The sequence below is a fragment of the Eschrichtius robustus genome, chromosome 5 (genome assembly GCF_028021215.1).
Source record: "Eschrichtius robustus isolate mEscRob2 chromosome 5, mEscRob2.pri, whole genome shotgun sequence".
In the NCBI taxonomy this organism is placed as follows: Eukaryota; Metazoa; Chordata; class Mammalia; order Artiodactyla; family Eschrichtiidae; genus Eschrichtius; species Eschrichtius robustus.
This window is the reverse complement of record NC_090828.1, coordinates 66,778,723-66,922,901: the sequence shown is the minus strand read 5'-3', so window position 1 is coordinate 66,922,901 and position 144,179 is coordinate 66,778,723. Positions and strand designations below refer to the sequence as shown.

General features: G+C 36.8%; 1 protein-coding gene, 1 long non-coding RNA gene and 1 pseudogene across 3 annotated transcripts; 1 reads left to right on the top strand and 2 right to left on the bottom strand.

The window, feature by feature from the left end:
• Window positions 1-41,276: 41,276 nt before the first annotated feature.
• On the bottom strand, window positions 41,277-42,065 carry LOC137764898 (small ribosomal subunit protein eS4, X isoform-like; annotated as a pseudogene).
• A 10,896-nt stretch (window positions 42,066-52,961) lies between these two features.
• Window positions 52,962-61,215, bottom strand: LOC137764897 (uncharacterized). 2 transcript variants are annotated; one of them, XR_011074080.1, is made up of 3 exons: window positions 61,083-61,215; window positions 58,914-59,141; window positions 52,962-53,867 (listed from the first exon to the last, which is right to left on the bottom strand). It is a non-coding gene; the product is annotated as an uncharacterized lncRNA (long non-coding RNA). The 2 variants fall into 2 exon arrangements; XR_011074079.1 differs by having other exon boundaries at window positions 61,103-61,215.
• A 4,625-nt stretch (window positions 61,216-65,840) lies between these two features.
• On the top strand, window positions 65,841-136,604 carry CSRNP3 (cysteine and serine rich nuclear protein 3). The gene is made up of 4 exons (XM_068543958.1): window positions 65,841-66,003; window positions 117,725-117,984; window positions 132,847-133,143; window positions 135,165-136,604. The coding sequence occupies exons 1-4, from the start codon at window positions 65,856-65,858 to the stop codon at window positions 136,230-136,232; spliced, it is 1,773 nt and encodes a 590-aa protein (XP_068400059.1). The 5' UTR covers window positions 65,841-65,855; the 3' UTR covers window positions 136,233-136,604.
• The last annotated feature ends 7,575 nt before the right edge of the window (window positions 136,605-144,179 follow it).

Sequence of the window (144,179 nt, the reverse complement as noted above, 5' to 3'; positions counted from 1 at the left end):
AGGTGAGATCTATACATCATACTATATTGAAGTAAACTGCAGATAAAGATTTAAAATATTTTCAAAGATTTAAAATTACTTTAAATATTTTCAAATGTTTAAATTATTATTGAACATTCAGTAAATTCAATAGCTCACAGGTATTTATGTGCCTTGGGTTTAGGAAAGCACTTAAGCAATGCAAGAAAGCAAAAGAAAGGTGAAAAATCATTTATTCATTTTTATGTTTACAAACAATAAAATTTACTCTTCTTGGTGTACAGTTTCATGAGATTTGACAATTGCATAGAGTCATGTAACCTTCACCACAATCAAGATACAGAACAGTTTCATCACCCCCAAAATTCCCTTGAGGTGCCCCTTGTAGGCTCCTCCCCACCCTAATCCCTGGCAACTGATCTGTTTTAGGTCACTATAGTTTTGCCTTTTCCAGAATGTCATATCAATGGAAACATACAGAATGTAATCTTTTGCATCCGGCCTCTTTCCCTTAATTATAATACATTTGAGATAGATTTATGTTGTTGCATATTTCAATAGTTTTTTCCTTATTATTACTAAGTAGTATTCCATTGTATAGATGTATCACAGTTTGTTTATCCATTAAAGGACATTTGGGTTGTTTAGATTTTGATGTTTTGAATAAAGCCGCTATAAGGATCCAAGTAGAATTTTTTGTGAGAAGCTAAGTTTTCGTTTATCATGGGTAACAGCTCTGGTGGGATTGTGTGTCACATGTTAAGTTTATAACTTTCTAAGACACTACAAAAACGTATTCCAAAATGGCTTATATCATCTTGCATTTCCATCAGTAATGTATGAACATTCACACTGCTCCACACATTTACCAGTATTTGGTATTGCCAGTTTTTATTTAATTTATTTTATTCTAGCCATTCTAATTGTTGTGGTTTTTAATTTGTATGTCCTTAATAAATAATAATATTGAGCATTTTTACTTGTGCTTATTCACCATCTATATACATATATACTTTTGTGAAGTGTTTGTTCAAATATTTTGTCCAATTTTTTTAAAAGTCTTAATTATTTAGAGCAGTTTTAGGTTCACAGCAAAATTGAGAGGAAGGTACAGAGATTTTCCATATACTCCCCACCCCATACACATGCATAGCTTCCCCCATTATCAACATCCTTCACCAGAGTGGTAGCTTTGTTATAACTGATGAACCTACATTGACACATCGTCCAAAGTCCATGGTTTACATTAGGTTTCATTCTTGGTGTTGTTCATTGTATGGGTTTGGGTAAACGTATAGCGACATGTATCCATCACTGTAGTATAATACAAAATATTTTCACTACCCTCCGAGTCCTTTGTGCTCCACCTATTTATCTTTCCTTCCCACCCTCAATCCCTGGCAACCACTGATCTTTTACTGTCTGCATCGTTTTTGCCTTTTCCAGAAGGTCATATAATTGGAAGAGTATAGTACATAGCCTTCTCAGGGTGTCTTCTTTCACTTGATAATATGCATTTAAGTTTCCTCCCTGTCTTTTTGTGGCTGAAAAGCCACATTTATTTTTAGCACTAAAAAATACTCCATTGTCTGGATGTACCACACTTTTTTATCCATTCACCTACTAAAGGATATCTAAGTTTTGGTAATTATGAATAAAGCTCCTAGAAACATTCAGTTGCAGATTTTTTCATGGACGTAAGTTTCCAACCCCTTTGGGTAAATAATTGTTAAGTCATATGGTAAGAGTATGTTTAGCTTTGTAAGAAACCGCCAAACTGTCTTCCAAAGTGCCTGTACCATTCTGCATTCCCAGGAGCAATGAAGAGTTCCTATTGCTCCACATCCTTGCCAGCATTTGGTATTGTCAGTGTTTTGGATTTTGGCCATTCTAATAGGTGTATAGTGGTATCTCATTTTTAAAATTTGCATTTTCCTGATGATACATGATGTGGAACATCTTTTCATATGCTATTTGCCATCTGTATATCTTTGGTGAGGTGTCCGTTCAGGTCTTTGCCCCATTTTTTAATCTTTTTTTTCTTATTGTTGAGTTTTAAGAGTTCTTTGTATATATATATATATATATTTTTTTTTTTTTTGCCTAATTTTTTTTTATTGAGTTGTTTTTTATTGTTTAGTTTTGAGAGTTCTTTATAAATATTCTGGATAAAATTCCTTTGGGAGATGTGGAATTTGCAAATATTTTCTCCTTTTGTGGCTCGTTTTTTGTATTCTTGACTTTTTTCTTTCACAGAGTAAGAGTTTTTAACTTTGATGAAGTCATATTTATGAATTTTTTTCTTATATTAATTAGGATTTTGGTGTTGTATCTAAGAGCTCTTTGCCTATCCCAAGGTCATAAAGATTTCACCTATTTTTCTTCTAAATATTTTATAATTTCATGTTTTACATTTAGGTATACGAACAATTTTGAGTAAATTTTTGTATAAGGTAAGAGACTGAGGTTCAATATTTTGCATACAGACATCCAACTGTTTCATCACTATTTTTCTTGAAGACTCTCTCTTCTTTAAATTGCCTCTGCACTTTTGTCAAAAATCAATCATATTTGTGTGGATCTATTTCTGGCCTCTCTATTTTGTCCCACTGATGTATGTATTTGTAATTTTTCCCATTATCACAGTCTTGATTCCTGTAGCTCTGTAGTAAGTCTTGAGATCAGATAGTGTGTGCCCTCTTCTTTTTCAAAATTGCTCTGTCCTATGCATTTTAAAATCAGCTTGTCAATATCTAAAAAAAAAAAATTCTTCTGGGGTTTTGATTGGAAATCATTGACATATATTTTTTAAATGCTCCAAATTAAACTTAAATTAAAAACTCTTGACTCTGTATATATAAGATACAGTCGATATTATTAAAATATGGAGAGTTGTTAGATATCATTAAGAAAATATAAACCTCATTAAGATAATTAGCAAGGCCTTGTGGGAACTTTTTACAAAAGATGTTCTGGTCAGCTCTAAATTTTAAAAATAATGTTAAAATAACAAGTAATCTAAAACATTTGATGTGTAATGGTCATATAAACATATAAAACTTTGGGAAATAATATAGCATACTGACAGAGAGCATCATTTTAAGGTCAGACTGAACTTTGAGTTCATTCTTTACTTATCTGTGAGGATCTAAGCAAACTTTCTAATGTTCAGATACTCTATCAATTAAGTAGAACAAGATAAAGTCTGGTACATTGTAAACACAAAAGTGGATTATTATTGGTGAAGATGTGGAGAAATGAACTGTATCATACTGCAAAGGTGGACAAGTAAATTGGTTCAACTTTTCTTGAAGGCCATTTGTCATTATGTGTCAAATAATCGTACTCCTTAAATATTCTTAGGAGCTCCAAATATTTACAAACCTTAATGAAACAATCAATTATGAACACAAAACTATGTATACAAAGACGTTTATTAAGATAATATTTAGGGACATCCCTGGCAGTCCAGTGGTTAAGACTTCGCCTTCCAATGCAGGGGGTGCAGGTTCAATCCCTGGTCGGGGAGCTAAGATCCCACATGGCTTGTGGCCAAAAAACCAAAACAAAGATCAGAAGCAATATTGTAACAAATTCAATAAAGACTTTAAAAATGGTCCACATCAAAAAAATCTTTAAATATAATATTTAAAATAATGAAAATGGGAAACATCTGCATGTCTGAAAATAATGAAGTAATTAAATAAATTATTAAATATCCATGTAAAGTAATATCCTGAGATGGTTAAAATAAAGGTGTTCCACAGCATGTTTTATTATTATTGGTGACATCTGAAATATACCAATAAGTGAAAAAGTAGGCTATAAAACAGCTTTTACAGTATGATGTCATTTATGCTCTTAAATGATGTATATGCATGTAAGAAAGGATGATTATATAAATGCATATGTGTATGGGTGTATTCACATACACACATGTACATATAATAGAAGTGATTAGGTCTGTGTGGTTGGGTGTAAATTTAATTAATTGCTTTTTGGTGTTTTTCAGTAGTCTCCAAATTTCCTGAAAATACATCTTATTATTACAAAAATAAGATAATTTAAAATATGGAATATGAAGGGGTAGGAAATCATAAACTACATAAAAAAATAAATAGCCAACTACTTAAAACATTATTTATTTCGTAAATGACAGTGAAGGGTGATTAACCTTATTATTTAAGGAAATTCACAAATTAATATGAACATCAATAGGACTCCAATAGAAAAATGGGCTAAAATAATAGAACAACATGCATAAAAATGAAATATAAGAAGCTGATAAACATATAAAAAACTTCATCTTTAACAGTACTCAAAGAAATGGGAATAAAGTGTTACAATTTTATGTCTATCAAACCAGCACAGATTTTTTTATTGCATATCTGTTTCACTGACATATACTGTTGACGGAAATACATTAGTAGCAAAATATATTAAACTTTCATATGCTTATGCTTTCTTATCTTAAACAATAAATTTCCAGACAAAAGCAAATATATCATAGCATTACATATAATTGTTTGAATCATTGAAAATAATAAGCGTGTTCTATAATAGGAGAATTGTTTTTAAAATTGTGGTACATCCAGAAGATATAATATAGACACATCCACTGAAATTTCATTTACAAGAAATTTTAATGACAAGGAAAATACTCGTAATATGTTAGACGAGAAAAATAGACATGAAAAAGTGGAGAAAATATAAATTAAATATATAAAAGGAGCATTAAAGTAAGCCAAAGACAGAGAAATTAAATAAAATATTTTAAATTATTGTATAATAAAGTAAATATTATAAATAGCATTTGAAAACAGATTTTTTAAAAAAAGTAGAATGGCAAGTGATTTGTATTTTTAATTTCTAAATGTTCATAGTTTTTTTTCTATTGAGGTATAGTTGATGTACAATACTACATAAGTTTCAGGAGTACAACATAGTCATTCACAATTTTTAAAGGTTATTTTCCAATTTTAGTCATTATAAAATGTTGGCTATATTCCCTGTACAATATATCCTTGTAGCTTATTTATTTTATGCATAATATATCTATTAATCCCCTACCCCTATATTGCCCTTCCCTCCTTCCCTCTCCCCACTGGTAACCACTAGCTTGCTCTCTCTCTCTATATATATATATATATATATGTGAGTCTATTTCTTTTTTGTTATATTCACTAGTTTTTTTATTTTTTAGATTTTACATATAAGTGATACCTGTCTGATTTATTTCACCTAGCAAATGCCCTCCAAGTCCATCCATGTTGTTGTGAATGGCAAAATTTCATTCTTTCTTATGGCTGAAGTAGTATTCCATTGTATATATATACCACACTTTCTTTATACATTCATCTGTTGATGGACACTAAATGTTCATAATTCTCATGTAAATCTTAATTTTTAAAAATTTGCTTATCTCCTCTCTGTCTCAAACTTTTTCCTGCTACTGTGTTTACCATCTCATTTAAAAATAGCCTGTCATGTAAGTCAGGAAGCTTCTCACTCACCAGTCATTTCCAGAAAACCACGATCAAATTTGACTAAGTCTTTTCTTCATGCTACTTCTCATCCCCTCCTGAGAGCTGCACTGTCACTACCACCGCTTTAATTCTGCTGCTCTTCGTCTCTCAGCTGGATAAAGTGATAGCCTGTTGATGAGTTTCTCTGATTCCTCTTGTGTCCCTTCAAATCCATTCTCAATACAGCTCCCCGGAGGCTCAATCTAAAACAAATGTCTGACCATGACTTTCATTCACCCTCCTGCATTTCTTCAGCAATGTCCCATACATTGATAAGATCCAAGCCACTTGTCTCAAGTACCTACTATTTGCATTCTTCTTCAGCATCTTCGCTCACCATGCTCAACCTTGATTCTACGTTTCATCATCCTGAACTCTTATACTCACCCCCTTGGTTCCATATCTTTGTGCCTTGACATAGACACTTGTTCTGGTTGGAATGCTCTTCTGTTCATCCTCTCCTCTCTTTTTGTTGCTTCACTAATTCCTCTTTATACTGAAAGGATTAGATCTAGTGACTCCTCAAGCAGAAAAGTTTTTTTCAGAGCCTTTTCCATGTTCTAGCTCCTTATGTTTACTATCAGATTATTAACCGCTTTTTTTCAAATTATCTATTTACGTGTTATCCTCCCCTCAAGACCGGTGAGCTCCGAAGTATAACCTATGGGGTGAACAAGAAGATCTTTTGAGAAGCAAAGTAAAAATATTAGTGTCTCTGTTTCTGCTTGTTACTCATTTCTAATTTCTATGTTTAAGTATTCATATAATTGAGATAATATATTTGTACAATAATACATTGTATTATATATAAATGCATATACATACATATATAGGATTGCAGTGCATGCAGAAACTTTTTTTTGCTGGTGAGAGTGTATGGTTTACCATGATTGAAGACCATTGCTCTGAAGTTTTGCAAGGACAAGGAATATGCCTTTTTATCCATATTTTTATCCATATCCTTTTTATCCATATAGGGACTCTCTGTTGAACTTAACTGAAAGTAAGATTTTAACAAACTCTTATCCACATTTATGAAGTTGGTTGTGAAGTGATTAAAAATTTAGATTAAGGTGGAAAATCCTCTCTCTCTTGTTTACTAAACTTGACGTGTATGAGAGTTAGTGGGAATTTGAGAGAGAAAAATAGAAAGCAATAGGGAAAAAAATTCATATTAAAGTAACTTTCATTATTGCATATGGTTTTAAATCATGAGGAAATGATGTTTTAACAGATGCATGCTTATAGTTTCCCAAAGGTACTTAAAATGCAACATTGTCTTAGACAAAAAGATCTATGAGAATTTATAAAAGGGAGCATAACTTTTCAAAGCTAATGAAATTTTGAGGATAGAGTGTGTTTGTGTATCCCAATTCTACAAGTTCAGAACTTGAAAGTCCTTTAAAAATTCCCTTTTCAAGGAGTTGCCCAGTTTACATATGCACTGGGATATCTACCAATCAGTATTAATACTAATTGATAGAAGGACCAGAAGTCTAAACCCAAGAGAAAAATTCCAGTCAAATGTTTGATTACCTTATAGTGAATGACTCTCCTAATTTTAATAAAATCATAGTTCTAGTTTTCTGTAATTCCAGACAAAGAATGTAGGGGAAATGTAAAGGAAAGTCATCTTCCTGGTTTGTATGACAAATGGTACACAAATGAATGAATAAAATATTTACAAGCTGTGTTTTGCTGTTGTTTTCAGGGAAAATTTGAAAGCATATATCTAAATATAACATCAGATGTCGGAAAGGAATTTTTCTCTTCTAATTAGTTTTTAAAAAATCTTTATGAACATGATGAATAAGGAAGACCTCTTGGATTTTTTTTTTTCTTACAAAATGTTATAGCTCTATGTTTTCCTGCCCCTGCTTCATTTTAAGTAGAGCTGATTCTAATTTAGTTGGTTTTTTAGGTTTTTAACATCAAGCCAAAAATAAACACCTAAAAATTTGTGTTACTCTTGGACAATTCTGTTCCACTCTAAGGCATACATTTCCTGAAACAGTGTTATTTTTATCTCACTCATGATTACCTTTAAGGATCAAAAGAAATGAATATATGGTATGTGATATTTCTCACATGGCCCCATATATTAAGAAAAAATAAAAACTAACAGATGGAACCTATTTCAGAATACCTAAAAAAATCCCTGAGTTTTAAAGTTCTTTTATTCTCCAAAATGATTTTTCAGAACAGGATAATATGGTATATCTTGAAGACAAACATTTAGGGAATTTTCTTCAACACAGGTTTGATTTCCAGTTGTCAACATCATATAACTAATTTCTTTTACAGCCAGCAGAGATGGTAGCTTCAGCCTTTCTGTTAAATATAAATGGGAAGTGTTGGAAAAATGGCTGCAATTTTATACTTAATTTTATCTCTAGGTATTCTACTGTCTAGATTTCTAAAGCAATACATACAGCATAAGTAACAGTCAGAAACACAAAAGTGTAATTATAATAACATGAGTGTTTCCAAACTCTCCTTTTAATCAGCATCACCCTTATGTGAGACTGATTGGGAAACTCATTCTGCTTTGAAATCTACTTTTTGATGCATCCCATAACAATGCGAATCCCTTATTTAGCCACGTCTACTTGAAAATCAGTAAGGTTAAAGGGCATAACAAAGTGCTAACAGAGGCCAAGCTGCCTCATGCTCACATTATGTGCTCTATGTTGAAACTTCCAGAGGTTTATTGATGCAGTGGGACTAGAAAAATGAGAGCAGAACCAATTTTCTCCCTGGCCTTCACCCTTTCCCACAGACCACAAGATAACCACCGTTATCAAAAGGAAACTAAAATTTTCCTCTTCTGTTTTTTGTCAAACTAAAATAATGGGATTTCTTTTTTCTTCTCAAGGATGTTTCACTAGGTCAAATATAAATCTTAGCAGAATATTGCTTATGTTCAGAACAAGTAGTGTATTTCCTTTTCTTTCCCTCTATTACTGATATATGAATAATGAGTATTAGAAAGAACATATTTAAATGTGAAAGCTTTACACCAAGTTGACAAGAATTTTTAAATTGTATTTATGAATGGGCAAAATATGACTATGTTTTTTATTGTTTTCAACGTGTCTATTATGAAGATTTATGTTGATGAAGTCAATACCACATAAAATGAATCCTAGATCTAGGAGAGAATTAATTCTTCTCATAACTGTAAAACTTGAAAAAAAATGTAAAGAAAGAAAATACAGTAAAAATAACGTGTGTGGTGAAATGATCTTATCACAAATTGTATTGGTTTCTTTAGTAAAGAACTATCTATGCTTTAAAAGTAAAGAATTAAAACAAACATATTCCGTTAAGACAAGGGCTGAAAACTAGCAGCCTGAAAACTGAAGATATATATTTTCTGGCTATCAGAGTTGGCTTTTTAGAAAATTAAATTTGCTGAATTTCCACTACTTTCCATTTTCTTATTCTGTGCTATTTCACATATTTTGTTATCTCGCTGGCCCTGAAGTCATCTGGGTTTGTAACCCCAGCTTTAAAAAATTGTTTTTGCATGATTTTAAAAACATTAACAAGTGTGCAGAACAGATTCTCTTATTTACTATCAGTAGACATGTAAATTCTTTACAATGTTTTTTGAGGTTATTAGGCAATATTTACTAAAACATTAATTCCTTTGAATCTTCTATCTCGCTGAATTTATTCTACAGAAACACTCATATAGGTGCGTAAAAGATGTTCACTGATAAATTGATGAAGAGTGAAAGATAGGAAACCTTCCAAATACCTGTCAATAATGTATTAGTTTAATAAATTATAGTAAATATATAATGGAATATTATATAGCTCTTTAATAAAAGAATGAGGTAGTTCTAACGCACGTGGATATGGAAATATATCAAGTAAATATTATTAAGTAAAAAAAGAGAGTGGCAAAATATTTTTGTGTTTGTGTGAATAATTATATTATTAAAATGATAATACATGACTATATTGCTAATGTATGCCAAACTGGTAATTGTAGCTATCTTTTATGGGGTGGGATCATGATGGGTTTCTTGTATTTTAAACTCATATTCCTGTAACATTTAAATAATTAGAGCAAGCATACATGACATATAATAAAAAGCTAAACTATAGACATCCAAAACACTGACATTTTCTACAGAAAAATTATCAGTTAAGAAACAATTTTCCTATATTTATACCTCAGGCATAGCTTAAGAACAGTGGTACATAATATGGTCCAGATTGTAAACATTCATTTGATTATGTTTACAAGATTTGTGTTACTTTTTTTCTTATTTAAATGAATAAAATGCATTGTTAGAGATATGGATAAAATTGTTAAAATCTAACTCATTCTTAGGAAGAAGAAAAACAAATATTTAGGTACATATTTCTCATAGACTTAAGGAAAGAAGCATATGTGGAGCTTCATGAAAACTTTTATGCTGTGGACCAGGTCTATTCTCAATGCATTAGATATTTCTTCTTTGACTCACATTTTAAAATTCTATAATAACCTGTTTTGGAAGGAAAGAAAAAGCGTATTCCTCCTGCTATTGAGATGAAAAATTTGTCATCTCTGTCTTAATCATGAACTAGACAGTGGGTTACAAAATAAACTTGGCAAAATTTAGATGCCCTGTCCTTGTAGACCATTTGGTCTACAAATGGACAGATGATATACGAGATGACCTTCTTGTCATCAAGGATAGGATCAAGAATGAGGCAAGCTTGCATGCAGAAGAGGGAATTTGCGTGCTAGCCTTGGAAAATTTTATGTCTGATCTGATCACAATGACAGGTTTATTGCCAAGATGAGAGGGAATTAAAACCTGGCTGGCCTAAGGGGAACTTGAGAATAAAGAGAGGATCACAGTCTGGAAAATGAGATCATGGCTTGGACTACTGTCATCATTATCAATAGCAAACATATACTGAGAACCCACTAGATGAAAGGCATTGAATTACGTGTGGTGAGGCTGTCGTTATAAAACCCACAGGAGAAGCTGACAGAATGATATATATTTACACAGTTGATTTAATGGTATAGTTAGTCATTCTTGACACCACCAGAATTGGTAACATTCGAAAGTTTCTGTTTCCCATGAAACTATGACTCTTCTCCTTATAAAAATGCACACAAAAGTTTACATGTGAAATCAGAGGTTCATTCATTCACAGATCCCTGATTTTCTTTCAAAAGGATTTTCTTAGGTTAACACTAAAGATGGAAAAGACAATCTGGTTTTGAACTCCAGGGTAATGTGCACATTTGTGACCCAATAATATGCTCTCAAAATTCATTTTAATTAGATATGCTGACACAAACTTTCTGCGCATTTGTCAGTTTAAATATAAAGTGTTGAATATTCTGGTTGCTTGACAAACAGTAGTAGTTTTGTTGTTGTTATTGTTTTAAAGTTAGTCCAGGACGTGCAGACTCAAAGTTTTAAAATGTAGATTCATTTGACCTCAAATTACTCTTGTTTATTTATTATTGATCATGATTAAACAGATTTCTTCAAAGTGAATCTGGGCATGCTTTTTACTTCTTCCCTAAGAATGAACTGACTAAGGTTTCCTCAACATCGCCATAAATTTCAGCTGAATACGATTTCACATGATTCCCCCCATCAATGAACATGTCAATATCCAATGACCACATGAAAACCATACTTTGTCATTTAAAGTATTGGTTTTGTCAGGCGTCGAATAGATAATAACTGTCTTTAAGGCTATATTATTCTGGGTGTTTACTGACCTCACCTTTACGAAATTACTCTTAGAATTTCTAGAGTGTGTGTTAAACGTGTTAAACCCTTCAATTCAACACACTAAACAGAAATGTGTATAAGATTGTGCTCTGCTTCTGCCACAGAGACACTGGCACAGACACAGATTCTGGTGGAATCTGCTCATTCTTCCAAAAGTGATATTTAGTCATGATCCACTGTATCTAATTCTTTCCTGTGTGCCAGTCATAGGACACATTAAATGTTATATCACAGGAGAACAAGATTTTAAATTGTGTTTTCAATTAAATAGATGAATAAATAATATGCATTAATATTAATCAATATGTATTAATTAAGATCTGCAAAGAGACTATATGTTTCACTGGATATAGCCATTGTTTCCATATTGTATCAGATGTATGGTAGTCCCCAAAGGGAAATTGAAAAAAGGATCTATAAAACAAACAATCAAGCAGGAAATTCTGCCTTCCCTTTCCTCTCTCTATCTCAATGGGTTCTCCAAAAGAACTATCCACAGCAGTCCAGATTTCTACTTTTCACATCACTTTATTGTCTCTGTTGCCCCAGGACAGAAGATAAATCAATGTCTTCAAATGTCAGGAAAGAAGGATGGTGGATAACAAACTCGACTGTTACTGACACATTCAGTGCCATGCTGCTTTTTCGTGTTTATGGCAGAGGGGCAAAACAAGGGGGAAAGAAGCTACTTACTGAGCGCCAGTGGGTTTACCAGCCGTGACCTCGTGAATACTGAGCTTTTGGGATTTGTTGACCACATGGTAAAGATACTCAGAGACCGAACAACAGGGGACCCAAAGGCCCTTTACATCAGAAACCTCACCTTAAATTTTCCAAATGACAATATCCCTGGATCCTAGACATATAATGAATGATACTTATCTGCTCTTTCACAAAAATGTTATATGAGGAGTAGCTGAAAGAGTTTTTGTCATCAATGAATATCTTTTATCAGTATTATAAGTGTACATGCGAGAAAAAATTTATCATTAACTTTAAACTCATTTGTTATGAGTTATTAGCAATTGTTCAGAATGTAACATCTCCTCTCAAAGAGCTTATAATTTTTTTTCACATTTCATTTATGGTAACTCAACAAAATATTATATTACTCACTCAGTACTTCCTTTTCTTTCTGTATCCTCTTAATGTTTCCTCACTTCTTTTGCTTGCTTTTCCTTTTCTCCATCCTCCCCTTTCTATTTTCTTCTCTTCTTATTGATCTTAGAGTTTCCTTCCCTCACCTTAATTAAATTTATGACCTAGAACTGCTGTTTGCCTTCCCTTTTTCTTTTTGATTTGTTCAGTTCAGGAAACATTTATTATCTACCACGTGCACAGGCACTGAGGATCCTAAGTGAAGAAGAAATAGCTTCTGCCTTGAGGAAACTATGGAGCTTTTTTCCCTTTGGCTCCTGAGGAGGGGTAAGGAAAACAAAACTAGAATGTTTGTGGATAAAGGGGAAGACAAATCCAGCCTTTATCTTTAGCATTATTAGCAAGAACCAGCTCTGCTTCAGCCGGATCCCTTAGCAGTTCAGTAGTGACTACAATTCCTTAAAGGGGCAAAATCCTTCATTCTACACTATAGGAATGTCTATAAATACAAATACCCCTGAGAGAAATCTAGTTAATTAAGCTCTTCCTATTTGAGATTCCCATGGTGCATTGTTTAATTTCTTTTATTATTATTATTATCATTATATACTATCCTGCCTCTAACTGTGCTATTTCCCCCAAAACAGTAGGAGAAAAGTGGGACAGGCCATTTTAAGGCCCTGGGATTCTAATTTCCAGCGATACCTTCATCCCTTTCCCTGGTATTCTTGCTTCTTTGAAGATTGTATTAGCTGCCTCTTCTTTCTCCTATCTCCATAAAGGAGTTAACTAATTCTGTGTTCTACACCACTTACCCACTGCCCCCACTTCCATTCCATCTCTTCCTCCGTAACTCTTGGGGAAGACGGGAGCGTGTCTAGTCTTCCACTATTTTCATATGATCTTAAAGAACTATTTCATGGAATTGTTTTTGAAATGGATCATTGACATTTTCAATGACATCCTCCTTAGTATTTTGCCTTGACATTTCTCCCATTTTTTTCATAACCACCTCCAGGAATAGAAATAGTCTCTTGCTTCAGTTGAAGTGTCCCCCTCCCCTTCATTAAAGAGTAATGAAATGGCTTCTCTTTCACTGAATCTTGACATATTTTCTGGAATGTGACAATACATTTGTGAATGCTGTTTCAGGGACCCACACCTCATTTATGAAAGATCTAGCATCTGTTGCCATTGCTAGGTACCTGCCTTAGCCAATTCTCAAATAGCAAAAACAGTTATGTACAAATTTCTATCACTTCTTACTTCAAAATCACCCAAATATATTTAGAATTTTCCCCACATTTGGTGAAGAAATATTCTTAATGATGGATTTTAGGAAATATGAACTATCATGGGGTAGCAGGTTGGGAAAGTGAAGTGATATTTAAGCAACCAAGATAGGCTTAAATTTTCTTTGAGTTTTGTCCTTTATCTTTAAAATTCATGCAACTCTTTGCATGCAACTCCGTGCTATATTTATGTTTATTGTAATACAGTGGGATGTTTTGATTACTTACAGCATTTTCTCTAAGTTTTTTCATTAAAACTGATATATCAATAGGCATTGTTTTTACCCTGTGGTTTTGTGTTAGGTCTACCATGCCTCCCTTAATAGAGAAACAGGAATAGACAATAATTTGCTTTTTCCTTCCCCCTGCCCAACTAAGACACTGAATTTGTTTGGTTAATCAACTTGATCTTCTTCCTTGTCACGTACAAACCCACTTTTCCCCTCACTCCTATGTGACGTTTCACCTGACATGATATAAAAGCCTCACTGATTTGTCCAATATTTGGTTATTTTTCCCAAATGAATGCGTATTTTTAACATTTTTACATAGATCCTTTTAGCTGTCTTTGAGAACTCCAAGAAGACAAAAGCTTTGTTTCTTAGTCTAATTTATAGTGTGACTTGTACAGCTAATGTATAACAAGATATTTAATAAATGCATTTTGATGATGATTTTTAAATTTCTTTTCCACAGCTTTCTTTATATAACCTTCTTGCTTGAATGAATGTGGATTTATATTTGCAATCAAGTGGTTACCTGCTAGAGGTATGGTTAATGATAAGAAAGAAATCAGCAATAACAGTAGTGATTGTTGATATAAAAATGGCATACATTTTAAAAATTAATTTAATACATGCTTGGGCTTTTTTTGTTTTTCATGTGAGACTGATTCTTGGTTAAGGGTGTCTGTTAGTGACTGTGCCAAAGCAAACTGTAAGGAAATTTCTTGACTTAAAACTAGAGGTACTGGGAATCAGAATAAATCCACAGGTGACGCCTAATTCTTGAACTTGAGAGATCTCCAGATTTGCTGGTAATATGCCAATAAACCCAAAAGACGAAATGCTAGAAGTAATTGACCTGCAGTCCATCCCGAATGAAACAACATGATATTACAGTACTCTCCGGCCCAAACCTCTAGCCTATTACTATTCCTGGAGAGCAGAGTGCATTGTCTCACTGAGGCAAGGTGCTGGCAGGCAACCAGTTCTCTCTCTTTTTTTGCTCTAAAATGCATTGAATAGGCTGTTGAACTTGTTTATATTATTTGCTTCAGTGGCTTGCCTTGGCAAATTACTCCCTGTCTTTATTGTTAAATTCAGTGTACTGGTAGTGTTTTAATTTTAGCTGGTAGCCCAGTGTTTAACATTTCCCCTAGTGTAAACAATATTGGATAAGTTGATATTCTTTCTGAGAAAGAAGCTTATAAAATTTATCTCATCCTCTATTTGGAATTCTTTTACCCAATACCAAGAAAGCCTTTATTTTTGCATTTAAAGTTATGTTTATTCTATGGGAAACATAATTAATACCTATGAACTTGTCCTTTGCTCTACTGCTGGGCAAGGCATTCTCTTCTTTAGCTCCTTCCAACGCTTAACTGTGAAGTCAGCTTCTCGTCATCATTCTCTGCTCACTAAGCCCTGGAGACACATGTAGACTTTCCCCTCCTATTCCACAAGACACCTCATTGATCTTTCCAGTTTTATTGCACCAGTTCTTTGTTTTCCACAGGAATCCCTGCTGGCTTGTCCCTACAGGATTCTGGCTGCATTCTGAATTACCTACGTAGTCTAAATCTCTAAAGCCTGAACTCTGGATTCTGGTAAATTAGAGGGAGAATTTAGCTGCCTGGCCTGTCTGGAAAGGATAATCCATTTCTGTGGTTGGTAGTTTGGTAGCCATTCTGTATTTATCTTTAACATAGTTTCTGTATAATTTGTATAATTTATGCATCTAGAAATAACATCACAGGAACATTTTGCATATATTTTAAAAAATCAAATATTTCTATATGGCAAGGTTTTCTCTGAAAAGCATGCCTTTCCAAAGAAAATGTTGCATTATAACATCTTGTATTGCTCTGACTGCTTGAATTTGGAGTCAGTATTTTATATTCCATCAAACAATCAACTTCTTTTACTTGAATATTCATCTGAAGGATCAGTTAATGTTCAGAGTTCAAATTTCGGCTCAGTCCCTGTCTAGAGCTTCTGGCTTCTTTCTACCTGATTACCTGCTACGTAATTACATCCTCTCTACCAAATGGATGTTTTAGACCGTGAGAAAAGGTTGTCATGTTCTTTTACTTATTGTGTAATTCACATATTGGAGATTATAGACGTTCATAAAGGAAAAGCCCTTTTGCCTTATTCTCTACCTGATGACTTTTCACATAGCTTCTAGAATGCAGGCTCTCAGTGGAAATCTGTTCACCACTCCAATGTCCTTGCTGATAGTTTCCAAACATAGCTATCACAGCCTTGGAGCAGTGATTAGAATTTTCAAAGATATCTTTCAAATTGCCTGTTCCTTTCCAGAACTTCTGATAACTTCATCCCAACACTCCTGACACTTTAGTCCCTCCCCTGGAAAATTCGTTTGCTGAATGCAGAATATCGCTGATAGGACTGTTCTGTGCAAGTGAATGACGTGGAGAAAGTAAAAGTGTTGACTACCAGACCTTTGAAACTTAGATGAAGCTTTCTGGGAAAAAATAAAAAGCCCATACACACAAATTTTTGCATATACTTTCCTAGGACTCATGAATCTCTTAAAACTCCCTATTACCATTTGGTGTTGATCTTGTCAGCATTAGTGAAAAAAAAAAAAAAAATATATATATATATATATATTATATGTGTATATATATAATATATGTGAGATTTATATTGTGAAATATATATAGTGAAATATAGTATATGTATATGCATGTAAGTATATATGTATATAAACATGTAATACTTAAACAAAAAGACTCAAGCAATTCATTATGTATCATTAACTCCTTTTTTCAGTTGTCAATATATTATGCATCTCTTCTCATATCAGCAGTTATCCAATGACCTCATAATTTTAATGACTGAATAGTATTACACCATAGGTATATCGGATTACATAGTAAATCCTCTATTTCTAAACAATGAGATTGCTTATATTTTTCCACTATTCATAGTGATCCTTAGAGTTAAGTGCTTAAATACATTTATGATTGTTGTCTCTGCATAAATTCTTAGAAATGAATTTTAGGACTTTTGATAAGAAATGCCAATCAGTGGACATTTATCTTGCATATTCTAATTCCAACTGATCATAGTATTCTTAGTAGTAAAGTTTTACGTTGGAATAAATATGATTTTTCAGGAATATTCATAATCTTCAAGATTTCTGGTGACAAGTCTTTATGGAGTATACAGGGTTAAATCTGAATGATATTTTTCTGAATTTACCAAGGATCTGTGCTTTTGTAAGCAGCAGCAGATTCTCAAACTCCTCTGAAACAGATCAAACAATTAGTTAGCTCTTACTAGTAGTTGAGATATGTTATGTGGTTGTGTTCTCTCCTGAACACGCCGAGGGTGACAGTTATCTGGCTTCCTGAATTGGCTGAAACATCTATCAACTCACATTTAATTTGAGGCTTTGGGATTATCTACCTTTACTAGACCAGGTTGTTTCATCCATCTTCCTTAACTATGCCCAGCATCTCCCTGGACTGCAGAGCTATAGTTGCCCTTGTCTCTAAGGCCTTCCTGGATTCTTATATTTGTTATTCTTTTTACTACTGGAATTTTTATCTAATTGGTTTGCTTTTTTTTTTAATAGAAGAAAATATTTGTAGCAAAGGGCATGCAACTTAAAAGTACATTTAGTTAGGAAAGATAGAAATAGAAGTTAGTTGAAATGATTTAAGTGAAATATTGTGAACATTTCAATTATATTTTAATCAGAATTTGAAACTGGTATGTGACTATTACCACATCTCCATTATCATTTAGCTATAGCTTTGAAAGGTCAAATATGTTATTTTCTATCTGTTAAAAAAAAAGCTGGGCTTCCCTGGCGGCGCAGTGGTTGAGAATCTGCCTGCCGATGCAGGGGACATGGGTTCGAGCCCTGTTCTGGGAAGATCCCACATGCCGCAGAGCAACTAGGCCCGTGAGCCACAACTACTGAGCATGCGCGTCTGGAGCCTGTGCTCTGCAACAAGAGAGGCCACGACAGTGAGAGGCCTGTGCACCGCGGTGAAGAGTGGCCCCCGCTTGCCGCAACTGGAGAAAGCCCTTGCACAGAAACAAAGACCCAACACAGCCAAAAATAAAAATAAAATTAAATTAAAAAGCTGATTTACCACGGATAGAGGAGAAGACTTCTCAGTCATCAAGCTCAATTATTTTCTTCTTATTCAGGATTTGTTGATGTTCTAATGAAGGTAGAAGTTGATTAAAATAGTAGGATTTAACTTATTTTGAAGTTGCAATAAAATCAGTGGTTTTAAATCATTCATTCAATAAATATTGATTAACTTTCTATTTTATGTGCAAGACACTATTCTAGGGCCTTGAACACATCAACAAACAAGATGAAGATACCTTCCCTATAAGAATTTACTTCCTAACAACAGAAGATAGACAATTAGCAATTAATGTAATATTATGTTCTGTGTATATATCGTGTAATGTATATAATGTATATATCATATATATTATAATATAGATGCTGTATATATAATCTATAATGTAGATTCTGTATATGTAAACTATCCAGAATATCATATAGTAGGTTAGAAAGTGATAAGGAAAAAAGAAAAATAGAACTGGGGAAGTAAGATCTGAAGTGCAGAGTAGGAGGGTGGGCAGATTGTAGTATTAAATAAGGTGGACAGTTTACTGAGAGAAGGAAAGAATTGGAAGAAGTGGAGGAGGTAGTCAAGGGTTACCAGGGGCAATAGTGATCCAGGCAGAGGGGACAACCAGAATGGGGGCCCTTAGGTGGGAGTGACTCCACTTAAAAGACAGCAATGAGGCCAGGGATGGCATGAATGATTAAGAAGAATGACTAAGAAAAGAGTTGTAGGTGATAAATTCAAAGAAGTAAAGGGGTCTTGTTTACATAGACCCTTTTCACTAGTGAAAAACTTTATTACTCTGAGTAAATGGAAGAGCCCTTGAAAGGTTTTGGGAAGAAGGTGACATGATCTGACTTAGACATTTAAAAGGATCTGCCAGGCTGCTGTATTAAAAACTGTAAAAGAGAAAAAAGGCAGAAGGGAGACCTCTTAGGAAGTTTGGACCAGGGTGATAGCAGTGGAGGTGTAAGAAGTGGTCTAATTTTGGATGTTTTGTAGGTAGTTGCAATGGGACTTATTGACAGGTTGTGAAGTGCTAGAAAAAGAGAGAAGACAAACATAACAGAGCAACTGGGATCAAAATATGATCAGTGGAGATGGAGAAGGCCACGTATAACAGGACTGAATAGGGGAAATCAGAAGTTCAGGTGAGGATAAAAAGTTTAAAATATCCATTATACATTCAAGCAGAGATAGTGAGGATGCAGGTAGGTATTGCAGCGTGGAGTTAGGAGAACAGCCTGGACCAAATATATAGCTTCAGCAGGGAGATGATATGTAAAACCACGAGAGAGCATGAGATCACAAAGGCAGTAAATGTAAATAGAGAAAAGATCCAAAAACTGAGACCTGACCCTCTCCAATTTAATCAAGAGGTTGGGGAGAAGAGGACTACCAGAAAAGGAGACTGAGAAGGACTAGAACAGTGAAGTAGGAGAAAAGACAAAGGATGTGACATCATGGATCACAAGAATGTGCATCAAAGAGAAGGAAGTGATTGGTTGTGTCAATTGATTCTGATAGGCCAAGGAAAGGCAGATTGAGAATTGGCCATTGCATTTAACCATATGGAGATCACTACTGGTCTTGATGAGAGCTGCTTTAGTGGGTCAGTGGAATTAAAGCCTGACTTAAGTGGATTTAAGAGAGAATGGGTGGAGAAGATTTAGTGTATGTGTAGATAGTTATTTCAAGAAGTTTTGCTACAAAGGGGAGCAAAGAAGGGGGGCAGTAACTGGATGGGAAATGGTGTTGGGAGAAGGTTGTCATTTTCTTAACTGGGAGAGACAACAGCATATTTATATGAGAAGGATCCAGTGGAGAGTGAACAATTAATGACGTGGCAGAAGGAGAGAATTGCTGGCTCAGTGTCCTTGAGTAAGCAAGACGGGGTAGGGTCTAATACATAAGGGAGGTGAGCATACTGGGAAAATTTTAATATACTGTTTTTACACTACATGACAGTCTCATTATAAATAGTTCAAGGAGTACAAGATTCAGAGTAGAAGTGGGTGGCATGTGGATAGGTATCTGGGCTTACTGTCACTTATTTCTAGGTTATTAATTCTTAACCAGGGGCCATGAGGATAGTGACCATATCTATCTTATTTATTCTGTGTGCCTAGCGCCTAGGATGGGTTCTGGCACATTAAAGAGGTGCTTAATAAATATTTTCTAATTGACTGATTAGGTGAAGGAGATGTTTTATTTTCTGTATTTCTTACATTTAGCATAATTTACCCTTTTTACTTTTCTCCTCGCAGTTTTATTGAGATATAATTGACATATAACACTGTATAAGTTTAAAATGTATACCCTTATTACTTTTTAAATTAAAAAATGAACATTATTAATCTTAAAGAAATGAATGGAAGCAGGAATCTATAATTGGTGATTTCAAGTGAAAAGCAATATTTAAAAAATAAACTACCTTGGGCGACTTGCTAAATACTGTGTAATTCTGAACTGTTGACTGAAAAAAAAAAATGCACAACGAGAGTTGTGAGTTAAGTTTTATTTGGGGCAAAATGAGGACTATAGCCCAGGAGACAGCATCTCAGATAGCTCTGAGGAACTGCTCCAGAGAAGTAACGTGAAGGTCAGTGTTATATATGATTTTAGTGAAGGCGGTACATGCAGTCATTTTAGTGAAGGCGGTACATGCAGTGAAGCACACATGTCGGCAGAGGCTTGCTGCTAGTCACGAGGAGCAGATGTCTCCATTCATGATTTTACTGCTTTTCTAGATATGAGGAGATGCAAGAATTTGGGCTCATAAAATCTTCTCCTGAAAATATCTAAATATCTGAAGGCCTGTTCTGCCAGTTTTTCCCAGAGCACAGAGTGCCTCATTCCTGATCTCCACCCTGAATTCCTTTTAGGGTGTGTTGACGGTCAGAGGTTGCAGCAGCTAGTGACTAAATCCTTGCAGAGGCAGATGGCAAATGCCAATTTTTAGATGGCAAAACCAAAATAAAAATAGTATGTACTGGATGCCAATAATGTGGTAGGGTTTTACATTTACGTAGTAAGATATTACAGCTAACCCCGTTTTATAGATGAGGAAACCAAAGCTTAGAGATGTTAAGTATCTTGACAGAAATCACAAGGTGAAGTGAAAGACATGGACTCAACCAAGGTCTGTCTGACTTCCTGCTCTTCCCTACTTCACAAATCTGTCTTTTGCAGTGCTGGTACCCGGCATAAAAATATTACCCAAAAACCTAATGCAACATTTTCTTTGTATCAGATTCATTCCAAGCAGTTTCTTCACCACATAAATTCAGAATTGTTTCCTAGCAGTATTAGCTTGGCTTAAAATGTATTTTTAATTAGTAGCCTTTTAAGAAATGTAGAAGCACATTTGAACGAGTTCAGAGGATTTTCCTCAAATAACAAGGTGCAGCCGGATTGCTTTTTCTGATACGTACCTGTCTTTCCTCCCAGGGGAAGGTGGGAGAAGAGAAGGAGCTTACAGTATGGAAACCCATTTATAGTTTGAGACCCTGGAAAACATTACAAAGCAGAAAGTGAATTATTTGTCCTTTTGTCTAAGTTGGAATTCTAACTGACTTAGAGTACAGAATTTAATTCATTGGATAGGCATCTGGGATTACTTTAGCCATATTCTGATTTTGTAAAAATTTGAAGTGTATTAGTAAGCATTGTGAAAATCTTTTCAAATAATATTAAATATATTAAGTAAAACTGAAAGTTTCTTCTTTGTCTCCCTTCTAATGAACAGCATAGTCAAAGCTGACTGTGTCTTTTTTCAAGCCTTTTTCTGTGTACAGTAAAAACATTATCTTGGTGTTCTCTGCTTTGGAACATACGTAGGAATCACACTCACTTTTACATCTGCAGAGCATCCCATGTTATGAATGTGTCATTACTCATTTAACTATTTCCCTATGGAAGGACATTTGAAATTCTTTTCAATTTTTCACTGTTACAGATAGTGCTACAATAAGCACCTATGTATTTCCAGAGAATATGTTCCTAGACATAGAATTACTGGTCAAAAGCATTGGGCATTCAAAAATATTGACAGATAGTGCCAAATTACTGAAAAAAAAAAAGCTGCTCCACAACGAAGTAGGCAAAAGCTTTCTATCATAGCCCTTTGCCAACACTGAATATCATCAGTCTTGAAATCTGCCGATTTGAGGTGTGTGTGTGTGTGCTTTATTGGTATCTCTGGATTTTAATTTGCATTGCCCTGATTATTAAAGAGGTTGAGCATCTTTTCATCTGTATATCGGCAGTTGGTCTTTCTTTTTTCTATTAAGTATCTGCATAGAATTCAAAATATGCCCAGTTTCTCAATGATTTCTCCTTTTAGGTTTGACTGAAATACTCCAGAGAGTACCCAAGTTTTACCCAGGAAATAAGAGTACATGTGCAGATCATTATTTTCAAAATGGAAAGTATATTTCTTTTTGTGGATTTTTTTCTTGACTATGAAAGTAAGTCATGATAATGATAAGAAAAACAAGATCCAGGTGTGCAGAAAACCATTTTTAAAAAACTATTAAGAACACAATTAAGAAAAAAGTTAAAACCTGTTACAATAACAACCCAGAGGTACCCACTATCAACATTTGGGTGGATATACACACTTTATTTTGTAGCATACCATTTTACAAAAGTGATAAAAGATGATAGTACACATTGTTTTTAAACAATTTAAAGTATTTTAAATTGTAATTTATTTTGTTTTTATTGTGAAAATAATGCACACTCATGGTAAAGCACACAAATACCTAGAAAAGTGTAATGTGGAACTCAGAACTTTCCGCTCAACCCTGCTCCTGTACAAGCTAACTTTTTGGTTTGCTAAATTATGTCCTCAATAATTGCCTTATTATTTTTGTGTTCAGACCCATGGAGAAAGCCTACTTAAGCAATAACGAAGTGAAAATTCCCTCAAAATATGCACTGGTATTAATTAATCACAGAATTTTGCTTTTCCTGAAGTATCATGGACAAAATATAGCCATGGGGTAAGAAGACATGATTGGAGTCCCATTTCTGCCGTGTATTAATAGTCTGACATTAAGAACTACTTCACTCCTCCTCAGATGTAAACTGGGATTAGTAACGCATACCCTCCAAGATACTCTGAGGATTAAGTGACATTACTGCCAGACACATGGCAAAGTGCCCAATAAATACGTTTGAATTTGAATTATCCAAACTATTCCATATAACTATGTTTATCTTATAACTATTTATACAGGAAATAATGTTATTTTCACATCATTTATTTATAACCAAAAGTCTTTGACTTACCACAAAGATGGCAAACAAGACTTTAAGTGTTGTGACATAAAACATAAGAGCTTCACTAGGTCATAACATTTATTATTTTCAAGCACAGGGCATCTAAATTGTTTGGAAATCATTACGTCCTAAAAATTGAGAAGTGTAAATATGAGCAAGCACATAAAACCTAGTAGCGTCATTTTTTTTTTAAACATCTTTATTGAAGTATAATTGCTTTACAATGGTTTGTTAGTTTCTGCTTTATAACAGAGTGAATCAGTTATACATATACATATGTTCCCATATCTCTTCCCTCTTGCATCTCCCTCCCTCCCACCCTCCCCATCCCACCCCTCTAGGTGGTCACAAAGCACCGAGCTGATCTCCCTGTGCTATGCAGCTGCTTCCCACTAGCTATCTGTTTTACATTTGGTAGTGTATATATGTCCATGCCACTCTCCCACCCTGTCACATCTCACCCCTCCCCCTCCCCATATCCTGAAGTCCATTCTCTAGTAGGTCTGTGTCTTTATTCCCGTCTTGCCACTAGGTTCTTCATGGCCTTTTTTTTTTTCCCTTAGATTCCATATATATGTGTTAGCATACTGTATTTGTTTTTCTCTTTCTGACTTACTTCACTCTGTATGACAGACTCTAACTCCATCCGCCTCATTACAAATACCTCCATTTCATTTCTTTTTATGGCTGAGTAATATTCCATTGTATATATGTGCCACATCTTCTTTATCCATTCATCTGATGATGGACACTTAGGTTGCTTCCATGTCCTGGCTATTGTAAATAGAGCTTCAATGAACATTTTTGTACATGACTCTTTTTGAACTATGGTTTTCTCAGGGTATATGCCCAGTAGTGGGGTTGCTGGGTTGTATGGTAGTTCTATTTGTAGTTTTTTAAGGAACCTCCATACTGTTCTCCATAGTGGCTGTATCAATTTATATTCCCACCAACAGTGCAAGAGTGTTCCCTTTCCTCCACACCCTCTCCAGCATTTATTGTTTCTAGATTTTTTGATGATGGCCATTCTGACCGGTGTGAGATGATATCTCACTGTAGTTTTGATTTGCATTTCTCTAATGATTAATGATGTTGAGCATTCTTTCATGTGTCTGTAGGCCATCTGTATATCTTCTTTGGAGAAATGTCTATTTAGGTCTTCTGCCCATTTTTGGATTGGGTTGTTCGTTTTTTTGTTATTGAGCTGCATGAGCTGCTTGTAAATCTTGGAGATTAATCCTTTGTCAGTTGCATTTTTTTTTTTTACATGACATTTGAGTAGCATATTTAATCATGGTATCTCAATATTCCTGCGAAGAATCTACTGTGGACAGGATAGTCTTTAAATAGAAGGTTTAGACAGAATTATGTCAAAAATTAATACAACCCATATTCATGGCATTTTTCAAAACTACTCCTTTAGGAATTTCTATTCCAGTCTAAATAAAAAGGGAATTAGCTTTTAAAAATATTTTCCCACTACTTACTTTGCTATCCTTTCAACTTGTTTTGGTAATTGTTTTACTGAGGTTATATATATGTATATATATATATTTTACTGAGGATATATATATATATATATATATATATATATACATATATATATATATACATATATATATATACACACACTGTGTATATATAGTAGTAAAGAGTTTTATGGCTTACTTAAGGGAAACTTCTTTTGAATTCTTGAATTCTTTGAATCTGGCTACTTAATCTGCTCTTAGTTATATTGAGATTGCCTGCAGGAATAATTTTGAGCTGGTGTTTCATATTGTGAAGATGATTCTATTTATAATCTGAGCTAATAGACACTGCATTTTTATGAAGTCTTCATCTCAGAGCCCTATTAAATCGGGGAAGTACCAGAAATGGTTGTCACTTTTTCAATGTAAAAATACCAATATGAAAGAAGGCAAAATGTGCCTTTGATATTGTGGAATATTATTGTAAGTAAGGCCTTACTTTAGAGGGCAGTTCAATACATCAGTGAGCCTGTGGATGAATTATGATGTGATCCTGTGGGAAAAAGAAAAATCAAGGGGAACAGAGTGGACAATTTATTTTGAATAGAGTGGGAATGGTATTAACAGCTCAATTAAGTACCAATGGTTTAGAATTAGCTAAAAGCCATTGTCTTCCTGGGACAAATATATTCTAGCTTTTCTAACTTGCTTTATGTTTCACATAAATGCGAACTAAAATGTGTTTACCTCTTTCCTGTTGACAACAGAGCAAGCCAAAAAAGGCTTCATTTGCTGAGTAGAAATGAAGATTCATCCATCTTTGCTTTCTAGAACACTGTCAGGGCACAAATCCTTTAAGTTTCTATATTTAGGCTAATGTAGATACATCTTCACCGGAGAAGTTTGGCCCAACTATTCTGAATCTTCTGCATTCCTCGCTGTCCTACTTTCTCTCTCCGTCTCCAGCACATGTTCACCAGCTATGTCTTAGGAGGCACCATCACTCCATAGGTGAATAATGTTTTCTCATCAGTCGCACTGGATTCAGGCCTCTGACAAGAACAGCTATTTGATAGAATGACAGTGGTCAGCTTTTCCTCAAACATAGTTTCTCTGCATTTTTAGTTTTATCATGTAATCTCATTTTCTCCACCTCACCTCCTGAAGAAGACTCTTTTTTTTTTTTTTTAACCTCTGAAGTTGCTCTTTCAGATCCACCTTCTCTTACCTTTTTCTATCATCTGCTTCCAGAGCTAGACAGCTTTCACAGTCCCTTCCTGTGTTCTCATTCTTTGATTCCAAATCTGCCTGAGCTTTAAATGTAATTCCAAGGTCATTCCCCCACAGAGTGTTGAAGCTCCTGTTTCACACTTGCTAGAACAGGCTAATACCCCTAATCATTTCATCTCCACTCAGAACCCTAGGATAGGCACACTGTTACGTGTTCTCCCAACCCAAGTGTGAACTCTGTAAAAGGATGTTGAAACAGACATTTAAAAAGTTCCCACTAAGAGAAAATGAAGGATCCTTCACACCTTATTTCCATAATGCTTTATCTATTTCCCCCCAAATCTTTTAGTCTCCCCCAATACCCAAGTGAATGGTGGGAATTCCTGCTGTTTGTCTCTCTACGACTCAGCTTTCTCTTTCTCTGTTATCCCTGAGTGCTAAATTACAAGTGGAGATAGAGAAATCACACATTAAAAACTCTCATGTGTATCCAGCAATGGCAGAAGTCAGTTTCAAAAGCCCCTGCAGATCTTGATAATAACGATTTCTTTCTAATTCTCGTTGTTCATTGCTAAAATAGAAAGCTGGGAGCAGGACAAAATTGTATTCCCAGAGAAATCTAAACAGTAGCTCTTCATAACAAAGTAAAAATAATGTTCACTGATTTGCAAACTTTATGGGTATATCGTAAAATATTGGGTCACCACTCTGGATCTGGTAACAAAACAAAAATATGTAGATTATTCCAAAAAGAACAGCTCAGAACTCCAAGTTTAAGCTGTAATGTCAACCTGGTCTCAAATGAGACAGATACATGGAAAGAAATCTTCAGAGGGCTTTTTAAGAGTTGCCAAAGAAATACAGAAATTCAATAAATAGAAAAAGTGTGGAAAAGCATTCCCATTTATTTTCAATGAAGAATCTAGCCTATTCTCATGACATAATGATAAACAACAAGAGAGCCTACGTCCTTGATTTGTGACGACTTTATGAAGAACACTATCCTCCAGAATACTGAGAACTCACATTGCTGGGAAGGCCAGTGTTCTGACAAAATCTCTGACCAATTCTCTTGCCCTACATTTTTCATTTATAAGCATGTTGGGCATAGCGGCTCAAATGGAAATTTAATTAAAAGAGAAAAAAGCTACCAGTTTTTCTTCAGATAGGTAAATCATGATTTTATGGAATTTCTGATTAATATCAGTGTATTATATACCAAAATCGTCTCATCACAGGAATTCTACTTCCTGGTGCCCTTAAGCCCATTCCCTTCAGACTCCTGCAGCCTTCTCCAACGGTAATCTGGACAGAAAACCAAGCATCTGTTGTAGCATAATACTCATCCTGCATCAGCCAGTGTTAAGGTGAGATATGCTTTGGTGTTTGCAACATAGTTGTCAGCTATGGACTTGGTAGGATAATAAAAGTTAATATTTATTGAGTTCACCATGGACTAGTATTCTCATATCTTCTTTAATCCTCAGTAACCTGAAAGGTACAAATTATCATTATCTCTGTACACAGCCATCTACAACCCCCATATCACCCCCTCCATCCCGGAAAATTTTAGCTTTTGTCTTACTGTTACTCTCCCTAACATCATACCTTCATAACCTAATTCTTGGTTATATCAATATCCATGTAAATAAGCCTTTCAGTGGTAGGTTTCTGACTACCTTCTCCAATAGCTTTATCTTTTACTTTCCTCCTGTGTACATACCATACAACTGTTCATAACCAATAATTGTAACCCTTCCATGATCTCCATTCTCTAACTACCTCCTACCTTACTTGCTTCCTCCCCCTAGTAATATGATTCTTATAATCCTTCAACCCCATTGGGACCTACCATGCATGGATCCCACCACCTTTCCACTCATCTCTTCCTTTCTTCCCAAAATAAACTAGATTCCATGGTCCATCATTGTAATCACTTCCTGAAATTTACCCTCAACTCCCTTTGCCCATCTCTCCGGCTTTACAATACATTCCTGGCATGACCCCACCTCAGGTTCAACCTTACTTTGCCTATTTCAGACCCATTTCCAGCTGAACAGGACTGAAGAAAAATGTACAACTATACTGATTTATTTCTATTTAAATTCATAACCACTAGTTTCAACTGAGTCTAGGTGGTGGTCACTAATCCTATCTTATTTTCCAGGTCCACTAAGTCCCTTCCTATCCAGAAGACATTCTTCTTCTTCTTATAACAAAACTCCAACACCTCCTCCCCCCGTCTTTGTGATCAGCTTATGATCTTGTTCACTATTTCACTGAGAAAATGGAAGCAGAAGAGAAATGTCGTAGGCTCTCCTCCATATCTCAACCTTCTATTTGTCACTATGGATGAACTGTGTTGCCATCAAGGCCAGACACTCAACTTGTACACAAGATCTCATTCTTTGTTGCCTATCCAAAGATACTGCTCTGGTGTTTACTCTTCTCTCCTATATCATCAATATCTCCCTCTACTATATATTTCTATCAGCTTGTAAGTATGCTTTTTTGTCTTTAAAAGTGAAGTCTCTTTTCTCCCACATCACCTTTCATCTATGCCTCATTTCTCTCCACTCACTTAGCAAAACTCCTTGAAAGAGCTGTTTACACTCTGTGGTCTGGCATTGCCCCTACCACTTCACCAAAGCTGCTCATCAAGGTCACAGTAGTGCCCTTTGAGTTTCTAAATATGATTGTAAATTCTCAGCCTTCCGCTTACCTGACCCATCACTAGCTTTGGAGAGAGTTGATTACTCCTTCCTGTGCGCCGCCCTATTTTATTTTATTTTATTTATTTTTTAAACTTTCTTTACTTTGCTGCCAAGAAACTACACTCCTCGTTTTCCTCTTGCCATGTTTGCTGGCTCTTCTCAGTTTCCTTTGTTGGTTATTCCTCATTTCCCCAGTCACTAAACATTGGGGTGCCCAGGACTCAGTCCTCAGACTCCCTCTCTCCTTTACCTGCAGTCTAGAGGCTTTGCATATTATTTGTTCGCTGGAAAATGTTTATCTTTAGCTTAAAGTCCTTCCATAAATTTCAACTCATACATATAGATAGATAGGTAGAACTACCTATTTGACTTCTCCACTTAAATATATAATAGACATCTCAAAGTTAATTTGACCTAACCTAAACTCCTATTCTTTTTTTTTTTTTTAATTAATTAATTAATTAATTAATTTTTTGGCTGCGTTGGGTCTTTGTTGCTGCACATGGGCTTCCTCTAGTTGCAGCGAGCGGGGTCTACTTTTCGTTGCAGTGCGCAGGCTTCTCACTGCGGTGGCTTCTCTTGTTGCAGAGCACGGGCTCTAGGCACACAGGCTTCAGTAGTTGTGGCACACGGGCTCAGTAGTTGTGGCTTGCGGGCTCTAGAGCGCAGGCTCAGCAGTTGTGGCGCACGGGCTTAGTTGCTCCGCGGCATGTGGAATCTTCCCAGACCAGGGCTCGAACCCATGTCCCCTGCATTGGCAGGCGGATTCTTAACCACTGCGCCACCAGGGACGTCCCTAAACCCCTATTCTTATTTATCCCTTGGAAAACTTTTGCAGGCTTTCCTGGCATAAAGCACTAACGCCCTCCTTATAATTGCACAGGTGAGAATCCTTGGAGTCAAGGTTGTCTCCTCTCTTTTCCCTAACCCCAAATCAAGCAAGTCTTTTTTGACTCTACTCCAAAATATATTCAGAATAAACCATGTCTTATCACCTTCACCTGATTCAAGTCCCCATCATTTTTCATCTGGTTTATTGTTAACAGCTTCCTAACCGGCCCCTCTTTCTACCCTTACTCTCACACAGTGTATTTTCAACACAGCAGCCAGAGTCATCTTTAACCTTATTCATATTGTTCACTTTTCTGCTCAAGACCCTCCAGTGACTTTCTGTTTCACTCAAAGTCCTTACAAGGGGCTACAAATGACAGGACTATCTGCTGCTCTTCTTATGCCTCAATCACCTCACCCATGTCTCTGCCCTCATCTCCTCCTCTCTCCCTCCCTTGCTCACTCTTTTCCAACATTCTCACCTCCTTGTTATTTCTGGAATGGGCCAGATCCTTTGTGCTTGCCATTTCCTTTTTTCTGGAATTCTCTTCACTGCAGATACTCTCATGGCTCACTTCCTCACCTCCTTCAGGTCTTTGCTCAAATATCACTTCTCAGTGAGGCTTTTCCTAATCACTCTCTAAAATTTGCCAACCTCCTCCTCCATCCTAACACTTCACTCCCTATCCCTTGTGCACTTACCACATGATACAGTGTATATTTTATTTAGTTATTTTCTTGTTACCTATTTATTTTCTTTCTCCCCTTCTTTTCCTATGTCCACTAGAATGAAAGTTCCTCGAAGGTGAGAATTTTTTCTGTGCCTAGAAAAATGCCTGAAACATAGTCGATGTCCCAAAAGTAGTTTTTCATGAATGGTTTCCGTTTTAAATGGGACGCTTAGAAAGTGTAAGCCCAAACCCATAGAGCAAGTAAGCTGTACTGCTGAGTCTGGAACCCAGGCACTCTGAGTCCCATGCCTTGCCAAGTACTCTTCACCTAGACCTGTTTACCAGATGCTGGAGTGGGAGCTGGAGTGGCAATGACTAATCATACCTTGCTTACTTATTAATGGTGCAGCTGGGATAGTTACAGGAGAGAAGTTGTACTTTCAATACAAATTGGAAAATAAAATGGAAACAATGAGAAAAGGCTCTTAGAGCAGTTTTATGAATTCAGAGGCTGAATCTTTTTTTTTTTTTCATTCTAATTAAATTCATTTATTTATTTATTTTTAATTTTTTAATAGATCTTTATTGGATTATAATTGCTTCACAATACTGTGTTAGTTTCTATTGCACAACCAAGCGAATCAGCCATACGCATACACATGTCCCCATATCCCCTCCCTCTTGAGCCTCCCTCCCATCCTGCCTATCCCACCCCTCTAGGTCATCGCCAAGCACCGAGCTCACCTCCCTGTGCTATGCTGCTGCTTCCCACCAGCCAACTATGTTACATTCGGTAGTGTATATATGTCGATGCTGCTCTCACTTCGCCCCAGCTTCGCCCTCCCACCCCATGCCCAGAAGCTGAATCTTAACAGATGAGTAGGAATAGCCAGAGAAGAAAAGAAGAGGTATTTTAGGTGATAGAAATAGCATTGCAAAGACATGGAGGTATATAGTTGCATTTCATGTTCAGTGCCCTATTAGTGGGATGGAAAAAAATACCATATAGGATTTGATAGAAGGTAAGACTGAGGCAGGAAGAAGAGTCCATATGGTGGAGGCTTTGGGACCATGCTAAGTATCCTGATAGTGAGTCATGCAGGAGTTTAGCAGGGCGGGGTGGGGTTCCTTGATTACACTTCTGTTTGTGATTGCCCACCCAATGCCAGGTGTATAGAGGGAGACCAGGGACTAGACCAGCACAGTGGTCCAGCTCAGTGAAAATGCCTGGGCAAAGACAGCAGTAGTAGGGATGCGGCCAAATGGGCAGAACTAAGACATATTTGGCGGAGGAGTCAGGGCTTAATTAAGTGGAATTAGGAATAAGGGCAGGAAAGCACTTAGAGTGATTCCAAGTTTCTTGGCTTCTGCAACAGGGATGGTGTTGCTGGACTAAGACATGGAACATGCGAGAGAAGCAGGTCTGGTGGGGATGACTTCAGGTTCCTTGTCTGACACAGTGACTTTGAGATGCCTCAGGGAAATCCAAGTGACGAAATGAGTCTGAAGTCTAAAGAGAGGTCAAGGCTGGAGATGCAGACATAGAGGTCATCTGCATAAAAGTGAAAATCAAACCCTGAGAATGGATCAGACCGCCAAGGCAAGAACGGGGAACAGGGAGCAGTGGGTGGAGAGTGCTGGGGAGCACCAGGTGGGAATGGCTGCCGGAAAGGGGGCTGGATGAAGAGGACCCTGCCATGGCAACCAAGGATCAAAAGTCGGAAAAGTGGAAGATGCCTAGGAGAGTTTGATGCAAGTGACAGAAATAGAACACTTAAAAAGGGCTGAAAAATTTTAAAGGGAAAGTTTCTTCTGGGAAGGTCAGTTCTAAAGGAATGATGGAAGCAGATGCCTTATGGAAGAATAGATGAGAGATGACAAATTACAATAATTTTCCAAATTATTGGATATAAAGAGAGAAGTGGAGTAATATCAAGATGGCAGTGCAAAAAGTGCTTTGTTTCATTTTTCAAATGAAATGAGAAGGTGTGTTCTGGGTTGGTATTTATCCTATACACATTGAAATCATTCACTAGTTGCTTATGGCTCCTACTAGATCTGACAGGCAGATTTATCTATTCTGACTCCATGGTGAAATCTATTCCGATCTATTCAGAATCTAGAGTCATCAGTCAGTGTCCAGGGTCATTGTTAAATATTTTTTATATTCTCCTTAGTGTGATTATAGGCTAAAGGGAAGAAAGTAGAAGAGGAATGGCTGAAGATATGGAAAAATGGCAATTATTCATAGCAAAGGTTAGCAAACTATGGCTGAGAGCCAAATGTGACCTACTACTTCTTTTTGTATGACCCTCAAATAACGGTTTAACGTTTTTTAACGATTGAAAAAATAAAAAGAACATTTCATGACCCATAACAATTTCAGGAAATTCAAATTTCAGCGCCCATATATAAAATTTTATTGGAACACAGACACATCGATTTGTTTACATACTGTCTACAGCTGCTTTTGCATTGCAACAACAGAGTTGAATAGTTGTGACAGAGACCGTATGTCTTGCAAAAGCCTAAAATATTTATTATCTGGTTTATTACAGAAAAAACTTGACCACTGATTTATAGTACAATTCCTGAGAAGAGAGAGGGAGAAGATGGGATCAAGGGCACATGCAGAGGTATTGGCCTTGAACAGGAAAAAGGATGCTTCATCCTACAAAACGGGGAAAGGGTGATAGGATTGTGCAAATATAAACAGTTTTGTAGGGGCTGGAGGAGAAAGAGGAGGGGGTTCGTCCCCACCACATACACCCCACACTCTAAGTGAAATGTGTTAGCTGCCATCGATCATGACATTCTAGAGGACAAAAACTGTGTCGTATTCATCTCTGTCTTCCCCACAGCTTTCAGCACAGAACCTTTCTTTCAGCCACTCTCACTAAATATTTAATTGAATCCCAGGTGAAACTCTATTATAAGCGCATTCCTAGAAACCTCTGCCTTTAGGGCCTTGCATTTAATTCTCTTACTATCTGAGCCCACATTTATTAAAGTTTGATGTTATGTTTAGCGGTGTAAAGAAAATGGAAGCTGACTTCTTATTCAGTTAATTTCCAGTTCACTAAATGGAGTCCATATAGTCAGAAAGAGTTAATATTCTTATTAAAATTGGCCTGTTTTCCCCTTTTTTTCAGCCGGAATAGTTTTGTATATCAGTAAGGTGTTTTTAGAATAAATACTATACAAGTATAAGTTATTAATACAGATTTTTTTTTAAAGCTACTAACAATGTAAAAAGAAAATAGGAACCACAGGAAAGTTTAAAAGTTAAGGGGGAAAAATTATTATAGAGTAGCATATATGACGACGCTTAGTTATTTTATTTAGCCAGCATGGTGAGTTTTAAGAGATTGAATTTTAACACGCTTGGGTATACACTATTCATTCACTGCCATTGTCACAGTTTCTACTGTCTTATACCTGCTCATACAAATATATTGCCAGCCCGGACCTGAAAAGTATTTAAATTTATAATTGCTGATGAAGAGTTATCTGAAAGCACAGACAGTACAGATGACCAGCTTGAGGTTTATTTTCATCATGGCTTAAATATACACTCACACATATACATACAAGAATATTTACATGAATATATAGAAATTCACCCCAATCAGCCAAATCATCAGCTCTCTCTTGTTTACTTAAAAAGTAACAGCATGACAGTGGTAACCATATTACAATATATAAATATATCAAACCAACACGTTGTACACTTTAAACTTTCACAATGCTATGTGCCAATTATAAGTCAACAAATAAATAAGCACCAAAATAAAAAAAAAAGTAACAGCATGTTTGTGAAAGTGTCTATTTTACCTATTAATCTGTTGTGAATGTGAAAATTAATTTTGCAAACACTCAGTTATCTAATGTTCTTTAGCCCCCCAATAAATCTTTCCATCTCCAAAGGGAGCTATACATGTGACGACCTATAATGATATTCATCTTGGCATGATCACCCTTATAGTAATCTTCTAGTAAGGCATAGATTGCTGAAAAGAATACTCTGAAGTGACTGATGATAGTGTTATAATGCCCAGTGACAGAGAACATATCTATACATTCAAAGTAATAGTAACTAGGCACATTTACACACTCCCAGGCTGCTGCCTCTAATCTAGAAACTTGTCTAACAGATGTAAAGTACAGCACAAACTTGCAGTAAAATGATGTGTCAGGAGCTTTGGGGGAGAAAAAGAGAGAGAGAGAGAGAGAGAGGGAGAGAGGACATGTGCAAAGGAAAAAAAAAGCGAAATATTTTGCCTATTAATCAATTCATATGGGATATGAGAATTGGAAAATGGGAGTTTTTGTTTCTTCTTTCCAACTGCATTATTTTTCAACAAATACAAAATTTTGGTTCTTTGCCACTTTCTTCAATAAATCACTCTGGTACCAGAAAAAAATCCCCAAACAAAGCAGTGCGTGGTCTGTGAAGGTGACAGAAACAGCAATAAAAATAGTCCGTTTAACTGTTGATCTCTATTGGTAGAGGTGCACCTTTAAGATCACTTGTTCTAAATGGTATCAGACTCCTCATAGGTAAAGGCTAGGAGAAACAGGATATGGTTGCAGCTGAACATGCTTTTCATTAAGTATCTTACTTTAGGCTTTCTATCTGAACAACATTTAAATGCATTAGACCAGGATAAATGTTGGGAAGCTGACATTTAAAAAAAAAAAATGGACAAAACACAATTTATTAGCAGACTATTCTCTGGAAGGAGTCCCAGTTATTTACAAGTAAAGAAAAGGGATGTATAATAGAACTAATAGTTGTACTAATGAGCAAAATCAGGTTCTATTGTCACCATTTAGTTTTGACACATTAGAATTTAAGGGAATATAACTAAATTGAGATCTATAAGAATAGGAAAAATGTTAAATTTGCATTTTAAGCCATCTTTCTAGTCTCCTATTTGTCCCATATTATGGAATTACTCTGCATGTGATACTTTTTCAAACCTAATATCATTTTTTATTCATCCTTATCCAAGGATAAAAGGTTATAGTTAGGTCCTATTTCTTGTCTTAGAGAGCTCACCAACTATTATTTTATCTGGAAATTTCCTCCTTGTTAAATGATGGGATCAATGGACTTCTTCCCTAAAAATATATTTTTAATAGGAGTGTCAATTTTATATAGTATACATATACTCCCAGGAGCAGAGGAAGTTGCTTAGTGACTTCTGTAAAGCTTTTCTGAAAATGACCCATGGTACTGGTCTATGTAGTAAGAGAATCAGGGAGTTAGGACTGCTTTTTAGCACTCACCTCAACCATACTTTTCATAATACCTGTGAACAATCCTTATATGCCCATCCCTTTCCTGCATCTTTGTCTATCATGTTATTCTATAGCCAACCCAAGCTGTATGCTATCTTTTCTCTCTACCCTTAAGCCATGTGGTTCTCACTGAGTGATTCCGTTCATGCCCCGCAGACTCTGCATCTCCTGTGACAGTGTCTACCCAAACCACCAGAAGCCTGGCTACCATGCTGAGCTTGAGTTATTCAAATCATTCTGTTTTTGATAAGAAGAAAAGCAACACAGTAATCAGGTGATAAAGTACTATTTAAAAGCAAAGCTCAAAATATCTGTGTATAATTTGGTTAACTACTTGATCAGATATGAAATGCAGGTCCGTATGGCAAACCAGACTTTTTCCCGTTATGCGCTTGGCTTGCAGATCTGCTCTGTTAGTGATTTGTCTTTAATCTCTAAACTGTTTATTTCACTGGTGTTTGTGATATGGTTTGGCTCACTGAAGCTTAAACCTTTGAGGGGTAAAAAAATGCTATTATTTTTACATTTAGTTATAGCTGTCCACTTTCTCACAGTGCATTTAGGAACAGGAAACATCCCCTTAAACACTATCCATTTATCGAACATATAAAAGGAAAGACTTTAATTCCTTATAGTAGTTACGAAGGGCTACCACTTGTCAAATACATTTCTGCAGTTAAGTAATAAAAAGCCAGAGTGTTTGAGCGAAAAGTGTACTAGTCTAAGCTAAGAAAGTGGCTACTTGAAATATTTATGCCTTACTTCTCCCACCAGTAAAACTTCTTCCTTGCATGGCTACTTAAGGATGAAAAAAAAATATTTAAAACACCTCAGGAGAAAATTCAAGTCCATCAAAAGATTGAATAAATTCAAGTTACCCAGCAAAACCCCCCCAAAGGCCATATGAATTTGGACTCATAAAGGGAGAATGGTTGAAATGCTTTTTTTCTTCCTCTCCAAGAATGATTTCTTACTTTTCCAATTCAGTAATGATTCTTCTGTTTATTCTGTGCTCTTGACATTCAACAAAAAGTCATTTCAGTCTTGGCGATATATTCACCGAAACCGAAAATGAACTGTTCATTTGGGTTTCATTCTCTCTGCAAATATTATAAAATTACATTTATTCTCTCTTCTATAAATTTAACACCAATATTTCTAAAATTCTTGCAATACAGGCCACATTATATTCTCTTTTGTCCTATGAAATTCTCCACAACTAAACTGAAATCTTACTATTTTCCATAGCACAGTATGTCCCTTGCCTCAAGAGGAAAGAATAGACAGTTGTGATAGACAAAAACTGAGTAAGAAATTTCTACTTTGTAAACCCTTTTTCCTTCTGGTCCATTCTGCTGTAGATTTGATGCGGGAGGGTGTTCTCATCATCAATCAGTGTCTCATTAAGTATTTCTTATGTTAATGGCCATTAAAGTCTAGTGAACTTAATGCTGAAAAAAATACAAATACAAAACTCTTCTATATGTAGTATTAGTGTGTGGACATTTTAGTCTATCTAGCATACTTTTATTTAACACATGTCATGAATTGACAGAAAGCTTCTGTTTACAGAAATAGCATTCTTAAAATAGCTTACATATTGGCAGACATGTTGATCCAAAATGTGAAATGTTTGTGAAGGCCCATTAGCAAAGCCTGAATACCTCTTGATGTGCAAGTGTCTGTACTCTAAAAGAAACCTACCTCTGACTTCAAACAGACTATGTTAGACAAATAAGTACATGCAAAATCACAGGCACTGCTCTTGGCCATGGGATCAGTTGAAGCACATCTCTTCTGTATTTGGAAGAAAAGGAGGGAAGGGAGAAAAGTTGTTGGCAAAGAGGGTAGTAGTGATGATTGGTACTTGAGGAAAAGGTCCAAGACGTTTTATCAGTTGGAGGAATTTTTAACAAGGCTGAAAATGTGTTACCAGCTGTGGAACAGCTACCAGAGGAGAAAAATTGCAAGGTATCCTGTCTGATCCAATTCTCATAACCCTGTTGTGACGGGTGGGAGGAGGACGTGTGTGCAGTATCTCCAGCTTTTCATTTGTTTTTTATTGAGACAAGCTCAGAAAACACAAACTGGAAGCTGGTGTTAAACAATAATTCTGTCCTCTGAATAACAACCTGCATGTTGCCAGCATTATCAAACATTATAAAGAGAGCTATCTAAAAGCTTGTGTACACCTTATGTCTATATTCTAGAAACATTTTTGCAAGAACTTGTGCAACAGCATTGAGCGTCTCCGGTGTGAAAGGCTTGTGGTAGGCACTAAAGATATAAATATGAATAATGTGGAGCCTTTATCTTTGAGATCCCAGTTTATTGGCATCTTTCTAGAAATGTAGACACATTAATACAGTATGATGTTATAACGTGGATACTAGAGTACTAAACAAAGACACGTGAAAGAGAGAGAAAGGAATGGCCTTTTCTCTCCGTGTGCAAAGGATATGGAGATAGGTTTTAAAGGGAGGGCAATTTTGAGCTAAGTCTTAAAGGGGAGCAAGAGTTGATTGATGGAGGAAATAAGAGTATAAGAAATCAGAGGACCATCTCACAGTTAATACTGGCCTGTGGACCGAGAATGGGCTTCTAGTCCAGACTCCTATTTATAGCTAAAGATTTATGGGTCATTACAGATTAAAAGTTGCCCCTCAAATTGTTGCCTGGGAAACACTCTCCAACTATGTTATGATTGGTTCTTTTCCAGTATACAATTAATAACTATAACAAAACTGACAATAGTATATTTAGGTTCAGAAGTTTCAGCATCATTTCTCTCTGGGATAGCAAGAAAGCAAGAGTTCCACTCCTGGACGTTTGCTTTGCAGGCACTCTCCAAGCATAAGGAAAATTTAGTATGAATACATCAATATTTTCCCAATTAGATGTTTTTACCTCAGGCTTTCCAATTTTTCTGCTGTTAAGTTTCAACCGGAACTACATAATGCCCAGCTATAGATTTTTTTTTTTTTTTTAATTCTCAAGGTCTTCCTCCAGTCTAAACATGTATCTCTTACCTCTAGTGCCCTTACCATTTTTTGTGAAAATACAATCTCTCTCCTCCAGGCAAGTAAAATAATTTATCATAATGTAGGGCTCAGCAGCTGGGTCAGAAGCAGGGTTACTCTACTCACTGAGACCTTCTTGAGCCACCTCCAGTCACCCCTTCTCGTCCGCTGCCACCGAGAGAAGGCGTGGGAGTAGATATGTGAATCTCTTTGCAGTACCTCAAAAGTGAATTTAGAAAAGCAGTGCAGTATGTAGTTGCTTAAAGAAAATGTTGAAGAGGAATCTGTTCATCAATCAAAAGAAATCACATCTTTAACAAACCTGGTAGACAGGATGGCATCGTGTCCAATCCAGCCTAAGGGTGGAGTGTGGAGGCAGAGTTCAATTTCCTTCATATCTAAAGGCTTAAACTTACAGCAGTTGAAATTGTTTGAACAATATCCTTATTTGAAGAACCTAGGGGCAAGACGGGAATAAAGATGCAGACCTACTAGAGAATGGACTTGAGGATACGGGGAGGGGGAAGGGTAAGCAGGGACAAAGTGAGAGAGTGGCATGGACATATATACACTACCAAACGTAAAATAGATAGCTAGTGGGAAGCAGCCGCGCAGCACAGGGAGATCAGCTCAGTGCTTTGTGACCACCTAGAGGGGTGGGATAGGGAAGGTGGGAGGCAGGGAGATGCAAGAGGGAAGAGATATGGGGACATATGTATATGTATAACTGATTCACTTTGTTATAAAGCAGAAACTAACACACCATTGTAAAGCTATTATACTCCAATAAAGATGTTAAAATATATATATATATCCTTATTTTTAAATGCCTTTCTTACCATTAAATTAATTTAGCATAATTAATTTTAATATAAAAGTTCTAATGTTATTAATTTTACATTGTATCAGTAACAGGAAACAGAACACTTGTAAAATATAGAAAAAGCCAAAGTCAAAAATCAAAATCACCTATTACCTAACGTCCAAAAGATAACTATTTTCTATTATTTTGATTCTACTTTTCTAATTATTTTATGCTTATATACTTAAAATATTGAGCTCGTAGTGTGTATATTGCTTTAAACTCACACATAGTCCCTTAATTCCTCTAATTCCTCTCCAGTCTTCTTCTATACATATTAGTTGTAATCATGTTTCTTTATATTTCTGGGAAATTTCTTCACTAATTATTAATTTTTAAACATATGTATTGTTTTTACATAGTCAAAATACTGATTTCAATGGCTACCTGATATTCTACTACATTGATAAATATATATTAAGTATATTTAGGTAATTTAAAGTTTTAATTATTGTGTGATTTCTTGAAATAGCTTTGTATTTAAAAACCTCATTCTTCTTGTAGCCCATTAAACCATAAATTTATTGCTGCCACCGGGTTCCACAGTGGCCATAGAAAATAGTAAATTAAAGTAAAGGGAAAATGGAATAATGTAGCCATAGGTGTCCTAGGTCAAAGAAATACTGTATAAATAAAATGTAATAAGCATACGTAGACAACCTTAAAGTCACCTCAATGTGAATGGCTGGGAAACAGTAGCAATATAATGCCCAATTTTGTCTCAGCCATCATAATTGCATGTTCCATAGATAACTATCAGTAATTAAAGAGGCAAAGATCCAAATCTTGCTTTGGCTTCGAAAGAGTAGCAAGGGCTGTGGTATCCCCAGTTGTCGGCTAAAGTTATCAGGAGTTATAGTATTCAGATAAAATGTATTTACCGTTCTGTCTATTCTTAATCCCACATAAGAAATTCTTAGAATATCTAGAGTTTAAATGAGACTGTGATCAAAACTTGTTTTTACTGTTTATTTACAAGGCAAATGGCCTTTCTTCAATGGCATGTTGATGTTCTAAACTAAGACAAGTGTGACTAAGACAAGGTTCTTTAGCCTAACGACCGAATTAAATAACACCACCTTCCAATACGAAGAAACACATATGCACTATGATCATATGTGTACGTAACAATCATATACCAGTATAATAAGGGTGTATAATTTCCTTCCCTCCAGAGATAAAAATTAGAGCCAAACATGCTTGGATCATGGTTTCATGTAATAGTGCTCTTTGATAAAAACAGACGTGAATAATGAATACTAAACAGGAAGCTGACTATATGAACAAGGAAGAAAATGCACGCCTCATTTCAAAGAAGCCAGTCACTGGCGTTAATAGCAAGCCATGGGATTAAGCTCATTAAAAAATTTGCCTAAAGGAGAAATCTAATTTGTTTCTTGTATTTCTTCATGTCGTATGTTTAATATAAAGCATAGAGGTGGATTTTGTGATCTGGATCATGATTTTAATCTGCATAGAACACTTTAATATAGTTTCCTTATCTGAGTACCACAATTATGTTCAATTGATGGTATTCCAGATTTGAAGTTTGATTGTGAAGTTGTTTTTCTTTCTTTACCTTTAATCAGGCCAGTGAGAGAAATTCTGTTCTCTTAAAAGTTAGCTGTGATGGAGGGAATTGTTTATCTAGGTAACCGATTTTGTCCATGAGCTCCTCTGCCAGGCACTGAGCACTCAGAGGTCAAGAAGGAATCTTTGTGTCCTTAGAACCATGTACTTTTGCCAGGTGCATGGTAGGCATTCAATATTTACCACTGAGTGGCTCCATATCTGACATTCCTCCTGTATTTCTTTCTTTCTTTTCTAATGTATTATTATCTTTAATTAAGTACAAAGACTTTCCCAATCATGTCACCTAGAGATCATTTTATCCACTGCTCTGTTTGGCCTCCAGTCTCTTGTCTCTCTTCTCAGCAATGGTAAGGCAGATACCCCTTCCCTGGGGAAGAGAGATCCATGGTTTGTTGTTTTTGCCAATAACGAAAACGTTGGAGAGTCAGATGGCAAAGCTGTTGCCACTGGCATCTTTCACATGAACTATATCAAAAGAAACAGAATGTCTTTTCTGGTTGGTGATCACACCAATTCTTCCCAGGTTAGCATCTCCAGTCACCATGCTCAGGTTACCAGTGTCAAATTTGACAAAATCATTAATCCTGCCAGTCTCCAAATCAATTTGAATGGTGTCATTTACCTTGACGAGGGGATCAGGGTAGCTGATGGTATGAGCACCATGGGTCACCAGATGAGGGATTCCTTTTGTGCCCACAAAGATCTTTCTCACTTTGCACAACTTATACTTGGCCTCCTCAGGTGTAATATGATGAATAGCAAAGCGATCCTTGGTGTCATGGATCAGACGAAAATTCTCTCCAGTCTTGTCAATACTGATGACATCCATAAAACCATCAGGGTAGGTTATATCAGTGCGAACCTTGCCATCAATCTTAATGAAACCCTGCATGCAGATCTTTACTTCTTCTTCTGTTAAGGCATACTTATGTCTGTTCCTTAGGCAAATGATTAGGGGGAGACATTCCTTCAGCTTGTGGGGACTTGTAGACGGACAAGGAGCAAACACACTAGTCAGTTTATCCAGCATCCAATGCTTTGGAGTTTCTACACAATTCAGGTGCTTCTTGGGACCATGAGCCATGGCAGCACTAGGCACGAAAAGAGTTCCTCTTATATTTCTATCCCTGGTTACTGGTACCATCATCCATACTGTCTCCCAAATTAAAAATCCTAGATTCAGGGTTCCCCCTCACCCCCACTTAAGTATCTGTTGATTTATTTCCTTAATATCTTTCCTCTCCATCCCCAGGTCTGCCACTGTTTTCATTCAGAGCTTTATAACTTTTTTCTAGGATATTTCAACTGTCTCATTTGGTCTCCTTTCTTCGAGACCCTCTCTCTAATTCATTCTCCTGAGTTACCTAATAAAACACAGTTGTAGTCAAGCCACTTAAACATCCCCTATAAGTACAAATTGATTCGTAGTTGAACTCCAAACAACCCAGCATTACAAATGCACAATCCCATATCAAGATCAAATAACGTTACCATTTTCACAGTGAAATTTTTAGTTTCTTTCACATATACATTAGTCATGCCTCAGAATCTGTATATATTATAGCTCTTCTTCCCAGAATACTCTTTTCCTTTTCCACAAAAGAACTCCTACTCATCCCTTAAGATTTATTTTCCATGTCACCTCCTCTATGAAGCCCACTGTGACTACCTTAAGTAACGTGATACCAGTAGAGCCACACTGCATTAAAGCCATACTACCTGGATTTGGATACTGACTCTGTCACCTTGGCAAGTCACTTAACCAGTCTATGCCTTAGTTGTCTCATCAATGAAATGGAGATGGTAAAAGTAATTACCACATAGGCTTGTTGCAATGGTTATGTGAATCAATTAATACATGTAGAGTAAAACACTTCAGTCTTGGTTAAATGTTTGATAACTGTTAGCTATTTTTATATAGTTTATTCACTCCTGTCTTTATGTTCTTATATAATTTTCAGTTAGAGAATGTATCCCATTATGCTGTATCTATCTCTTTATATAGGTCCCTACCTCTAGATGGAAAGCCACTTAGCTTGAAGACTGTGACTTATTCATCTCTTTAACCTGTCAGAGCACCAAACCAGATTCTGAGCATATAGTATTCAGTGAATGTAAAATGAATAAATGTGTGAGTGAATGAATGAATGAATGAATGAACAAACTCAGGTAAATAATATGCCAAAACTGTTTCTGTATGTGTCTGTTACACAAATCAAAGTAGATTCAATCTATTAGCCAAGTATCTATAGACTTGTATTGGTGAAATAAAATATAGGAAACTCTTTCTTGTGCCTTGAACCCCAAAGCAGTGTCATAGCCCTTTTAGTTATGATGTAACCTTCCCATTGACATGGAAAAGCCACTGGTCCTATTAAATTATTATTTTTTTCTTTTTTAACTGCTCAGTTCACGTTTGCTTTTGCATATGCTGTTTGACTCCATATTTTTGGTCCCAGGTTAGACATCTAATTCATTAATAAGAAGAAATCATTATAATCAACTCTGATGGTCACTAAGAAATAAATGTATCCTTTGTGTTCTCAGAGAGGAGGTTTGCTTCATTTACTCTTTTCTCTTGATAAATGCTGTTTTCTAATGCCTTTGTGGTGATAAAGAGAATGAAGGGTGGGGGGGAAACCTAGATACTTTCTTCTCTGGGTCACTTTGCATAAAGACTTCTTTACAGCCATGTTCAGATGATTTATGTACATATTGTATATGCAGCAGCAGCAGTTATAGAGCTTTTCCTACCATTTAACCTGCATCATTCTGAGTGGCCGTTCACTGGCTGCTTAACTTAACATCTGCTACTTTGGTAGTCTAATATCCAGATAGAATGAAGAATCAGAAAAATAAAACTCCAGTAGGCTTGTTTACTTCGATAGGTAATGGTGTGTGGTTTTGCAGGGTGGGGTGTGTTTTGTCTTAGTTTGCATTATCCAAAATTATCTATTTTTTTAATCTTTGCAGAATTAAGACGTGTTTGTCTTTTCCCAACTTAGGAATCAGACAGCAGAAAGAAACATAAATGGTCTCCTCTATGTACTCTATTTAAGGAAGGTCTTGTTGTTTTATAGTCTTTTGCAGCTTCCCAAACACAACATTAACAATATTTGATATTAACAAATTTTCACAATATTTGAAAGTAGACAAACTGAGGCCAATACAAATCAAAATACCCGTACAATTACTAAATCTGTCTAACTAAACTAGTTAAATGCTCTCTAGTTGTCATATATAATTGGTAACTGAATCATAAAACCATTGACTTTTAAGGCTATAAATGAGATCAGAGCTTGGCTTATCCAACCAATATTAAATTCCTTCTTTTTGACGAATTCCTTTCTCCTCATTCCTCAATTGTCACCTTTAGTTCAGGCTTTCATCATATCTTCTTAACTCCTCTTCCTCAGCCTCTGTGCTGCCTTGGTGCTCTATGAGTCTAGACACGCCTCAACTGCCAAAGTTGCTTTCTTTATTCATCACTTTGACTATACCGCTTTTCCTATGCCTTGGTCACTTCCCAACATCTCATATGTTGCAAAAATCTCCTCACTTCAAGCTTCATTGCACTCCAAGAAGGGGCACCAGACTTCCTTTTCTCCTTCAACCTCCCAACACATGCCTAAATCTCCTGTCACCCAAAAAACTTCCTCAAATTCCTCTCATTGTAGTTAGTAAAGCTCTTGCCCGTTTCTGGGCTTTTCCCAAAGTACCATTACTGGGAATTCCCTTTTCTCCTGGCTAGTGAGGCAATCTCTTCCCTATTAGTTCAGAAACCCCATTCCTGCAATACAATCTTCTTAGATAAATCAGTCCTTATGTGCTTTGGACACACCCTGAATTTTTTTTTTTTTTTTTTTTTTTTTGCTTCTTTCTCTGCCCTCCTAGGTTGTATTTTCTTTTAATGCATCCATTAAATTCATCCATTTCACTGAATATATGTATCAGACAGTCCTTTCATGTACTTTTAGGTTTATTATGTTGTCTCTGTCATACACATGTAAATAGGTTCCAGTTATCAATTGCTGAGTAACTACCACAACACTTAGTGTCTAAAACAGCAACCATTTTATTACATCTTATGAATTCTGTGGGACAAGAATTTGAGAAAAACTCAGCTCAGTGATTCTCCACATAGTGACAACTAGGATCACTTCATGATATCCGTTTGGTGGATGGGTAGGTTTGGAGGGTCCAAGATGGCTTTACATACATGTTAGGCATCAGGAATGGCCAGAACCCTGGGCTCGGTTTGGACTGTTTGAACAAAGTGCCTATATGTGGCTTCTCCAAGGCAGTCTTAGGGTAATTAATCCTCTTACATGGCAACTCAAGGCTCCTGGAAGACTCAAGAGGCTCCAAGAGGCCCAAGTAGAAGCTTTAAAGTTTCTTAGGACCTAACCTTGGAATTTCTAAAACATCACCTCCGCAGCCTCTATTGGATTAAGCAAATCATTATGACTAGCTTAGAGTAAAGGCAAGTGAAATTAGATTCAACCTCTTGATGAGAAGGATAGCATAGGAATATGTAGCCATTATATGTAATATATAGATATAGAGATAGAGATTAGATATAGATATAGATATATGGATATGACATTTGATAAATGACTTTAATTATAGTAATGATTTTCTGATTTTAGGAAGCAATATTGAAAAGAAATTGTATTGATTGTACCTATAATGCATGTTGTCAACAAAATATTCAAACTTTAGGAAACATTATCTCTACTTTACCACCCTCCCGTAACTTGCTCAGCACTTTTTTTTTTTAACCTAGATAGACTACAATCTTCTTGGGTACAGTGTATATTTCATTTTTATATGCCTAGCAACTATCTCAGAGCTTGGTACACAGTAAACTCTCAATAAATGTTTGCTGAATTGAATTGAATTAGTCCTGGATTTTGAGGCTGACATGGCCAACTTAATGACTTCTCTGAACATACCGTAAAGAAGGATAAAGGTAGCAAGAAAATCCAGCCTTATCAAGGGTAAATCCAACAGGAGGTACTGATATATATATATTAATATATATATTATATATTAATATATATATATGCCAACTAATACAGTTCTAGAAAACACAGGTGATGGTATCAGTTAATCTTTTCCATCTTCCTTCATGCAGTAGAAATTTCAAGAGACCATCCATTTAGCATGTCTATGCCCAAATTACTGCATGAGCTAGATAGCAAACATTCTGGATTACTTCTGACAAGCTTTAGTTATTTTGGAGAAAAGGGGGGCAAACAAAGTGATTCTATTATGCCTCTTTGTCATTAGAGAAAAGCCAAGCTAATAAGAGTCAATAATAAGAATTGACATATCTTTTTGAATTCACAGCTTTTAATATACAAAGTAAATTAAAACGTCCTTTTAATCTTGGATGGAATTTCCTTCTTTAAGCTGTGATCTTGTGTTTCTCTGTTAATTTCAAATTTAAAGAACTCTTGGCTGATGAAACTGTTGTATAAGCAGAGGCACTGTTGCTCATTGTGTAATGTGAGAATCAGAAACTCTGCTGCAATTCTCTTGTCATGTCGCTGACAGACTTCCAGAATTTTGATTGGAAGGATGGGTATACTTTATAATTTGTTTTAATCCTGAGGCAATTTTATGAGATTTGTTTCAAATTACTTACTAAATTCATTTCTATTTTTTTTCTGTATGTATTAGGAAAAAACTGCCTCTTGTTTCCAAAAGTCCTATCTACTTATTATATTTGTTTGTCTTGGCTATTAGGATAATGCATTTAAAAATTCTTTTAAATAATCATTAGAATTTTACATCATTTCTTCTCACTTTACTAATATTAGTGGACAATGCTTGAATAAAGCCAATTTAGGGAATTGAAGTATAAAAAATATTGCTATATATTTCCATGACACGCTTTCCAAAATTTTTTCTGTTCCTGTTTTGCAGACTTGACAAATAAGGCATAAGATGATAGAATAACTCACCAAGGTCATTTAAGATAATAGTAGACCTGGGAAGCTTATTACTGTTTCATGATCGTTTTGTCTCTTTCTAGGTCTTTCCAACTCTGTTGTCCACCTTTAAATACCTTTTTCAACATTAATGAATTTAATAAGCTTTTACATTTAATACATTGTTTACAGACTATAGTCTTTCCATTGGAGACATTATTTTACTAATTTGTTTTAATTGCTAGCTATTTCTATATCCCTTGTATTTATTTATAGTTCTTTCTTACTGTAAATTATTTCTTTACATACATTCATACAAAATTCACATATATGGATTTTTATTTCTAATTTCACACCCATTGCCCCTCCCTATCCCAAGAATTTGGAAGTAACAGTTTTCTACTGATTCTTTCCTTCTATTTGGCAACCATTTTATTTCACTGTTTTTGAAGTGATGCAGTAAGAGAAAAATGGCTGCCTTTTGTTTATTTCCTTGTACATTAACATGATGACATCATCAAAGATATTAGCTAGAATGTACATATCTTTAAGAACCCAGAGGTACACTATAAGCCAGAAACACTCTGTTTTCCTTTTCCTCTTAATGCCCCAAGGTTTTGCAGCTTTAGCGTAGCTCTTGTGTGCAGGGGGAAAAAGGAACATGAGCATTTTGGAACAAATGCATTAAAATGGTGGCATTTAAAACATATCTGAATTTTTTTTCAATGTTAAGAAAAATTCATGAAAAGGCATTTATTTAAGTCATGAAACATTCTAAATAAATGCTACCACTACAAAAAATATTATAAAGAATGATGTTAAATCATTATATTTAGAGACTGGCTAAAATATTTAGCCACATGTGCCTATTCTGGCTTTAAAATTTCCATTGACACAAAATTTTGTTATAATTATTTCCAAAAAATAACTTCTCATTAATGGAAGGTTTAAGCAGGTATATAGATTTACTATTTTTAAGATTACTGTATTACTTACAAACACTATTAAAATGTACTATATATCTAACTGTACAGAAAATTTATTTTCTGATCTTCATTTATGATGCTTCTGACTTTTCTTTCTGTGCTCTTTGTTGCACATTGCATGTACTTGTCATAGGATTTCCATTGAGATTAACAAGCAACAAGCTTTCAGTTACAAATTCAATTTAGATTATTAAAGAGATAAGAAGTTTATTTTTTTCATCAACTTCCAATTATTAAATAGCTTTTTCATTTGGAAATACACAATCCATTCTCAAATTTTGAGAAATAATTTTAGGTAATTATTTTAAAATATATTTCAGAAAGATAATCTGACTATACCTATGTGTGTGTATGTATATGTATTAATTCAATATTTATATAGCAGAAAATTCCTGTAAATGTTGAGTAGTCAGCTCTGAAACTACTTGTTAACACTGAAATCAGATAAGGTAAACCATATGCTTTATTGAGGTAAGCGGTCTAAAATAAGTTACTGAGATTTTAAGAATTAATATGAACCACATGTCCTTTAGATCTTTAAATTGAAATCTTCATTGTTCTTTTAAGTCAGCTGTTCTAGGGATGTGTCATATTTTGAGAAGATAAATTAATCATCTACTTCACTTATATACATCAATAAAAGAGACTCACCCTCTCATCTACTTTATCAAAAATAATTAGAACATCTATATTTTTATTCATATATTGTATCTTATTTTTATTTATATATTGTATCTATTAGTGATTGAGATTCTCATTGAGGAGATTTTTAGGGAAACAGCCACTTATCCTTTTAGAAAGCAACCTCCTCCAATAAAAAGAAACACCAGCAATCTAAAGGTTAAAACATACTGTCAAATCATTCAGTTAAGCAAGGCTCTTTAATAACATTTGTACAACAGTACTTTCAGAAAGCAGAAGGCAGGAAATAGCTCTTTGCTAGTTCCCCTTCCTTAAATTATTATCCAGCCTCCTATTGAAATAAAATCTAGTGAACTTCTTTTGAATGCCTGCTCAAACGCTTTCTATAATAAAAAAAAAAAAAAATCTTGTGAAGGGATTTCCATAAGTTGTGCTGCATTAATGACTTAGAGCAGCTTCCTAATCTGTTATTCCTTCCTCCTAGCAGACCTCAGCTGATAAAAATATCCATACACACAGTGAAGTCAGTGGCATGCCTGGCTTTCTCAGACAAAACTCCCATGTGATCACATATAGGCAGCCTCAGTGAGGCTGATGCCGTGCGGCAAGCAGTAGGTAATGAGTCTTTGTGCAGAGGGAAGCTCTTGTCGCTGAACAATAAAGCATACGGTACCAGCAATAAAACACAGGGCTGGCAAATTTCAGAAGATTCCGCTGAACCAGGAAGAACAGTGCCTTCGGTGATGCTGACACACATTATAAAATGATAATCAATTTATTTTGGATTCTAATGAATAAAGAGTGCAAGGACTAAGACTACAGCTATTTGAACAGGTCAGTGATTTTATAAATTACTCCAACACTTCCTTGTGTTTGATTGGATTTAAATTAGGATGGTCTGATGTGTGTTTTGCCTTAAACAAAAACTTTGCAAGATATTTACAGTGTGTAATATGAAGGATGCACTTGAATTGACCCAATTCAATTAAATGGCTGATGTAGTCAGATGTGATAAAGAAACGTTTATATGATTATAGTAAACTGAAAAGTTATTTATCCTATTTAAAAATTTATGGGTTAAAAATCATTCAATAATTTCTAATCTTCTATGATTCAGAAGGAACATAAAGCAGCATACTACTAACAAATAGCTCAAATAAAATGCTTCACATTTATTTTTCCGGTATTAAAAAATCCTGTATTGCAATGGTTTGTGTCTTATGATTTGGATGATATATCCTTCAAAATTTATTGATGTCTTTCAGTGCACTGCAAGAGGTTTAGTATATTTAATTATTTAAATAAAAAATTTTAAAACCAAGAAAATTTTGAAATGTTAATAATGCTATCTCCCAGAACAATGCATTTTATATTTAACTATAATATGGTATGTATCTATAGTAATCTGTTGTGTGCCTTTTATTTTGCATGTTATATTTCTTTTGATAGATGGAAAATATTATTGCATTAAACCTTTTATTTCATAAATATTCACTCATTAGTGGAGAAAACAAATTAGCTTAATTTAAAAAAGAAGAATTGATTAATTATGTGATGATGAATATTTCCATTGACTCACCATTTAGAAAAGAAGAATATGTGCCTTCATGGGTATTTATAAAAATATGTACACACATGACCTTTTGTATCTAGAAAATAACCACTTCCTAGGTTTATGAGCAAGAGAGTTTATGTTTTAAATAGAGAGATTGCTGTGTGTAGGAAGACAAGGAAGAAATAACTCTAGCAAGTAATAGCACAACACTGAACATCTCTGTCAAAGACAGACAAGCATTACTGCTGCATGAATCTTTACATTAAAACACATAGTTTAACTTTGCTCTGCATTTTTACTGCTGTATTGTTTTAAAGGCATCGTGGGACCTAAATTCTTTACAATTAATTTCTTGGACACCATTTAGGATGATCTTCTCTAAGGCACTAGGGTACATTTAACATTTTATAGAATTACCGGTGACTTCATGTATTTGTATAGTGACTCAAATAACTGTATGCCTGTAAGATGCTGTTTAAACCACAACAAAAAGAAATACCCTATGTCCCTGATTATGCGTGTACTATGTATTCCAGGGGAAAAAAATAGCTATGTTTCAAAAACAAGAGAAGTTAATGAAAATTTTAAATTGGCCTTCCACATGTATTTAAATGAAGTATTTGACTATTTGAGTTTCCTTGGTTACCACTGTCGCTGCTGACAGCTCCTTTTTGGTGGGGAGGGGGGAAAGCAGCACTCCAAAACAAAGAGTTAAAAAACACTTATCCATTAATAGACGCGGGGGGAGTGGGGAGGCGGGAGGGTGTGATGCGGGCAGCCCGGCGCGGTTGGTGCCCACTCCCCATCGCGTATTCCAGCTCTCGGGCGATTCAGGTATTCTGGCAGAACCGCAGTTCCACAATTCCTTACCCAGCATTCCGTTTCAGCTGCTGGAGGGCTGCCTGAGCCTTATGCAGATGAGACCAGCTCCGAGGCTTTGACTGCAGAAGCGAGAGGAGGGGGGCAGAAGGGAGTTCAGAGGTCACAGGGCTGGTGGAAAGCTGGATCAGTTGCCCGAAAAAAAAATGCACTGGGCTCCTCTGCAGCAGTGTTTTGCAGCGGTTACATGAAGTGTGCTTTATTTCTCAGAGTGAAGATCTAACAGCGTGTGTGCCGTAGTCGTTTAAAGTGCACGCAGGTACGGTGACAGATTTCATGATGCGCCTGATTTTATTTCTATAAAAGACACTGGTGAGGATTGGCTATTTTAACTCATTGTGGAAATTGGCAGGGTGTTCTCGATTTTCAGCTTCCCTTAACTAGTTTATTAAATCTTCTTAATGTTGTCTCAATTTGAAACGTAGGTGTTTTGTTCCAATGGAATAATGTCATGAGAGAAAAAATTGGTTTGGGGCTTCTAAATAATTCCATTTTGAGGAAAGTTTTTGATTGCAGAGAGGTGTCTGGGTTGAAACATCTAGCTGAATGTCAAGACTTTCAACTTTTAGAGGATTTTCACATTTTTAAGAAATGTATTTTAAATGAGGTATCGGGAATTAAATAATGGAGTTCTTTTGTTCATACCCCACATGATATCATAAGGACAGTTTTAATAAGTTATATTTTCATTTCTTTTTAAGGGAGGGTTTCAGTTTTGAGATTCTTCTTTCTATATTTCATTGTTAAACATCTTATCAAAGAAATAATTTATTTGGGGGTCACATCCTTTAAATACTATAATTTTCATAATTGTTATTCATTTTCTTTGGAACTTTTTAGACAATGCTATTTTGAACTCAACATGTTCAACTTCCTATGACTTTTCCTTTCAGTTAAATCTGGATTGTGAAGTGATCCTCATAAACGTCACAGGCAGGACAAAAGTCTTCTTCCATGCACTAAATTTCACACTTTTGTAAAATGTGTGATCACATCATAGAAAAGTCTGACCTGAACCAAACAAATGTGTACTCACTTTTATTGTTCATATTGCTTTTTTATTTCCAAAGCATATTTTTAAATAAACTTAAAGCATCGTGATCAGACTGTTTATCTATATCATTAAAATTTTAAAATATATCAATTCAGCAGTTACAATGCTGATGGGAAAAAATGTTATTTTAATTTGCATCTAGTGTGCATCTGTCTACATTATAGGTTGTACGTGTATGAAAATAAATTGGAAAGATGAAGAGGCAAAATAATGTTTAGTCATGAAATAACTGATTTATGCTTTCATATTTGCATAAGATATTTTTGAGTGAATTTTATGAAGCTTACGTACAAAGAGCTAGTACATGTTTAGATAAACTTTCTTTTGCATTGAAAAGGGGGCGTTTATTTTATTATAATGATTAAGACTTGGCAGTTTGGCAACAATATCTTTTATTTTTAAATGGGGGGTAGGGGGGAGCATGGAAGGCAGACCAAAACAGGAGGATGGCCATTTAAAACAGTGATTTAAAACAGTGAAAGACAATTACTTGAAATATTTATGAAATCACTTCATAGTAGTCATCCAGGGCCAGATTCTCACCCTTTATCACTCTGTGGGGACACTGTGACATTTATCCAGGATCCCGAGATTAATTTAGGAAAAGAAATTCGTATTTTGGTATGAGTTTTTAGAAAACAAACTGTCATTTTCTTCTAAATTCTCTTTTGAAACTTTCAGTAATGACTGAAGCTTAAGGGGGTATATTTAAAATCAATTATTTCCTTTTTATGTTGAATGGAAAATGCTGTCCTCTGTCCTCTGGTCCAAACAACGTATTTGTTTACTTTTGTTTTATACATATGTATATAATTTGTTATGAAATACCTATGTTTACATATATTTATATATGCATATATTGTTATGCATACTATAAATCATATATATTTTGTATGTATACATACATACATATATTTCAAACAGCCAAATAAAATCTTTCTTGCGGTCAACCATATTTAATCCAACAATTTTGAAAAGCAAAAACTCTTTATTTCATTTTTAACTCAGATAGTGCCCATAGTTTATACCTCCCAACCTCTGCGTGTGTTCTAGGCAGGGCACAGGGAGGAGGAGAGAACTGGGCTTAAAATTCATTTAGCTTGTCCAATACTATTAACTTTGTAAATGCAACCGCCACCCGTTAGCACATTCTGAATATAGAAATAAAAACAGTGCGGGCAAAGAAGGAGAGCCTGTGAAGATTCTTGGAGAAAACGTGGTAATAGACAAATGTGAAATAAAGAGAATTGTTGTGCTTCCGTGAGCCACGAGAGAGCTATATATGTCCTGCAGCAAATTTATGGCTTTGAATATCTTGGAGAATTTATGTCTCTATGCAAATTCACTCAGAACTTTGAAGTCTTTTTTGCATTCGCTCGAGCCATACTGCTTCCATTCAAATCTCAGCAGCGTGTACCTAGTAAGTTCATGGTCTGGATAGTTGGGTGTATATAGAAAAATGCATTTGTGTAAATGCAGTTCAAATTAAATTTAGAAAGTTAAAGAGTAAATAGAATAATGTAAAAACAAATCATTGAAGGAAGTGCAGTTAGTGTACTTGAAGAGATGATGTTACATCAGACTTCAAAGGAATCTTTAAGGATTTTTCAAAAATTAATTTCCTGCTTTCTGATTACCAGTCTGTCTTTGTCATCACTTGAAACTAGCGACCATATTGTAAGCTTGGAAAAGATGTTAGGGCAAACATGTTGTACTCAGTCAAGCAGTATGGAACATAGTCTAAAATCTACAAATAACTGTTGTCATCTCCAAATCGCATGTGTAGGTTTTAGGTTGTATTATCACTATATGTGTCCTCCTGAACTTCTGGTGCCTATGAAATAGAAAAAAGAAGAAAATAACTTATAACATATAGCAGGAAAATGTTCAGAATAATTGAGTATTCAAAACAATCACATCTCTTCATTTTAACCTGGCATTTCTTAGGAAACAAAACATATGATTGCATTTTTATCGCCTATTCTAAAATTTAAATAGAATTGTATCAGTTTTATTGAAGAGTATAAGGACGATAAAACTGCACAATGATTTTAAATGTCTTATTTTTATTCCATATTATTAGACACATGGAAACATTATAGTAATACTTTGTCTAGGACAGTTAGAAAATAATCTGTACTAAATTAACCAATTTTCCAAATAGGTAAAGTTTATGACTTAAATGGCCAGTTTTTTAAAATGTGTTAATTGCTTTCATGGAAGCAAAATATAGTACATGCCATTCTGCCTTATTGAGCAAAGTGGAAATCCATTTAGGCTTTTCTTCATGGCATAAGAATCGTTATTTCCATCATTACATTGACTTATTGCAAATGATAACACTGTTCCCCAACTGTACACCAACACTAAATGGTGTTGCTATTATATGCTTTTTGCATATAGTTTTATGTGCTTTTTATATACTTTATATGCTTTTTATAAATTTACTCTTTCTTTTCTCATGTTAATATCTATTTTAATAGTTAACAATTACTCCTTATCTGAGAGTAATTCGAAAATCAAGTTTATGCACTTTATTTATTTATTTATTTTTTTTATGCACTTTATTTTACATTAACCTCTAAATCATTTAGACTTCAGTGTGCAAAGAGAGAGAGATAACACCCCTCTATACTTCTCCTATGTACTGAACTTCTGACACATACATATATGTAGTATACTGAGCATAGAAACATAGAAAATAGAATTTGTTTTCGTTTTCTTATGTTCAGGATATTGAAAATCATGTTTGAGCTCTAGATAAATGAGAAATTGGTCCTTGTTGCTACAATGAGAATCTGTCATAGTAAACCACCAACAGAAATTTGAAATTACTTTGTCTAATAAGGAAATGAGGAATCTCTAACAGGTATACCAAAGAAAACACACAGGCCAATTGTTTTGGTGGTGTTTGACTAAACATTGGTGTCATATACCTATTCTTGCCAATTTCAGGAGTTGTGTCTATTTCATTCTTAAATCCTGGGGCTTTGTGATACACCATCACCATGCTAGTTAGAAAGAGTTGTTACTCAGGCAATCTCTTATCTCTGTGCAAGCTTATGAATCCACATATTCATTTAGAAATGCATTTAGTCGTGTGTGTATGTGTGTGTGCATGCACGTACACATGTGCACACCTAACATTCTCCCCAATCACATACAAGAAAAGTAAGACAACAGAGCCATCAATCCCCATTTCTTTTAAAATTCACTAGTATAATGCATGTGTAAAGATACACAAGGTGGCTAATACCATACCAGCTAATAGGTGGTCTCTTACACTTTGAAGATCTTTGAAAAGCTGAAGGAATATTGCTTCTCATTCTGTAAGAATTAGAATAGTCCAAAATATTGGGGAAAAGCTCCATATTCTGGTCTTTTTTTGCCCATTAATATTTAAAAAGGCCTGAGAACTCCTTTAACAAACCTGGGTAACTTTGTTTAATACAATAAAACATTGTAAACTTAGGGCAATTCATGAACAATTGAAAAACCAGGAAAATACTGTATATTGTTTTCTTGATAAGTAAGTGCTTTTATTATGTAGTTTATTGAGTGTGTGCGTTCAAGCTATATCATGGGGTGTGAAAAGACTGAATAGGACAGTGGTTTGGAGCTTACCTTCATGTTCCAACCCTGGTGTCACTTCTAAGACATGGTCTGCAACTTACAATCCATGTGGCCTTGGACAGGGTACTTGAAAACTCTAAGCCTCATCTTCATCTGCAAAGTGGGGCTAATTGTCTCTATATCAAAGGATTTTTGTGGAAATGAAATGGCATGATGCATGCCTGGCACAAAATAAGATCATTTTAAGTGATAACTAGTATTACTATTTTTCAGCCTACAGGAGTTGGTTCCCTGGTGCTGATAAGACAAGTTCAGCTTAAGCCTATAGTTACAGATAATCTTGATAAAACATCTTAGATTTCAATGGATGAGGAAAAGATGTGTTTTCCCAAAATAGAAACCCACTAAGAGTTTATTGGAGGTCATACCTAGGAAGTACTAAGCAGCTGATATCTTATATTCAGATGGGACAAGTAGAGAAGGCAGTCTCCAAATTCAAACTATATGTGGCTTCATAGATAGCTTAAATCTCACCAACCAGAAGCATAATAACCACAAAATCCTCACATAGGATGTAGTAATATGCACTTTTCTGAGCTTTCTTGTTTTATATCATTTGTTGCTTTAAAATGTTTCATCTTTGGGCCTTTGCCTACTATTTTTTCTTTTCCATGTTGAGTTTGTACAATTAAGGCATTAGTTGTTCATTCTGCTCACTGCAGTTCCTGTCTCATCCATAGACTATGGACCTTTCAATTACAGAGGGAGCCTGGCTCATGTTAGGCACCCAAGAAACGTTTGCTGAGCCCATGCTGTGTGGAGCATGAGTCCAGTTCTACCTCATGACTTAAAAGTGCTAATTTGTTTGAATCATGTAACGATCTCTATTCATGGACTTACTGCTATTTTAAACTTCCTGTGTATCAGAATGATGTCTAGAAATATTGCATCAATTGATTTAGTCACAAGGTTTTTCAGAAGAAATTTAGAAAATATATCTACATTTTTTTACTTAAAAATTATTTTAATTTATTTAAATTTAGAAAATATATCTCCATTTTTTTACTTAAAAATTATTTTAATTATTTTTTACTTAAAAATTATTTTAATAGCATACCTAGAAGTGCTCTGTGATAACTGTACATTGGTAGCAAGTGTGGGATAAATTGGTTGGGGGGGTATATCATGACTCTGCTTTTGTGAAACTTGTTTGAATGATGAAACTTTTCTAAATAGTGGGTTTCCAAGTTTTAAAAGATTGTATGAGCTTGGTGTGATTTATTTCTATTGTGAACCAGTTTTAATTTATGCCAGTAGAACCTTCACTGAGACTTGAAAATCCAAGTATTTAATCTTACTCTCTAAATTATTTTTACTAATTGCTGCTTAATGTGATGTCAGCTGCAGGTTGAATAACTATTGTTCGCTGCCTTAGATAGTAGAAATCTATATCTTGCCTAAGGTAGTAATCATTTTAAAGAACATCCAAAGTACTTTCTTCTACTTACTCTAATTTTTTAAATCTTCTTTATTTTTTTGCACAGTATCTTTGGCAGGATCCCAGTGCTTGGATGGGTATAGTCCTAAAGCTTGACCATATTTTATTCTGATGTCCACTTTAGAGTACTTTATGAGGGAAGTGTTTTTAAAGATCCTTTCACTTCAGACTATTCTAATGATTCTTCTGAAGGAAAAGGATGTCATATTTCTTACATACCTTTTGAGCTACACTGACTACTTTATTATTTAGTCAGAAACTTTCTAAAAGACTGAAGAGAAACTTCTTAAGTGCTAAGGAGAAAAAAATACGTTATCTTCCAGTGCTGCAGTAATAATTCTAAATTCTTCCATGTCTGTGTGGTCTTTCTTTTTCCCTTAGTGTGGTAAGTCTTGCCAATCTTCCAAGAAACTAGGCTAAGTACTCCTCTTTAGTCTTAATAGCAAGCACATCAAATAAATTTTTCGTTGGTACTTTTGTCGCTGGGGTAGGAAAAATAGGCTGACAACAGACACTTGATCAATTTTCAACAGTTTTAAAAGCCTTATCCTGTTCTTGGTTGGGTCTCTGTGCTCTTGCTAACTGAAAACACGTCCTGAAAGTTAACGTTGGGGAAGAACTTTTGGCTTTCAGTTCACATGTATTCTGCTATATCATGTTGACAAAAAACAAGTAATGAACAACGTTTAGGGTTAAGAGGCATTAAAAACCAAGTTCTGGGTATCTTATATGGCTACTAATCCCAATGACAGGTAATATGGAAAGCTTCTTGGGGTCTCCCCAGCCAGACATTCATAAAGAACCCCTTTATCATTAGTAAGTGGAGTAGCCTTCCATCCCTTTGTCAGCAGGGCATAAATCAATTTAGCCATTGCAGTTTGCACACAGTGAGGGAAGAGGTATGGACAGTTAGAGGCACCTACCTCTGATGGAGAATCCATGGGTAAATGACATGCATTTGTGCACTTTTTTCAGGGGTAAGCACTCATTTCTTTAATCAAATTCTCAAACTGCAAATCATCAAGCTGCAAAATTGTCGAAATCCAAAGCACATAAAGTAACTCAGACCTCTAACTCAAGGTCATGGGCAACTCTGGCACAAGGAATTCATACATAATTGGGGAACCCTACAATCATTTCTCCAACAAAAATATTCATTAGACAAGAGTGCTCCCAGCATTTTTGGCTTAAGCAGACACCTAGACAAGAGAAGTGTATTTGGCTAACTTGTACTTCTTGAATTGGCAAGCCACCAGTAGCATTTTTCACATTGGTGGTGCCCCATGGAAACACCTTGCAGGATTTTATGTTGTGAATTAATTGCCAAATCCCTATCTTCTTGGCGGCAGATAGGTTAATTCCTTGCCAAATGGGTTAAGGCAGAAATAGCCCTAGTATTGTGAAAGAAGTTATCCCTTTTTTTTTTTTTTTTAAGAGAAATGCATAAGCATTCTGAGACCTGTGGCGTGGTAAGTGTTCAAGGCGTTGAAATCTGATGCCAACTTCTTAAGATAATGATTATCTTATTTAGCAGAACTTTAGCCAATAGTCAGTGTTTGATTAACATAACAGTGTAAGGGTAGTAGCATTGTGAGTGTTAGGGCAGAACAAAGATTACTCAAATTCATGGTGTAAAAAATTTGAGGAGTAAAAGGATTGAATATAAATTAACTCGTTTAAAATTGTATCCTGATAGTTAGGAACACATCTGGATAACTAATGATATCCCACCAGAAAATAAAAATAACACAGTATGATATTTTTTAGCTAAGCTCTCTTTTGTTGAGTATTGGAATAAAACCTACACACCATCAATTGAGCAACTGTCCTCTTCATCCTCTCTCTGGCCCTGTAGACAATCTGGTTGATGAAGTGTGACACTGTGAATAATCTTGCTTTTGCCAACTCAACTTCTCCCACCTGCTATCACAGATGAGCCACACACCAGTATTTTCATCGACTTGTTTGCAGTACTTCTCATCTCATCATTTGAATTTGGTGAAGCAACCAGAAGAAACATCAAAATTGTTTTCCATTCTGCATGAAAGTAAAGAAGAATAAGCTTCTTTTTCTATGCAACTTAATCCTGGCACTGGTGTTTCCTGTTCAAAGCAAACAGCCTGAGCTTATCAAAGTCGTTGGGAGAGAACAGTCATGGTTTCTTAGCTTTTTGTGCTTGCTGGAAGAATTTAATGAAGATGTAAAATAGATGATTTTGTTCTTTGACAAATCATGAAGAAACGTCCTTCATGTCAGGTTATAATGCAGTTAACATGCTGCTTTGATGTATGCCATATCACCAAGGCAGAAGGGTGTTTGTTAATGACCTTTGCAGTTAAAGGTTACTCTCATTTTGATCAGCTACAAAACTAGCAAGCAAGCAATGCAAAGGATATACGCAGACTCCCAGGTAAAAGTGAACAGAGGGGCTCTAGACACCCCCTTTGTTCCTGAGAGAGGACCATGTAAAGCGCCCGGTTTAAGCAGCCTCCATGGAGTTAAGGACCTGCCAGGTCAAATGAACCAGGAACTCACAGCTCACCACCCTTTCTTTTATCAGGCCAGGGAAGAAACAGCATCTCACCAAAAAGACCTCCTCATTACCATATAAGGAAATTCTTGCCATGCCAGAATTACTTCCTTTTAAATTCATTTTTTTCCCGTGTCAGTGATAGGCCATGCCTGCCCTAAGCCTATTAACCGTCTCCCACCCCCTCACCTTTTTTTCAATTGTTTGATAAACTCTTGATTCACCCTAATAACCTTACATATTTTATTTACTGGGTTTTGTCTGATTGGTAAAGGACAGGAATATTCATGTATGGTATTTCCAGTTGGTAGGTGGCATTTTTTTATGTAGATGTTTTGTTGATTTTATAGTCATTCTACTTTCTCACCAAGAGCCAAGAGCACCAGTTAGGGTTGTTAGAAGAGATGCAGGCTGCCCAGTTAAATTTAAATTTCAGATAAGCAACAAATAATAAGTACAATTATATCTCAAATGCTATTTATTTTTTATCTAAAATTCAAATTTAACTGGGTGTCCTGTTTTAATTTGCTGAATATTTTACTTTGCTAAATCGGGCAACCCTAAAATGATTCTTCTCCAAATCAGACAACTTGCTCTTCAGAACTAGGAGATTGATGATCCTCTTAAGGCATTTTTCCTGTGGTCATTTCCCTATAATACAGAGCAAAACATTGGGAAATAGGGACAGAATGTAAGAAGAAAAAAGGATTAAACGTTAGATGAATATAAATGGGACAGTAAGAACTCAATGAGTTACCTGGGAAAGCTATGAAATTTTTAGGCAGTCAAAAGAGAGGGATATGAACCAGATTCTAACAAATACCCAAAGTTTAGCTTCAGTAGTTCTTCCCGAGGCATTAAAATGTACATTTTTATCCAGTGTCTTACTTATCTTCACCCTGCAGCCTTCTGGTTTCCCACATTTTTTCCAGAAATATATTAAATAAAATAATTGTATTTACTTATAACCATAGAAAATCTAGTGTAGTTTATCAGTATCTTTTTGAGGAGAAATGGAAACATTTATACTTTTCTACTACTCTTTCTTTAAATGTGTCTAGAGACTTCTTACATCTAACACAAATATGAAGTAAATAGTATATGATAATTAAGAATAACAGATACCCAAGATTACAAGATGTTTATTAGAGTTTTAAAATAAAGTAGTTCTTAATTGAATTTGGCAATAGAAAGGGCACTTAGGTGTAGGGAAAGAGGAATCCCAAACTGAGAAGCTGGCCAAGTGGTGAATTCATGGATGTTTTGCCGAAAACCTTACTTTTGGTTTTAAGGTTCGTAGGATTCGCTCACAAAATAACCACTCTACACTCAGTTAAACAAGAATTTAGAGAGAGTTTATTGAATTAACAATTCACAGTATACTAATTAAGAAAAGAATTGTATAACTAACTAAGAAAGAATAGTAAAGGCAGAGGTTTATACATCACCGAGTTGGGGAAGCACCTACATCCAGGTCCAAGCAGCGCTGGGAAGTCCCTTGAACAGCAATCTGGAGTCCCAGTTGGGAAGGTCCCGGGCGGTGGGTCCACCCCTCGGGTGAGACTTCAGTTTGCCACTCGAAGGAGCCCAGCTTTTAGCACCAGGCCGCAGGCTGATAACAATCAGCCTCCTTGCAAGTTTGCAGCTCTGGTTGTTGTCATAAATGCCTCGGCCTTAACTCATAAGTTTTGGAATGTTCTTGATCCCCAGGGGCTGGCCAGACCCTCAAGCTGAAAGAAGTCCCATGACTCACTCCCTATCTTATCTAGGGGTTTATTATGGATTCTGGCCTGGGTGTAACTCAGCAGTTTGGCATGCAGTCGGCTTTAGCACCATTGTCCAGTCAGAGAGAGGCCTGGTGCCACCTCTGAAGCCTGAACAAGACTACTTTACTAGCTTCCCCAACAATGGGCTGTATTAATAAGTGAAAAAATTAGATAAATCAGCGTTAGACAAGGAAAGAATATTGGCTTTGCAATGCAATTGAACTTATTGAAGCCTCTGAGTGAGGTTCTCTGAGGTGATAGCAAATTGGCTGGCTCCTTGCCCACTGGCCACGTAGTCGAATGGTCGCAGGGCGGACACCTGACCCAAAATGGGCTGAAAGGTTGCTCATGCTTTGGAACATTAAACTCGAACTGTGAGACATAGAAGTTGCTGGGCTTAAACCTGGTAACTGTGGCGCTCTAAAAAACAAGATCATGGAATTTCTACAACCATAATCCCAGAAGCTGTCCTTATTCCTGCAGTTCCTCAATTTTTCATTTCAGCTCTATCTTAGATTGCATGAACTAGTTCAGTATTTTTCCAACAGATGTCTTTGTGCTTAAGTTAGCTAGAATTGGCTTTTGGGTTGCTTGCAAGCAAAAAAAAAAAACAAAAAATTGTATGACGTTTTGAGGTCAATTTCATCTCATTTTAATTCTCATCTAATCAAATATGCCAGATATTTTGTTAGGAGAGATAGAGTGGTGAATGAGATGTACATGATTCTGCTTATGGAGCTTTTAGTCTATCAGAGAAAATAGACACTGACAAAATAATTAAAGTATGGAAATAGAAGGGTTTCATGCATTCATCAAACAAATATTTATTGAGCCTCTATTAGATATAAAGCATTGTTCTAGACCATTGGAACATCAGTACAGAGATCCCTGCCTTGGTATCTTCCAGCAGGGGACAAAAAAGAATTAGTAAACCTAAAAATACATAAATAAATAATATGGATTTAGGAGGTGGTAAGTGCTGTGGGAAAAGAAATCAAAAAGTAGATCGGAAAGAATCATGCATACATCAAAAGGCTTAGAGTCCAGAGAGCAAAAGCAGGTTGGAGAAACTGAATTATTATTAGCGCTGAAATATTGGCAAAAAGGCCAATGGCTCAAAAAGAAGATGAAGTTAGCCAGAGTTAGCCAGAGTATATTGTTAAGGACTTTGTAAGCCATTTTGAGGATTTTGAACTTTATCCTAAGGTAATCCAAAGCCACTTAAGAGTTTTAAGCTGCTGAACATGATCACATTTGCAATTTAAATTTATCATTGTGCCTCCAACCTGGAAAGCCCATTGAAAGCAAACAGTAGTGGATGGGAGATAATAATTAGGATGTGGCTGTGCTAGTCCAAATGAGAAATGGTGATACCCTTGATTAACATGTGTTTCTTGAATTGGAAAATGGTAGCTGTGTTTAAATGGCTGATAACGGGACTTAGATTCTCAGCTTATCATATTTAGGGTAAATTAATGCCTGTTCAGGTTTATCTTCTGTTCTTTGAGCTTTGATGCTGTTTGCCAATTTGAAATGTTGACCACTTTTTCACTGGCTTCATACCTACCAAGTTTAATTAGGCCTCGTCTTTGGGAACAAAAATATATTATTAAATGACTATTTAAGGAGCTATGGCAGCCACAGGACAAGCATTGATTCTGCTCACTTGCCTCTCTACCTGGCTAGCCACCTATTGTCGTCCTCAAATTCTGAGAGAACCAATACAGGGTACAAGCAAACGAAGCATATACAACTCCTTTATTAACAGGGTCTTTTCCCTAAATTCTTGTATTCTTTTCTTTCCTAGTGAGCTAGCATAGATGCTGTAGGAGAAAGCCACATGCTCCCTTTACCATTCCACTATTAGGTCTTGATCAAGGTTTATATACTTGTAAGCAATAGGTCATTTGGCCCTCATAATTCGTTATGACATCTTGTTACGCTCACATAATATTTTTTAAAGGCCGTGAAACTAGACAGGTGTTATGCTTGGTTGCTGCACAAGCAATTTAGCACTTAACCAGTTTCATGGGTATAAGTTAAAGTTATGCCCACCTGTAATTATTTGAATGTTTAATTTCCAGCATAGATGCTAATCCCACCTTAAACAGTCAGTTCCTTTGTCCCTTTGACCTGGGAATAGCTCAGGCTCTTTCAGTCTCAAAGAGGTAGACAGAAATTACAGCCAACCTTCAACTCCATTGCTTCAAGTCTTGCCAGTACAAATGTAATAACAAAGGGAAAAGAGACTTTTGAATTCCCTTATCATCCCTCCAAAAATTTCCCCTCTCATGCTTGAGGAAGCGAGAAAGGAAGAGAAGAGTACCACATACCACATTTTGCCATGTTTGAATATAGTTCCCTTTGGTCCAGTTGGGTATCCTTGAGAAATCTGCCTTTCTTAAGGAAGCTGGGGGAGGTCAGTTGGGAAAGTGGAGCTTAAGGACATGGTTTTTAACTGTTCCCATTGCAATATCTTATTATAAAAATGTACTTTTTAGACATGGGTTTCCATTTTGTATTATTTTGTGTCTTGGTGTCTCTCCCTCATGAATTACTTTGCATCTTGTTTGAAGTGAACAATTTTAAAATTTATATCCTGTCCTACTTTTATTTCAGGAACTTTACTTAAAATATCTGTTTTTCTCTCCACCCTCTCAGATATGCATGAACATCTTATGCATTTCACACTCTTTAAGATGGAGAAAATAATAAGCTAATCTGAATAGTGGTAAAATCAGTCAGAGTAGAGATTTTATTCTCAAAAGAATAGACAGTGTAGTATCTTCTTATTGCTATCAGTTATCTCTATTGTTAATATAAGTCATGAAAAAGACATAAATTAGTAAAACAAGGCAGTAGAACATGAATTTGGAGGTTATTCTCAATTCCATGCAGCCCAGCAAAGTGGATGCTTGCTCCTTGGGAGCAGGTAACACATTCTACTCCTTTCTGTATCCCCTACTCCATCCCAGGAGGCAAGCATATGCATACCAGTTGCTAAACACGTGACTAGATGAGTAGAGTAAGTTGAAATTAATGATACTTAAGAGACATCTAATACTGTACTTATAGAATTCACACCAGTGATGGACGAAGAAGATTTTGACTAGGAATTGAGTGCTGGGTTATTTAACTCTCTAGGGCTGGTGTGTGGACACACCCAAGGAAGGAAAAGTCCAAGGAAGGAAAAGTCCAAGGAAGGAGCTACTGGAGAACAGACTAGAAATTAGACAACTGGCCCTCCAATTTGAGGATGTATCAGAATCACCTGGAGGGCTTCATAAAGCAGAGTCCTAGGCCCTACCCTCTGGGAGTTTCTGCTTCAGGAGATCTGGAATGAGGCTTGAGAATTTGCATTTCCCTCCCAGGTGATGCTTATGCTGCTAATCCTAGTAGCCGACTTTGAAAACTACTGAATTAAAATTTGGAAATCTGGCCCAGCTAAGGGGATCTGGTCAGGCTGCCTGCTCTGTGATCTGTGTAGAGAAGGGGTTATTACAGAGATTTCTGAGGGCAGTTGCCTAGATAATATAACTAAGAACTCAAAAGAGAGTTAAAATCAGCTGACATAATGAGATGGAAGATAGAATGCATGGCATCAATTTACCAATACTTTCAGCTAAGTTAAATTAATTTAACAATGTAAGACCATCACATATATCTAAGCTAATTTATATATGTTATTCCTGAAAATATTCTTACACTGCAAGGAAAGTTTATGCCCTTCAGCTGACTATGTATGTCAAGGTAAATGGGGAAGGTGGAGAAAGGGCAGCTCAAGGAGAGGGGAAAACCCATTCATCCTAGAGAAAGGATTTAGGAGAAACCATACCCACTCCCCACACCTCACTCTTCCCACCCAGCTAGTGCTATGTCCCAACTCACGAGCCTTAGGAGGTTTCCGAAACAGTGGCAACAGCTTCAGCAACCAGGCGTCATAGGGACATACTTCACCCTATTGTAATATTTCAATGGAAACTACCTAAAATTTAGACCTGATTTCATATAGTGCTCAGCTAATTAGGTTTCTTACGTTTTAAAACTTGAGAATGAAGCCTTTGCGTATTTACATGTGTTCCTTCCAGTAATCATTTAGGACTTTGGGGAACATTGACATTTATGTTCGATACAGAATTTTATGGACTTAGGTGGATTTTCTCAATTTGCCAACAAAAAGGAATAAAGGTATTGCATTAAAATGAACTATGTCTAAAAAAGTTGATACATTTTGGTAAGCAAATGGTCAAATGCTCATATTTAATTTAATGTTTGTTAATTTGAAAATGTTTTTAAAAAACTGCTTAGCGAACCTTTCAAGGGAAAGCTCAGCTCATGTATGAAAAGCCTCATAAAAATGACTCCGGAGACCTTGGCTGCACATCCAGCGGTCAGATATTTCAATGCTCCGTTGCTCCCGTTCCTGCTACAGGTACATGTGACAGCGCTGCAGCGATGAGTGGAATTTTAAAGAGGAAGTTTGAAGAAGTTGACGGCTCCTCACCCTGCTCCTCTGTGCGGGAATCAGATGATGAAGTTTCCAGCAGTGAAAGTGCTGACAGTGGGGACAGCGTCAATCCATCCACTTCTAATCATTTTCCCCGTGAGTATGGAAACTATACCTGAAACTGACTGTCTGCTTCTACAGTGAAAATAACTGTATCATCTTGGTCATTTTTTAACTTTTATTACTAGTTTGTTTTTGTTTTTACAATTGAGCTAAAAACAAAACATGATTAATTAAAAATGAAATATTTCTGAGGCATCAGTGGGTTCCTTTATTTAGAATGCTTTTGGGAGTGGATTATTTGATAGTGTTAACCAACTGATTCAATGGAAAAAAATGCCATTTTATTATTATTACTTTTCAAAGGAAGCACCCTACTCCAACAGTAGATGGGGAAAGACAAGTCCAGGCCCAAAAAGATGTATCCTCCCATAGCTGAAATGATATTCTAGGAGAAAAAAAAAGTGGGGAGGATGTATTTGGCAGTGGAAGGTCTAGGTTCAGAGGGAAAGAGCATAGCCAACCATGCGTTAAGAAATGAGAAAACAGCAAGACTCTCCCAAGTGTGCAAGTGCAGTTTATACCTCTTTTCCACTCATCCCTTTATTCTCTTATCCTTAAGAATAATATTTAAAACCCACAAAGAAAAAAAAGGTGTATGCTTTCTCTTTTTCCTTTTTCTGCCACACTGTAACATCACCCCTTCCTGTCAGACAAGGTGAGGTTTGAAGGACCGACAGGAAGATTTTGTAAGGAAATACAATCTACAAGCTAAAGGAGACTGACTATTAATAGCTAAATAATCTTGAATTTATATTTACAACAGGAAGATTTTAATATATCATGATAGATAACTAGTCTTGGTTTTTTTATTTTTCAGTTAAGTAGCTGATTTTATTAATATGTGATTCCATAACATAAAATTTATTTTGGAAATGTGACAACGCAGAAAGCCAAGAGAATTAACCATATTTTTAAGAGGTAATAAGGAACTCAGTAAAACTATTGAACATGAAACAAACATATAAAATCGACAGCATTCCTTTAAGCAAGCAAAATTAATAGAAAATGTAATGAAAGGGCAACTACACTTACTATAACAGAAAAAATCATCAAATATTCAGGGACAAGGTTATTGTGTGATGTAGGTGATCTTCAAATACATTTACATATATCATTATGATGTGAAATGAGCTTGGGTTTGATTCAAAAGTAGGTATATGTTTACCTATTTGCCCTTAATGTTAAGGCCAAATATTAATTTCTTAATATTGCAAGAAATATTAAGATTAATATTGATCTTCTGTGAAGATCAAAGAGCAAGCGAGATAATACATATGAAGGAACTTTATAAAATGTCAAGTACTAAGCACATGTTATATTAAAAATTATTCTCATAGCTAACATTTACTGGGTACATGCTGTGATTCAGTAGTTTTATATACATTATTCCTACTCTTTATAGCAATCCTGGAAGTACCATTACCTTCAATTTACAGAGGAAATGACTGAGGATCAAAGAGGCTAAACATCTTGCCCAAGATCACACAGGATTAAAGCCTAGACATACATATATACACACACACATATATATATGTCCATATATTTATGTGTTCCACCCCATAGTCTTCACATTTTCCATTATCTCATTCTGCCCTTTAGTTATGTAATATTGGACATATCTTTAAAATGTGATTTATTGTGAGTTAGAAAAGAACACTGGAATTAATGAAGAGACAGGTTATGTTTCTGGATATAAAGGTAAATCTGTTAAAGCCTTCCACATTAATTTATGAATATAAAAGGATAATCTCAATAAAACCCTCAACTGGATTTTCTTAGAAGGTGATGGAATAATAAAAATCCATTTGGAAAAATAAGCTAATGAGAATAAAGGGATTTTTTTAAAAGAAGCCATAAATGTTGAAAAGCCACTCCAGATATCAAATAATAGCAGAAAATTACATAGTTTAACATTTTCAGTACCATGTTAGATCTCGGAAAATAGAGAAAAATCTCAACATAGTATAGATAAGAATTATATATATATATATATATATACACACACGCATATATGTATATGAATAGGGCATTATAAAACAATGGGAAAGAGGAGTATTTAATAAATGGTTTTGGTCTTAGAGTTTGAAAAAGAAAAATTTAGATATACATCTCACAACATTGCCAAAATACATTTCAGATAGATTAAGTAGACGAATATTTTTAAAGATCAAATCACGGGGGAAGTTTCATATTTGGTAGGATTGTTATCTGAGCGTTGAAGTAACATAAAAAAGTTACATTGCAAAATACTTAACATATTTATATAAAAATATTAAACATACCTGATCCCCAAAAAAACCCAAAGTGAAAGTAAAATAATCTATATTGGAAAAACAATTTTTGCTGTTAATATGGTAAAGCATTACTGTCTGAATAGTGAATAAAAAAACACATAAATTTTTATATAAATTAAGATACACACCCGCAAACATAATCTACATGATATGAAATATGATTAGCAAATATTTTGAAGCATTTAACACCAGTAGTAATAACAACACAGATTAAAATAATACTAATGAGATTTCATTAGTATGAAATCATGGAAATTTCATCTCCTTGAAATTAGTGTTCCTCCCTCCAACAGAAAATACTAATACTAAGTGCTGGTGAAGGTCGCAGTACAAATTTTGCATACATCCATATTGCTGTTGATGGCAATGAAATTTATAAAAGTGTCTGTTTAGCACTTTGGAAATATAAGAGCCATAATGATATTCATATCTATAAGTCTGTACTTCAGAGAATTTATCTGAAGGGGGAAACGTCAAAAACATGGGGGAAAATGCATAACTGAAAATGTTGGTTGTTGAGGGAAATAACAAAAACTGGGAACTGGGGCAGGGAAGAGGAAGGTAACATGTCTAAGAGTGGGAAATTGATGCATTAAGTTATGGTAGCTTATACAATTAATTAATTTACATGATAAGTATGAAGACAGGAGATAATGTTAAGAAAAGCAGAACACAAAATTGTACCTACACTGTCAGGGAAAGTCTCTGTATCATAATGGCAAAGAATGGTAAGGTGCTTTAAAAACTGAAAATGATTTGATTTGTTGAAGTATTAGAATGATAGATTAACTTTCGTATTTATTAATTTTTATTTCAGTTAATATTTATACATCCCACAACAAAGAAATTTTAAATTTAAACTAAAATGATAACTGTAGTTCTGATTGTGTTTATGTAAGCAAATGGCATGATCAGCTAAATCATGCAATACTTCAGCTAACTAGTAAAGGGTTTTTATGAGTTATGTCCAACAGATGTTATTTTTCCTGTTGAAGAAAACAGACATATTTTGTGATGCCCAAGAATTTATTGAAATTTTCAACTCATCATTTATTATCAGTGGTAGTTGGCAATGGTTAGTTTACGAAATTACTGATTTAACTTTATATTAAATGAAATCTGGAGGAGATTTTTCATGATTTTTAAAGATAATTAAATGATTGATTTAATAAAAAGTGCCTTTTTGATTTAATAGTCTGTTTAGTTCACCATATTCACATTATGGAGAAGGAGAAAAAGAAAAAGTGAGAGAAAAAAACCCCAAAAAATCAAAAAACAAAAATTCTCCCTCAAATATTTGCTGTATAAAAGATCTGAACGTGTTAACCAATGTAAAAGAAATAGTTTAAAAGATTTCTTGTTTCTAGAAATGTATTTCAGATTATTTGCTAGCCCCAAATTGATGCACAAATTTTTATAAAATGTTTTATTTATTTTTTCAGCTAAAGTACAGTGATCTTATCTGCATATGAATCTATGAACATACATTTTTAGAAATATTGTTATTGATGAATCTTATTTCTTTAATATATTTTTCTACTTTCAAGAATAAAAGTAGTTACCTTAGAGTAAAAATGGATTTTTGATGACTGTCAAATTTGTGTAGTATTAGGAAACCAAATTTAGCTTCACACTGAGATCTTTTAAGATAGTTATTTAAATCTCACTCATCATGAGCTCATCTTTCAAGTTTAAAATGTCAGATGCACTCAGTGCTTTATAAGCATTAACATATTGCATAACATAACATTTTGTTATCATTGCAAATATAGGAATTGATAAAACTGTGTGGTACAAGTCAGCAGCTATGGTAGTAGAAAATTCCATCTATTCTAAGCTTTCTATAAGCTATTCAACTTGCAGCACATCACATTATGATATTAAAAGCTTCAAAATATAAATCAGTAAAGGCATTATGGCTTTTACCTTGGACTTTTGAGTTTTGCTAGGCAACTAGCATACTTACCAGCAATGAACCAAGGTCATATCTTATACTTCCCTTGAGATAGAAGTAGCTGGATTCTGTATTGCTGTGGAACGCTTTGCTTCATCAAATCCCTGTGGCTCTATAGCCAATCAGGCTGTACTTGAGTGCTGTCAAAAGGAGAGCTACAGAGAAGCTGGAATGATTTTTTTTTTCTACCCTCTCAAGGTTCCTGGCACTTCACACGAGTAATGAGAAGCTGTATGATGAAAGGAACACATTTTTCCTGAAACAGAGTGTTTCTACAGATAAATATATAGTATTTAGGAGTGGAAATATCAAAAGGCAAAATGATAGGTATTCTAAATTGCACATGAAAACAGGTAGTGGATGTCTTATATAGGGATAAGTGTTTCTAATTTACACTTTCACATTCTTGGGTTCATTTGATATACTAAAATTGTTGTGTGATTAGGAGCCATTATTGTACCCACTTTATAAAAGTAGAAATTAACATTCAGAGATATATTATTAATTTATCCAGTGGCTGAGATTTTAATCTGTTTTCCTCCCTCCTTCCTTCCTTTCTTTCTTACTTCCCTCTCTTTTCTCTCTGAATACACAGGACATAAATACGCTGCCATGTGCACCCAAGTCACAGTCTTCCTCCAATGTCATTTCCCTTGCAATGAGTGCACATTTCATAGTGGGATTAGAGATAAAAAATCAAAAGAAATCAGATCTTGACATGAAATTTTGTAGTGGAAGTATGACCAAAACATATCTATTCTCTTTACCAAGCAGTTAAAATGCATTGAAAATCTAGATTCAGTTTTGACAAATATAGTGTATCTTATGTTACAGTCTCTGTGGTAGGTGCTTTCAGACATGTCAAAATGATAGACTGCAAGTAATAAATACAACTCAGAGATACAGTGACAGATCATGTCTACTCAGCATTGTGATATTAATTTGAGAACTTACTATAGCAAAGACAAACATAGCAATCTATCCCTAGGTCAATGATTTTTCAAACAATGGAGGAGTGTTAAGGCAGAAACTGAACATAGAAATTTTAGAGAAGTCTTTGAGCAGGACTTAGGACCACATGACCCTCAAAAGCTCCTTACTACCCTGTAATAATATGGTTCTAAGAACAAGGATCAAAATAACGTCTTAAGTTAGAGCAGACACCAAGTGGGAAAAGATAAGCAGCGTAGGTCAAGGCACCTCTGATAAGCTATTAATTTAAGACATCTCCAGACACTGACTCTCTGCAGCTGCTTATGTTGGAAAAGAACCAAATAGCCTGGCCTTGTGAGATCAGACCTGGAACCAGTTGCAGATCTATTATACTAGGTCATGTCCCTATCTGAACACCAGACATGGACCAGTTGAGTCATTAAGTATTAAGTTTAGTTTAGTGGAAATGTGAGAGTTTAAGTAGTTGGGACAATTACGAGTGGAGGAAATAGATACGAGTTAGTGGTCCATTTGGAAAATACTCACTTGAATGTACTATAAAAGCCGTTGACTGATACAGTGGAATTGTTTTCAGATCATTTCATCTGAGAGATCTGAGAGATCCAGTACGATAAATCAGAAATAGTCAACAATTGCTGCCTCCTCTGACCTTACTTAGACCATCCTTCAGGTTGAAATGTCTTCTACTCTGCCTCTCAATCTCTAACTATAAAGTTCTGTACCTGCTACAAGGCTCATATCAAATATTTCTTTCTCCATGAACACTTTACCATGTCTCTCATGGTACTCATCCTCTTTGCTTGAATCTCCCGGTATTTCACCAACATTCAAAACCTTTGGCAATGGTTTTCTAACTTCTTTCCATCCCAGTATTGCCCACCAAACCATGATGTCAGTAGCCATGTGATGGCTCATTGAACCATTAGCCTCATGTTTCCTTGACCACCTCTATTCTGGAGTCTTCCATTCCATTCACGTCCTTTACCTCCACTCCATATAGCTGCTTACGTCCACAGCTTCACCCAGGATAGTTCTATAAACTAGTACAGCTCTATCACCGAAATACCAAATTTCAGTGTTCCAAACTCAGACCATAACCTGTTTTCCTTCCACTTCCTTTCTCCCCCTACCCACTTTTTTTTTTACCGCATCCTGTTTTCCCCCAACATAGCACCCACGTCTTGTCCTTACATATCTTTCCACTCTACCCTTCACATTCGCTCCATTATTTCAGCTTTTTATTTTTTAATTTTTTTTGGAGACTTGGACTCTTAACCATTTTCCTCCCATATCCTTCACTCCATATTTCCTTTTTATTCGAAACATCCAAACACTTTAAGGAAGTTTTGGAGAAAATGACGAAACTGTATGTTTTCAAACTCAGCTGCCTGTTACTGACACAAAACACCCTCCTAAGGTTCCCACGGTCGTTTTCTCTTCTATCTCAAAGAGCGGAGTCTGAGTCATCAGACTCATCAAGTGCCTCCACCTCCTACCTCATATTCAACAGATCACCTTGCCTTCACTGTGAATGCTACCTTCCTGTTTGTCCTCATCTGCATGTCCTTACATTCTATCTTTAAGCACGGCCGTCAAAATGAGTTTTAAAAGAATGAGTGTAAGCTCATCAAAGGCAGGAACTCAGTCTTTGTATGCCTAGTATCTAGTAGGCACTTAATAAATATTGGATAACAGATTGAACTGAAGAGTCAGGTTTATATATATGTATACAACATACGTGTGTGTGTGTATATATGTGTGTGTGTGTGTGTGTATATATATATATATATACTGTTGAGTGAAATACACAAGTTGCAAATAAGACAGTACTTACATAATTAAAACACACAGACAACACTCTATTTTATGGAAGTAAAAATATACATAGGAAGGGCTGATACACAACAATGTGAGGATTGGTTCCTCTAGAGAGAAAGGATATAAGTAGGGGTGGTGGCTGCTTTAGCTGTACTTTCTCACTTTCACTTAGATTTTAAAAGGAGCAATCTAAAATAAGTACGCAAAATATTAACATCCATTAAATATGGGTAGTAAGTACATGTTACGTCTGGAAGTTTCAAATATTTTATAATTTTTAGCAAGCTTTACATATCTTTCACTTGGGATAAAAGTCTACGGATCACCCCACTATCCCCATCCCCATTATATTCTTTCTCAGCACTCTTTTTTTTCTTTCATAGCACATACCACAATTTGCAATTATTTTATAGTGTATTTGTTTACTTTGTGTATCTGTTTTGTTTACCACTGTATTCCTAATAGGGAAAGGCAAAAGAGCCCTGCAGCACATTAGAAACTTCCAGGCCAAATTTGGTCGTTAAGTAGAACTAAATTTAATATATACATTCAGAGCCTTCCTCTTGTCCACAATGATAGCCAAGTGACGTTGTCAAATTTTTTCCTGAAATCCTTTCACATACCTTCATTGCCTATGTCCTAAAATGTAGGGAGCCATCTCTTCCCCAGGTGTCAGGCTCCAGGCTGCACAGTGATATCTAGAAAAATCACCATTGAAATTTGCTTCTTGTACTTATAAAATACACTATACACTGTTATACTGTATATACAGTAAATCCCACATAACATTTTTGTCTCTTCTGTGGTGTTAATATAGAACATTGTTTCTTTATTTGATTATCAGTGAAGTAGCTGCTTGTGTTTGGGAGCTATTGTAAAAAGAAAAATATTTAGGTTTGCTATGGCTTTGCTTTCCCTAGTGCATCAGGTGAATTTGTGAGAATGAGACTCTACTGCAAATTCCTTCAATTTGTTGTAACTGAAAAAGCCACAACCGAGGAGCCAGAAGATCCTCAGTCTAGTTTTAGTTGTTACAAGTAGCTCTGACCGTGATTATATCATGTTTTTTCATTTGCAAAATGTGAAAATAGATTGATTTTAAGGTATTTTAAATTGCATAAGATTCAGGTAATCCTTCTTCCCTCCAAATATAATATGCCTCTGATAGTCTTTTTCACCTGAGTTATTTATAGTATTGTATTTGAGGACATCTTTGTGTTTTCAGTGTTTATGCTTGTGTACTATTAGTGTACCCATATATTCAAGTCCAATCGAATATCCCATCTGGTGCTTTTAGTTTGTAGATTCCACCCTCCAAAAAGAAGACAATCATGTGAGTTATTTTAATTGATGACATTTTGGGCTGTCTTGATTAAACAGATAATGCACTCAAAGAATAGTACATTAGAACTGTAAAAAAGACAGTTTCATAAGGACTGAGTAAAATTAAGTGATGACGGTTGGAATAAGGAGTTGTGTATGTTGTTCTGTTGACAGTGAAATGTTGGAGAGTAAATAGAATATTCATGTACTTACGATTTTAAAAATTATCTTCAAAGCTGTCTTTATCTGAAATGTATAAGTGAACACTCCAGAACATCTCATTACCACAAAGGAATATTCTAACTAAAAATTTCTAAAGAAAGATGCAAAAGAATGATGCATTGGAAGGAATGTTTTATCTGGAATATGTTTAAAATGCATAGTCATTTGAAGCCATGGAATGTTATTTATAAAACTAAATATCTACATTTGTCTCATTTATGTGCTAATTGTGTTTTAATATTGGTAGGGTCAACCCTACTTGTCAACAGAATGTACAGGCATTTAAGCAGTATATTTTAAGAGGCTTTTCTGTCCTAAAATATCTTCTACCACATGATTGGAATTCCCACCATTAATGTTATCGCTTTGGGATGATTCCTTTGGAATGTCTGTTAAAATCCACATATAGGTGGCCTATCTAGTCTATCTAGTAGCTAAAAATGTAATGTCTATACTCAAATTGCTTATATTCTCATCAAAGATTGTCTGCTCGGGGGCAAGTAATGTAATATCTCTGATGTTTAGTTTCCTCATCTATAAATACCAATAAAAAATAGTACCTACATTATAAGTTTAATGGTGGCTTAAATGGGCGATATAGGCAAAATGCTTTACATTGTACTTGATATTTAGTAAGTGCCCAAGAAGTGTTAGCTGTGATGATGATAATGGTTCCAATGAGGGACAACACAAATTTTATTAACAGTTATTTTGGAAAACTACCTATGCAGAGAATAGCTCTCCAGAGGAAAGCAGACATATGATAGCTGTGGTTTTGGTAGGCTGGGAGAGAAGTCTGGAAAAGATCTAGATTAGAGATGCAAATCCAAATATCTTCAGAACCAGGCAAGTCATAGAACTGTGAGAAAGCATCCAGGTGTATGACATGAAGGTATGGCGGATCTAGAGTATACCTCCCTAAAAGGAGTTAGACTTAATGGTAACAATAATAACAATAAACCTGTCTAATCCAATGAAATTCTTCTTGAGGCTGTATTCAGTTTACTAACTACCTGTTTGCTACTCCTGGCCTAGGCATTGGAACATTATTCAGAGGATGTCATGAGATTCAACACAACAGCTATGGAAGTAAGAATTTTCAAAGTATACTCTCCACTCTTGCTGGCATTAGTCCTAAAAAGTCATAAGGGTTCAGAATAATAGTCATAGCAGTACTAACTGCCATTTATTGAACGTTCATTAAACATTCAGTGCGAGGGACTGCACTTACATTTTATGTATGTTATCTTAATTAGCATAACCTATGAAGCATCTGATGCTGATTTTAAGTAGCTGCCCAGAATCACAAAGCTAATATGTAGTGAGGCCAGCTTTTAGTCTTTATGTCAGTGTGACTCTGGTACCTGTACTTCTGTATTATTATATCATATTGTTTCCCATAATTATTGTTGAAAACAGCATTAACAGACTTTCTCATTCGAGCATCACTTCTCAGACTTCTGAAAACATCTCCTAACTGTTTAGGAAATATAGTATAATCTCCTGCTAATTAATAAAATAACACATAGATTCCATTTCAAATGAGAGACACTCAGTAAATATTACATGGGTTGGGTTCAAAGTAAATAAGCTATATTGGCTGACTAACTCTTTCCTTTGTGTTTAAATTGCAGGGCAGATAGTCAGAATTTTGTCCTCTTAGGTTTTTCTGAAGCTGAAGCACTTAGTCTTTTTCTGAATGGCATTTTCTTTTTAGAGTAAAAGGAACAGGGAAGAAGAGTTGCTGATATTGTTATGACTGAGGGTATAAGGCTGGGCATTGTGGCACCTCCCAGCCAGGCCCACTTCCCCGCAGGAAGTGCTTCAGAGCTGCAGAGAAGAGGGTGTCTTGTCAGCTGCCTCCCCTTTGATTGACCACATCAGGCTTTAAAAATATCTATGAGCTCATTAGCATCAGCCCTTTGCAGAGCTCTCTCGTAGACCATCTTAATGGAAACGTGAGAGCTTTTATGAGTGCACTCTAAGATAGGATTTATGGGAAATAGTCACAGCAGGTGTTTGATGTCTTTTGGACTTATTCTCCCGAATTCTAGGTACCATCAGAACATCAAGAGAGTGTGACTTTTGTGTAAATACCAGGACAGAGAAATAAGTGTTGGCACAGGTATTTCTGGAAATTTTTCTATAACATTTATCAAGGACAATTTACTAGAAGAAATGGATAGTAACTTGAGGCTTAAAAGTCAGAGAGGGAAGGAAGGAGGGGAGAGGAAGGGAGGGAGAAAGAAGATAATGCAGTCGATTGCACTGCAAATGTATACATATATACTCAGAATATGGGATTAGGAAAGGAAAAGGGTAGTAAGCAGGAAAAGCATCATAGGCTGGAGGCGTGTGCTTGGCTCAGGCCCGCAGCACAGACAGCAAACAAGTAATAAGTAAGAATATGCATTTAGCATGCAGTTAGCATCTCTTAAAGTTTCCAGTTAAGAAGCAGAATCCATTGCAACCTCGCAAGAAGGGTGGGTTTCCTTTCAAATGGTAAAAGAAATGTGAGATTTAAAAAAAATGATGTTTACTGCTATACTTTACATGCATTAATACTTTTAATGCCTATTACTTTTAATCCTAATTTTTCACATGAAGGAACTGGAGGTCAGAGAAGGTTAGTGACTTTTTTCAGGGTCCTATTTTTAATAAGTGGCAGAACCACATTCAGACCCTGGCCAGCTTCCTTCCAGTGCCTGCACTCTTAGCCATGCACCTTTCCCTTTCTACGGAAGCCTCAAAGGACCTGCTCAATGAAATCTTTTCCTTCTCTGATTCGCTTCTTAATCTAGGCTTGAATTTAACCCTTGCAGAAATCTATGTGGGTGTGATTTAATTGTCTAAGTATAAAATAAAATCATTAATTCAAGAAAGTCTTCATTGTACAGCTTTTATTAGTATTGCCTAAAAAGTAAAAACATTTATAATTTATCGTATATGCCCTTGCTTTTAATAAAGACTACCTTTATACTGTCTACGTAATACTTAAAAAACCACAGGATGCTTGCCAAAATATTAAATACAAATTTGCCACATGCAAAGATTTTTTAAATATTATTTTTGTGGTTATTCTTGGTAATCATTTAGTTCTCCAATTTTCAAAATGGTGTTTTGTATAGAGTAGCAAAATCTATTACCTTAGAATTCTTGAATAATAGAACTATGCATGTGTAAAGGAGTGTATGTCAGAGTACTATATAACCTGCATTCATTTGTGCAAAGTTTTGAGGACATATGGGTGAAACTATTGCTTGTAACTGTTAACCAAACTTTCAGAAACAGAGACCTGATTGAAATAAAGAGGAATTTATTTGGGGTTTGTTAAGACTGCAGTCTGGGAGACAACAGATTTAAGAAGCACTTGAATTGTGTTTGCTAGGACTACAAAACGGGGGAGGCTACAAGTTTCCGTAAGTTGTCTGTCAATAATTAGGATTGGAGCTGGCAAGAACTAAGGGTGCTTGTTAAGCAAGGATTGATTTGGGGTCTGAAATGATGACATAGTTGCAAAGGTGGAGGTGGGACTTTGAAACTACAAGGTTGCAGCTAGCAGCTGCTAGCAGATATTGTTTTGAAAATGGCTGGTGGTGTCCTTCAGTTTGAGACAGTTTAGAGAAAATTCAAGTTCTCAGTGATGCAGGAATGTGTCTGAAACCACATCTACAATGGTAACCCGGCTCCATTTTGGATGCCTGAGTCATAGTTACTCCATTTTGATGTTTAAATAATCTTAAAAATGTCACCATAATCATCAAAACAGTGAAATTCTAACAATACTGTTTTACACTGTTTTGATGGTTATCATAAGAGCTGTTTTGCTTTTGCTTGTATGTTTATTTTGTACTTTGAGTTATTCCCATAAATATTATATTGAAATAAAATTATATTTACTTGCCAGCCATGGTGGCGTTATTTACTCCACAGAAATTGGCAAATACCACACATCAGGGCTATCCATTTATTGTTTTGTAGATTGTGCAATGGAAAAGCGATGGACAAAATGTGAAAAATGCAAATTAAAATTATATCATTTCTGTACCTTTTACATTGTGAATAAGCTGAATAAATATTCTTCTAGTCAGCAAAAATTATTATTCTACTTAGGAGAGAAGTCATTCATGTCATTGATGAATGAGTGAAGTTTCAGCATGCTTTTGATATTTCATTTTCCTTTTACCCATTTACTTAAATGAAAATGTCAATCAGTATTCATATCTAACTACACTCATCTATCAATTGCACCCAGAAGTTGGTGATAGATACAAAAATTAGGCAAAAGTCAATTAATAATTGATTCTGTGACAATCAATTGATTAAATAGAATTACAATAAAGAATATTTATATTTTATTATTTGTAAATCATGGGCTATGCATTCTTTATATAAATAAATGTATTTTTGTGGAGAGCCAGTTGTTAACTACTTGGTTAGCTCTATGATTATTGTTAAACCCAGCAGTTTTTGTGCATCTAAAAATTTTTTTGCACTTTTCCTTTATCCTTTTGAATGCCCTGAGTATAAAATGTTAGTATTTCTTAACTGAGAAAATGGTATTTTGTTAATTTTCATAAATATTGACTCATTACAAATTCTTTTTATTATTTAAATTTTTTTTAATTTTTTTATTTTTTATTTTACAAATTCTTTTTTTTTTTAAACATCTTTATTGAAGTATAATTGCCTTACAATGGTGTGTTAGCTTCTGCTTTATAACAAAGTGAATCAGTTATACACGTACAGTATGTTCCCATATCTCTTCCCTCTTGCATCTCCCTCCCTCCCACCCTCCCCATCCCACCCCTCTAGGTGGTCACAAAGCACCGAGCTGATCTCCCTGTGCTATGTGGCTGCTTCCCACTAGCTATCTATTTTACATTTGGTAGTGTATATATGTCCATGACACTCTCTTACCCTGTCACATCTCACCCCACCCCCTCCCCATATCCTCAAGTCCATTCTCTAGTAGGTCTGTGTCTTTATTCCCATCTTGCCGCTAGGTTCTTCATAGCTTTTTTTTTTTTCTTCCTTACATTCCGTATATATGTGTTAGCATACTGTATTTGTTTTTCTCTTTCTGACTTACTTCACTCTGTATGACAGACTCTAACTCCATCCACCTCATTACAAATACCTCCATTTCATTTCTTTTTATGGCTGAGTAATATTCCATTGTATATATGTGCCACATCTTCTTTATCCATTCATCTGTCGATGGACATTTAGGTTGCTTCCATGTCCTGGCTATTGTAAATAGAGCTGCAATGAACATTTTGGTACATGACTCTTTCTGAACTATGGTTTTCTCAGGGTATATGCCCAGTAGTGGGATTGCTGGGTCGTATGGTAGTTCTATTTGTAGTTTTTTCAGGAACCTCCATACTGTTCTCCATAGTGGCTGTATCAATTTACATTCCCACCAACAGTGCAAGAGTGTTCCCTTTCCTCCACACCCTCTCCAGCATTTATTGTTTCTAGATTTTTTGATGATGGCCATTCTGATCGGTGTGAGATGATATCTCATTGTAGTTTTGATTTGCATTTCTCTAATGACTAATGATGTTGAGCATTCTTTCATGTGTCTGTTGGCAATCTGTATATCTTCTTTGGAGAAATGTCTATTTAGGTCTTCTGCCCATTTTTGGGTTGGGTTGTTGGTTTTTTTGTTATTGAGCTGCATGAGCTGCTTGTAAATCTTGGAGATTAATCCTTTGTCAGTTGCTTCATTTGCAAATATTTTCTCCCATTCTGAGGGTTGTCTTTTGGTCTTGTTTATGGTTTCCTTTGCTGTGCAAAAGCTTTTAAGTTTCATTAGGTCCCATTTGTTTATTTGTGTTCTTATTTCCATTTCTCTGGGAGCTGGGTCAAAAAGAATCTTGCTGTGATGTATGTCATAGAGTGTTCTGCCTATGTTTTCCTCTAAGAGTTTGATAGTGTCTGCCCTTACATTTAGGTCTTTAATCCATTTTGAGTTTATTTTTGTGCATGGTGTCAGGGAGTGTTCTAATTTCATACTTTTACATGTATCTTACAAATTCTTAAAACTGTAAGAAATAGAGGGGAAAGCCACTCATTACACTAAAATGAAAAAATAATATGGGTGATAATTTATAGATATTTAAATATTAAAAAAAAATAATCCGGCTTTTCTCTTATGTTTCTCAACCATTTCAGGTCTTTTTATGCTGTAAGCTTTTGTCTGATTTGTGGTCAGTTAGCTCAGTTAGAATGTGAGTGTGAATATCAGGCACAATTCCAGACTGACAACTGCATCAGCTTCCTTCTCAGTGGAGGCACTGACACAGGCTACCCCCAATTCTGATCAGATAGCTACACTGTCTGTTCTCCAATTCTACAGAAATGGGCTAGAGGACAAATGAATGAAAATGTTCCACAGCAACAGAAAAACACAGTTCAAAGCGTGCGGTGCTCAATGATCTTTGTACACAGATCATAGTCACATATGATATACCAACAAAAATGTTCCATCTGTGAGTTTTCAACACAGTGGTGACAGGTCATTTGCTATGCTATCTTTAAGCAGATGCTTGAAAAACTAAGAGTGTCTTTTTTCCCCTCTTGGAAATTGAAGTGTGTTATCTTATTAACATAGCTCTTATTGTCATCAGTGTTAGCGAATATTTACTAACACACAAACAGTTCTTTCCTTTAATTGCACTCTGAAATTCACAAAGTTAGGTACCTTTGTTATTTAGGGGCAATAGCAGCAGAAAGACAGTATGAACCAAGAACTAAACAAATTGACATTTACACAGATTACACCATTTCATATAATTGTGAAGCCAGCATCAGGACATGTTTGCTATCCATTCACCTCCTTCCCCTGTCTACAACCCATGCAGAGAAAATTATATATGTGGAAGGATTATGGAGTGCTAGATATAATAGCCTTCACAGGGATGGGAAATGCTCTGAGGTTAATTATAAAAGGTTTATTAGGAGACCCAAATTTTGAGTTGGGCTTAAAGAATGATTTGGTAATGTGTTAGAGGTGGAAAAAGAAGTATATAGTAGGATTATGGTAGATTATCCTTATGAATGTTGTTATTTATGTGGTATGAGTTTGGGAGGCTGTTCAAAAGTGCTGTAATATGTTAGGAACACATTCCTTTTCATTTAGACCCACCCTTCACATTCTTTCTTTGGGGATGGTTAATATCAGGGCTTTAACGCCATAAAGCTGTCAATCACAGCCAGCGTAGTGAGTGACGTGGTTTCTAATAGAAGGTTTGTGGGGCCCCAGTAGTGTTCTACGTATCTGAATTAAAGAAGAGCACCCATGAAATCAAGCAAAAGAGCAACAAAAAGAGAACTAGAGCCAAAGCTCTTCTAATTTATAATTTTACCTAAAATTATTCCTAAAAGAATGCAGAGCAGATGAGGGATTGTAGGAAAATCCCCTCTTCTGTGTCCTAATTTCCCACTTACTGAGTTGTGAAGTGAAAAATTACAAGGTATTTTTTTTCTACTTACCTAAACTCCTTTCAAGTCAGATTCACACAATCTGAAGATTACAACTGACCCTTTTGGCTACCACAAAATATTTCATTACATTAGGAGTGAGCTTAGGGAGTAAAGAGTGCTTCTTGGTGAGTTAGTTGGTTGGGGCCACATGTGATTTTCCCCCCATAGTGTACCTCATAGCTGCTGGCAAAATCAAGAAAGTGTCAAAAACACTGAGAGAACATATCTTTTAAAAACCATATGATCATCTCAATAGATGCAGAAAAAGCTTTTGACAAAATTCAACACCCATTTATGACAAAAACTCTCCAGAAAGTGGGCATAGAGGGAACCTACCTCAACATAATAAAGGCCATATAAGACAAACCCACAGCAAACATCATTCTCAATGGTGAAAAACTGAAAACATTTCCTCTAAGATCAGGAAAAAGACAAGGATGTCCACTCTCGCCACTATTATTCAACATAGTTTTGGAAGTCCTAGCCGTGGCAGTCAGAGAAGAAAAAGAAATAAAAGGGATCCAAATTGGAAAAGAAGTAAAACTGTCACTGTTTGCAGATGACATGATACTATACATAGAAAATCCTAAAGATGCCACCAGAAAACTATTAGAGTTAATCAATGGATTTGGTAAAGTTTCAGGATACTAAATTAATGCACAGAAATCTCTTGCATTCCTATACACTAACAACGAAAGATCAGAAAGAGAAATTAAGGAAACAATCCCATTTACCATTGCAACAAAAAGAATGAAATACCTAGGAATAAACCTACCTAAGGAGGCAAAAGACCTGTACTGAGAAAACTATATGATACTGATGAAAGAAATCAAAGATGACACAACAGATGGAGAGATATACCATGTTCTTGGATTGGAAGAATCAATATTGTGAAAATGACTATACTACCCAAAGTAATCTACAGATTCAGTGCAATCCCTATCAAATTACCAATGGCATTTTTCACAGAATTAGAAGAAGAAAAATGTTTTAATTTGTATGGAAACACAAAAGACCCTGAATAGCCAAAGCAATCTTGAGACAGAAAAATAGAGCTGAAGGAATCAGGCTCCCTGACTTCAGACTATACTACAAAGCTGCAGTAGTCAAGAGAGTATGGTACTGGCACAAAAACAGAAATATAGATCAATGGAACAGGATAAAAAGCCCAGAGATAAACCCACACACCTATGGTCACCTAATCTATGACAAAGGAGGCAAGAATATACAATGGAGAAAAGACAGTCTCTTCAATAAGTGGTGCTGGGAAAACTGGACAGCTACATGTAAAAGAATGAAATTAGAACACTCCCTAACACCATACACAAAAATAAACTCAAAATGGATTCGAGACCTAAATTTAAGACCGGACAGTATAAAACTCTTAGAGGAAAACATAGGAAGAACACTGTTTGACATAAATCACAGCAAGATCTTTTTTGACCCACCTCCCAGAGTAATGAAAATAAAAAGAAAAATAAACAAATGGGACCTAATTAAACTTAAAAGCTTTTGCACAGCAAAGGAAACCATAGACAAGACGAAAAGACAACCCTCAGAATGGGAGAAAATATTTGCAAACAAAGCAACTGACAAGGGATTAACCTCCAAAATATACAAACAGATCATGCAGCTCAATATCAAATAAACAAACAACCCAGTCAAAAAATGGACAGAATACCTAAATAGACATTTCTCCAAGGAAGACATATAGATGGCCAAGAGGCACATGAAAAGATGCTCAACACCACTAATTATTAGAGAAATGCAAATCAAAACTACAATGAGGTATCACCTTACACCAGTCAGAAGGGCCATCATCAAAAAATCTACAAACGGTAAATGCTGGAGAAGGTGTGGAGAAAAGGGAACCCTCTTGCACTGTTGGTGGGAATGTAAATTGATACAGCCACTATGGAGAACAGTATGGAGGTTCCTTAAAAAACTAAAAATAGAACTACAATATGACCCAGCAATCCCACTACTGGGCATATACCCTGAGAAAACCATAATTCAAAAAGACTCATGCACCCCAGTGTTCATTGCAGCACTATTTACAAAAGCCAGGATATGGAAGCAACCTAAATGTCCATCAACAGAGGAATGGATAAAGAAGATGTGGTACATATACACAGTGGAATATTATTCAGCCATTAAAAGGAACGAAATTGGGTCATTTGTAGAGACACGGATGAACCTAGAGTCTCTCATAGAGAGTGAAGTAAGTCAGAAAGAGAAAAACAAATATCATATATTAACGCATATATGTGAAATCTAGAAAAATGGTGCAGATGAACCTGTCTCTATTCCTGCTTTCTTGCAAAGCAGAAACAGAGACACAGATGTAGAGAACAAACGTATGGACACCAAGGGGGGGAAGGGGGCGTGAGATGAATTGGGAGATTGAGATTGACATGTATACACTGCTATGTATGGAATAGATAACTAGTGAGAGCCTGCTGTGTAGCATGGGGAACTCTACTCAATGCTCTGTGGTGACCTAGATGGAATCCAGAAGGGAGAGGATATGTGTATACATATGGCTGATTCACTTTGCTGTACAGTAGAAAGTAGCACAACATTGTGAAGCAACTATACCCCAATAAGTTTTTTAAAAAATCAGTTATAAAGTTCTGTACACACAATGTAAAGCATTATCAAAAAGAGGAGAGTTGGAGGCTCAGAAATGCTTGCCTTGTATCCTAGAGTTTATTCACTGGCAAATATGCTGGTGTAGGTAATTTTGACCTGTGCTGTTTCCCTACTCGCTCAATCTGATGAAGGTACTGAACTGCTTATACAACCACCTAAGTCAGAAGGATTTAGAAGTTCCAAGGAAAAAGAATTTAAAGAATTCTTTCAAACTTACTAGTGAAGTCATTCATTTGATTATTAATAAGACTAAACTTACTACTGTGGTTGGAGGAGTAGATGCTTAGTAAGAGCAAGGCTTGGAAATCAAAGAAAAATTCTCAGATGAAGGGCATGTATCTGAAGTGGGCACCCACAGGAAATGCAACCTTTTTTCTTCTCTTATTTTTAGAGATTTTATATATCACCTAAGCAAAAATATTTAATTGCAAAATTTTTAAAAAATAGAATTAAAGCAGCTTTGTATTCAGTTAATAATTACTTGATACATCATTTTCTATAAATTTTATTGGATAAACATATAAGCACTTTAAATTTTTAGTTTCTCTTTTTGATCAATTTGATCCAGCCAGAGCTTATAACCTTCTAAAAATTATCTAAGGTATCTGGTCATCTACTGTTCAAAAAAAGAAAAAAAGAATGAAATATTGTAAAGTTAATAAATATTTTTAATTTTCTTTTCTTTGTTTTTTTTTGAAATCTATGCTGTTGTAGTTAAATAAAATATATTCACTTAAACTGATTACAAGTCCAAAGTGGCTTTTTTGGTGTGTATTTCCCAATGAAAAGATAATGTGGGGAATGGTAATATTGTTATTAAAAGGGAGCCTCAGTGTTGAAAACACTGAAAAACCATTATTCTAGATCCTCAAATATGATTTATTCAGAAATAAGGGTATGTCCAATGGGGTTGATAAGGTAAACCATTCAGCACTTATTAGTATCGCATAATTGCCTTTGTCGCTTCCAAATAGATTACTCTGTTCAAATCAATACTACATAAATGTTTATTTTAAGAATTGTTTAGAAGGTTAATAAAGCAGAAAAGACATTTATTTAAATATTGCTATAGAATTTGCAAAATACTGCAAGCACACCCTTGATAAATTGTGACTCATTTTCCATTATATTCTGTGATATATGCTCACAGTGGGTAGTATTGGTATCCCATAAATGTGGTGGCTGATATCTTACATTTGGTATTTGTAAGGTGCTTTTTCATTCAGTGAATGCTCACATATTTTCATAGAAGGAGTTTACCTGAAGGATATTACATTAGAATTCCTTTTCTACAACAAAATGTCAATGTTGCCTATGGCTTAAATGTCCTCAAGCTTTGTTTACCATCCCTTAATTTTATCTTCTCTTTCATATGTGTATGTGATATATATATATACATATATATATATATATATAAAATGATTCATATATATGATATATAATGATTATATATTATATAATTATAATTGTATTATATATAATTATATATATATTACATATATAGTATAATATATGTAATGATCAGTTCTTTAGCTGACCTCTTTCTAGTCTGCTTTTCTTCAAACTTACACTTTTAGGAGAGCAATGACCACTATATAGTAAACTCAGTTTTCTTACTTTAGTTCCTCAATGTTTGAAAGAACATAAGGGTATGGTCCCATTATGATACATCTTAAGCTGGAAGTCAGAAGCCAAACTAAACAAATACCGGTCCTTGGTAAGCAATTGTGGATCATTGTAGTCCTGGGTGTTATGCTGAGTCTTTTCCAACCACAGCTGTTCTTGGCAGCTTTTACTGCAGGCGTCCTACCAAAATATTTTTATTTGTGTTCTGCTTGCCTTCTTCAATCCTTTTTTTGAAATACCATTGATGCCAGCTCTTTTCTGGCTTTTCATCTCACTTTCCTCTCAGCAGGCAAAATTGTCCTCAAGTATTCTTTTATTCGATATGCTAAGAATGGAAGACACTAGGAAATAAAACATGGTTTGGCCCTCAAGGAACTCCCAGTTTTAGTGATGGGAAAAGAAGATGCAAGCAGTTTTCAGTAGAGCATAAAATGAGTCAGTAAAAGTAAGGAAAAGTGTGTGAAGCAGCACAGAGCAGAATATTTCTGTTGAAAGGAGTATGGACCAAGAAGGTCTTACAGATGAGGGGATATTTGAGCTGTTTTGTTTTTATTTAGTTGAGAATAATAACATTTCTTTATTAAAGAGAATTTACCATATGTTCTCATCAAATTCTCTATCTTTTCTTGTTCTTAATAGTTTGTACCATTGAAAAAATTAATCTATTTTAAATAGTCTCAACACATTTTGTCTTTATGCATGCTTGAAAGTGTGCACACGCGCACACACACACCCACACAGAATTTATCTTGCTTCCCCTATTGCCTTAGCCTCATTTACTCCTTGCCTCTTCTTCTTTTGACTTCTTATTTGATATTTCTACCTAGGTGTGCTATTAAATGTTCTCACAGGAGATTCGAATGTTTATTTTGCTCTTTGGAGACATCAGCTTTACCACGTAGGGAATTTTCTTCAGATCATTTAACATGTTCCCCGACTCTTACAGATCTTGAAGGGCAGGTAGAACTTCCCTCTTTGTGCTGGTCTTTCTATTGTATTCTGAAATGTCTCCTTTCTAATAGGCATCTTACTGTATATATTTCTGCCATATTTTCCACATTGAAAAATAATTTCTGAAGTTACTGTGGCAGTCAGAAAAGAGAGTATGTCTCAAATTGAATTCAAAAAGTTCTTTTTTCTTGCAAATCAATATTTTTAATTCTAGTAGCCTATTTCCCTTCTTTCATACGTGTATTTTCCACCATGTTATTATCCAGCTAAGTCTCCTTAATTCTCATATGGCTTTTATAGATCTTTGATGGGTTAGTTCTGGGTCTGTATATTTTTGTAAGAGTCAAAATATGTATCTTAAAAATAGTATACTAAAGAGAGGCATATAGTTAAATAGCTATTCTTTAGTATCTATGTATTAGTTTGGCTGATGTAACAAAATAATAGCCGCTTTAGCTACATTATAGAATATAGCTTATGATTAAGGTTATTATGTAGCTTAAAGAAAATAAAGTTTATCTCTAAACATAAGGGTCTAAGCATCAGGAGCCCACTGCCCGTATGGCAGCTCCCTGGTTGTGGGAACTCAGGTTACTTCTATCTTGTTGACCTTTGATACTTCACATACAACTTCCAGGTTGGCTATTTGGTCTCCTGCCACCATGTTCATATTCTCACTCGTGGGTAGGGGGTAAGAAAAGAATGGTGGGGAGAAAGACACTTCTCTTAAAAACAAGACCCAGAAATTGCACATATGATTTTTACTCATACCCATGGGTCAGAACGTAGTCACTTCATGACCCCACTTAACTGCCAGGGAGGCTGGGTGACTAGCTTGAAAATATTAGCAGAGAAAAAGTCAAGATAGGGCTTCCCTGGTGGCACAGTGGTTGAGAATCTGCCTGCCAATGCAGGGGACACGGGTTCGAGCCCTGGTCTGGGAAGATCCCACATGCCGCGGAGCAACTAGGCCCGTGAGCCACAACTACCGAGCCTGCGCATCTGGAGCCTGTGCTCCGCAACAAGAGAGGCCGCGATAGTGAGAGGCCCGCGCACCGCGATAACGAGTGGCCCCCGCTCGCCGCAACTAGAGAAAGCCCTCGCACAGAAACGAAGACCCAACACAGCCATGAATGAATGAATGAATGAATAAATAAATAAATAAATAAATAAAGACTTTCTCTCTATTTCAAAAAAAAAAAAAAGTCAAGATATTGGCGAAAGAACTACCAATCTCTATGCTAATCTACACCTGTACATCCCACTTTCTTTTCCTCCAACCCAGACCTACTGTCTTTAAATTCACTTGTCCCTCACCTTTCTGGAGAGTCTGCATGCCCAAGCCTTTTGACATAACCAGGCTTTTGTATGGTGTTTCATGTATTTGTTCTTTGACATCCCTGCCCAGCAGAGCAGCCGTCGGATATTGTGATGGTGTGCCGTCACTGATTGTCTCTCTCCCTCCCTTCTGATTCCCACTTTTGAGCCTCAGATTTCTCTTACAGGTGACTGTCGTCTCGGCTTTTTGTCTCCTACCATTACTTTTTCTAACACTCTTCCTTTCCGTTTTGAGAGCAACCTCAAGTGAAGTGACTCTTCCTGTCTCCTTCTCTCCACAAAAGCAATGGTCTCCTTCTCTGGCTTTTCCCGGGATTCCACAGGAGGTCTGTCAGCCTCATTTTTCCATTCCTCTCTGGAGCTTCCTCTTGCCAATCCCCAACCCTTACAAACAATAGCAGAAGAGTCCTAGCTACCCTGCACTCTTACTCCAGCCCAGTTATCTTGTTTCTTCTTTCATCCTGGACCCTAAAGATGATTCAGGAAACCCATCCTGGAATTTGGGGGGGGAGGGGAATGGTCTCTATTTTATATAATTTTGGCTTTTTAATAAAGAAATTTTATTAAATATTTTATTTATCTTAAGCTTTTCCATATGTATTCAGAAGCTAAAGGGTACAATAATCTTTATCAAAACTCAGGGCTGTATTGGGATTCTGAGTATATACGCCCCAGCCTGGTTCTGTGGGACCTCCTGAGGGAATGAACAAAGGCTTCTGTGCCAGCTCTGCAGAATCACATAGAGGGCTTCCATCAAGCCAGTCCTTTCTTCTTCCTAAAACGGCCTCCAAAGGCAGTCTTTTTTTTTTTTTTTTTTTTCCTTTGATGTAAGCTCACAATTTTCTCACCTTCAGGGATTTAAATTACTACAAATGTTCTGGGGGTTCACCCATTTTTTTTTTTCTCCGTGTATTTTTTTTCCATTGAGGTGAAATTCACATAAAATAAAATCATCATGTTAAAGTATACATTCAATGTAGATACATTTTTATTTTATTTTTTTTAATGAATTTATTCATTTTATTTATTTATTTTTGGCTGCATTGGGTCTTTGTTGCTGTGTGCAGACTTTCTCTGGTTGTGGCGAGTGGGGGCTACTCTCCCTTGAGTGGGCTTCTCATTGCCGTGGCTTCTCTTGTTGTGGAGCACAGGCTCTAGGCATGCAGGCTTCAGTAGTTGTGGCACGCAGGTTCACTAGTTGTGGCTCACGGGCCTAGTTGCTCCGCGGCATGTGGGATCTTCCCGGACCAGGGCTCGAACCTGTGTCTCCTACACTGGCAGGTGGATTCTTAACCACTGTGCCACGAAGGAAACTCAGGATACATTTTTAACATTTCACCTTGATTTTCTCCCTTTTACCTTGAAGGGTTAAGATACACCTTTCATTTTGTTTTTTTAATTTTTAAATAAAAATTGTATATATGTAAAGTATACGACATGATATTTTGATATACATATATAGTGAAATGATCACTATAGTGAAGCTAATTAACATTTCCATCTCCTCATATAGTTACCGTGTGTGTGTGTGTGTGTGTGTGTGTGGTTACAGCACCTAAAATCTACTCTTCTAACAAATTTCAGTCTACAATACAGTATTATTATTAAGTAGAGTCATCATGCTGTACGTTAGCTCTCCAGACTTATTCATCCTGTATCACTGCAACTTTGTGAAGGTTCATCCATTCCGAGGTACCGTAGTACCTACAGAGTCCCTTGCTGGCTAGCTGTTCTCATCCATTGTCAAACTGGTGCCTCATAAATTTCCCCTCAGAGGTCCTCCCTCTTCACAAATGCTGCCTGGTTTCCTCTTCTTAACTAAGAAGCCTTCTTTCCATCCTACAGCCCTCAAGGAAAGCCAAACACACCAAGAGTCTCACCTTTCCCTCCCCAGCCTCTCCCTATTTCCTCCTCCTTCCTAACATCTCATTCCTTTGTTTATTCTGTCCACTCCAGTTGTCTCACCTACCATTCACTAGGAATCGCTTAGGTGCCAGACATTATACTTGTTAATCTCCACAACCCAGTGAGGCAGATGTTCTCATTTTACAAAGAGGAAACAGACAAGAGAGGTTACAAAGCTGGAAGAAGGTGGGAAACTAAATAGTGGCTGAGTCAGGATTGAAATCCCAGTCTGGCTCTGAAGGCAACACTGTGTCACGCTGCCATTCAGACATACTTGTCACGTTCTGTTTTTAAAGAAGTCACACAGAGTAATTGAAACAACGTGACAGTCCAAACATCCAATTTCAAATCCTGACTCCATCGTTTGGTTTGTGTCCTAGCCAAGTTACTAAGCTTCTGAGTTCATTTTCTCACCTGTAACATGGGGCCAATGATCCTTTCTTTTATTCAATAAATATTTACGGAGCACCTCCTATGTGCCGGCCACAGTTCTAGGCCATGAGGACACGGCCCTAAGACAGACGTTACCCTGCTCTCAAGGAACCAACATTTTAGTGGGAAGGCAGATAACGAATATACATATCATGTAGTTGTAAGCACTCTAAAGAAAAATAAAACAGGGAAGAGGAGAGAGACAAAAGAGGGGAAGAAAAGACCATTCCAAGAATGTGAAACTTAAGCAGAGACTCATAATAAGAAAGGGAGGGAGCAACATGGGTATCGGTTATAAGAATATTCCAGGCAAAAGGAAAGGGAAAGGACCAAAGGCAGGATTCAGTAGTAACTAAGTCAAAAGCTTGTTAATGATTAAGTTAATCCTTACGGTGTGTATGGATTGGTATATTTCAGGCACATAAATGTCATCTTTTCCCCTTCAAAGTTTTCACGTATTACCAACACTCGATATTTCCTGTCCAAATCATATGTGAGAGCTGCACACATCTAAAGACTTCCTGTTTTGCTCCACTGCTATGGTGTGCAGTTTCTTTGTGCCTGCTGCCTTTCACCACCTTTCACTGCCCCTGCTCTCTCCTCTTTGTACCCAGTGGCGAAGTGGCTTCGCCCCAGTGTGGACCAATCTCTCCCAGTGTGAAAGCTCTTGATTCTGCCATGCCTTTTAACATAAGATTAAAGTTACTTATATTTGTCCCCAAACCAGAGAAAATCCCTACTCCTGCCTCTAGTTTTCCATACCCCCAGTCACATCCCATTTCCCCACAAACACAATGAACAGATTCTTTTTTTCTTTCTCCAGTGGCACTCCCCTCACCATTGTACAGGCTGCATCTCTGGCTTCCTTGTTTCTGGTGTGACATGTGTTGCTTATTCTGGCTTCAGGCTTTCATGCACTTTAGAGAAGAGGTTCTTCATGGCTTCCTTTGAACCCCTTCACCTCTTATTTGACTCTTCTCTTTTACTCCCTGCTGGTTATCTCAAATATTCTCTTAAAGACTCTTCTTCTCATCCAGTAGTTGACAACATTGAGACCTTGTGGGAGCCATTTAACTAGGCTGGGTGTTCCCCTCGATCTTCTCCTTCTACCCTGAGAAGATCTCTACCTCTGATGTAAGCCTACCCATCGCCTCTCTTCAGCAGGTGCAATCATTTCCCTTTCATTTTCTTGATTTCTCTATTGTCCAAGCTGGGCTAGTTTGTTTTGCTTTCCATCACCTGAAATCCTCTGCCATTTCCCCTGCAAGCCCTTTTGAACTAGCTGCTCTTTCTATGCTATGATAGCCACAGGTAGCTTCCCTGAGTTCTCTTCTCTTTCATTCTGGACCCTTGAAGTAGGCATAGCCTACCTTTACTGAGAAATGTTTTGTGGCAATCTTCTAGAAATAGCGTTTTCTCCCTCTTTTAAAAGAATTCACTGATAGTCTCTCCTTTTTGAAACCCCTTTTCTCCCTTCACATTGCACTGATTTCTTGAACCACATGCACACCATGCTTTTGGTGCCCTTTCTTGGAGCCATTGTAGAATTCTTGAAAAAGAGAATGGGTAGTTTTTAGCCTCAACCTGTTCAACTTGATGAATACACATTAGAGTTTGATATGCATTAAAGTTTGAGAACATTTTCACAGATCACATGTGACCCTGCTAGAGGCATAGTCTGCTTCTTCAGGCCCTCACCAAGTTGTTCTCCTGACATTCCTCCCTCCTTCCTGCTTGGGGGCCCAGGGACAGATAGAGGACTACCGTGTGTGCTCACTATTTGCCTCCGGCTGACTCATTAAATAATATGCAACAACAGCAGATTCCATGACCCTGGAATGCTCCCATATCCATTTCACTTGGAGTAGCTATGCTTTCTCATTCCCCGGTTCGTACACCTCATTCACACAGGTAAAGCTCCCATGATTTTTCTCCAAAATGCTTTGAATTCAGGAGTGCGCTTATGATCTGTCTATCTCTGTGAAGTGGCTGAAGCATCATAAGGTCATTTGGTTACCTGTCAAGTCAGGAGAGAGGGCAGAGTCAGAGGTAGAGTGTAATCTTCTCCCTCCAGATGCCCGTGATTTAGTCTACCAAGTGAGAAATGAAGATATCTCTACATGTTTGTTTCAGAAACCAAAACAGTAAACTCCAGAACCATCAAATTTCTGTGCTTGTGAAAACCTGAAGCATCAGCTGAGCATTAATCCTATTCAGTCACCCTCTCTTTCTTCCGTTTAAAAGTTTTCATCTTTATTTATCTTCATTTTGCACTCTACCATTCATTGATTCCCTCTTTTAATCCCGGGCGCCCTGGCCGGTGTATTCAGCAAACTCTTCCTTCTCTCAGATCTAGGGGATACTAAGCTGATTTCCTGTGGTTCGGTTCTCAACCACTTAAAAGAAAGGTTGCAGCTTTTTCTTTTGTATGCAGGTGAGTCTGATTGTTTAAAACAAGCTTTCTTTCAAAGAATCTCAACAGACTGTACAAAAGCTTAATCATCGTATCTGTATATAGACTAAAATAAGACCTGGGGGGCACCATCTGAGGGTTCCTGCTCTTTGATTTTTGAAGAAATTTTTGAAAGCTCCTTTTTGTTTCCTTTTCTGCCTGAAAAATTAAATTCTAGTGAACAATGTATTAATCTTAATCATGCATACGTATTTTGGATTGGTCTTTTCTTTTTTTACTAAGACGGCATTTAGAATTGCAATTTTTATTCCTTCTACTGCTATATCTGACTCCTTTTCCTCCAGTGTTGATTCACCCTGCTTTGTTGCCTTTCTTGCTTTACCCATTTGTAATGCCTCCTCCTTAATCACTTTGAAATCCACCATATTTTCTCCTGTTTGTTAGCCCACAATCTCCCCGGGGCATTAACTGTAGTGAGTGGTGGACACGTTTTGGGTACCCGTGAGAGCCTGACATGGAGTGTTGTCCCTTCAGCTGGATGCCAACAATTTCTGCAGCCTGGGTCTCCAGTACCCTCTCCAAAACTGCTCTCACACTGCATCTCTTTTTTCCCAGATATCAGATGAAAGACAAGGTAGACATTTTATATTTACCCTGTACATGGATATCTCCCTCATGGTGAATTTCAACACCATTTCAGGAAACATTGCCCTTGTACAGCTATCCTCTACTGGGAATTTTATCAGAAATTCTTTTATTTCTCTTATCATAAAATTGCTAATACTCAACATGTTCAAAGTCAGCTCCTCAGTTCTTCAAAGCTGGTGGAGCAAAGGCCTATTGCCCTCATTCATTCAACAAACATTTATTGAAAGCCTACACCAGAACACACAGGAACATGTGGATGCCCCAGGGAGGCTAATCGTTTGTTCCACATTCTCTTACTAGGGCCAGGGTTTTCAATTATTTGTATACCTTTTTCATTATGTTCAAAATGAGAGATTTATTACCTGTGCTAAACATTTCATAACATTATAACTTAAACGTAATAGCCTTGCTGTGCAATTTTCTGAACCAGATAACTTCTGAGGGGGCATATAAGAGGGTTTGAAATTTAAATGATAAAATAAATCACGTGTTCCTGGTAAACAGTAGTTATGCCATGCATCAGGCGCTTTCAGAATTTCATCTCCCGGTGACCGTGACTTCAGGCAACTGACTAGGGGCTGGGGGCAGCACGCGTGCAGGGACGTGGCTCATTCCTGTCCTTGCAAGGAGAAGCTTGGTGTGTGTGCCATGCATATCCTCAACAAAGATGAGTGGTGACAGTGAAGGCTTTTTTATATACTTCGTTGTTGGCGAGACCAATTTACAAGTTGCCAGTCTCCTTTGGAAATCCAGCTATACTGGCACATATATTTTATTTATTCCAGTGATATTCTAATATCCCGTTATGGACGCTCTAATAGGAACGCTTGGCAACTGCCCAGCTGTCCTGCCCTTAATATATCAGGGATATTAAGGAAAAGCTAGATGCACTCCATGCTCCGAAATACCTCAATCCAATAGAAGAAGCAGAATTGGAAACAGATAAGTTACACAAACTGGTAATTAGACAATCAGAATATGTCTTGTTTTAAATGATATTTTTACAGTAATAATCTATTTTATAATTCAGAGTTCAGCAAACTACAGCCATTGCAAGCCAAGCCTCTCCTGTCACCAGCTTTCATAAGTAAAGTTTTACTGGCATACAACCATCCTGGTCCATTTACATATTGCACATTGTCTGTGGCTGCCTTTGCACCGTAATGGCGAGTAGAGTAGTTGCAGGGGGTGGAATGCCCCACAAAACCAAAATGTTTACTATCTGGCCCTTTACAGAAAAAGGTTTGTTGACCCCTGCAATAAAATATGTATGAACCTATTTCAAAGTGTTGGGTTCAAATACTATTGGCATTTAAAGCATTTGACTCAAGAATTGTTTGCAATATTTTCACATTTTCTGTGCTGTGTGGCCAAACCTAGAAACAATAATGAAATATGACCATCCTCACGCTAATGATGATAGAAAACCATTAAGCATTGTATAAGTGCTTAGAATACTGCCTAGGTACTAATTCTGAATTTAGTGAGAAAATGTTCTTTTCATTTTCTTATCTATGTCACAAGTCTGACATCCTATTAAGAAAAAAAAAAAAAAAGTGAAATAAGAAGAACCAAATGTTGTTTTCTCTCTCTTCAACAGTCTCTCCCTGCGATGGGAGTTTAGAGTCTTACATTTACATTTTTAAAATCTAAATCTAGGCAATCAACAAATCAAACCCATTTGTGTTTTAATAAATTCTCCAGCAGAATATTTCATTGTGATTCATAAAAAAACCTTGGATTAAATGAATATCTCCTCATGGGATAGTTCCAATAAATATCATTGTGGCATACCCCGTGATTCGCCCACATTTTTATTTTGCTTCTGTGTTTACCAGAATTTACACTCTCCAGTCTAGTTGAACCACATGGCCCAAGCGACTTAGCAGCTGTCAATTTCCATCTCCTATCTGCCGAGTAGAAGCCCTTTATCTTATCTGTAGGGCTGTGCCGAGAATTAATGATATAAAACCTGAAAAACACTGAGCACTGTGGTAGATGTGTGAAAAATGTTATTTTCCTTCCCTTTTTTTGATACATTCTGTGATATTTGACCATTCTTTCATGTCATACTTAATGCAAATGTTCCTGTCACCTTAAAAGTAGCAAAACGACCACCCAAGTGAACCAAATGCAGACGGAATGGTGAAGCTGGTTTCTTGTCTCTGAAAGCCTTCATCTCCGTCGTTACCTGATAAATACCATTTCAAGTGATTGAAACCTAGGGATGCTCAACTCCAAAGGACTAATAATGCAATAATATTGTTAAAAAGAAGGCGCCCAGGACTGTCTTTTATTGTTTCTTTCTATCACTTAAATCACCTGTAACTATGTTGGAATATAGATCATTAACCTCCCAGAGTCAGCAGGTTTTGAGTTTCTACTTTTTTTTTTAATAAATGTATCTTATTTTATTTTTTTACTTTTGGCTGTGTTAGGTCTTCGTTTCTGTGTGAGGGCTTTCTCTAGTTGCGGCGAGCGGGGGCTACTCTTCATTGCGGTGCGCGGGCTTCTTATCACGGTGGCTTCTCTTGTTGCGAGCACAGGCTGTAGGCACACGGGCTTCAGTAGTTGTGGCACGCAGGCTCGGTAGTTGTGGCGCACGGGCTTAGTTGCTCTGCAGCATGTGAGATCTTCCCAGACCAGGGCTCGAACACGCATCCCCTGCATTGGCAGGTGGATTCTTAACCACTGTGCCACCAGGGAAGTCCTTGAGTTTCTATCTTTAAGGAAGAATGTAATGGTCTATCATGAAGCCTCAGCTTTCTGGCATCAACTGTATTTTGATCTTGTTATTTTTCTAAGATTTCTTATGAAATTGACCGGGAAATATTTACTTTTTAATTACAAAAAGAAAGAAATCTCTTCTGATAATTGAAGCTTCTTTAGTCTTGCTTTATTCAACATTCTAATGCCTTTCTTTGTTTTCCACATAATAACTTCAATCCCCCAGCTTACAAGCTTTCCAAGACTCCCCACTGAGAACAGGCTAAAATCCGGTCTCCTGATCACAAGATTCGAGTTTAAAACCAAGCTGGTCTATTCTATGATATGTTGGATTCTAGGGCTTGCGTCTAGTCTCTCTGTTCATTTCTTCAGTGCTGAGAATATTGCCTGGCACATAGTAAGGTGCTCAGTAAATATCTGTTAAATTTAGCTAGTAACTGAAGCATAAACAGATCTGCAACCAGCCACTCTTTGTGGTTCCCTGAATGTGTTCTGCTCCTGGCAACCTTGGGGTTCTTTTCAGTACCATTGAAATGCTACCCACACTTTCAAGGCCCTGCTCCATAAAACCTTTCCGGACCCTTCAGTAGCCAAGATTAATTTCTCCATTGAGTTTTCATAGCATTCCCTACATCTGTTACAGTATTAAAGCAATTCGTTCATTCTACAAGTATTTATTTGTGGTGAAATATTATTTATAAAATATGTATTGAGCACCTATTCTGCAATGTTCCAGGCACTGAAGATACAGTGGTGAAAAGACTGATAAGGGCCTTGTAAGTTTATATTCTGATGGTCATAATGAAAACAGACCAATGTATCACATCAGGCAGTGATATGGACTCTGACAAAAAATAAAGGAGGGAAAGGAATGGAGAATGATGGATGGGCCTCTCTGAGGAAAAGGCACGTGAGCAGAGACCTAGATTACACAAGGAAGTGTGCAAGGCCTTGTGCTAGAGGCTGAGAAGATAAAGAACGTGAAGCATGCTCCTTGCTCTCAACAACATGAAGAAACTTACCTGTTAGGTGATAATAATTGCACTCTAGTGTCTGGAAACAACGCCAACACAACCTGTAGACGAAAGCCATTCTAGCACCGATGTGGTTGCCTTGCTATTTTAGGTGCTTCTGTGTTCCTTATTATATTGTCATTTTGTTTAGGAAGAAATCATGGGTTGTTCATCTTGGTGTCCCCCAGCATGCTTACAGTGCCCGGTGCCTTCCTGGCCCGGCAGAATGGTGGGTTTGGCCAGTGCAGTCCTGAGCAGAGCCTTCCCGGCACTGAGGCTGGAACTGAGCGGGGAGCTTCCTGGAGCTCCAGCTGGGTGTTCTCCGCAGAAGGAGCTAATTGCTCTCCCCTATGAATTACTGTCCACACTGAGAAGCCCTCCGCAGCAGATCTGATGAGTGGGAGAGCTGCCAAAGCAGTGCCTCCAGGCTGGGCCCCCGGGGCACCTGAGAGGTCATCCTCTTGCTTTCTGTTTGAAAAGATTACTGTGATCACAGTGGAGGTGAGTGGGTGGGACTGGGAGAAACTCTTACTCTTTTCTCTCTATATATAGATATCAAAAATGTACCCCAATACCACACAGGGCAATTTGATTCATCCAGGTTGGTAAAAGCCTGCCTCTATTTTCCTCCCAGGAAAGGAAGGAATTTTAAATAGAAACTAAATTCCAAAGCCTTCAGAAACCCTAACCCTCATTCTCAGAGGCACATCTGAGACTTTACTCTCTGGGATTATTGTTGGCTTTAACAAGGAGGTTGGCGTTCATTGAAGCAGAAAGATAGAGAGCAAGTGAGAAAGTGCAAGTGAGTGATTTGTACGCAGGTAGAAACATGGCATCATAGAATGTTGGTATACCCAGGACAAGTAGCTATTTTGAATCCTTAGTCTTATTTATTACACTATTTACATATGAGACAGTATTATCTTGTCTGCACACAGTATCTCATTTAATGGTGAGACTAGTCGGGACTGGTCTAGATTTTGTGACAGATGACAGTAGTCATCTCGATGTTGTGGCCATGGTCCAGTGCAGTTCACCAGGATCACAGATGAGAATGACATGATTCTGTACAATTGAAAATCTGTTTCAGAGTCATAGATAATCATTGCATAACAAAATGTGTAACCTTGCTCCTCTCCCTGACTCTACTCTTCCTCACTCCACACTCCTTCTCTCTTTTCCTCCTGAATTGCTCCCCTGAGAGCTGCAAGGCACATCCTTTCGTTATGCAAAGCCATTTAGCTCCCTCCAGTTTCTGCTCCCAAACATTCAAACACAGCATGGGAGTGGCAGACTAAAGAGTAAAGAAACCTGGTTTTTGTTGTAACTCAGTTTCCTGAATCTATGTAAACACATGACACTGTTTTAATAGTATTCCTATAGACATTAAGAAAAACAATGTCTTCCATTGGGTCAAATGAACTTCCTTGTCCTTATCAGCTGTGGCCAGTGGCACACTCGTTTTGTCAGCAGATTGGCAGTTTATGCAGAAGCCCCTTAGAAATTGCCTGGGTTATAGGTGCTTAATATATGTTTCTTCAGTGAATGAATATGAATGCATGCTTACATAATTGGGTGCATAAATTAGGAGCATATATGTGAGGAACTCCTTGAAGGAGTGAATAACATAAGAAGATGATCTGTGTGTTTTTAGAGATCTGTGTATGAGGAAAACCATTCTAACTTCATTGATAAGACATGTCTTGAGATGCTTTCCCAGTAATGTTGGTGTATTTGCCTTACTCAAGTTCATTTCTCCCATTTAGTTCTCATAACTGACAGCATAGATGTACAAGACAGGACAGGTGATTACTGCTACCCTGTACAACCTTGGCTTCACTAGAATCAAATTAGCAAATCAACCAGCTACTAATCACAAATGGATATATGACTATAAAAACATATATCTATGTTACTTGTATTGGGTTGGCCAAAAAGTTCATTTGGGCTTTCCGTAAGATGTTACGGACAAAGCCAAACAAACTTTTTGGCCAACCCAATATATGTAAGTCACATGTATATTTGAATTCTAGCAAAACTTAGACTCTATGGATATTTTTTCCACCCATTCCAAAATTGCATCATGCTAATTCTCCTACACTTGTATTATTTTTTAAATAATTAGAGAATTAAGCATTGGTTGACTCATTACCTACAAATTCTTTTGGTTTTTACCAGTGCTGGAGCAGAGCACACAGAGATGTGGTTTATGATTGGTAGATTGGGATTGAGGGCAGTGACTGGACAGTAGCATTGACCCCTATGTAAGAAAATCAGCAGTCCTATTCACGATACCACAGGTATCATGGCATATTGTTCTGATCTAGACCAATTTTTTGTTTTTAGCTAAAATGTCTGATATGGTGAAAAGAAGTATGGCAGAAGATATTGTGGGATCAAGGAAATAGGCAGGTCACAGAGCTAAGATTCTAGGTAGATTCAACAAGGCCATATAGCACGAACTCATAAAATAGCTTGGAATTGAAGGAATAAGACCAAGTCCTGAGTAGGAGGAAAGAACTAAAAGAGACCAGGGCTCTGGATAGGAAAGCTTCAGTTCTAACAGGGAAATGGAATGTGAATTCAGAACCAAGAATGAGGCTGCTTTAAACTGTCTGGGTCTTTATATAGAGATCTGGGAGAAACGCTACTATCCAGTGGATGTCAGTATGCCCTGCAAGGAAGAACAGACTAATTGTATACCTGGCATGCTAATGGAGATGAAGTTGTTAATATATTTCCAGGCTCATCCTCACTGGCTCCAAATTAGTACTCACAGCTGGTTGTGATGAGACAGGCAAGGAATGACACATTCATAACCATTATGGAGTAGTTTAGGCTCTTAAACATACTACATGGAATTCTATGTATAAGTACTTGTGCTTATATTTAATGGAATTTTGAAAACGTGAAACATATGGTCATAAGTGCTGGGGTATAAGATGACTCATTTATAGTAATGCCACTTCATGAATGCACTAAATTTTATCGTCTCATGTTCAGAAAGCTATAGAAGTGTTCTTAAAGTGCGCAATGGAGAATTTACAGTCTAAGTTTTCAGCTTTTTGTGATGTTCATTGTAGAAGATTTGGAAAATTCAAAACAGCATAAAGAAATGGATTTTTAAAACTATAAGCCTATCACTCCAAAATGATCAATATTAGCATGGTGGTATATTTTCCCAGTATTTCTTTCGTATATTATTATATAACTGCTATGTATTGTTAAACCTTTTTTTCTAATCTGCTACTGTTTTTTACTGAACACTATATCAGGCATTTTCTAGTATTATTAAAACATCTGCACAATCTTATTAATCTTGTTGGCTACAGAACTATCCCTTCATATGGATAGAGGCTTGTTTTAACTCAACCGTTTCCATAGTGTCGAGCACTTAGGGGTTTTCAGTTTGTCAGTATGCATAACTTGAACATGTTTTTGGGCATAAATAAGTTTTTAAATTTCTTAATTTTTTAAGATCAATTTCCAGATTCAGAATTATTTTTGTTCAAAACAAGACGAAGATTTTCTAAGGTTCTTGGTATACATTGAGAAATTGCTTTCTGAAAATGTTGCATAATTTATATACCAATCAGTAGTATAGAAAAGTGCTCATCTCTTTGTACTGTTGCCACAATTGAAGATTATTACAATTTTGTATTATTTGCTAATTAAATGGGATTTTGTTATTGTTTTGATTTTTACTTATTTGATTATTAGTGAGTTTGAACACTTTTTATATATTTTAATCATTTAAATACCATTTTTGTCACTTTTCTATTTATTAACTTTGCTCAGCCGTCAATTGTTAGAAAATGGCCCATGAACAAAGAAGAAGTACAGCTGATTCTCATTATTCATGGTAGTTGTGTTCTATAAAGTTGCAGCAAACACCAAATTAGCAAATACTGAACCACTGCTCCTAGGAGAAATACAGGGCTAGGTTTCTAGGAGCCTCTGGTCATAACATTTTCATCCACCGATCAATACATACCTTGCTTAGTGTGTTTCTATTTCAAGACACCTTATTTAATATTTATTGTTGATTGATTAATGTTAAACTCATGGCCAAAAGCACTGTGACTCACGCCCGAACAAAGCTTATCTAACACGTGTATATTTTCTCTGGAAGGCACATCACAGCCTTGCACTTAGGAATACTAGAAAACATTTCAGCACTATGCTTTGGGGCCATTTTAAACAGCAAAATGACCAACAAGAAGCCCCAAAGTGCAAATCCTGTGGCACTAAACCTACTACGTGAAGGATGCTGGTTTACACTAGGAGAGCTGAAACAGAGAGGCAGGCAGTCCCCTTGTTCAGTCTCAGCTGAGAACATGAGGCTACTCAAACTTTTCACTGCTCTGGGCATGTCTGTGAATGACCATGAAAGTGCCGTGAGTATTGATTGGAGGTTACACGTAAGTTTCAGCAAGTAGGCAAATTCACAAATACAGAATCCATGAATAATGAGGATTGACTGTATCTTCATATCTTAGTGATCTGGCCACAGGTAAATGGTGATAAATATGGGTGAGTAAAGAAATGAATAGACGGATAAATGTAAATCAACTCATGTTGAAGGGAACAAGTGAAAAGAAGAGTGTTCTTTAAATCCTATAATTTTGATGTATAGACAGGAGTTGCAATACCCACGGCAAGGAAAGAGCAAAACTGAGAATGGCAAAGCAGGTGTGCTTACACCTGAGGAGAAAGGGCAGAGCAGGGCAACGCAAAGGGCACCAGCGTGAAGCCAGACAGAATTGAACGTGAGGCTCATTCGCCAGCTTGTGACCTTGGATGAGAACCACACCGAGCCGAGCCTCCATTGTCTCCTCCACAAAATCAAGATTAAAATATCCTCCTTAGACTAAATGTCCCTTAGGGGTACCTTTTGTCTTTTATTCAGTTACAGCCCTAGGACTTTGCATAATTCCCAAAATAGGTATGTCAGCTATGTCAGATATGTATATATGTCAGATACTCAATGGTCAAAATGTACCAAAAATGAAAAGAAATATATTTAAAGTTCAGAATAGTCTACATTTAAAGTACAGAATAAAGCATTTTCATTGTAAAACACTTGTCATACAGGACTAGTCCCTGCCGATGAATAGTTAACAAATGTCGATCACTCCATTTCAGATACTCTACTGCTCTATAGAAATGATTTATGTGAATTCAAATTATATGAATGATTTATTAATTTCTTTATTTTTATTTAACAAACATATAGTACTTACTATGCGCCAAGCTTTGTTTAATGCTTGACAAATGTTAATTTGTTTAATCCTTGTAACAACACTATGCAGTAGGTTTTATTATTAAAACTATTTTATACATGAGTCATAGAGGGAGTAAGTAACTTGTCCAAGGTCACACAGCAAGTAAATGGCAGACCCAGGATTTGAACTAAGTGCTTTGGCTCCAGAGTTCATGTTTGTAACCTCTACTTTGTCACAGCAGCCCTGGGAGATTCGAGATAAGGAGACAGGGGTTAAGTAACTGACCTAAGTTAGCAATGAACCTGCTGGTGTGTCTGACTCCAAAGCCTGTGTCATTAGGATTTATAGCTCAAGGCCACTAGCATTCTGGTGATAAAATAGCAGAGGCTTACAATGGTTTACTACTTATGTTGCTTCTAACTGCTTCTAAAACACAAGCAACTTGCTTTCTCTCTTCCTGGTTTCTTAATAATGCAGCTAGATTATCATTGCCGTAATTCTAGATTTTTTCTGAGTCCTGAGAGCAGGTGTTCATGGAATACAAGGAGGAAGAAAAAAGAGTATTAGCCCGTTCCAGAACTAAAGAAGGGAGGCAGGATATAGTCAAGATTAACAGCTTGAGCTATGGATTGACACTGAATTCAGATCAGGCTGCCCCGCTACCGGCTGTGAGGTTTTGGGAAACCGCTTCACCTCTCCGGACCTCAGTTTCAGCTACAAAATTGAACAGCTCTACCTATTCAAACCATGCTTGTACTGGTGTGAGGATTCAATGAATTACTACCTATAAAGCAATAAGAAAGGTCCTTGGCACACGGTGAATACACATATAAAACTTCAATAATAGAAGCAACACTTTAAAATTATCCAAATTTGTCTTTTACAATTTCACCTCTTATGTACTCGTAAGTTTCCAAACTTTTTGATTACACACCCTTATCATTAAAATTGGCATATGTACAAATATCCTTACTTTATGTATAGATTGTTGAAATGTGTAGCAATAGATTGTAGTAACAGATTGCATGAAATTTTAAACCAGATAACAGCAACAGTTCACCAAGTCCTGGTTTATCTTTGCCTAACAGGCCTAAGCTGCCCTGGGGCACCCTGGATCCTTGTACCCAGGCCTCCCCTCCCCAAAGAGTTCTTTGCTCAAAGCTACCTATGGCCTCCTCTAGTCTTTCTTAATTTCAATGACGTGGAAAAGAAAAAAGGGTAACTTCTTCTGTTGATGGAAAGTAATTATATCCATTACCATCTGGGAACAATAATAGTCCCTTAACTCTTCCAAGATTATTCACATACTCAAAAAACATCCTACGTTATCCCTACCGAATTCTTGATCAAAGGCCAGAAGTCTGGGGGTCAAGGCAGGGTCTACCTCAAATTGATTCTGCTTCTCACATTTTTCGTTTTGCCAACTCCCAGCACTAGCTCCCTTTGGTGAATGAATTGGTCTGTGGCAGGGGTTGGAGATGAGTATTTTGCTTGTGAAAGTCACTTAGAACTTGGACTTAGCAACATTGAAGATCATATATACATGAGAGGGAGGTCAGGGAACTGGTTAGTGGAAAATGCTGAGAACCAAGATTCCAAGTTTGAGTTCACTCCAGACAATAAAAGAAACATAGAAATCATTGAGAAGTGGTGCTCCTCAAGATAGAAGAGGCTGAATCCTGCTTTTATTAAACACAGTATACTCATTCTGCTCATTTTTTCTCTTCCATCCCCAGGAATATAAAATCCTAACATGTAGAAGGAAAAGAAACCTTTTTACACCTTTGCTTCTCCCTTACATAACCCAAACCTGAGGTCACATTTAGCTTTGGAAAAAATATTTCTTGTAACAACCCATATGTCATAAGAGTAGCATAGAAAAGGGAAAACATAGATCCCAAAAGGAGGACTGTTTCTATACCTCCAGAGAATATATATGGATACACACAGTTGGCCCCCCATATCCATGGATTCTGCATGTGTGGATTCAACCAATGAATGATCAAAAATATTCAGAAAAAAGTTCCAGAAAGTTTCAAAAAGAGAAACGTGAATTTGCCATGCTCTGGCAACTATTTACATAATATTTACATTGTATTTACAATAAACTACATAGCATTTACATTGTATTAGCTATTATAAGTAATCCTGAGATGATTTAAAGTATACAGGAGGATGTACATAGGTTATGTGCAAATATTATACTAATTTATATAAGGGACTTGAGTATCCATGGGCTTTGTTTCCATGGGGGTCCTAGAACCAATTTCCCATGGATACCGAGGGACACCTGTATTCCCTTACATGCCCCATAGATGTGATAGCAAATCGTAACTGGTACCACTCCTGGGAGCTGCCAAAATCATTCCCAAGAACTTTGGACTGATTCTCTCCTTTGGCAAGATGTTTGCAAAGGGAAATATCTGTGAGCTATGAAGAGACCGAGAGGAACAATGCTATACTTTACAGGAATAAAAATACCTCACGAAGCATTCTCTAGGAAACTCTTTAGTTCATAGACTCTTTATAGGGAAAATTGTTTCTTTATGTGTTTTGAATATTGCTTTCACATACTAAGTAGTAAATAGTTATGATGTGGGTGCTTATGAAATTTTTATTTTGCAAGAATTACAGAGTTTAATAAAAGTAGAACCCTATCAATAAATTCCACTCATTCATTAAAAAACTATGTATTAAATATATCCCCACACTCTTCTAGGTGCTTGGGATATATGAGTGAACAAAATAAATAAAAAATCTGTTGGGAGACCCTTCTCTGTGGGTTTTTGCATTCCTACATGTCTTTCTGAGGATGCCAAGAATGCACTGCCCTGTCCCCTCTATACCTGGGCCATTTCTCAGTGTTGTGTTTGTAGCAGGCAACCCTGAAGGATGAGGTAATGTCTCCTTCCTTCCAAGACAAAGAGCAGGCTTGCTTACTGCTTACTAAAAAAACAGTGGGTTCCCAAACTTATTATGCTTTCGATACAATGCAAACCTACTATGCATGTAGCATCTATTTGACCCCTCCGCGTTGCCCCCGTAGAATCTGGGGGACAAGGAGTACCAACAAGAACAAGAAGCTCATGCTGCTTGCTGTACTGTGAACAATGAAGTAGTTTGTTTCTGACCCAGAAACTCATGTTTTTGCCCCCATCTGCGAAACATTAACAAGATAACTCTTTAGTGTCAAGGTAAAATCGGCCCAGAGAAGACAAGTCTCTGCCTTCATTCAGTTTACATTCTAGCCCGTATTGTATCAATTCTATCTTGCTTTCATATTTCAATAAAAATTTAAATCCTCCTTGCTTGCTTCTGCAACTTTTCTCAGGAGTTCATCAACCATGGTTTTTACTTATGTTTAATCACCACTATCAACAAAAAGAGAAAAATTAGATGACTTAGAATATGGCTGTTATTATACAATTTCATAGTAAATTAATAAATCTTGTGCAATATGATATTTTAAGGTAAGTACTTTAAGGCAAAGATAACAATTTAAATACTAAGAGACAGAATTGTTTTGTAGATCTATCACTAATGAACTGCTAAAGGCATGAATTTCAATCCTGTTTTTGCCAGAGGTCAATACCAATTAGTGACATTTTATCAACAGGATTTCTCTTTCAAAACCGTTTTATAATATTCAGATAACTCTTTCCCCTACCAGCTACTTGCTTTTTAGAGAGGGGTTTACCAACTCATTATTAATGGATTATTTAGAGGTTTATTATGGTGCCAGGGTTTGTTTTTTATGTTAGGTCTAGTGAAGTGTAAAATATAGCATATTTCAAATGGCTTGTAATACAAAAGTTATGTGTACCCTCAAGCCATGAGGACAATGTGTCCCATCTTCAGTATGTAATGTTTTTTATTGAAAGGTGTCTCTGGAAAATAAAGTGAATAGAAATTAGGGAGGAAGGAAGACACTGACCATGAGGCTTTAGGGGAAAACTGTCAAATGCCATCTTATCATTTAAAATTAAGGAAAATATATTTAGGAAATGTATATGTTTACTTATTTAGCCCATAGTTCAGTTATTCATTCATCGAATTTAGTTACACAGACATTTATAGAGTGAGTCCTCGGTGCCCGGCTCTGTGTTATACGCTGAGGGTTCCCCAGGGAGCAAAATACAATCGTTGCCCCAAATGTCCTTACGAGGCAGTGGAGGAGAAACACACACTCATATTATCTGTACCAAGGCAGGGATGTTCTGGAAATGTGTAGAAAGAGCATTTACCTCATCTTAGGGATTCTATGAAAGTGTTCCTGAAGTTGACATTTGAGCTGAGTCTCAACTTATTTTTCTAGTACTGTTAGATATTGGGTAGTAATTTTATGCCAGACGTGATACTTTAGAGATTTCCTTATTCGTAGTTTTAAAAAGTGTTAAAACAGACAATGAGGGGATTATGAGAACTTGAAGAATATGCTCAATCAAAAAATATGTATGTTTGTAGAAAAATCATAAAGTTTTTCTTTTCTTTTCTTTTCTTTTTTTTTGACGTTTACAAGCCTCCCAAATCACTCATTGACAACCAGGAAACAGAAGGTACCTCAGTAACCCCAGCTGCCCCCCTCCCAGCTGCCTTCCCAGACTCTGCTTTAATCCCAACTCTGCAGCCCTGGATCTCTTTTTGAAATTTAGAATTTCTAACATATGGAGCCAATAATACAGCATTGATGAATTTCTTCCTTTTATGTTTTTAACGATTTGGATTTTTATTGGGGGTAAGTATAATAAAGGCTTTTTAGGCTTAAGGGTAAAAAAAAAAAAAAATGTGATTCCAGATTTCATCCTTCCTGGGAAAGTTCAAAGTTCAAGTGTACTATCTTCGACCCAGTGTTGTTCTCCAGAATGACCTGATCTTAGAAGAGTTTTGCTGCTCTTGTTGTTTTAGAGGATTTTGCTTTGTTTTGTTGTTACTGTTGTTCAGTGATGTTCTGACCTGGATTATCAAGATATGTGAGGCTTGATGGGGCTATGTTGTTGGGTCAGATGAGATACTGTGTGGGAAAGTCATTGAGCAGGTGGGAAGTGCTGTTTAATCCTTCTAACAGGAGAGGCTCACGGTGGTACTGAGAAAATGTAAAAAGCAGCAAAACAGGTTAGTAGAGCCAAAGAACAGCAAATGTCTCCTTCTGTCATTGTGTGAGCATTTGAATCAAATGGCCTGCCTCATGCAGCTTTATTTTGCATTGAGATATTCTATATCCCCAAAATATTTCTCCGATGGTGGTAATGAATTGCATTGCCCTCTCCGTTGTAAGAGCGTGGGTATTCTGCTGTGGAGCCATATGGTTCCCATTTATTTTAATGTGTCTTTGACATCAGGAGAATTGCTGAGACAGCAGAGGAAAGTGCTTACAACTTGGACTGCAGCCAGAACTGCGAATATTTATGTTTAGTAATAACCACCTTTTTTTCCCAATTAAAGAAACGGTATGGTTTTAAGATGGTATCCATGTTGAGATTTTAATAAAATGAGAGTTTAAGTTTATATATTTTGGAAATAGCTGTTACTTTAGTAGCAGAGAAATGTACTTCTTAAGCATGAAGTTTTAGGGTTTAATTGCACGTATGAGAGATTAAAGGAACAAGCTGGGAAGTAGGTGGTACTTATTTTCTCACTGATAATAATAAAGAAACACACTTTTTGTTTGGTTTAACAGCAATACCAAGATAGTAGTCTGCATATGTAATGTTTTCCATCTGTGATTCCTAAGGCTTTTAACAAAGGTAATTATTTCTGATAATATTCCTGTGAGGTAGATAAACATAATTCTGAAAATACTAATGGAGAGACTGAGAAATGAAGGTGTCCATTAATCTAATCTGTATAATGGAGATCAGCAAGTTTAGAATTCAGATTTTGAATTAAGTAAATTATCTAACAATTTATTATTTTCCAGGTATCAGGATAGGATAATATTTTCTCTAATTCATTAGTAATACTGTATGCTTATAATAAAGAAGCATTCTTTAAAAATGAGAAGACAATAAAGACCTCAGTAATAATGAATGTTCCATATGTAAATGTTAATATCAGCTCTGTAGAAATCTTAGGTTCCTTGGAAAATTTTAATGTTATCTAAAAGAATATACATAGTGTGAACAGAGAAAGGAGGTGATAATATTGATCACAATTCTGTGAAATTGTTCTCACTAGTAATAAGGTCAGATGGCCAGTTGAATATATGGAACAGGAAAGAAATTTCCCAACTTCCAGTCTGTTTGGGGCAGAACTGAACAGAATGCAGGGCCCAGATTTAGCAAAACACTTTATTATTATACTGTCTTTCGAATATTTTGCTTAAGGATTTTAATGTGTAAACTTTAAGTGATGTATCATATAAACACACAATTTATCATATAAAGACCAGAAGGAAGACTTCATGTCAAATATAGAATTAGAACTCCAAGATTCATGATGCCTAGTACTATTTGATGGATGAATTGATGAAAAAGGAAAATTAGAATGAAACTTGGTAGATCGCTCAGTTAGTGGTACTATTTTCATCTATGGTTTAATCTAAATTTGTTTTAGTTTAACAATTCACCATCCCCAGTATTAACTGCATTTGATGTTGATGGCTAGCGCTTTCTAAGTCACATCACATTTTCAGTGGAACAGCAGTTTAATGTAAGCAGGAGAGGGTCAGTGCTAAGTCAACTATATATTAAGATTATATAAAAGAGAGAACATGATTTCTTTTTAAAATTTTTGTTCTTTCAATAAAAAAAAAATTTTATTGGAGTATAGTTGATTTACAATGTTGTATTAGTTTCAGGAATACAGCAAAGTGAATCAGTTATACATATACATATATCCATTCTTTTTCAGATTCTTTTTCCATATAGGTTATTACAGAATATTGAGTAGAGTTCCCTGTGCTATACACTAGGTCCTTACTAGTTTCTTCCAATTTTTTAATTTCAAGTTTATAACTCCAAACTGTTGTATTTATTCCTACTTGTCCTAACAAGTATGAGAACAAAATGACCCCCTCCCTATTTTTTTAGATTACTCACAAGAATTAGGGGGAAAGTGCAGGGGGCACATTTAATAAATAAAAATGTGTGAATGAAAAACAGCTAGTTCTGAGAAATGACCAACCACTCTTTGTGAGTTAATCATCTTAATTATTTATGACATCAAAGCTGGAAGGTCAAAGTTTGCACTTAATTTTTATATGCAGCTTTCTGAATTTACATCAAAATCCTGGGCAATAAACCTTATTTTTTTTCAAGCTGAGGACTGCAAGTAGATGATTACACTAATAAACCACCCCTATAATGTCAAATTGCAGTGTGCTGAGTGGCCTGGGCTGTGGCTGTCAGGAGAGACTCAGGAGAGAGCTGGTTCCCTCCACGCAGATCTCGTGCTTGCTTGTGTGGACGTAGCTGACAGACTCAGTTCACGACGACGTGACATGCATGTTCATGATCCAAAACAAAGCTTTAGCCTCAAGGGTCATCCTTTTATATTATTTCTGTTCTTATTAATTTTTTTTTGCTTAAATGCATATACAATATTTTTACATATCTTGATAGAAAATGTATTGTCACACAGTCTCATGTGAGAGGGTTTTTTGGGTTTTTTTTTGGAACGCCTTTATTTATTTATTTATTTATTTATTTATTTATTTATTTATTTTTGGCTGTGTTGGGTCTTCGTTTCTGTGCGAGGGCTTCCTCCAGTTGCAGCAAGCAGGGGCCACCCTTCATCGCGGTGCGTGGGCCTCTCACTATCGCGGCCTCTCTTGTTGCGGAGCACAGGCTCCAGACGCGCAGGCTCAGTGATTGTGGCTCACGGGCCCAGTTGCTCCGCGACATGTGGGATCTTCCCAGACCAGGGCTCGAACCTGTGTACCCTGCATTGGCAGGCAGGTTCTCAACCACTGCGCCACCAGGGAAGCCCTGTGCAAGGGTTTTTTGTTTTGTTTTGTGTTTGTAAACTAAGGATTTAACCAAAAGGGTCTCATCTTGAATTATTTCACTCAGAAGCTGCAATGCACAAAAGACATTATTAGTCTCAAAAGTAATCCATTGGTGAATATTTTCATCTTGTTATAGGATGGAAAATACTTACGGTTAAACTACCTAATCTTGTCTACAAATTATAAACCTAGTCCTCCTCTCCAGAAGGACTGACGTCAGAATGAAGACGACTGGTTCTTATGTATGTCTATCATATTTTATATTCGCCAGTCTATTTGCTGCTTTACTAATACATAAATTGGTTGGTTGGTTCGAGATGGGGAAGAATGGCATTTAGGAGCTGGAGAGACAGATGTGCTACAATTTGAAAAGCATTTAGAGCTATCATTCACACTATAGGAAACCAAATACAAATTGAGACTTGATATCTTGAGTATCACTTCAAGTCGGAGCTACTCTTCCTTGATTTTTGCTTTTGAATGCTGCTTTCATAGAAATAAAGTCAGTAGTAAAAGAAAAAAAAGCCCCTGGTTTGCTCTTTGATGGATTCTGACATTTTCTTACACTTACTGACTGTCTCAGTTCTGATGAAATTTTGGGAAATGCAAAGCACTTCAATTCCAAAATATTGGGAATACCCCAATATTGTCTCTAACATGTTCAGTGTTTGGGAAAATCTCTTTCTTTCCTTTGTGATTGTTTTTGCCTGTGTTATATCCTTCATAACTGAGTCTAAAATAACAGACTGAGTATAAAATACCATAACACTGATTTGGCCATCACTTAATGTTACATACTTAAGGTAATTTGGATTTTGTTCATGATTGGAAGGAAAATATTCCCAATTAGTCTTTACTTTCATTTTGCCTCTCATTTACCCATGCCTTAAGATATTTCCTTCTTATCAGTCTTTTGGAATTGCTCCCACTAAAATGATTTACTACGGTCCTAAGTACCTTACTTGAGCAAAGTAACAAAATAAACACAACTGGGGCAAATATATTTGAGAAACTTGAGAATGTGACTTAAAGGAATAAAAGGGGACAATTAGAACAAGGAGGGATTGCTTTTGATAGGAAAATTGCCTTCATTTTCAAAGGAACTACTCCTATGTTTCTTGGTTCCTAGATCCATTTTCACTCCTTACTTGTGGTTAAGATTTGAGACCGTGTGTGTGACACCATGATCAAGAGGGGCCAACCTTGACAATCATGTCAAGCTGGAGAAGATGTGAGAATATGATCACAGGAAATTTGCAGAAGTCACTTGTGAAGATTGAGGACATTTTTTTTTAATCTTAATAATTTTAAACACTGGAAATTGATTTAATATCTAAGCTGTTATGCTAATTTCTATGCAAAATATTTTCTGATGAAACTGGATTTTCTGTTTGAAAGCTAGTTTTCATGCATGATTTCGTAACTGACTTGATCTTGATTTGTTCTTCAAAAGCTAAGAAACAACATGCATACTTTCAGAGCCCCTGACTAATTTGGTCTGTATGATGCAAAAACACAAGTTTTTATTGCCCAGGATTTACCAAGATCAACAAATTAATTTCAGCAATCTCACTTTGCTTCTACTAAATTGCTTCCCCCAAATAAATGAAAAATAAACTCAAAATATTGACTTACAAATCACCTGGTATTTTCCTTTTGAGCATAGCGCATAGAAGTATACTATTAACTTCAGACCCAAATGGTAGAGTTAATATTTTCCACAATTTACCCCTTGTTTAGCATCAGACTGGACCATAAACTCTCAACCTCCACGTGCCAACTTTAGTGCCAAAATACATAGTTCTGTTTACTGCTTTCTGCCTTTCCAGCTATACCAGGGCTCTGCTGATAGCTGTTGACACTAAAAGAGCCAGGTGTGCCTTAAGAGGGTAACTAGATTGCTGCTCAAGCATTGGCCCCAGAGTGACTGCACTATGGCTTCCATTCTTTCTTAAGTTATTTTATTGAAGTGTAGTTGATTTACAATGCTGTGTTAATTTCTGCTGTACAACAAAGTGATTCAGTTATACATATATATATTCTTTTTCATATTCTTTTCCATTATGGTTTATCGCAGGATATTGAATATAGTTCCCTGTGCTATACAGTAGGACCTTGTTGTTTATCCATTCTACATATAATACTTTGCATCTGCTAATCCCAAGTGGCTTCCATTTTTAATCCACTCTGATCATGAACTCTTTATTATAATGTATGGTACAGCTTATTTTATTTTATCTACTTATATTCTGACCCTGCCATTGTGAATTAGTCAGTTTCTCAACTCTCTTCTTCACTCATTTTTAAAAGCATTTTTTAAGGTTGGGTAGCTTCTGCAGATGGCTAATGTCAGTTACTCTGTGCTCTTTATTCCTTTAATTTACAAGGGTCAATATTATCTCCATAATATGTGATCATTTTACAGCAACACCAGTATGCCCTGTTGTACCACCATAATGGTGGTCCCAAAAACTGTGTCCTGGGCAGGATATATAGTACTGTTGCATTTAGACACTTCTGCTTCAGGAGGGTAATGGTGAATGGGATAAAAGAAGAGGAGCTGAGAGGCAACAAAAAATTAGCATTGTGTATGAAAACAGACTAGTTATTTTTCAGAGCAGTAATGAAAGCCACCTTCTCCTTCCTCTTTCTTCTTGCTCTTGACCTCACGGTAGTAAAATGAACCCTGAACTCTGTAGAGACACAAAGTTGAGTTCAATCATTCTGTAAAGGGCACAAATTACTAGGTAGGTATATCAGGGAGGTTTCAGATTCCCTAAGGCAGATGTGCTGAGTGAATGTAATCTGTTTTTCCCAGGCTTGAAGAACACAGACTCTTTTTTGATAACTTCATTCTGTGATGTTAGTCAAATCGGGGCCTGGAGACAGGAGAAAGCCCACAAGAGCCCATTCTAGGACTCCAATTCAATCATCAGAAGAGAGATGTGAGTGGCTCCTAAGTTTAGGAAAGCCACACTTAAAATATCCTTCATAAGGCTGATCCTGTGGCATTTCAAAGCCTTCCTTTTAAATATATCCCATAGGCTTTTTGATCATTGTTTCTACAGTGCTACTTATAATATGCAAGTGCTAAAACAAGTATAAGCACATGTTTGAATTATAAACCCTAGTGGATAGGAAGAAGCACTGACCCTAGTGCACTTTGACAGTGTTAGAAATGCCAAGAGCCCAGGTAAAGGGCTCCTGCTCTCTGCCACTATTGTCTTCTTCCAAGCCTTGGAAAAACATCTCTTAACTGTCTTTTGGGGAAAGTGTAATCTGGCTTTTTGTGAAAGGATGGTACAATAGATTCATCCAGAAGGTTGAAGAATTTTTTTTTTTTTAATAAATTTATTTTTGGCTGCGTTGGGTCTTCGTTGCTGCGCGCAGGCTTTCTCTAGTTGCGGCGAGCCGGGGCTACTCTTCAATTGCGGTGGCTTCTCTTGTTGCGGAGCATGGGCTCTAGGTGTGCGGACTTCAGTAGTTGTGGCATGTGGGCTCAGTAGTTGTGGCGCCCGGCCTTATTTGCTCCGTGGCATGTGGGATCTTCCTGGACCAGGGCTTGAACCCATGCCCCTGCATTGGTAGGCGGATTCTTAACCACTGCGCCACCAGGGAAGTCCGTGAAGAATTCTTATAATCTAAAAATACAGGTACAAAATCTAAGTAAATTTTTTTTTTAATTTATTTATTTATTTTTGGCTGTGTTGGGTCTTCATTTCTGTGCGAGGGCTTTCTCTAGTTGTGGCAAGTGGGGGCCACTCTTCATCGCGGTGCGCGGGCCTCTCACTGTCGCGGCCTCTCTTGTTGCGGAGCACAGGCTCCAGATGCGCAGGCTCAGTAGTTGTGGCTCACGGGCCTAGTTGCTCCGCGGCATGTGGGATCTTCCCAGACCAGGGCTCGAACCCGTGTCCTCTGCATTGGCAGGCAGATTCTCAACCACTGCGCCACCAGGGAAGCCCAGTAAATTTTTTTGAAAGGAAATTTGTCTAGAGTACTATGAATTGGATGAAAAATAAGTAATAAAATTATCAGAGGTGTTTATAGTAATTATTTTAAATGAGTACATTAAAATGTCTTTATTTCATTTGTAAATTATGGCCTTGAAAGATAATGTCTTCAGGGCATCATTTGTATGATACTAAGAGTAAAATAGGTTGAAAGTTATCACCCAAAAAGCAGAGGCTCTAGCCTGCTCTAAGGTGGTGACGGATGAGGTTGTCAGATAGGGTAGCAGATTACTGGGCAGATTATTGAATTTTGCTGTCTACAGTGATCTTTTACATTTTGACAAATTCTTCTCTGTTTTGAGATGATTTAAACATACAGTTTTGAAGCAGATCAGAGCTTCTAAATCTAAGTTGAAAATTGTCACTGCTGCCAGGAGTACAAGTATTTTGCCGTGAACGTGTACATAAATAAATGGGAAAACTACGTACATGCTTGAAAGCATTTGCTTCCTGGCAATCTCTTCTGGAGAAGTAAAGCAATAAAGAGGAGGGAAAGTTGGGAAAGCTAAATTCTTGCCCAAATGTCCTACTTCTCTTGCTCTGTAATCTTTTGAGTCTGTTTCTTCCGTCTGAGTTTCTCATCACTGCAAGTGGAAGTTCCATACAGGCAGGGATCACCATCTGTTTTTTTCACCAGTATGTCCAATCATTTAGAAAGTGCCTGGCATATAGTAGGCCCTTGGTTTATATTTATTGAATATATAAATCCTTGAAATGAGATGTATCATAGCAGCCTCTCTGTATTTGGCTTGAAAGTTTTATGGGGGAAAAATGAGATAAATGAACTTGAACCCCCTTGAAAGAATATTCTTATATAAATCCAAAGTGATGCTGTATTCACTTTTCCTTCATTGCTTATACAGCCTTCCAAATAGAAATCATCTTTGGTCTACAAATAACAAATTTTGGGAGGATGTGGAGAAAAGGGAACACTTGTACGCTTTTGTTGGGAATGTAAATTGGTGCAGCCACTGTGGAAAACAGTATGGAAGTTTCTCCAAAAAAAACCTAAAAATAGAACTACCATATGAACTGGGTATATATCCAAAAAAACCAAAAACACTAATTCGTAAAGATACATGCACCCCAATGTTTATAGCAGCTTTATTTATAATAGCCAAGGTATGGAAACATCCTAAGTATCCATCAACAGATGAATGGATAAAGAAGCTGTGGTATATATATATGATGGAATACTAGTCAGCCATAAAAAAGAACAAAATTTTGCCATTTGCAGCAACATGGATGGACTTGGAGGGCATTATGCTAAGTGAAATAAGTCAGACAGAGAAAGATAAATACCATATGGTATCACTTGTATGTGGAATCTAAAAAATACAACAAATTAGTGAATATAATATAAAAGAAGCAGCCTCACAAATATAGGGAACAAACCAGTGGTTTCCAGTGGGGAAGGGGGGAGGGACGATAAAAGGATGGGAGAGTGGGAGGTATAAACTATTGAGTGTAAAATGGGTGCAAGGATGTATTGTACAACGCAGGGAATATAGCCAATATTTTGAAATAACTGTAAATGGGAAGAAACCTTTAAAAAGTGTATAAAAATAAAACATTTTTTTAAAAGAGATATACAACCCCCCCCCCCCCAAAAAAATAATCTTTGGAGTCTGCAGCAGTTGACATCTACCAGAAGCAGTGTGACACCAAACCTCAGCCTTGTTCAGCTCCCTTAGCATGACCTCAGCTCTCTACTGTGAAATGATGGTTAAAAGACTGGGCTCTTGAATAATGAATCCCAGTTTCACCACTAGTTATATGACCTTGGCCATGTTATTTAACCTTTGGTGGATTGGTTTCCTCAAATGGAGACATGGGTAATTTCAACACAAGGAGTTATAAGGATAAGATGAGATAATTCATGTAAAGTTCTCCGCAAAGTCCATAAATGTTAGCTGATATATGTATTTTTTAACGTCCAAGGAGTCCATTGTTTCTTTCTGTCTGTTTCATTCATTTCTTTCTTCGTGAAAGAAATAACTCAAATTCTGCAAGACTGGGTTACTTCACTACAAAATAAAAAGACTGAGCTAGATGACGTCTAGCATGGTCCAACTCCAAAAGGTCAGGATTATAATGTGTAGCTCTCTTTCTCTCAAATACAGTGTGTCTCTCAACCTTCCATGGTGCTCTGTGCATCTTGATTTCCCTGTAACTAGTAATAAAGGTTCTGATATATCTCATGACGTTTTCAATTTTCTCAGTGTATACTTGGATTAAAATCCCACTGTCTGTAATGTTATTTACTGGAGTTTTCATCAAATGAAAGCTTGGCTAGATTTAGGTTATAAAAATACCTAAATGGTGCCTTTGAGCCTTTTTTTGTGTAAATTTTTACTGCTTTTTGGAATTTTCTAAAATTTAGAAACAGACATTTTTTTCATGCCAGATGCCTTCCATATCAAAATAAGAGCCAAAGTGTTTGTAGTATGTGTCTTTTCTGATTATAGTATGCTACGGCTCATGTGAAAACCATAAAAGTAAAACTTAAAAGGTTAGGGGAAATGAGAAATTAAATTGTGCCACTGATCCACAGACTACTGGCAACTTTCCTAAAAGTTTGCTTAGACTACCTTTATAGAAGGACTTGAAAGTCTACACTGCCACAGCTGGAAGAAAATAGAGGAAAGGAAAGAGAAATCGGTGCCAACTCTGAGAGACCACAATTTTAGTGTCTCCCAGCCAGAAAAGGTTGACCATAGGATTGAAGATCATCGAGTGGCAATTTCTAATTCTTTGCCTCCTCTGAAGACTGCTGCCCTGGCTGTTCACTGAACTGTCTCTTTCCCTTTCAGCTTCCTCCATCCTTAAAAGGGAGAAGCGACTGAGGGCGAAGAATGTACATTTCAGCTGTGTCACCGTGTACTACTTCACCAGGAGGCAGGGCTTCACGAGCGTGCCCAGCCAAGGCGGCAGCACCCTGGGCATGTCCAGCCGTCACAACAGCGTGCGCCAGTACACCCTGGGCGAATTTGCCAGGGAGCAGGAGAGGCTCCACCGCGAGATGCTGAGAGAACACCTCAGGGAGGAAAAACTGAATTCTTTAAAGCTAAAGGTAAAACAACCTTAGACGCTCACTTTTTTTTTGCCAAACCCCCATCCTTACCTCACTTTGGTTGCATTAACCATTTTCGTATTTAGATCCACAGATTAAACTGGGCATTTTCCACAACAGACTGTCTGCTGAGGCTTTTTTAAAGCAAAAACAGTATGGTCGCTTCACTGAAAGCAGTGCGGAAAACTTACCTGACATTGTTTACTTATTCATCCTATAAATATTTATTTAGATCCTAGACCCTGTGCTTGGGCTGGGGCTATGTAGCAGGAAACATAGATGTGGTCCCTTTTCTCCTGGAACTTGCGTATCAATAGGAAAGACAAATATTAATCATGTAGACAAAATAAAATCACATCTTCGTGAAGTGCTATGAAGGGGAGTTGCAAGGTGCTATGAAAGTAACTAACAGGGAATTGTTGTGGTCCGGAGGTCAAGGAAGGTTTCCTCAAGGAAGTGACGATTGAACTGAAATCTGCACAGATAGTTAGACAGGAAGGGTTGGCGAGAGTGGTTCAGGCAGCAGGGAGAGCTGGAGCTGCCTCGTGGCAGGAGGAATCACGGTGAGCACACAGAGGCTAGCATGGCTGGAGCAGAGATGAAGAGAGTAGAGTACCGTGAAGGGGGGTGGGGGGTGGTTGGGCTTTGTAAGTCTGGTTAAGGCACTTTTTTCCTCTTCATCCTGATGCCATCAGAAGTCGTACAGGAGTCTTAAGCATGGGGTTGGGGGTGGCAGAGTAATGTGATTCGGTTCATGCTATGACGTGAGGATAGTTTCGGGGCAGGGGCAACCATGTTGGGGGAGCTTATGGAGTCAGACCAGGTAAGAGGCTATTACAGTGGTCCAGGAGAGAGATGATGGTAGGTTAGATTAGACTGATGGTAGAGAGAGGAAGAGAGATGGACAGAGGGAGTAATTTAGGAAATAAAATCAACAGTCCTTGATGATGGGTTGGATTAGGAAGGGAAAGAGGGGGACTGTCAAGAATGACTCCTGAATTTCTGGCTTGCAAAACTGAATGGGTTGAGGGTGATATTACTTTTCTCAATAGCGAGGATATGACAAGGAATCCAGGAAGAGAAAAAGGTTCAGGCCTGGGGTCGGGGGAGGGGAGCAGTGCGGTGGTGGTTATACAATGAGATCGTTTTTTGGAGATACTGTTTTGAGAGGATTTTGAGTTATCAGAGTGATGTCTGGGAGAGGTCCAGGTGGAGATAACTATTGTTGTGCCACCTTAGAGATTAAGTGGAGAGAAACACAGCTCAGAAAACCTTTTCCTCAAGCGGAGACACTCTTTATGTTTGTATTGATCCATCAGCCTATCAATACGTAGAAAATGCTCTCCCATCATTATCTAATGAAAAAGGAAATCTTTCTTAGGAAATCCAGAGTGCTAAACATAAAGGATCACTGGTTAAATAGCAGAAGCACCATAAGCACATCTGTGTTACCCGTACCTTTAGTTTCCAGTATGAAGTCAGTTGGCAGAGGTGTGATGTGTGTTTCAAAACACCATGTTTTTATGTATTTTGCAATGTTTGCATGTGCTGTGTTCCCAATTTACAAGAAGGCAGTTGCTTAAATGAAGCTAGACACAACCTAGCCTAAAGTGTGTCTCATATTTCCTTTGGTGGTATTTTTGACAGATTTCAATGAAAGTCTCTTAAGATTTTTTGGTAGCAAGACACTGTCACTGTTGTTCTCCATGATTGCTTTGCATGTAGCCTAATTTAATGATAATGCTCAGGTTTGCTTCTGAAATCCACCCTCTGCCTTTCTAACCCGCTGCAAACCAACTCTAACCCCTACCCAAAGGGTGAAGTCATTCTCCAGATTCAAATATTGGCAGAACAATAGTGATGGCTGCTATTCATTAAGTGATTTTTATTTGCCAGGCATTTTATAAACATTATTTAATTTAACCCTAACAAAACCCCCACTGGTAGGTAAATTATGAGACCATGTGTACAGCCGAAGAAAAAGAAGCACAAAGATGTTAAGTAACTGACTCACTCAATAGAAAACTGGTTTTATTATCTTGTTCCTTACTATTCTAAAATTAATTGATTATTCCCTATAGGTGTTGGGAAAGACAATCTCTGTACCTATAGGGAGTCGTCCCTTTCTGGGGTCTGGTACTGTGTGCAGTGGTTTTTTAACAGCTGGGGGACTGTAATTCTATCTGCGAGAAGATTTATTGTGGTGACCTTTGAAGCACATTGTACCTGCGATGGCTATTAGGGGGAGCTACACACCTGCAGGGTCCTTCCTCCATACCAGGCAATGATATATTCTGATACTATAATTTGTATTCAGTTACTTCTACCCTTGTATTTTTAACAAGCTAAAGAAGAAGCAAAAAAGGGGCTTCTATTATTGATTCACTTTTGTCATTGTGCTTAGTTTTGGAAGTTGGAGAGGCATTCATCCGAGTGGGTGTCATGTCTTGGTTTGTCATTGATAACTGAAAACATGCAGCTTTCCCTTTTGGTGAAGATATAAACAAAAGGCATTTGGACATCATCACTCCTTCCAAATGAATATCAAGCAAAGAGACAATGGGATTCTGAGGTGATCTGATCTAAGCCTCACTATACTGAAAATATTCAAAAACTCAGAAACACATGTCACATAAAACTAATGAAAGATCACAGCAATGTGGACTCACTGGCTAAAAAAATCTGGGGGGAATTAATGGAGGAAAACATATATTTTAATTGTGATTCCTCTGGTGTATTAACTTTTATGAGTTTTTAAATATCATTGACTATGCTTGTCTAAGGTTTAACTACCCAAAATCTAACATTAGCTATCCAAAAACATTACCTATCCAAAAATTTCACTCTGATACTTGAAATTTCACTTTTAATGTGCCGTTTGTTTTGAAATATACCTCTGGCATAAGCAACAAAATGTGACTAAATTGATTCCATTTTTTGGCTGGAGCAGCAAGAGAGGGTCAGTAGCAGAGAGAGGGGGTCCAAAGAGGAAAGGGAGGATTATTGAAGACAAACTTTGCCACTTCGGTTTTGCCTGGAGGTGGTCCTCTGTGGGAGACAGTGAACTGCCCATTGAGTAAGGAGAGAGAAGGCAGCATCTGACAAAAAACACTTTCCAAAGCTCTCAGTATCAAACTTTTTCCTAAGCCCTTCCTAGGAAACTCATTGGACTTGGAACTGGGTAGTCTCCTTCCTACTTACTTCAGAACCAACAGCCCCAGAAGAGTAAGGAGAAGTTTCTCTTTCCACTCTACCTGTGTGTCTTTCCAGGGTGTCTCTCTAGGTTCTAAATAGTGAGCCCACTTATACAACGGCACCTCCTCCCATGGGGCCTTCATAGTGAAAGATTAGTAAAAAGAACACAGGCACGCATCTTGATGTTTCTTTATGTTTCTTTGGAAACAAAATAGGATAGAAATTTAGCTCTTCATTGTAAAATATCTTCTTATTTAGTGATTCATCTCTTAATCAAATTATGAGTTTGATATATTAAGAAATAATATATGCAATTAGATCTGTAGAACAAATCCAATTTTATTTTGGGGGTTCAAGTGTGTCTTTTTTGTTGTTGGCATTGGTGTTGTCCAAACATTGCCTAGAAACAATGAATAGAGAAAGCTTATTGAATAAAGTGCATGTTCCTAGAAGAAATAACTAGCTTTAGATTTCTAAATTACAGAGCACAGTACTTTTTCCCTGTCAAGCCCATTCAAACATGTTGTACTCTTCACAGTAATCAATGCAGTCATCTTAATACTATACTTTTTTCCAAATTAAGTACTTAGATTTCATCATCTGCACTACATTGTTGAACAATTACATTAGACTTTATTGTCTAATATATAGACCGGGTCTGAAAAATGCATTAGGCATCTATTTATATGTTTCAAAAGGGCCTTGGCATTCGAATCGCCTCTGGGGTTATATCTTACTGGATTCTACTACCTCGGTGTAGGAAATGTACCTTAGTTTTCACAGCTTTCACTGGACTCTCTTTCTCAATGTTTTTTCAACCTTGATTGTTTTTCCTCTCCTTTCTAAGATCAAGGATTTCTCTACTCTTGTACCATTTCCAGAGGCTTTCCAAGGTTATACAGTTTTCTCATGTGTTCCTTGACTAATGCTTGGTTGTTTGCTGTCTTTCTTCATAAAAAAAGAGTTACCAGATGGTGACTCTCCCTTTAAGGAGCAACCTTGAAAATATCTCCATCTAAATCTCCTTCACCCCAAATCTTAGATTTATGACTGTGTGTTATTCATTTAGAAATTTACCTGTACAATATTATAATTCTTCCTCTTCACCCCCAGCCCTGCCCCTTGTATCCTCTTAAGAGTCTTGTGATTTAACTAACCTACAAGTAAAGTTCTTAAATACCTAGGAGATAGGAGGGATTAGAGGTTTGTGAGAGGTGGTTGACACCGAATATCTCTAACCTATAGTTTCCAAATGTGGGGATGTGGTTTTAACTATTTCCTTACACTACAGTTCTTATTAGACGGGTCAGAATCTGCTGATCTTGGTAGTTTTAAAGTCCACTTATTCCTACAGACCTTCTTTGTCAGCCTCTGTAGAGATTACTCAGGAGCATACTTAGTGCCAGTGCTTCCGGAATGCATCCCTCAGTGGAGGCCTGCTCCAACACTGAATGCAAAACTTTGATTTCCATTTGCCATGTCACGTGTACAGCCTATTTTGACAAGAACAGAGAAGACACACCTAACCAAAGTGATGCGTCCTGAGAGACTGGGCTTCAGCCCTGAGCAAATGCAATATAATTAAGAATAGGTTCTTTCAAAATATTGCTGGTATTTTCATTTAAATGGAAAACTTAAGCATATGTAATCACACCTCTACATTCTTCCTGTACAGTAAACATTGATCTTCTCATGGAGGAGAAATCTGTTGAACTGATTCTCCTGATTAAAATATGGGGTTCATGCAGCGGTGCACTGTAGCCAGCTTGTAAATATTCTTCACTAAAGAGGATTGTGCTCATCTCTTCCCCCGGTAGCTCAAAATCACCCATGATGGGAGTATTCACACCGTGTGACTTGCCAAACACAAAACTAACAGCACAATTAGACAAACAAATTCGACAACAAATTAGAAACACCCCTCCCTTTTTTTTTCAGAGACCCAGTTGTTAAATATTTATCAGCACATTCTTGGATTCATTTAGCTTATTAGCTGCCGCTAAAAGAGGCAATGCTTGTCTGAACCAGAAGGGAGGATAAAGGAATGTATGAAAAATTTATATGTCTTATTGTTGATATTATCATCTTTTCTGGTGACTTTTGGGGTGTTATGTAAACCAAAGACTCATTGTAAATTCAGGTTGTTGAAATACTTATTAGCTGACAAAACAACCAAACATTTCTGGTTCTTCAAGGACATGATTAATCTGGTTCCAATTTGCCACCTGCAATTAACAACTAATGAGCCAAAGAATTATACTACAAGATTTGACGGAATATCAAAATGATACGAATGTTTTACTTCAGTTTGCCAGAGACCTTAATGACCAGGTTATCTATCCAGCTCATAGCATGTAACCAGGAATTCCTTTCATCAAATACATGTCATGTGTGTATTTGCATGTAAAAATGCAGATTTGTATATCCAGCCTCTTACTATACATCTCTGGCAACCCAAAGCACACTGCTTTTTTAAAAATTTTATTGTAGTATAGTTGATTATGGTTACCAAAGAGGAAAAGTGGGGAGGGATAAATTAGGAGGTTGGGATTAACATAAATACACTACTATATATAAAAGCACACTGCTTTTTGAGAAAGCCAATTCCATTTTGCAGCTGTAAATTGTTAGAAAGCTCTTCTTTCTATTGATCAAACTGCTATCATCTAATTATACCTTTTGACCCTAATTCTGGCCTCTAAGGACATAGAATAAATCTTGTCCCAGTTCTCCAAACTCCAAGTGTTTGAAAGTAGTGTTGATGGACACGCAAATATTTGATAATAGGCTATATGGATGGGCTCCATGTGTCTCTGTTCTATAAGATTAAACATCCCTAGTTCTCTTCACTAATCCTGCTGTTTTTCAGACACTTTATGGCCTTGGTTACCTTCTTCTGGATATAATGCTATCTATTAATGTCCACCTCAAAATATGGTACTTGATCTGGACGTTGTACTCCTAGTGGGATTTCAGTATGTTACAGTATGTTACATTAGTAACATACCTAGTTCAGTATGTTACATTACATTCTCCCAAGTTGTGGACACTCTATCCACAGTATACACTAAAGGTACAGTAGCTTTCTGGACCTTAATCAATTTTTTTGTTCATATTATGCTGGTGGTAAGTAAAACAACAACAACAAACAAAAAACAAGCAAGCAAACACACAAAACCCGGGTAAATCAGGTCTTCATCATCACATAAATTAAAACTTTTTAGCATCTCCTGGGCAAGAATCCTCTTTAGTGCTAGACATGGTGTACAGAGAGGGATCAATAAAGTTTTGTCTTTTATTTTAATGAACCTAATCTTGTCATCTGAAGATGCGATTAGCCTGCCTTTTAGTTATTCATCCAATATATTATTTAAAAACTATATTTAACAAGACAGGGCCAAGCTCAGGATACCCTCTCAGAGTAGTGACCCTCAAGAGGAAAAGAGGGAGACTTCCCTGTCACCACCCTACAGCGACCTCCCTGGAGATTCCTTGCCAGGTGGGTCACTGCTGCCGATAGGATGTATAGGTGCCACATCCCTTATTGGTGGTGCAAAGGAGCCGAGCATTGCTGTTCTTTGAAACATTTTCAATGTGTCAACTAACTAAAAATCCATGCACTCAACCATACTCTTATTAATCATCTTGTATTCCATCCTTCCATGTACAGAACATAAGAAATTTTGTCAGAGAATCTCAAGACTAGATCACTGGTTTTCTAATTATGTTCCATGGGGTCAGGGCTCTGGATGCCTCACTCTTACTTTTGTCTGTTTTATATGTTAAGATTCTTCATGGGCTTTAATTTGACAAATGGACATTCTCTCCCTAGTGAGCCCAGGCAACAGTCACTGTTCCCTCTTTTCACATGTACAGACCATCTGTTTAAATCATCTTTTCTGGAATTTTATCTAGAATTAGCACTTTTTAAAATAATAATTCACTTGCATTTTGATTACCTTTTAATTCCTTTCCCTATGACTCTTCACAGATATTTGACTGAGCAATCATAACTTTAAGCTTTTTCATTGCTCTAAAACATGAATAGCCTGGGCCTGGGTATTCTTACATAAAACAGCTGAGTACTCTTTCACTCTCTCCCACCTCTTGTTTTTACATGAAATCCTTCCTAGCTGTTTTCCCATTTCTTGTTTAAAGGTTTTTCTCCTTGATAGAGACTGTGGAATCAGAATAAGAGGTAAATAATTCTACTTCGTGTCTTTGTATCTCCCCTCCCATTTTATTTGTCAATCATTTCCTCCTTCCCACTGCTTCTATAACTTGCTCATATATTTTGTTGCACTTACCACACTGTATCATATTTGTGACATGGCCATCTCCCCAGCAGGCTAGAAGCTACTTAGATGGAAGCACTGTTATACATATGTAAACCCTGATACCTAGTACAGCGGCTGGCAGCATAGCACAGTGATTAAGGATATTCACTCATTCATTCAAAAATATTTATTAATCAGTTAGTATGAGGTTGCAGTTAACACAGTGCTGGAGACAGAGTTATGAGCAAGACAGATATGGTCCTTGTTCTCAATGTATTCACAGTATAATGCGGGAGATATACATAAAACCAATTACCAACGCTAATATATTACTACAAAATTAGGCAGCATACTATGCTGATTAAACACAGGCCAGGGTAAATGAGTTAAAAGTCAGCTGAGGAAATCAAAAGTAACACATTATTTCAACAGTGGTAGCTGTCACTTGGACCAGCTTCTTTTGCTGGCATATCTATTAGAAAGAACACCTCCGCAAGCCCACAAAATATAAACTCAAAGGAAGTGCTAACTGGTGAGAATGTCATATCTTCAGCTGGCTTCCTGTCTTCTTTTTTGAGCTCTTGTTCTCTGTATATGAGTCATAGTTTTTTTTTATTTCTGAATGAGGTAATTATAAGGAAGCTTGTCTGCTCTTTGCCTCCTGCCCTACCGTGCTGAGATCAGCTCTTAGAGCATGGCTGCAACCGTATCCTTTTCTTTTCTTCTATACAGGTTTCCTATTACTCTAAGAATTTTCACTCCAAACTGGTCTTGTGAGCCTGGCTCAAGCTTTGGAGTCAAATAGACCTGAGTTTGATTCTCAGTACAATCACTAATTATCTATGTAACTAGACTTTGGCAAATTATCTTCTCAAGGCTCCAGTTTTCTCCAAATACCGTATTCTAAGGCATATATATGGAATCCAAAAAAAAAAAAAAAAGAAATGGTACTGATGAACCTAGTTGCAGGGCAGGAATAAAGATGTAGACATAGAGAATGGACTTGAGGACACGGGGTGGGAGGGGGAAGCTGGGGCAAAGTGACAGTAGCATTGATATATATATACTGCCAAATGTAAGATAGTTAGCTAGTGGGAAACAGCAGCATAGCACAGGGAGATCAGCTCCGTGCTTTGTGACCACCTAGAGGGGTGGGATAGGGAGGGTGGGAGGGAGGCTCAAGAGGGAGGGGATATGGGGACATATGTATGCATGTGGCTGATTCACTTTGGTGTACAATAGAAACGAACACAGTATCGTGAAGCAATTATACTCCAATAAAGATCAATTTAAAAAAAAAAGAAAAAAGCACTGTTGCAAAACAAAAACAAAAGCTCCAGTTTTCTCAACTGTAAAAATACTTCCTAAGATTGTTTGCAAATCAGGTGAGATAATTTATATAAAGTATAGAGGGAGTTCAGTACCTGGTTTTCAATATATGGTAGCTTGGGCCATTCATTATACATATCATCATCATTATAATAGGCAGGAATCAGTGTTTGTGGAATTGAATTATTCTTTCACATCCTTGTTTCCACTGTCATTGTTACATGTGTTAAGAACTTTGTAATAACCAGGAGATTTTATTACTAAGAACACCTTTTAACCACTGAAGGGAAGTGTTTTTATTTTTGTGGGTTTTGTTTTGTTTTGTTTTTAGCATTATAGTCAATCCACATTTTCAGTATTGTTTCCCTCTCCATAATCACTTTGCATTAAATTGGTTTCTTCAAGCACTTAATTCATCAAAAAGTTCATCTCGTAGGAATTTACAGGGGAATATATCCACTACATGCTATAGCCAAAAAAAAAACCCAAAAGATTGAATGCTGAGTTGATAATCCCTACCCGCCCCCACTCACTCACTCCCCCGCCTGACCTAGTACTTGATTCAGGATAGTCTGAGAATCACTCTGCTGATTCTGACAGTAATGTGTAATGTGTCCCATCCCGCAAATGTATTTAGACGGGCAAAGGTTTTACTCTGTTGCGCTTTGGGAACTGTTTACTCATACTTAACAGTACATATCAGACAGATTTGCAAAAGTAAGGTGTTTCAATTCTGTTTAAGAAAAGTTATGGTCCTTTCATTTGTAGAGTGAGTCTGGACAAGTTTACACAGAGGCTCAAGAACTAAGTCCTATCTTAAGTAGCATCATTGGGACAAAGCAAGTACACACACACACACACACACACACACACACACACACACCTTAAGATACTTCCAATACAGTATAAATAAATGCACATATATATGAGATAAATATAAAATAAGATAAGGATCACTAAATCAAATTATGCGTTAAGTCATTACTTTTCACCTGTAAAACGGCTAAGGCAGGGGAAGGGAGATGCTACTTTCTGAAAACCTGATGTTTATTAACCTTTTTGTTCTTTGCTTATGGATCAAGACAGGAAGGGATGCCACACAAATTCAGCCAGTCTGGCTGATTTGCAAGCCAATGAATGCATCGTGCTCTGTCCCATCTCAGGCCTTTGAAGCTGTTGTTGCTCAGTGGGGAATACCTTCTGTGCCACCTGTGCAGCTAACTGCTACCCCACCTTCAGATTCAGGCTTAGATGTGAAAGTCTACCCTCCTCACCCCATCACCAGCCCCACCTCAAAGATGGCACTCCTACATGGTTTCAATGCCTTGTGTTCAAGCTCAGCTAGGAAATCCTTATAAACTGGATTAAAATTCCTAGATTCCTCTTCTCTTTACTCTCATCCATTGATTTCAAGACCCATGTCTTGTGCACCAACACACTTAGAGCCTAATGTAAAATAAGCACAAAAGATTACTGAATATATATTAAATATATAAAAAGTATATCTGTATAATTATCAAGGCTGTTAAGAACCCAAGCTGTAGAGTTAAATATTTAGGATTCTGATGTGGTACACACCTCACTGCTTATGATCTTGGGCAAGTTATTTAGCATTCCTGTACCTCAGTTTCCCCATCAGTTAAATGGATAGAATGCTAATATCTACTTCATGAGATTTCTGTGATGCTCAATGAGTTAATGCAGGTAAAGTGCTTGCAGCAGTGACACACAGATTCAAAACTGTTGTTATTCCTATTACTATTATCGTCTCACGTCTGATTCTCTCACCTTTCTTTCACCCCCACCTCCAATCTCTCTTTTTTTCTCTGTCTTTCTCTCTCTCTCTCTCTCTCTCTCTCTCTCACACACACACACACACACACACACACAAAAGCAGGCTTGAAGGTCAGGATCCTTTGGTGGTCTCCTTAAACCACATTTTTGGCAAGCTTTCTTTGAGCTCTTGGAAAGGCAGTGTTCTTTGGGAAAAGAACACTGAGCTAGAAATGGTCCGAATCCCAGATTGGCTTCTAAGGAATCTACTTCAAAAGAGAGCATTCCTTTGAATGTGCTGGTTACTCTGTACGTACTTATTTTGTAAACAAAATAGCTTGTTAGACACATTGAGGTTTAATTCCACATTACATTCCCTGTACTGCATTCGGTACCATTGGAAACTTGGAATCTATCTGTTTTACATAGGGAAAAGCATGCTAAAATAGGGGTCAGGGAATTAGGTTCTATAAGCATGTCTTGGAGAGGACACAATTAATCTGAGCCTCAGTAATGCATAAAATAAGGAGGCTGTATTTGATGAACTAACATCTGAAAATTCAATGATTCTATTTTGAGATAGGAAGAAGACATTTATAGGTATCACTCATGTCAAAGAGACAAAATGTACAAAATAAATATTCTTGCGAAGATGGGCCATGGGGTAAAGGAGTCAGCAAAAACAGATGAGGAAATCATGGAAGACTCCCTAGATTTTGTTGTACGAGATCTTGAAAGCATGATGAACATGAGTTGGTGGACAGAAATAGAGAGCTCATTGACTTATTTCCCCGTTGCTCTAATATAGAAAAATGCATTTGAAAATAATGTATGTAATACTCTGATTTAAAGGAGCATTTAAACTCGAAAGGTTTGGCCTGAGTTTTAAAGGAGCAAATGGGCATATCCTGGAGGAGAGGGCTGGGAAAGGACTTCCAAGGGGACAGCAGAGAATAGTATCTGTCAGTGGTTATGTAACCAAACCAGAAACTGTGAGGACAAAGAGATAAGCCAATTAACCGGGATGAACTAGAATATTTCCAGTCTTCACTAGAAATGGCAGAGATGATATTGGATAGATGAGGAGAAAACCTTGCCAGATCACTTCAATGATAGTGTGAGAATTTTTTGAAAATCTAAATTAGGTCCCTTGTGGGTTCTTGAACAAGAGTAAGAACAGTATGTAGCTAGCTCTGTATCAGGACTTTTAGATTCTTAATTGAATTTTTATTTAAAAATGAAACTGTTTATTGTAATTTAAGTGTGTGGGAATAAGAAATGCAGATTTTATTTCTATGGGCTCTTATATTTGTTTTTTTATGAGTGAGGAATTGCTTTATTGTATTTTTTTAATTTTTATTGAAATATGGTTGATTTGCAGTGTGTTAGTTTCAGGTATACAGCAAAATGGTTCAATTTATATATATATATATATATATATACACACACACACACATACATATATATGTAACTGAATATATATATATATCTCTTCATATATATATGTATATATAGATATATCTTTTTCAGATTCTTTTCCATTATAGGTTATTACAAGATATTGAGTATAGTTCCCTGTGCTTTATAGTAGGTCCTTGTTGGTTATCTATTTTGTATATAGTAGTGTGTATATTTTAATCCCAAACTCCTAATTTATCCCTCCCCTCCCCTCCCCTTTGGTAATCATAAATTTCCTTTCTGTCTGTGAGTCTACTTCTGTTTTGTAAATAAGTTCATTTGTATCATTTTTTTAGATTCCACATATAAGCAGTTTCATATGATGTTTGTCTTTGTCTGACTTCACTTAGTATGATAATCTCTAGGTCTATCCACGTTGCTGCAAACGGCATTATTTCATCCTTTTTTATGGCTGAATAATATCACATATATGTGTGTATATATATATATATATATATATATATATATATATGTGTGTGTGTGTGTGTTTATATATATCTTCTTTATCAATTCATCCGTTGATGACACTTAGGTTGCTTCCATGTCTTGGCTGATGTAAATAGTGCTGCTATGAACACTGGGGTGCATGTATCTTTTCGAATTAGAGTTTTCTCCAGATATATGCCCAGGAGTGGGATCATACGGTATTGGAATAAGCATCATCTGTAGTTTATTTGAGATACAGTTGTTCCTTTTTCCTTCTTAGATGCCAATTGGTTAGTCATGTTGCCTTAAAAAAGTCATGTTTTTAAATGTTTGCTGAAGTCTTATTTTTTGTTGACTTTTAGATTTCATGTATTATATGACAACAACCATTATTTTTAAAAAAATCAAACCCTGTTGATATGAAATGAAGTTTTTTGTTGTTTTTGTGATGTTACCCGTTACACAAGGGAGCATAAATATTATAGAACATGGATATTAAGTAGGAAGGATATATTGAAATGAATCACGCTAACCAAGTCCTGGGTATTCTGCATGTGCTTGTGGAATCAGAAGTTTGATGAGGTTCACATGGACAAGCCAAGAATTAATGAAAACATAATTTAAATGCCACAGAGTTGACAAGATGGGAAAGGTAACCCTCCCGTTGGTTAATGCAGCTTTACCTATCACAGAGGATTGAGTGTATGTTAGGCAATTACACACTTGAGTTCCTTAGAAAATCAAATCTTTACAGATATAAAGATGCTTCTGTTAGCAAATAAGAATTAACAAAAATGCTAACAGAAACTAATCAAAGTAATATCCTATTAGTGGACATCACAGAAAAATGAAAACAGCTTAACCAATACATTTATAAAGAAATTCCAAGGAAGGAAATAAATTACAGATCACACCAAGAAACAAAACCAATAAAAAGAAAGGCCCAACTTTATAAGAACACAGATTTAAGCTCTGAAGTATTAAAAAAATACATAAATTAGTAGCTTTTGACAATGCATTTCAGGGATCCTGTGCAATATATTTTAATATATACTTGCTACTGTGTTGTTTCCTCTACCTGAGGGCAAAGATCAGTCTTCTGTTTGTTTTTCAATACATTCAGAGTTGTCCACATTGGGAGTTTTGGTCAGTAATAAATATTCTTATCTAAATATAGGACTTTTTCCTAGGAAGATAAGAAAATGATGTCTGGTGTCACCAGGGTATTTTAACTGTGCATTAACTGAATTGTTATTAAGATCAAAAAGCATAGTCATAATTACAGTTACTGAAGTTCATGAAGTAATACATATAAAAGTTAAAGAATCAAAATAGCTTCCCTATCTGTAACTTCCTTGAATAATCTCTTACTGAGTTTCTTCATTTATTCCTGTGCCGCTTCCCAGAATATAGTTCTTGCTCATATTCAGAGAAAATGTCTCTTTCTAAATGCTTTTTTACGAAGAAAACATATTATGTGGTGATATGGCAGTGGGAAGTGACATACTGACTCAGGGTTTCCGGATGGATGAAATTAATTTAGAAAAGAAATATACACAGAAGCAGAAAAGTTATGGGTATGAGACACAGTCGTCCACAGGTGCTATTATGCGGAAGGTATTGCTCTGGGCAGTTTCCTATGAACTCCTTCGAGGGAGGAGTTCATTGTTTGGGTTGCCTGTTGGCAAGAGCCTGCCACACTGCCCTCTGCTCCTTGTCTTACTGAGAGCACAGTGACCTAAGTGTGTCATATCAAGCCCTCGTTCATGGAGCATTCTGTAGGGAAACCGTGTTTGTAATCCCAACAGCACAAGACAGCAAAACTTTACTTCCTAGTACATGGTTTCTCTGGAGCCCGAAAGACAGGGTTGTTATTTCAAGGACATGTTTGCTTATTTAGGTGGAAGTAGCTTCCACTAAGATGCTATCACCTCTGAACAAGGACACACTTATTCCAACATCAAATCTGCCCATCACAAACTGAGTCTAAAGATAGCTTTCACTGATGGGCATCTGTAACCTTTGGCCTTTTTCACATCGTGCAGGCTGAAAGCTCCAGCAACTATACCTCCTAACATTAAGAGGTTAAGAGTTCCAATTAACAAGTCTTGTGTCCATTTAAAAGCCTATCATTTTGATACATTCATTTTCCTTCCTGTAATTTCTCTAAAGAGAAAAGTAAAAGGAAATGATTTGACTCACAAACATTTTTTTCATCCCTATGAATCATTTATTTTGTAACGGGAAGTTTATATCTCTTAATCTCCCACACCTATCCAGAAACACTTATGGATTATGGGGACATAATGTTATTTTATAATAGCTTCATTCTTACCAAGTGCAGAAGTAGGAATTTTAGACCCTGTCCATGCTAAGTCTCTTTTTTGCGACTTTGTATTTCTAGATGACTAAGAATGGCACCGTGGAATCTGAAGAAGCTAGCACTCTTACAGTGGATGACATTTCTGATGATGATATTGATTTAGACAACACCGAGGTAGACGAGTACTTCTTTCTCCAACCCCTGCCAACAAAAAAACGGAGAGCACTGCTGCGGGCCTCTGGGGTGAAAAAGATTGATGTGGAGGAAAAGCATGAGCTACGAGCCATCCGCCTATCTCGAGAAGACTGTGGCTGTGACTGCCGGGTGTTCTGTGATCCAGAAACGTGTACCTGCAGCCTGGCAGGCATTAAGTGTCAGGTAAGGATTGGGATTTCAGGGAATCCGAAGACATGACATTATACACCAACCCCTAAAGAGGCAGTTGTGTTCCATGTCATGAAGTTTCCCACACGTGGAAGAAAATTCTGGGGTAAGGCAAGACACATGATTCAAGAAGAGAGAAATACTAATTCAATGACATTTAAGGGTATATGTAATATTCATATATATATATGGTATAGTGTGAAAGGCAATCCAAGCTGCAGTTGTCAGTTGAAATTGTTTGCTCTTGGATTCATTTATTATGCGAGCTTATTTTGGCTTCTTACAAGCATTCAGGGAGATCATGACATCCCTAACATTTAAAGTTTGTATTCTCTGATCCATCCATGGGGTATAAAATGATGATTGGTTAGAGGTAGTGTAGATTAGTGGAAAAATTACTAGACTGGGACTTAAGAAAACTGAGTTCTCCTCCTGGCTCTGCTTTTTGCCACGATGTGAAATTGGCAAGTCAGGTAAACTTACTGGGTTCAGTTTTCCCACCTCTAAAATGAATGGGCTGGACTAGATCAGGGGTTGGGAAACGATAACTCACAGGTCAAATCTAGCCTGCCACCCTGTTTTTGTAAGTAAAGTTTTATTGAAGCACAGCCATGTTTTTTGTGTGTGTGTTTACAGGTTGCCTATAACTGCTTTCATAGTTCTACAGCAGAGTTGAGTAGTTGTCGCAGAGACTGTATGGCCCACAAAGCCTAAAATAATTATTCTCTGGCCTTTTTACAAAAAAAGAGTTTACCAACCCCTGAACTAGATGCTTCTCAGGTCCCTATCCATCTATATCATTGGTACGCCATGATTAGTTAGGGGTTGTTATTTTATGCAGAAACTCAACTTTTTCAATAAGAGCCTCTCAGGCACACAAAAGGAGAGGACAGTTCTTATCAGTTGAACAGTTGCTTGAGGTGGATTCACAGAAAAGGGAATCACAGGTAAGAAAGGAGCTATAGATTCTGGCTCGACATCCGCTACTACTTTTTGTGGGGGCCAGGATGACTGTACTAGAATCCACTTCCTCCTCTCTTGCCTGGGAAATACCCCATGCTTGGATAAGGTGGAAAGAAGGGCAAGTTCTTTCTAGTTGCCTGTGCTCTGGTCTGCATAAAGGTGGAGTCTAAGCCAGCAAATATCTTAGGAGTTCCTTAGATTGCCCAGAATTCCACTCATCACCTGAGTGAAGAGCTCCGTCCAACAACACTTGCTGAACCTAATCGCTCTATCTACAGAGTTCAGACACTCAAATAATCACGGGATATTGATTAAATGAACATCTCCTTCTCTCCAGAAGCTTGTAGCCTAAGGGAGGGGTAGGGAAGGCTGGGGAGCCAGCAACTAAACAGAAATCCACCAGTCACCATCATGAATGTGCGTACGCGTCTCAGCCTGCAGGGCATACATGCAACACCTACCAAGGAGCCAAAAGAATGAGAAGGTACACCAATGAGAGTGAATTATCACGCTGCTTGATACTAAGGTGGTGTCAATCTGGACACCTCAGGCAGAGAAGTTCATTTTATAAGAAGCAAAGAAAAACTCCGGGCTAGAATGAGGAATGTCATGTAATTTAGACTAAAAATAGCAGGTGGGGATGAGGGCAGTAAGTTTGTTTGAAACTGAGCCTGTGAGCTGGCATGCAGCAGAAAAAAAGGGAGCTTGGGGAAAGGACAGAAGCATTGAAAAAATGGGAGCAAAATTAATGGGATGAAGAGAAGAGGGAAAGGGAGAACGGCGACAGAAGTAAAGAAAGCACAGGGGGGATAAATGAACTAAAACTACACACCATAACTCATTTTTATTTTGAGTATGGGTTTAAAATTAGGTTAACTCTTATGTTCTAAGCCTTCACTTCCCTTTTTGTTTCTGTTTGCAGTTTGATTGTCGTTTGTTCTGGCGTAAGTGGGTTTAAGTCGTCCCAGATTCAAAGGCTTTGCCCTGAGGTACTGGATTTTTATTTGATTTGTAAGAGTTCCAGGGGGCTAATCTGTCTTCTTCCCTCCAAGGTGGATCGAATGTCTTTCCCATGTGGCTGCACTAAAGAAGGATGTAGTAACACAGCAGGTAGAATTGAATTTAATCCTATCCGTGTCCGGACTCACTTTTTGCACACAATAATGAAACTTGAACTGGAGAAAAACCGAGAGCAGCAAATCCCCACGCTGAACGGCTGCCACGGGGAGATAAGTGCCCACAGTAGCTCCATGGGCCCTGTGGCTCACTCGGTCGAATATTCCCTCGCAGACAATTTTGAGATTGAAACGGAACCCCAGGCTGCAGTGCTGCACCTGCAGTCGGCGGAGGAATTAGATTGCCCAGGAGAGGAGGAGGAGGAGGACGAGGAGGAGGACGGCAGCAGCTTCTGCAGCGGAGTCACGGACTCCAGCACACAAAGCTTGGCCCCCAGCGAGTCAGATGAGGAGGAGGAGGAGGAGGAAGAGGAGGAGGACGAGGAGGAAGAGGAGGAGGACGACGAGAAAGCGGACAGTTTCGTGGAAGGTTTGGGTCCCCATGCCGAAGGGGGGGTCCCTCTGCCTTCCGTCCTTTGTTATTCCGACGGCACCGCCGTTCACGAAAGCCACGCGAAAAACGCTCCCTTTTATGCCAACTCTTCAACCCTCTATTACCAAATAGACAGCCACATTCCAGGAACTCCCAGCCAGATCTCCGAGAACTATTCGGAAAGAGAGACTGTCAAAAGCGGTACCCTCTCGCTGGTGCCTTACACCATGACCCCGGAGCAATTCGTAGACTATGCCCGACAAGCGGAAGAGGCGTACGGCGCCTCCCACTACCCAGCTGCCAACCCCTCTGTCATCGTGTGCTGCTCCTCTTCGGAAAATGACAGCGGTGTGCCCTGCAATAGCTTATATCCCGAACACAGGTCCAATCATCCTCAAGTGGAATTTCACTCATACTTGAAAGGCCCCTCCCAGGAAGGGTTTGGCTCTACACTGAATGGGGACAGTCACATTTCAGAGCATCCTGCTGAAGATTCTTTGAGCCTTGCAGAAAAGAGCAGATTGCACGAAGAGTGCATCAAATCGCCCGTGGTGGAGACTGTCCCTGTTTAGTAGCTTAAGTTATTCTTGGACCAACTCTTCTCCTATTTAAAGCACTGTATTTAATTGAATTTGCTGGGCTCATCGTGGTTTCAGCTGAGGACCAAGGAAACTTGGACCGTGGTGAATCTTCCAGACTGTATTTTGTTTTCTCCCTTCTAGCTACGTGACTGTGCCGTGGCACAAATGCAGTCTCCATGAGGATTTTAAACGATTTCAGACTGTTTTGATAGAAAATGCTAATTTTAAAAAAGCATATCTCACAGTTGCCTACCTGTTAAACTGTGTGAAACCTGCCAAGCTGTGTAGATCAGAGCTCCAAGTTTTGGATTATCGGGCCTGTGCAAGATTGTTAACTAAGACTGGGAAATAATAAGATTTAGAGTCCTAATTTTCGATATATCTGAAGATGATGGTGACTTTTTAATGTAAAAGTAATTATTGTAAGAAAAAGATTTAATCGTTCCATGCGTATTTTATTTATGGTAGTTAGAAGTCATGTTTTGATGAAAACGAACAGCAGCATGTTCTTTTAAACTGAAGACACACAGTTAGTATCACCGAGCATGCCCACATGGATTGCCTCTGGAATCCATTCACATTTTTATGATCGTGTCTGATCAAATTTGCAAATACTTTCTTAAGGGTGAGATAGGCCTATTTTTGCTATTTTGGACAAATAAATGAGTCTATATGTGCAGGTCCTTACACAGTTTTCTCTAAAGTTAACAGTTAGGACAATCCTCTGGTGAGGGTCTAGTTCATTGCCCTCCCTCAGTTGACTCCAGAGATGGAGGTAGAAGGAATTGCCTTTCTTTTTTAAACAGCATCATCTTGGTTCTTAGCTTGGACAGCACCTTCAAACTCTACTCCCCTGCATCAAAATGCACTTTAGTGCCCCTTCATGGTACCTTGTGAGGGGTGGGGACTAAGAACTCTTTGAGATGAAAAATTAAAAAAAACATTTTTTAATCTGTAACTATTATAAGGTTCATATAATTAAATAGAGGAATCACCCAATGATACTTTATGAAGGAAAAATGACCTGTTTTCCTTCACCACTCTCAAGACGTAACTCGGTAAAAGCAGAGGAGGCTGAGAAAACACGGAAGAGACAGAACCTCAGCAACCAGCCTTTTTCTACAGAGTGATCAATCCATCTCTACACAATGAGCGTATAATGAAATTTCCATTTAGCGACTAGCTGATTGAAGGGGGGGGCCTCTACCCAAATACTCAACTAGGCCTTACTTTTCTGAAGCGTTTTGATTTCTCTTGCCTGGGACAATTAGCAGAACAGTCCAGAATGCATTGAATACTTTCTAATTACCTCATGTTCTCTTATTAAAGGGGACAGATAGAAATAAAACATGCACTCCCCACCTTTAGATTATCTGCGCTTGGTTCGTAGGAGGACTTCTAAGATCCCGTTTTCCTGGAAATTAATTTAGGTAACTAAATAGTGTGTTCTACTTTTTTTTTTTTTTCCAATGCAATATGACTATGCTAAATCTGTTTCCTATTTTTGACCTTCTATTATATCATTTCACATTTTATGCCTCTTTGAAATGTGGACATGCCTTGCTATTCAGTGACTGCATCGCTACTTATTTTTTATGTCTTTTAGACTTGGATGTTTGGAAATATGGATATAAATATATTGTAGATCTGAAGTCCTTAAAAAATACTATTTTATTTCATTGGACTTAAAAAATATTTGATCTAGAGAAAGTCCTCCAATGGAAAAGTTTCTACTAAGACTTGATTTGGGGAAAACATGTTTATTTGGCAGCTCTTCCACTGTGCAGTTGGTTCCTGCCCCTACTCTACCCCACCACTGGGCCAAACTAGAACCATTAGTATTAACAGTACAGCAGCTTTGGGTTGGTCCTTATGGAGGTAGCAGTAATGAGGGCAGGGATGTTCCTTTTGAATGACAAGCACTTTGGGCTAATCAGATTGGGGTTTTGCTCAAATCTTGATAGTATATCCCATGTTGTCTACAAAGTTACACTTTTTAGTGCTTGATCTCCAAATTTTCCCCCCTACTATATAATCGAAAGAGCACAGGCCCAAAGAGAAAATGACAAGAGGCTATTGTTCCTTCATTTGAGCACGTGAAAGAATCATGTGTGCCATATTGGCTGGGCCATTAACAAGCCTTTGAAGCAGCTACATGTGAAGTATTCAGCTTATTCTTGGAACACAGTGTGGCAGAGTGGGGCAGAGGTGACTCTGGCTGGGCAGAGTGGAAGGGTAGAATGCCAGTCCAGATTCTGAAACAATAGATATTTAATTTAGTTCAGCTTTATTTTCACAAGAAGGTTGACACCTACTTGTTTATGTTTGGTTGGGTCTCTGTTTTGTAGCTTCATTTCCAAAAAAGACGTTTAACCTAGAAACAGGCAAACAAACAAACAAAAACAGAGCTTTTGCCCCTATCTGTCCAACTGGGGTGGAAAGTCACTGCTACACAGAAGGATTAACCTTCCAGCCACAACAGATTCTATTCCAAATGTTCATATACATAACCTAACCCCTAAACAGCTCCCACAAACTACACACACAGATTACCTATTCAATCACCCCGGGACGTCGCACATGCATGCACACACACACACACACACACACACGTACACACACACACACACACACATAGTAGGTGTATACCACACATCGGAGAATGACAGATTTTAGGCAATGGCCAGTAATGAGTACTGAATTTTTCCCACCCTAGCATCTGGTTGGGTTTTATGATCTAAAAATGTGGTTTAAAAATAAAGATAATTTTTAAAGCTATAGTTTAAAAATATTGGTTCAAAGTTGCAAATAATACTAATGAGAGAATCATTTCATTGTTACTTCCTTTCCCAGAAAAGCTGAGAGAGCAGTATGTGCCAGTGGACTTTTCTTTTTCCATTAATAGACCTTCTATTCAACAAAAAATGCCCACGTGCCAGGAAAGCGCTACAGTTTTTCTAAGCTTTTTTAAATGGGGATCAAGCTGGATGCAGCCAGTGGATTCTTCAGATCTTTATACCAAGACACAGTAACCTGACCTGCAGCTGTTGTATTGCCCCCGTAGTATAGCTAACCAAATTATAGTCCTTTTTGACACACAGCTTTTTAGTCATTCACTGTCAATGGCAAAGCTTCGTGCTTTGGTCCCTGTTGTTTTAGCACCAGCCCTCTACCTTTTATTAGGGCTTAATTCCCAGTTTATAATCCAGGCCAAATTGATTTGCAAGTCAAGTGGCTGGAGCAGCTTGCATTTCCTTTGTCATTCTAGGTTTCCTCTGGGAGAAAGAAGTCAATGAAAGAGATTTACTTAAGTTTTTCCCATTTCTTGATCATTGATTATAAAGACATTAGTAAAATCCATTTGTCTCATGTCTTTTGGTTAATTGAAGAATATGGTTACTTTCTGAAAGCCAGTCTTTTCTTTGTGATGAAACTATATTTTTCCCAGAGTGCCAATCACATATAAATGTGAAATTAATACTTACTAATTAAATTTTATTATTAAAATCTTCACAATCATATATGGCCCAGAAATACCTCCCCCAATAAAAGCTGAATTACAGAAACACTGGCTGCAAATTAATCAAGAAAAAAGAAGATTATAAGTGTTTGTGCTCTTTAAATTTTTATACTCCAACAGATGACTTCTAGGCAAAATTCTGGTTTAGTTATCATTAAACAGGAAAATATATGATTTATTTTCTATAAACTTATATATCACTGATTCTTTCTTTAAACTTCTGAGATTGTTGTACAAGTTAAAATCCTTTGGTCTTGATATTTAGAATGTATTAATTCTTTCTTTTAACAAATATTTATCGAACACCTACTATGTTAGAGGAACTGTCCCAGGTGGTTAAAAAAGAGGGGGGAAAACACCACAAATTCTAAGGGATTATGATAATGATGAAAAATGGAATGAAATAATCAAGCCCCATTCTAATCCTTTTAATCTGTGATTTTATAAAGTGACATTAGAAATAATGACATCAATTCTTGTCTAATTACATTCAAACTGCGACTAAAGAGATAACTTCTTTTGCCTAAATTAATGGAACTCACTGGATCCTCCTTCTTCCCTCTCTCCCCATCTGAAATTTATGAATTAAATCTGGACTCAGCTAGAAGAACTGTAATCCAATGAAAAAGAGATTGTCAGATAATTGCTCCTTCCCTGTTAGACCTATGTAAGTGATGCTAAATTTATACCAACAAACTCCTACCAGACAGTTTCAAAGGCAGGTTGACTCACACATAACCCAGGAAACATTTCAGGAAACCTTTGAAACAACAATGTAGAACACCATCACTCTTACTTCTATTTATAAACAGCCTATCGAAATAGCTAAGCCTGAGTTCCTGGTTCCAAAGGCATTGCCTTGCAGCTTGCAGAAAACAGATTGGTCATTCAGCGCCCTCACTTTTAGCCAGGGATACAAACCATTGAATTAGCAGGTAGAAAATTGACATCCTCAGAAGTTGAGACAGACTTTTTAAAAGGTTCCATGAGCCTTCCATTTCTCCAAATACAGACTTAATCTTTCTCTTTAAAATGGTATCTGCTTCTTGTCTCCAAGACAGTTTAGAGTATATTATTGTAGTCAGTGTATGAAATACCAACCTTAGATGGGAAGTACCTTCATGTTTTCTTAGGCAAGACTTAACTGTAATTCAAAACCGGAACAAATCTGTGTATTCTTACCACAACCAACACCAAAAGCTCAAAGCCTTGATCACTCTTAGTTCTAACACAAATTTGCAACTACTGATTACATTATTCTTTCTGAGATCTGCTAACTTGAGTGACTTAAATGCCTAAGCCAAATGCCACAGCTTTGCACAGACAGCGCAACTCATCAGATGTTTTCTGTAGCATTAAAGAATGTAATTGACAATTTAGCTGAATATCAGCAATTTGAAAACTCACTAGAATTATAGACGTGTCGGGGGGTTGAGGATGGAATATAAGCTTAATAAGTGGTGGTGTCTCCTAGGAACCATAAGGTTTCAACAAACTAGAATTTTATTATACTGGAAAGACTAGATTCATAAGTGGCAGCCCAAAACCTAGAAGGGTCAATTACAATGTGGACACTCACAGCCCAGTTGGTCTTCACATCTGTGACCTACTATCCCCATCAATTTCACCTTCCGATCTAAAGATCATTTGATGCTTTAAGAAAATAAAAACACAGAGCTCCAGCATGCTAAAGAAACTATTTTAAAGATTTAAACACATTTTATATTAAAAAGACTGATAGACTCTTGTCAAAAGTAATGAATATGGAAAAAAAAGAGCTCTTTAATATTTTACCTGCCAAATCTATATATTCAATATGACTGTTTAAAACAGTCACTTCTAAGTTTTATTTCAACTCCTCTCATAGAAAGGGGAGCATGAGGTTCCCCTCCCCCTTTCTAACCAATGCAAGTGTTTTGGTTTTTTTCTTTCTTATCAGAAATTCAAATTCAAAAGCTTGATATGAGCTGGGTTTTACCTGGTGAGCAGTCCTGGTGTTAGTCTGTGTGCTGTCTGGATAGTAAGTGTAATGATGCCTTGATTTCCGTATCCTGACAGTGGCGATTCAGACAGAATGATGGGAAGCAGGAAGGTCTATACAACCAGATTCAAAGCCTAAGCCAGTTCGTCTTTTATATGCAATTTTTGTAATCTAACGTATAGCCTGGGATTTTAGTAAATACAGGTACTTGTTACATTCATGGAAAATGAATCTCAAAGATTTAAGTCAGGTTGTTGACTACTTTCTTTCACTTGTGATAAATATACCACTATACAGGGTAATTGTTTTCACTTGATACTCTACACTTGCTTATAATTCAAGAAAAGCCAACTCTGGTGTGTCATTTTATTTCATCTCATAAAAGTTTCTGGCAGAAGTGAAGTTTCAAAAGAGTATGATAGAATGTATTTTGGACAATATTTGTATTCAACATGCTAATGGTGGCATTCCTTTCTTTGCATTTCTTGTTACCATGGTGATAGTCAAGTCAGTTCAATGACTCTCATTTTAGTGACATGTGTGAGGCCACTTAAATATTTTTAAGATAATGTATATTGATTAGAAGCATTTAAGAAAAGACAAATTTATGGTAGAAATTAGCCTTGCCTTTGTCTAAGTTAATTTATGTGACCTTGTTTGAATGGTTTTAGTTGCAATTTTGGAATACTTCTTTGCTAGGTATTCCTCTCCTTTCTCTTGTGGCTTTCTCCCAATATTTTTATCTGGCTTAGCAGTATCTTAAAAGTTATTTATTAATGAGTATTAGGAAGGAAATTGATTTAGAAAATATCTCTTTAAAAATTGTCTAGGAGCTTCTATCACCAGAGATCTTCATCAAGCCCTCCTGCCACACTGGGTAAGACCCAAAACGACCTTGTCAGGGATGTGGCCTCCTAATATGGTTTTGCTGTTGTCTCTAAATAGGGAACCTATAAAAAATACGGTTGAGGGGCTTCCCTGGTGGCGCAGTGGTTAAGAATCCGCCTGCAAATGCCAGGGACACGGGTTCAAGCCCTGGTCTGGGAAGATCCCACATGGCGCGGAGCAACTAAGCCCGTGCACCACAACTACTGAGCCTGCACTCTAGAGCCCGTGATCCACAACTACTGAGCCCACGTGCCACAACTACTGAAGCCCGCACGCCTAGAGCCTGTGCTCCGCAACAAGAGAAGCCACCGCAGTGAGAAGCCCGCGCACCACAATGAAGAGTGGCCCCTGCTGGCTGCAACTAGAGAAAGCCCGTGTGCAGCAACGAACACCCAACGCAGCCAAAAATAAACAAATAAATTTATAAAAAAAAAAATATAAGGTTGAAATTTCTAACTTTGTAGCATAATTTATCCAATTTTGTTTTGCTTTTCCTTTTTATGTTGGCCACCAAGCTTTCCTCCTTAGCCATATATAAAGTGCCCATCTTTTAAAAAAAATTCAAAGATCTATATACCATTTTGAGATGATACTTAAATATGAAAGAGAAAGAAGAAATAAAATAAAATCCAAATCTGAATTCTCCTAAAGAGGAAAAATCTAAATACTTAAACCTAGAAAATAAATTGCCTGAGATTAGTTGGTTTTATTTTTAATTTAGTGTTGATCCTTGGATGGTTTAATGATACCCAAATTATATCTGAATATAATTGATTTTAAATTTTAGTAGTTGGCAAAGTCATTTCCTTTGTACCATAATCAAATAGGGTCCACTGCCAAAGGTTACTGTCTGAATCTTGATTCATTAGGCACTAGTCATGCCCAACGGGTATCTCAGAATAGTTTCATCTTTTCAGAGATACTCACAATGGCCAACTGTGTGTGAATAATGGAAAGTTTGAGATTCTTCTGTATTCTTCAAATTTTATAGCCCTGAGACTAGAAGAGATCTCCAGAGGTCATCTGGCTCATCCATCTACCTCCAGGGAGGACAGTCACTCAGGCATGCTCTACAGGATAGATACCCATCTATTCTTAACATCTCTAGGGAAGGCAGTTTCCTTGGCAACACAATTCAGTCCTCCTAGGCTTTTCCTCACAGTACGAAAATATCTTGGCCAGTCTTTGTGAGTTAGGCACCTGGCAACAGTTGTGGTGATTTGGGCCATTGTACTGGGAGACTTGGAAAGTTAGGTTTCCCCTACCTTTGATGTTTGTTACATTTGATGATTCCATAAGTCTCCTAAGAAATCAGAGTTTTAAAAATAAAGATGTGGGTATTGGGACAGTGTTCAGTAATGTGACCTGCTCTCAACGAATATGGCTGTAGTTTTTGTTTGTTTTTATTTTCTCTTTTGTTTTACCATTGCTGTGACGTCAGGGAAAGTGACTGTTTCAGATCCCCGGTGACAGACATCAGCACTAGGATTAAGTGACTCCACTTTTTAACTGTTCAATTTTCTGAGAAGTTACAATTACAAAAAGTGAG

Coding starts and splice junctions, on each gene's coding strand:
- CSRNP3 (XM_068543958.1), top strand. CDS start 65,856: ATGAGTGGAATTTTAAAGAGGAAGTTTGAAGAAGTTGACGGCTCCTCA. Junction 66,004..117,724: donor CACTTCTAATCATTTTCCCC/GTGAGTATGGAA, acceptor TTTCCCTTTCAG/CTTCCTCCATCCTTAAAAGG. Junction 133,144..135,164: donor TGGCAGGCATTAAGTGTCAG/GTAAGGATTGGG, acceptor CTTCCCTCCAAG/GTGGATCGAATGTCTTTCCC.